Below are 127,500 nucleotides of genomic sequence, written 5' to 3'. Positions count from 1 at the left end.
CACCTAATTAAGCAAACAGGTGCTTGTAAGATAATGGTGAAATCTTTATCTTGGTTGGTGCTTGATTTTGTGTTCAGAGCAATGATGGCACTGTCACAGATTAACACGTGACACAGTATGTGCTGTACAAAATAAGAGAAGGAGGTGTAGATGTGGATTTTGTAGGAGGATTGTTGTGTTCATATGCTAAAAGTGTGTTCTTCTGTTCCCCACCCTGGTTTGTCTATTTTGACTGTAAATTCATCAGAGCATGGGCTTTCTCTTACCTGGGGACAATGTGCACTAATATAATCTGATCTTCCTCAGTAAAAATTTAGAATAAATAATAAGCATAAACAGGTACACCGATGTATTTGCGTAGCTTGCTCAGATAACAATAGAATGAGTGTTTTGTACAGCATGTGCTACTCCTTCACTGACTGCTCTAAAGCTGTGCATGGTAGACTCAGAGAGAGTCAAAAGACACATGTGCTGGCAGAGGAGAGAGATTCCTTCCATTCTTAGCAGTGTGAGGGAGAACCTGGGAGGTTACTAGAGTGTGTGTGGCCTTTCTGATCCACACTGAGGAGTGGTAGAGGAAAACATCTCTGGAGAAGTAGCAAAGTTTTGGTGTCAAAATGTCTGCTTCATTTATTACATTTGCTACTGATGTCAGAAAGGGAGTTTAGAACATTTATATCAAAAATCCTTCGGGACATGGCTCAAAAAAATCAAACAAGAGGAGTTCACGGGTCAAAGAAAAGGACTTTACAGTAAAGAAGAAAAAACAGAAAGGGGAAAATGGGGAACACTTGGAGAACATCTAGCTAATCTTAACACCTTGAATTTGAATTTGTGTATGATTTATTGCATTCTGTGCTATTTAATTCTCAGAACAAAGCTGGGGCATTTTTAAAAATATCATTACTCCTTACAAATACTCCATGGTCACAGAAACCAAGCAAACTATATTAACAAGTGATACCTAAAAGATTTTTTGGACAGCAAATTGATTGTATGCTTGAAATATGATATAAAGGGAAAGCGATGAAAGAATGTAATACTGAACAGCATTTTTCAAAGTATAATTTCTTACACAATTATGGGCTATAATTCTGCAAAGTTCATAAATATATGCTTAGATTCCAGGCCCAGTGTAGCTTTGACTAGAGTGGTATGTTAAGGTTTATCTGCAGGACTAGGTGCCGCAGTTTGTTCAATAAGTAAGGAATCTTATGCGATTGAAATTAAACCAAACTAAGCAAATAAACAAAATAAGCATTTCATAGTGAGTGTAAGATCAGAACCTAGGCCACCGCACAACCAGATAGACATTTCATGAGTAAGTTTGCTTCATTCTTGCATAGTTTTGTAGAATACATAAGGGGATTTTTTATAGACTGTGTAAGAGAAAAGTGAAGCTTGAAGCAACATTGACATCACGTGATACTGATCATACTTGTCCAAAAGCTGTTAGCTGCCTCCTGATTCCTGTTTCAAATGAAAAAACAAAATAAGATAAACCAAACAAGCAACCCAATACAGATGAAACCAACAAAACAAACACCCAGTTACTCTCTTTTAAAACATTAATGTCACAATAACTTGAGGTTCAGAGATTCATTTTTCAATGCTGATACCACATGAACGGGGAAACAAATGATGTGATGTAATCTGGTTAATATTTATTAAAGCAATGAGACTCATGACATTGCTTGAAAGAAACATGAAAGATTTGACAACTGTGAGAAGGTGGGACTTTGAAAATATGCAAATTATCTGTCATGAAATATTAAATTTGGTTATCATCTTTCAAAAACCTCTGCATCAGTCAAGAAAAATCCAGAGAATGTGAATTTTTGATTCTACAAAAAGGTAATATTCTAATGTTCTGCTTTAATTGAAACATTAAGCTGGGCAGATATCCCCCACTCATACATCAGTATGTCAAGATGTTTAATGTAAGATTTATTTTTGGCAGTTGTTTTTCACAAATTATAATGGTTAACAGCTCTTGCACTTTACTGCAGGAAAATAGGGGCAGGCATACATGAGTGTCAGTATTTTTCCAGTTACAAAAACACTGTTCAGTGAGAGGAAATTCCATAGGACATAGTGGCAAATTTGCATTTAAATGAATGCCTTCTATTTCTGCATTCTAAATAAAATGAACCATCTGCAGCTAGACAATATATCTAAAGTTAGCATGATCCAAAGAGCTCCAAGGTACAGTATAACAGTTCTCTTTGATAAAAACAAGCAGCAGACTAGGTTTGGTCAATAGTTAATATCTCTGATAGAAATGCAAAATCTGTTTGTCTATTTCTCCTTTTGGAATGGGAGAAGAATTTTAGTCTTGAGGAAGTGCTAGAAGAAAAGTCCATGATTTTTATGCATATTCACTATTTGCAGATGTTCCACTAACAACTAATAAGATTAAAATTTTGTAATTTCTCATTGCTTGGGCTAAGGGAGAGTTAATTTTCCTCATAATAGGTTATGTTGCCATGCTTTGGATTTTTGATCAAAACAGTGTCAATAATACACCGAAGTTTTCAATATTGCTGAGTAGAAATTACACAATATTGAGGCTTCTTTTGTTTCTCATACGGCCCTGCCCATGAGTAGGTTGAAAGTGTGGAAGAAGTTGGGATAGGACAGAGCCAGGACAGCTGACCCCAATGACCAAAGGGATGTCCATACCATATGGCATCATGCTGAGCAGTAAGAGCTAGGGAAAGAAGGAGAAAGGGGAAAGATCAGAGTGTTGACATTTGTCTTCCCATTATGCATGATGGAGCACTGCTTGCCTGGAGACAGCAAAATATTTCCCTGTTGATGGGAAGTAATGAATGAACTCCTTATTTTTGCTGTGCATGCAGCCTTTGCTTTACCTATTAAGCCATCTTTATCTCAGCCCATGAGTTTTCACACTTCTACCCTTCCGTTCATCTCCCCCATCCCACTGCAGGGGAGTGAGCGTGTGGCTGGGTGGTGCTTAGCTGCCTACCCGGGTTATACCACAACAGTACATTTTTAGTTATCACTTCCCCCTTCAACATCAATATTTCTTTCATAACTGTTCCCAATCCTGCATTATGTTCTTGCACCAAATATTCTTGGTATGCCACATATGCTTGGATAAGGACACTCATAAATACTAATTAATTAATCAGTTAGCTGTGCTATTGAAATTTTATCACGAAAACAAGAATCCTTCCAAATCCTCCTTCCAAGTTTATTGTAATAAACACTGTGGTTTCACAACTCCTTCTACAATTCTGTCTTCTAAGCCAAGTGGGTCTAGCAGGTTAACTCCTTCTCATAAAGGAATATTCAGCCTGTGGTCCTCAACTTCCCATTGTTTTTATTGCATGCCTCTAGATATACGTGCTATTTTGGGGTGACTAAATAATTCCTGAGAAATGTGCACCACCATATTCCAAAGACACACTGCTGTCTCTAAGATGATCTTACAGATCACTCCTGATTTTATGTCCCTTTGAGAGGGCAGAAGTACAAATTTCACTGGAAATACTGTGTTATCCTATATCTCCTATCTTACCAGTTCCAAACTGTTACATCACATGTTTTTACACCTCCTAAACAGAAATCCAAACCCATATTCCTGTCACTGCCACTCAACTCACCCAAAAGATTAATTAACCTTATTCACCCTCACCTTGCACTGCTGTGTCCTCAGTTCTTTATCCTGTGTTTCCCTGCTTCCATGTCTAGAATACTGCTGTGTTTTAGTTCCAGCCGCTCAGTATCACACAGCCACATGCTCCCCCCTCTGCCCTCATCAGGATGGGATGGGGAAGTAGAAAAAGGTAAAATTCACAGGTTAAGAATGCTTTAATTATTGAAATAAAGTAAAAGATGACGATGATGATGATGATGATGATGATGATGATGATGATGATGATAATAATAATAATAATTTAAAAAGGGAAAAAGGAAAACAAGTGATGCACAATACAGTCACTCACCACCCACTGACCAATGCCCAGCCCATCCCTGAGCAGCAGTTGGTGGATCACAGCCAACTCCCCTCTATTTAAATACTGAGAACAACATTGCATCATATGGAATGTCTTTGGCCAGTTCAGGTCAGCTGTCCTGGCCATGCTCCCTCCCAGCTTCTTTTGTACCTGCTTGCTGGCAGAGTATGAGAAATTGAAAAGGTCTTGATTTAGAGTAAGCACTACTTAGCAACAACTGAAACATCAGTGTGTTATCAACATTATTTCACACTAAATCCATGACACAGCACTGTGCCAGCTACTAAGAAGAAAATAGTTCTATCCCATCTAAAACTTGTACTACATCACTTGTTCCATATAATGTATGTCATGCCACACTTCCTATCTATCATCTTTTCTGGTTTTGGGTATATGCACATAGATATATTCTCTTAGTGTATGGACCGTTTATTGAGTTCATTTAGTCCATGAAATCGGGCTCCATCTGTCACAACGATCTTTCATGGCAACAAAGATGGTGTGTGAATTGTTGCATGTTGAAGTCAGCTCTGATTCCATCACTGCTGTGCTTGTCCAGTTTCATCAAAATTCAGTTTTCATTGATGTGGCAATCAAAACTAAGTGGGGCTCAAATCCCAGTGTGATGAGCATACAGCCACTGCACATGTGATAATATAACTGCTATCTAGCAATTAACAAAATGTAATTTAATTGATTGGCTATTCTTACCCCAAATCAAATCCCCCTGAGGCAGACACTGAGACTTCCCCATCCTCCCACTTTACCCACCAAGGGCACTCAGGCTCCTGAGTAAAAGCAATCCTATGGATGGATCAGCCTTTGCCTGAGGCAGGAATAACCCAGACTGTTTTCCCCGGAGTATTTTTTATGTCCACTACAGCAACTATATCCCATTCTACGGTCATAAAAATTTGGGCAGGGCCAGATTAATTGGCAGATTGCCTAGTGTTGACTAACCAGGTTGCCTTTGCCAAATGTGTAACCCAAAGTTTGAGAGTTCCCCCCATCCATTGCTTTCAGTGTAGCCTTTAACAGTCCATTGCATCATTCAATTTTTCCAGAGGCTGGTGCATGAGAGGGGATGTGATATACCACTCAATACCCCTTTCTTTGGACCAGGGATCTATAAGGTTCTGTTGGATGTGAGTCCATGGTCTGGAGTTCTTTCTGGAGTAACATGTTACAGGCATTTGCTTAACCCTAAATAAGATCTGAACTGAATTCAACAGTAGGCTGTATCCTAGAAGAAGGAACAGGTTTGTTTTGAGGTAATTCAAAGGATATTCAATACCTTTAAAAATCCCACACATTACACTAAACAGCCTGGAGGGGGGGAAGGAAGGAAGGAAGGAAGGAAGGAAGGAAGGAAGGAAGGAAGGAAGGAAGGAAGGAAGGAAGGAAGGAAGGAAGGAAGGAAGGAAGGAAGGAAGGAAGGAAGGAAGGAAGGAAGGAAGGAAGGAAGGAAGGAAGGAAGGAAGGAAGGAAGGAAGGAAGGAAGGAAGGAAGGAAGGAAGGAAGGAAGGAAGGAAGGAAGGAAGGAAGGAAGGAAGTTTGTCCCCTAGGTTGTCTCTGCAAGGAGAAAAGATGGAAAGTGTAGTTATTAATAGTTCCCAATAGATGGCTCCCGAAACACAGAGGTGACAGCAATGCTGAGCACACCAATCACATGTACCAGCTTAGTTTCACAACCAGTGATTCTACCTAATCATAAGCCAGTATTGGATAGAACAACAAAATGACAAACTCGGCCCAGAATGAGAAGGATAGACAGCACAACAGGGAACACACACATCAAGTGAAGTATTATTTGAACACACATGCAGAAATTCTGAGAGCAAATAAATCAGCAGTATGGCCAGTGACTATTGAACTAATAAAATGAATTCTTAAAATAATTTTGTTTTAATATGCTCTGGTCAGATCTCTTGTTTCCTCAGCTCTTTTTGCCCCACACTGGGCACCAAGAAGGACTGTCATGGTTTAACCCCTGCTGGCAACTAAGTACTACACAGCCACATGCTCACACTTCTCCCACCCACAACGAAATAAAGAAGGGAATTGGAAAAACATAAAATCTGTGGGTTGAGAAAAGAGCAGTTTAATAATAATAGTCATGGCAAAAATAATTTAAAAAGGAAAAGGAGAAAGCAAATTAAAATCCAAAAAACTCAAGTGAAGCACAATATTCACCACCCACTGACTCCCCAGCCTACACCTGTGCAGCATTTGGTGGCTTCTGGCAAAACTCTCCCCAGTGTATGTACTGGGCATGATGTTCTCTAGTACAGAATATCCCCCAGGCCAGTTTGTGTCAGCTGTCCTGGCCATGCTCCCTCCCAACTTCTTGTGCATCTGCTCACTGACAGACGATGGGAAATGGAAAAGTCCTTGATTTAGAGTAAGCTCTTCTTAGCAACAATGAAAACATCAGTGTGTTATCAACTTTATTCTCATACTAAATTCAAAACATGACACTGTGCCACCTACTAAGAAAATAACTCCACCCCAGCTGAAAACAGGACAAATATCCCCGTCTGCCTGAACATCACCACTCTGCCCGGATGTTCAACACCGAGTTCCCACTTAAGCTTTAAGGGATTTAGAGATATCAGCTCACATTGTGAAAGATTAACAATGAGCAGTGACACCTTGTCTCTAAGCAAGGCAGCCCCTACACTTCAACAGCTGATAAAAGACGAGGTCATGTGGGACATGTATGAGGGTTTTTGGTGGCCTTTTCCAGGAAAAATACACTGGAAACAAACCAGAATTTACTGTACAACCAACAACTACATGTTGATTGCAATATTCTGCCATTTCCTCTTCCTTTCTACTGTCACTGTTATCCTGCACATGGGAAACATCAGTTAAATACAAATTCACTGCATGTCTTTGAAATTTCACACCAAAAACTAAACTAAAACCAACCCAATCCAAAACTTTATGAGAATTTTCTGGAAAATAAATACTGTGAAAATTTAAATATCTTTGCTAACTAAGCCACTGACTAATTTTTTAAGATTTTAAAAAAAATCCTAATTTGATATTTGGTGCAAGAAAGTTTTGGGCTGTTTATAGTGAAGGTAGGAGGTGTTAAAATTGGTTTCTGTGCTGAAATTCACCAACTACAGAACAAAGGATCTTTCAATTCCTAGTAAGAGTTGCACTGTCAGAAAACTAGAGAAAATTCACCCAGGTATCCCTGCACGTATTGGCAAAGTTAGGAGTAAGGAAATTTATTTGGGTCCATGTAAAAGCCTGAAAACAGCCTAGAAGTTATGGACAAGAGCTTTATGTTTAATTTTGTGAGGGAAAAGCTAAAACTCCATTGACAGTTTATGCAAATTAGATTATGAAATTTAGTTAATGTTGGAGTTAATAGAAAACAGGTGAAGTCAACCAAGTGTAGAGAAATGAGGCAGACAAGCAGATTCCAAAGAGGAATCTGCTATCTCTTTGAGAGTTGTACACTTGAACAAAATAAATGCCCAAAAGTTAAACATGAACAGTTTTTACCCATCAAATGTAGCGGGAAAGAAGAAGAATTGCATGCAGTGGTGCACTCTGGTTTTTAACTTCTGATCTAAGGCACAGAGATCAGAGTGCAAGTGCAAAGAGTACTTTAAGAACACAATGCTCTCAATCTCAATGGCAGTTTGTTGTTCTGCATGAGTTATGTGTTGTTTGAAAGACATCGTGCATCTTCAGTGGGCAAACAAAAACCAGAGAGCAAGCCAAACAAATTGATAAAGAAAGAGGAAAGATACACACTTCACATTAGACTCAAGAGATGCAGAGTCTTGAGAAGTGATCAGGAAGAGATAACAGTGCTGAAGTGGAGAAACCCTAAAGAAGGTGACACTAAAATTTAAATCTTACTCTAAGAACAAGGAGATATGAGGACAGCACTCATGTTTGTATTGAAAGTTCAAGCGGGAATGTTGAATGAAATATTTTATAGAAAATTATTTAAATGGACATTAGCTACTTAAAGTCAGATTGTACTCACTTAACTAAAAACTGGATAACTGGATAGAATATTGGAAGTTCTATTCCAAAAGTGATTACATAAAAATTGCACCTTCCTACTCAACAGATTTGATTGCCGTGTTTATTCAGAGTCAGATCTATTTACCTTGAAGACAAAAATATGCCTTTACAACTTTTATTCCTGTCCTGTAGCCTTGCAGAAGCCACACAATTCAGCCAGGAGTCTAGATGTTATTCATTCTTGCGCAACAGCTAAACTACTTCGCATCATCCTATCAAATATACTTGTAAGAGCAATCAGAACAGATTCAGTGAAGATATCAGGGAAATAAGTTTTACAGGGAATAAGTTTTTCTGCATTGTGGAGTAGACCACAAAAGATTTTATTGGTTCCTCCTGGTCTTAAAAATCTGACAAATTTGACTAAACATTATTTTAAAATACTGACTTCCCTAAAAGTCATGTGTTTTTCCACTGACTTCAGTCAAACCTGGATCTATGAAGACATAAACTAATTCTCAATCATTTTCTATCATTTGTTGGTGTGAATGCAATTGGCCTCTAGGAAAAAAAAATTCTTTGGTTGGTGCTGTTGCTGTTAAAGAGGCCCCATCCAGATTCTCAAACATCTTTCGCTGATTATAACATTATACAAAGGTGTATATATATATACATTTATATACATTTGTTATAGTAAGATACAGAAAATACCTAGAATTGACATCTCAGCAAGGTTCTTTAATTCAGATTGTACTCTCATCTTTAACTAAAAACTGGGTAAGATGCAAGTACTCCAACTACCTATGCAATGTGAACTATAGAGATTCACCCCTTGATTATCTCCATTATTCTCTGCTCAGTCTTTTAATCTTCCCAAAGTGAAAAGTGAGTTTTTTCAATTCAACTTACACAAAGTTCTGGTAGCGTGATTTAAGCTGAAATTAAAGGTGAACAAATTTTGGCTCTTTCTGGCAAAAACTTCTGCTTAAGTCAGAACAGGTCAAAGAGAGCAAATTAGGCAAATATCTGAAAATACTTCTCCCAAGAGCAAAAAAAAGCCAATAAAAAAAGCAAATCTAAAAGGCAAACAACCTGTTCTCCCTCAACATTACAGTAGAATTGTGCTTAAATGCAATCTATAGCCAAAAATATGGTAATTTAAACAGTAAAGAAAGTTTAAGAAAATTTCAGTGAGTTTCCAGAAATAGGGATCTTTAAAGCAAAGGGAAGAAAAAAACTGTATTAAAAAGCTCTCATATAAAATATGGCTGAATTTACCTTTAAAGATATCTGAAAAGACCCTTGGTCACAGCCTCAATGATGTGAACTGGAATAGCAATGCTAGGAATCCAATCCATTACTATTTTTTTTAATATCCTCTGTAGCATGGTATGGTCTATCACTGCTAAAGGTTTTAGGCTATGTATAAAGAAGGCATATGCATGAAGGGACCATGAAGGGACCATGATGACCATAATACATTTATATTAAAATGTCTTATAGCTGATTAAAAAAAATAACGAACTCAGAGAATATTCTAGTTAAAGAAGACACAAGTTCTCCAGGATGGTGCCAATACACATCACAACTAAATAGCAAACTCTGCCAGCAACATGTAGGGACACTAAATATTGTTGAATGGAAACTCTACAGAAGCAGGGTAGGAATAACAAATACCATTGTGCTACCATAATCAAAATGGAATCTGATAATTTTAATAATACCTTAAGATGAGTTTGGGGCAAAAAAAAAAGGGTGATTTTTTAAACAGTTTTTTTTTAGTGTCAACACCAAGCATTTACTATTTTCATAGCACTCAGCTTAGACAATAAAAACAGGGCAGTGAGTCAGTCTTTAGCTTCAGCCATTCAATGATGCAATAGTTCTGTTCAAAATGCCTACAGAAAAAGGCTGAAATTGAACAAAACATTGTTCTTTATTTTGATTACATTAATCTCTGAAAAGATATACCTTTTCAGAAAAACAAAACCAGATGAAGAAAAGAAAGAGAAAAGGAAAAAAGGAAAAAACCTAAAAATATTCCTGTCCTAAAAATCTTTACCTTTTAAAAGCTTCTTTTGAGTTGACTACCTTAGCAACTGCTTTCATTTCATAGGGACTGAACTGGGAAACATCATGGTTTATATTCACTGCGGAGGGTATGAAAGCAGGATGTGTTTAACATACAAAACTATTGTGGTTTAACCCTAGCCAGCAACAAGGTACCACATAGCTGATCTCTCACAGCCCAGCTGCCTTGACCCCAGCTTCCCCCTGGGGGAGGAGGATCAAGAAAAAATAAGACAGGAAAAGTTTTATAACTGGAACACAATGAAATTTAAATATACTACAAGTGATGCATAATGCAATCATTCACCACTTCCTGACGGATGCCCAGCCCATCCCTGGGCAGCAATCAACAGCTCCTGGCCAGCTTTTCCTAGTTTATATGCTGAGCATGAATGGTGTGGAACATCCTTTTGGCCAATTCAGGTCAGCCGTCCTGGCCATATTCCTTCCCAGCTTCTTGTGCATCTCGTCGCTGGCAGAGCATGGGAAGCAGTAAAGTTCTAGATTTAGAGTAAACACCACACAGCAACAACTGAAAAATCAGTGTGTTATCAATGTTTTTCTCATACAAACCCAAAAAACGGCACTGTGCCAGCTGCTGAGAGGAAAATGAACTCTTTCCCATATGAAACCAGGACAAGAATTCATTTACAAAATGCCATACACTACTGTGGTGTTGCTGAGTAACTGAAGACATTTAATTAATAACATAATAAAGCTGAACACTGCACATCATAGGAATAACTTAAAGGAATTAGAAAAGAGCATAGCTGCAATCAGCAGCCTTTGGGATTGGGCAGAGATGAGTAAAGAACGGCAATTTAATCTAATACTTAAAATCCTTGCAAGTCAATAAATAATGATCAGCAGTACCAAAAACAGTAATAGGAAGTATACTGCAGAGAACAGTGCTGTAACATTGAAGAATGGAGTAATCCTCATGGTCTAGGGTTTTTCCATGTATGATTTGTGTTATTGCATATCAAATTGAAAAGTGGATTCTGGATTCTTGGCCTAGAGCTGCAGTTCCTTGTAGATGATTCACTGACACAATACAACTGCTTTCTCTCAACACATTCAACGTCCAGTACTGACTAAAAGGCCTCTAAGATGCCAAGAAAGCTGAGTCTTTCTGGAGTCAGCCTGTTGCCATCTTCACACAGTAGTTCATCCAGCAAGGATGAGGTACTTGAGAAGAACACATAAGCATTTTTTGAATTATGAGGGTGGCACTGAGCTGAATATCACACACTAACAATTGACAGTTGCTCTCTGTGAGATGTGTTGACCATGTGATGTTCCAGCTCCCTATCAGAAGCAGTTCTGATGCAAGCTTATATAGAAACCGTGGTAGAAACAAGATGTTTTCCTTGAAGAGAGATCACAGGGAAAAGACTGGTGTTCCTTGCTGCTGTCCCATATGCTGAAATCACCTCATTTTGTCTGTTACCATGCTCAAAATCCTGGTTCTTAGAATCATAGAATCATAGAACCATAAAGGTTGGAAAAGACCTTTGGGACCATCAAGTCCTACCCAGCCCCACCACCATGTTGACTATTAAAACATGTTCTCAACTGCTGTATCCACACATTTTTTGAACACTTCCAGTGTTGGCGACTTCAGCAGTTCTATGGGAAGTCTCTTCCAGTGCTTTACAACCCTTTTGGTGAAGTTTTGTTTTTCTTTTTTTTTTTTCTGAATATCTAATCTAAACCTCCCCTGATGCAAATTAAGGCCATTTCCAGTAGCAGCAATACTTGCTAATATTGCTATTTTTCTTTTTTTAGCTCTGCTGATTTGGTATCTCATTCTTTTGTTGGTCATAGTTAAGCAAACTGCTAAAACACTCCTTGCAGGGCTCAGAGACCTTTACAATTTATACTGCCAACAGTGACAGTAAACAGATAGCTACTTCCTGTCACCACTCTCCCTGTGCTCTCTCACAGATGGAGCACTGTTTTCACCACAAGGTATAGAAAATTCACCATATGTGAGAAAGTTTTCAGGCATGAATCATGAAGTCAGAACAAAACAAAACAAAACAAAACCCAAAAAACAACAACAAAAAATCCCCAAAAAACCAAAAAAAAAAAAAAAAATCAACCCCTCCAAAAATCCCAAAAAACCTTTTGCTCTTCTTTTTGTCTATTAGAAGCTTGTATGGGCAGGAACAAAATGGGTAATTTCCACTACAAGATGTGTCCAAGAGTGAGCTGCCTGCAGAGGAAATTCCACCTGAACATGAGGAAGAACTTTGCTGTGCGGGTGACTGAGCATTTGATTGCTCAGAGAGGCTGTGGAATCTCCCTCACTGGAGATATTCCAGAACAACCTGGATGCAATCCTGTGCCATCTGTTTAAGCAGGGGGTTTTGACCAGATTATCCACTGCTGTACCTTCCAAACTGACCCATTCTGTGATTCTGTGAACCCATGTCATTCTTCTAGAATGTTCTTTTGCTTTTCCATTCCCAAGCAGAACGGGTTGCAAAGGTATGGACTTCTCTCTTGGACTCTATAAAGGGGTATTTTTATTGGTAATATGATACATTAACCAATATTAACAAGAATTCATCGTTTGAACTATTGTTCATAAAGCTTGGTTATATTCTAACTGCACAAAAAATTATCAAGTACCAAGATTAAGCTTTAGGTGAAAGAATAGTCAAAATAGCTTTTGCTTAGAGTTTATGTGTCATTCCTTGAAATATGATCTGGAGACTGAGCCAAACTGAGTTTCCTTTCTATTGCCACAAGCAATAAGATTCTGCAGAATAAATTAGGATGCTCACTGGAATCTATGTAAATGTGTTAAAGAAATGTCTTCACTGTAGGTTTCCCACAGCAGAGTCTCAGATGTCTGATACCAGGAAGAAATAATTCAATATTTGAGTGGTACAACAATAGGATTGGCTCAAGCTGAGTACCCCAAACAAAGGAATCCATAGGAATTATACTGTTACAAACTAAGTTTCCCACCCCTCATGTGAGAGTTTGGTCCAATATTTGTGTTAGGGTCAGAGGTCTTCTTGTTCTCTGCTGGTTGTCTTCACTGTCTCTAGGCAGACTATTTCTCCTCCTGTCTCTAAGGCTGCAGCCTCTGCTGATAGAGTTAGTGACTTTTCTGGCTTCCTTATCTTCCACTGTGAACTAGCTGTGGAGCATCCCTTTACCTAAGTAGATAGAAAAGCTCAGCATATTTAGGAAAAAGTTTAAAACTTGTGGCCTGAGGCTTCAGCATGTCTACCTACTAGTGCTAGTAAGTTACACAAAGTGACTAATTCCCTTTCTTCCTTTACAAATGTACTACCTCAGTCCCATGCTTTTAACAACTCCCAGGGAATTCTATTTAGTTTCTGCAGTAAGTGATTTTCTACTAGGTCAAAAAGACTGATAACATGAAAGAAAGCATATCATCACTCTTTCCAAGTCTTCTCATTGCTCTCTTCCGGCTTTGAAAGACAAACAGAGATAAAAACCAGCAACAAGAAGTGTTTCAGTAAAAACAGGGAGGAAAGGAATATACACAGGGAACAAGTCCATTCAACAAGAAATCACCATCTTCACATAGACATTTATCACAGTAGATTTGCTACCTGAAAGACTCTTACAATAATACAACATAATGAGGCTGCTGGGAGGTAGAGTTTTGTAGAGTAACCAGGATATATATGAGCCTCAGACACCCCTGTCCGTGGCCTGGTATCATAGCAAAATTCCATTTTAAGCTATATTTTAAGACAACATGCTAGACCATGAGACAAAGTGACTAAAACTGTGCCCATCCATTTTTACAGACTCTGTCAGAGAATGTTATTGTCAGTCAGAGGAGAATCATGTGTAACAATTTACATGTCACAGCTTGTTCATGAGAATTAGGAAAGGATGGTTCAGTCTTTCTTATCTTGACAAGGTAGTAATTTTAGTTAGATCACACTTGATGGGTGAAGCCAAAGGAGTGATAATTAGTTAGAAAATTATTTCTGGAACCGCATAATTTAAAAATTATCAATGATATCTGAACTTTTAGCTGCTATGTGCAATGGAAACTGGGCATAAATTAAGTATTAAATAGGATAATAAATAAAGAACCTGCAAGGTACACTGGCAAGTGATGAACAGTGATAAAGCCAACATTACGTTCCAGACCCTTTCAACAAAAATCTTATTAAGTGAATTTCTTTTTCACCATTAACATATTTTGTAGATAGCTCTTCATGCAGAGAGTACCACTGATTTTTTGTAAACAATCTCATATTACTTTTAAATTTCATACAAACACAAAAAACTCTTTCCCAATCCTTTGGAAAGGTTTTAAAAACTTGTATACTGAAATTGTAAATTCTTGTAGGATCTTAAAGAACATATTTCTCTATATCAGTCAGGCCAGGGTGCCTTTCTCTCTGACAGTAGTCACTGAAATTATTCTCCTCTGAGCAGACACCTTCCACTACCAGCTTGTCAAACGGCATATGAGGTTTTTCAGAAGACCCCCTTGCCACTCTCTTGATACTCTGCTGTGCTGGGCATTGCAAGAGTAGTCCAGGGTTCCATTAAGACTTCATAAATGGACATGCCAGTCCCATATTCGCCACTGATTTCATAATCATCCTTAGCATAAACACTTCACATAATGAACCTCTTTACAAAAACTTTAAATGTAAGCACTATGATTGCAAAGCTGTCATGTTCCTGGAATACTGACTGCCCCCCATCTCTTTAAAAATAGTAAGGGAAGCCAGATGCAGTCACATTCCTCTCTGAATTTAGTGCTTGATTAAATCATAAGCAAATCATCAGACCATGATGAGCAAACCACCCTCTATACCAAATGATGCAATCATCAAAGCAATGTGAAAAATTAAAATCTCAAAGCAAAGGCTGGCTGATTCTAGTATTTTCTAAACATGCACGGATTGTTGATTAATGTATCTTATACAACCACCAAAAGTAGACCAAAGCATATGATTCATTAAAGTCTGCTGGCTGGAACTGCTGATTGATTGCACTCACATCCTGAGGATCACAAACATTCTGAGGATTTATGGCAGCTGATTCTAACTCACTTTTTAAATGATAATATTACAACTTTATTGGGTCAAGGAACGAATACTACTCAATAGGCAGGAATACCAAAACACATGCATTGACTTCAAAGTATAATGAACACATATCAGCATCAATAAAGGTACATAAAAAGATTTTTAAGCAACTGAAGTACATAAAGGTAGTAAAAAAAGGTAGGCAATTGTTGATGGAAAATATCAGTTATATGGCTTTATGACAGCTGCCTTTCAGTCACTAGACTTTCAAGAAGTTACATTAGAATAATATGTATATATTCAGACCTATATTCAGCATATTTCAATTGCTGCAAAACATGAATTCTGTGTAATTAAACTTTGCGCTCCAAAAGAAAACAATCCAATAAAGGTTTATTATGCCTCTACCTATTAGGAATCATGTATATAAAGATCTCTGGAAAAGGAAAGATTAGAAACAAAAATTTGGCAGTACTTATGGTATGAGTAGACTGCTACCTTATTGGTCAAGCTAGCCAAGTTTGCTGCAAACCTAAGCAATAAAAGAGCACCACAATGTGCACACAATATTACATTTTTTACAAATAAATTTTTTACAGGTGAATAAACTGAAGAACCCTGCAGTTCTGTGGTGGCAGTAGATCAAACAAGCAAGTGACCAGAGAGGAAGTATAATGCAAGATTTCTAGTACTCCATTCATTTAAAGGCTTCTTTTTCTTCTCAAACAAACTCTTCTTTTGGTCTTTCATCACATATTCATAATCATATTCATGTAACAAACATACATTTGTGTGTCACAGCATTCTGCACAGCTTGGGCACCAGATCTGTCATGCACTGCACCAGAGCAGTTGTTGGTTGAGAAGATTTTTTCATACAAGCCTGTGTTTTCATTTTGGTTCTTTGGAACACTCCTACTAAGGAGCAATTGCTAGAACTACCACAAAAATAATAAATACTCTATAATAATTTAAGCCTGCAGTCTAAATTAATTAGTATAAAATCAGTAGTGAGTAATAATAATTTATTATTACTGATTTATTAATTAGTAATAATAAGTATTACTAATGTACTATTTACTAACATTAATTAATACTAAATTAGTACATTATATTAAATTAAGGCCTACAGCAGATTCCCAGCAATGTAGACTATGCAATTTTCTTATATCCATAGGACACCCATGCTGTCCCTCCTTATCCCTTGTTTTTGATTCTTTTTGGAATTCACCGCTGCAAACTGAATTTTATCAATGCCAGTATTTTATAAATGCTTCAGTGTTTCATTAAAATGTTTTCTCTGAGCCCCTGTCTCTTTGCACTTCACTCTGCCCTGATTAGGAATTACCCAAGCATAAAAAGTAATAGTCAGCCCCCAGGTCTTAGAAGTCAGGGCTGGCTTCAGGTTTCTGCTGAGCTACATAGAGCAATCAAGCAAGGCAAAAAACTAAGCTTGGGAACTTCTTAGACTTTTTTCAGATGAGTTTGTGGCAAAAACTTTCCTACTTGCTATGCATCCCTCTTTTACCCTGTTAAAGAAAAGGAAAATGTTACCAAACAAAAAGAAAGGGGAGTGTGGGGATACAGTACTATTCTTTCCTGATTCTTCTGAAGTATAGCACAAGGGAGTTTGGGAATCAGTCTCGTGGCACTTTCTGTCTAGTTGATATGCTGCAGGGATTAAAGGGAGTAAACAGCTGTTCTGAAATTTTTGTTTTTAAGCATACCATCCTGAATGAAGGAAGCAGCAGCATGGAATAAAGAGCTACACCAATACACATGGGGAAACATACTTTGCCAAAGACATGGAGGCACAGTCTCCTCAATGCACAACCCTGCATAAAAAGTATGATAGTTCTCTCGGCTCCAGAAAGTAGCTATTAAGAAAACAAATATTGAAGCCACCAGGAGAATATCCCATTAGTGATGTGCTTAATTTTAAGTGAGAGCTCTCTGTTTCGCTTGCCAAGAAAACCTAAGGCACCAATTGATCCTTTTGTTTCTGATGAATGCCTTTAATCTCATGTGGCCAGGCAAATGCAAACTGCCAATGCTAGAGACACGGAGTTCTGGAAGTCATAAAATATTCCTAGCAGTGATGTCTGGAGTTTTGAAGAGGATCAAAGTACAGGTGTTTTCTAAACATCCCCTGGGTTAATGGATCTGAAGCAGAACATGATGGTTTTCATCTTCCTTCACTGCAAACTGAACATGGAATATCCATATAAATGCAGCAAGAATAAATGCAATTTTGCAGCAAAATATGCTTGGCCTTTATTTGTCTGTAACTCATACTTTGACACCTAAGGTGTCAGTAAAGACAGTATATTTTTGCTGTAATTAGGATGGTAAAGGAAGTAAATGCATGTTTCTTCACTTCTTTTCAACCCTACAACCAAGCAGAAAATTCATCACATTCTAAGGATAACACAGAAGTAGTAGGCTGGTCCTGAGGCCAGTATCTGGTGCTTCAAAAGGAGATGCAAGAAGCCTCAGATTTAACAGCTACAGAATGACTTTCTCAAAGGAAAGTTACTAGCTGCCCTGCAACTTTTCTCTCATCCTGGATTAAAGATGACTTTCATCCAGAAATACATGGGCTTTTAACTCTTTTGTAGTTCTGTTTCTTAAACCCTCCACATGTATTAATCGAAGCCACTGCTTATCAAGGAAACAAATTTAGAAATCCTGTAACTCTTTCTGTTTTGGTTTGGTAGTTTGGGGTGTTTTGGTTGGTTGGAGTTTTAGGGTGGTATTTTTTTGTTCTTTATAGTTAAAGTCTGTTTCTGCTGGTCACTGTTGGCTGCAAATCTTGTGCCTTGACAGAGCCATTTTTTGTCTCCTGAGACACGATGCCTCTGACAGCTCCCCAGAAGAGCTGCAGCTGTGCACAGTTACACACCTGTGAGCAGGTATGTAAATATGCAAGTACATTGTCTCTGAAGATCATGATCTGTTTTTGTAAACATGGATATTGTCTTTGTAATCTTTTCATGCTTTAAAAATAAGGAAACATGGAAAGAAAGTCTGCATTCACTATCAATGTTTGTGTTCTGCACTGGCATTAACATCAGCATGACCAGACTGCTTACCTGAACTAAGAACAGTACAGTCAGCCAAGGGAAGAGACTCAATAATCCAATCTGTCTGACTATCAGATCCTCTTGACAGAGATGTCTGACTGAGAGACATAATAGGTTGTTTTATTATATCCCAGTTTTGCAAATTAAAGTGAGATTTTTTTTTAATTGGTGTGAGCTTGTGAAAAAATACCTTCCATAACTGGGGAAATACCATGAAAACTTCTCATCTGAGGCCTGAAAAAGACACCAGGCATACCTGAGCTCTGAAAAACTGAGCTAACACACAATGGTCTTTGATTTTGCTGCTATTTGGTCCAAGTCAGCTTCTCTTCCATATTTGTCATGGGGAAGCCAAATTCTCCATTTGTTGTGGAAACCAATGGCATCAACAGAATGATTCTTAAGTAACATCAATGACAGGAGAAATAGAAATCTTATTTGATGTTCACTTCTAAGGTCTTTAGCCCTGTTTTAGTTGTCTTTGTCAGCCAGACAATTCAGAAGATACCCAGAGCACATGTGTGACATGCCTGTAAGATTCAATGGCTTTCAGATAGCTAACCGAGAAAAAGCCAGAGCAAACATTTTTTTGGGTTCTTGAACTCATTCCTCTCTGGGGCTAGCTTGCAGCAAAAGTATTTGATGCCTCAACAGTATTATTCAGTACATATTAATAATTTCATAAGTCTCAGGTTTCTGTGAATTCTCTGAACGAGTCCATCTTGTTTAAAACCACAGTAAGTCATTGAATCACCATGTAAAAGGTCGAAGACCTTGTTCTGAGAAAGAGAAAAATGAAATGCAGCAAAAAACTAGCAGAAAACTGAGAAAAGAGAATGAAAAGTTGTTCTTAAAGAATATTTATAAATATTCAGTAGGAGCATATAAAGACTGGACACAGCATGAACTGACCACTGACAAAAGCTGGATAATGTGCAGTAGTTATAGTAAAGGACTCTGTGTACTTGGCTAATTTCTGCTCTGAGTTTGACAAATGTAAAATGCATGCTATGAATGCAAGACATTGCAAACTACCCATCTAAGCATGCTCTCTGCCTGTGACTACTAATAACAAGCTCTGGGGCTAAGTGGTAAGTTCCACCAAAAAATCATTGACCATGCAGGTGCATTTTATTGGGAGAGGTGGAAATACAATTATGTAAAATAAGTTTCTTCAAAATAAAGATTTAATAGCAAGACAAACTTTTCTTAATTAGATGGTTTTGAGTTAAGTCGTCTCTTGCTATGGTCTGCCTCTGGATCAGAAGGCTTTTGGAGCCTTCAGACTTAGAGTTTCTGTGATCAGGCCCAGTCCTATGTTAACATGTATAAACGGTTTTGGGAGCAGATTTTGTTTCATGTCCTGCCAAGAGTATGGGCAAGCCAAGATAATTTTTGACTACTTATATCCAGCTGTGCAGGAAGCCACATGAGTTTCTATTCCAGTAAAACACCATCCTACTCAGAGAGCATCCAGAATCCTTCACATGATTCAAATTTTGTTTTGTTTACAGTTACAAAGAGATCCAATTTAGCATCCAGGAATGGGGAAATAAGTAGGGTAACAGAATGCAAAGGAAACACTCCAGAGACAAGCACACCAAAACATTACCACATTCATTGTCAACTGCAATAAAACATCATAGCAGTGCCCTTCAGTATGCCCTGAAGCTGCAGTATGCTGTACAATAAAATATTTAATAATTATCACTCTTAGTTTAAAAAAGGCTAGAATAACATCATGTGAAAGCCCAAACAGTGAGAGCAACTCAAATAAGAAAGAGTTCTGAAATCACAGGATGTGATCCAGAGAGTATTTTTATTCCAAAGACATTAATGTGTTGGTCAAAATGATTAAAGTATCATCTTCCTGCCAATGACTTCCTATGGACCTCTAATAACAGAAGTTCTGCCTGACGTGTTGGTTTACAATACCATATAAACCCAATTATAGAACCTTGAAATCAATACAGAGCTGTAAAGAATTGTGCTGTCCAATAAGAATAATATTTCCAAGTCCCATGAGCACTAGCTCTTAATATAGCAATAGAGACAGACAGGAATAATAAATACCCTTGAGCTTGATTCCACTGTTAACTGACCTGCACTTGCAGAATTGCGAATGGAAGTTTTGTCTCCTTCACAAACGGCTTGCGTCAAAGCATTGCCTTTCGGTATCTTTTTCGTCTGACTTTTAAGAGTGTTACCTACAACTTACCTGTAGAGAATACAGACTAGCTCTAAATACTAGCCTTGCAACTGAGGATGCATGCTAGGGCTTGATGCATGATATAGCTTTTATACCTTAAGATTACTCCTATCCTGAAGACTGAAACTGCATTGAATTAAAACTGTGGTCTTATTTAAGAAAATATACCATCCTTTGGAGGACCGGGAAAAATGTCAAAAACTGTGTCAATCTTTTTTTCAGTGAAATTCATAGCAGAACTAGCAGTAGTCTGTGTCTGTAAAACTATGTACCAGACTTTGTGAATGGGATACTCTCCTTATGTGGGGTGCAGATCATGAGATGCATCCCAGAGGGGAAGGATTTACTTTTCACTAAGTTCAGTAGATGCAGAGGAGCTCCAGACCCTTAATCAATTAGGTCTAGTGAACAACCTTCACTGTGCTCCTGTTAACCAAGTCATGGAGCTTGAAATAATCTTATAAACATACTCTGGGGCTTGGAATTGTGTGGACTAAGATAAATATGACCTGAATAAGATTGTGTAAAATATTTGGTCTGTGACATAGCTGTTGAAGTCATTATCATTTAGCAATTATATCATCATAAAGCTGTCAACTGTGCAGTGCTTACTGGTAACATTCCAGATTCTGGAAGCCCATGCCAAACACTTATCTCGCTCGCTTTGCCTCTGCAACAAAAATAATTTTATGTTGAGGGATTCTTTTCATGCAGGTGTTCAAGAGTGAACTGCCCAAAGGGATTTTTTAAGAGACAGTGCAAAAAATAGGGAATAGCACGGATCAGAATGGTTGAGCTAGAATTTTCATATCTATTCCCACAGAATCTTTCCTTCAAACCCTTCCTAGTTTCCTACACACTGGCTTCAGGAAGTAGTGAGATGAACTCTTCACAGCTCTGTTCTCTGTAGGAACTACAAACACTTTCAACAGTTTTTATTTTCCTCGGGCATTTTGACAAGATTAAAGAGGAAAAAAATGAGGAAGAGAAACAGAGAGGTAAAGAAAGAGAGAGGTGCTTAGTGAATGAATGGTGGCCCACAGGATAATTCTTCTTCCTGCTTAGAATTAATTTAGCTTTAATGGTTGTTAAGTGGGATTTGTATAATAGGTTGTGTCTTAGAAAGCATTTAATTTACACAAGCTCAGACATTTCAGAAGGACCATTACAGACTTAGCTGTCTCTTCTGTTTAGCTTCTTCAAGAGAAAATAAAAAGTAAATTGGCATTAGGATTTGAGGGGGACCTATCACTTGAAGTAGTCTGGGCTGAGATAGGCATGGATTCCAAAATTTGAGGACAGCTTGTATGTCTACAGGGTCAAGGAAAAGTGAAGTTTTTACTTTGCAGTGGTCTGTGTCATTTTTATAGAAGTAATAGTGACAGAAAGTACAGTCTTGCAGCTAAAATGGCACATAAAATCTCTCCTAGTTGACCTTAGAGTCAGAAAATGGAATGTATATTCCTGGTAGTTTCAGCAGGTAATATAACTATTCCTATGAGACTAGGACTAGGATTTGCTTCTTCCAACCTATTAAGAGTATTAGGAGAGCAGGACCTCAATCATAAACCTATACAGTTTAATGGAAAAATTGTATTGTTTTAATGTATCTTAATTCAGTGTGCTGCAGGCAGCAGAACAGCAACTTCCAAAAGGATAGTTGAAATGTCATGCAGATACCAAGAGTCAACTTATTTGGTACAGCAAAATATATCTTCCTCTTTCCTGGGTGTGTGAGAGTCAATTTAGAAATTATAATTTATTTATGCAAACATCTCAAAAATTAAAAGAATATTTAAGACTCTCCAGCTTTGAGATTCCATTTATGGAATCACACTGAATATCTTGAGGTTGGAAGGAATCTCTGGAGATTGTCTAGGCTGACCTCTGCTCTTGAATAATAGTCAGCTAGAGCAGCTTGCTCAGTATTCAATCAGGTTTGAAATATCTCCAAAGATATTCAATATCCAAAGATATTCAAGGGATGTACAACAGAGCCAGGCAACCTGTTCCTATGTTTGACTACCCTTACAGCAAAAATGAGGGGGATTATTTTTAAACAGAATTTTCTGGAATGGAATTTATGCCTCTTACACAACTGAGAATAGTTGATATTGTTTTCTTTATTCACACATTCATACCCATCAATAAGGTTCTTCCTGAACCTTCTTTTTTAAGGCTAAATAATCCCAGATGTCTCAGCCTCTCCTCTTATGGAAGATGCTCCAGCCCCTTCATGATCTTAGTGGCCCTTTGCTGGACTTGCTCCAGCATGTCCCTAAATTCTTGCGCTGTGCAGTCCAGAACTGAATACATATCTCAGATGTGATCTTGCTGGTGCATAATAGGGGTAATGACTTCCTTGATCTGGGAATACTTTTCTCAGTGCAGTCAGAAATGCTGTTGGACTTATTTGCTGCAAGGGCATGTTGCTGACTCATCTTTAACCTTTCCTTGAGGACTCCTGCATCCCTTTTTGTTTTGCAAAGAAGACCTTGTTCTGAGAAAGAAGACCTTGCAAAGAAGACCTTGTTCTGATTTCCAACTTTGGTACATGAGGTTATTCTTTCCCATGTACAGGATGTTCCCTTTCTCTCAACAGGTGTATCAATCAGTCCTCCCAGTTTTATATCATCTGCAAAATTGCTGAGGGTGGACTCTGTCCATCTGCCCAACTCATTATTGAAAATGTTAACTTGTGCTGTACAAGAGAAGGATAGCATCAATCATCATTTTCAGCCACTGCAGTGAAGAATGATAGGTAACAATAGCAAAAGTTCTCCATAGCAAAGAGTATTTTAGCAAATATATCATCCATTTCACTGGTGAACATGTCTTCTGCAATGACAGAGTTCTCTTGAGAACAGTCTGATAAATAAGAGCATGATACTCTCAGAAAAAAATAAAAGCCAACAAAAACCCAAAAAACCCTAAAGAAAAAACAAATCAAAACAAACCCCCAAACAAAACAAAACAAAACAACCAACCAAACAAACAAATGAAAAAAACCTCCCAAAAAACCCACCAAACTAATTGGTGGGCGCAGGAAAAAGAAACTGTGATAAAGAACTGACTTGAAGAAAAAAAAGGAGTCAGCAACAACTCTTCCAGGCACTCATGCCCTATGCCTACTTATGTATCTACACCAAAAAGGTATAAAATCGCTAATTGCTTACTTAAAATGAACCTCTCTGCAAGAGTTTCATTGCATGAAATCTCTCTGACAAGACAGGAACCTTGCTGCAGAAGTCTGCCTGACTCCAGACTCTGTGATATTGGTAATCTTTAAAGCGATGCTTCTGCTCTTGATTAGCCTTACTCCTGAGAGAATTTTCTTGAGTGTCATACTTGTAACACCTCATACAATATATAGTAAGTAGAAAGCAATTGTCTGAGTTTTAATTCATAGTCCTTAGAAAGTTAATAAAACATTCGTGCAGGGGCAAGAAAATAGTGAAAAGGCCTCACAAAGCCAGGATAGTTTTCTGAATTAATTAAAAACTTAGGAAATTTGTCCTGCTGGAAATATTCCTAACCTCTCAGCTGATTTGTACATTATAACAAATTATCAGCTGTATTTGAGGAGTTCCCTCTATCTCTACAACTGCAAAATGACATGTTAGAGCTTTGCTGGAACTGAGACACCAATGTTAAGTGCAAGGTCCACAAAACCCTTTCACCTTTAAATTGTATTGAAACCCAGAACATTTCAATTCCACATTCATTTGCTGGTCTAAATCAAGACAACTGACTAATGAGGAGGGATCAGTCACGGGCATAAGAAGAGGCTGTATGAGCAGCATGAGGACTAAAGTGCTAAACTAATGACCCAAAGATGTGGTGGAGGACAAAAAGGAGTTGAGAATACATGGTCTTTCAGGTCCATTTCAATCTCTTAACATTCTATGATTGTATGATTCTGTAATTCTATGATTCTGTGTTGTGTTTCACTGGAATTGATCTGATTTTTGATTTCAATCAAGAACCATATTTCCAGGCCATCATTTTCTGAAAGCTCTAGTTTTCACTTGCCCTAAGGGAGCTGGTGGATTACTTACATTATCCTTCAGAGACAGAGGTTCCCCTGAAGCACCTGCAGGGAAAACACACATGTGCTCCTCCCAGTTCAGATGCTGGTACATCCAAGAGGATGGATTTTTAAATCAACACAATGCATTCCAATGAAAATCTCCTGGACATGTTACTTGATGTGCATCTCATGGAATGATTTAGTTTTGTGTGCAAGCAACAGTAAAAACAGACTCAAGTAAATTATTTGACTCTTGTCTTATTGGCCAATGAAAATGATTGCACAACTGTCAAAGAATTGGAACTTGGACCTGCCCAATCTCTCATGCATATCAAACACCAGTGTTACTGGTCAACAAGCACACACTACAGAAATAATCTAGTATGCTAAGATGCTGTAAATATTATTTGTCGATAAAAACATCGTGTATTCCAGGACACTGGCACTCTATAACAATTTAAATTTCTGTGAAAAATGCAAAATTATTCTTACCCTGCTTCCTGGGCCAGGAGAAAAAAGTTAAATTTCTTTTGCAACATGTAAAACTAGTGAAAAAATTATCTGTCCCTTTGATAATTAAGGGCAAGATGGATCATAGACTCTTTATCATTGCTAGGTCAATAGTACATCTACTATGTCTTTAGCAAAAAGCATTTTTGTCCATTTTCTGCATGATCTATGTTACTGACTTTGATGACAAACCCCTTCTGCTCCTTATGGAGAGCTGACTATTGTAAAGGGCTGAATAAAGTCCAATTTTGTTCGCACCTTCCCCTCCATGCAAAAGTAGTGTTAAATTTCCAGCAGATGGCAAACAAGTTGATTAGTGTCCAAGATGATTAGGTGGCACATGACCTACAAGAAAAAACGAGAGACTTGCTATTCTTTGCTTGGAGAGAAGAAAGCTAAGGGCAGGTGGGTCTAGGGGAGGTGTAATTCCACCCTTTCACTACCAAAAAAGGCAGATGTAGAGAAATAAAGACAGTGCATGCCATAATGACAAAATGGAATGGTTAGGCATTGCAGGAATAAAAGGAAAAGAATTTGCCCTTGAGGGTCCTACCATGCCAGAACAGAGAGTGCCCAGAAAGATTGCAGAATCAACCTGCTTGGTGGTTTCCAATTCTCAGATGGTTAAGTGCCTAAGCAACCTAGGTTACAAACTGGAATTGCTTTAAGTTGGAGGATGGACCACAGACCTCCACCCCATGGATGTTCCTTCAGGCAAAAAGTATTCTGTGATTCTATGAAATTGTCTCTTGATTGTCAAAGAGCACAAAGTATAAAGACATTTAAACTGGATATGACATTTCAATACTACTTTTTGCTATAAATATCCCATTGTATTTCTTTCATGCTGGGCAAAGTGAAAATAACTAATGTAAAGTGTCCCTGGCTTAAGAACTCCAGTACGTGTAGCTAAGACACACAAAAAAGGCAGGAAGATAAATAGATAGAAGGGTAATGTTATTTACTCAAGGATCAGTGGAATAGTACAAGATTACTGTCAGAGGCAGAGTTAAGATGTGTACCACTGAGCAATAGTCTAGGGAAAAAACCTATTTTCTTTATGCTGTTAAAATGCAACACTTCTCTCATAGGCATAATTTAAAATATAAGTTTTCCAATGTAATCATTTGCCAATGAGCTGATACAGACATTCCTCCACAGTCATTAACAACTACAGTTCCAATTATTGAGTTTGCCAATTAGAGTTTCATTAGGATGTCTTGGAAATGTAGAAGAAAAGGAGGAAATGGTGGAAAAGCTGGCAGAAGCAAGGAGTGGCAGTGGGCAGCAGAAGGCCATAGAGGAGCAGAAGGAGGAGGCAATGGAGAAGGTGACAAAAGAAGTTGCAAAGGGCTGCAGCAGAAGCAGAGAAGGAGGAGGTGACAGAGGAAGTGATGTAAGAAAGGAGGCAGAAGAAGGTGGTGGAAGAGAAGATGGTGAATGAGATGACAGAGTAGGTGACAAAAGAAGCTGGAAGAAGGTAGTGAATAAGAGAAGGTGGAGAGGGTGGAAGGTGGCAGAGGCCAAAGGTGGAGCTAAACAGTGGCTAAAGGGTGGAAGTCATGGAATGGTGTGGTGGTGAAATGCAGTGGTAAAGGCAGTGAGACAGGAGGCAGCTTTGGCATAAGGAGGCAATGGCTGATTAATTCAGCAGTGGAAGGTGGCAGCAGTGGGAGGTGACAGAAGGCAGCAACAGGAGGCAGTGATGAAATGTGACAGCAGACTGCACTGACAGGAGCTGGTGGCAGCAGAAAGCAGTGGAGGAAGGCAGGAGAGACAGGCGGTGCATGAAGGCAGCAGCGGTGGAAGGAGGCATCAAAAAATGGTGGTGGAAGAAGACAGAAGAAGGTGGAGGTGGCAGAAGGAAGGCATTTGCGTTGGAAGGTGGCTGTGGCGGATGAAGGCAACAGAAGCAGGCAGAAAAATAGAAGGAGGAGGCAATGGTGGAGGGAACAAAAAAAGGCAAAGGAAGAAAGCCACGGAATAAAGAAGAAGGAAAAGAAGGAGGCAAAGAAAAAAATGTTGTAAGAAGAGAAGGAGAAGGCTACAGACAAGGCAATGAAGTAGGTGGCAGAAGACATTGGAAGAAGAGAAAAAAGGAGGCTATGGAAGAAGAGAGCAAAGGAAGGGGAGGAGGAGGATGTGAAAGTAAAGAAGAAACAACTGAGGAGGCAATAGAAGACAATGGTGAAGAAGGCAATGGAAGAAGAAGCAAGAAACAACAAAGGAGATGAAAGAAAAAGATGGCAGAAAAAGTGAAGGAGGAGACAATGGTAGTGGTGGAAAAAGGCATTGAAGGAAGAAAGGGCAGACAGAATGCAGCAGAATGCTGAAGTGTGCGATGGAAGAAGAAAAGGAGGATGTGAAAGAAGGCAATGGAAGAAGGTGCTGGAATTAGGAGTGAAGGAAGTGATGAACAATGTGATGAGGTAAGTGATGGAAGAAGACACCAGAAAACTTGGTGGAAGAATAGGAGGACATGATGGTGCGGGTGACAAAAGAAGATGGCAGAGGAAAAGAAAGCAGAGGAAATGGAGAAGGTGGTGGAATAAACCACAGCAAAAAAAGAGAAGGAAGCCTTGATGGAAGAAAGTGTTGGAAAAAGAGCAGGAGGCAATGGAAGAAGGCAGCATGAGGAGAAGGCCACAGAAGAAAGCAGAGGATGAAAGTGGTAGAAGAAGGTAGTGTAAGAAGAAAAGGAGGAGCCAGAATAGAATGAGGAAGTGGAAGAAAGGGGCAGCAGAAAGGAAGAAGGAGGCAATGGAAGAAAATTTTGGAAGATTAGGAGACAATGAAGGAGGAGACGAAGGAGGCGACTGTTCTTATTTTGGCTGGCATACAGTTAATTTTCTTCCTAGTAGTTGGTACAGCACTATGCTTTTAATATGACAATAATATTGATAACACACTGATGTTTTGGTCGTTCCTATGTAGTGCTTACTCCATGTCAAGGACTTTTCAGCTTTCCATGCTCTACCAGCAAGGAGTGAACATGAAGCCATGGGGGAGCATAGCTGGGACAACTGACACCAAGTGGCCAACAGGATATTCCACACCACAGAATGTCATCCTTAGAATATAAATTGGGAGGAGTTGGACAGACAGAACTAATCACTGCCCAGAGACAGGCTGAGCATTGCTCAGCAGGTGGTAAGCAATTGCACTTTTTCTGGTGTTTTCTTATTCTGTTATTGTTATATATATATATTTTTTTTTTATGGAATTAAACAGTTTTTATCTCAAGCCACAAAGATTATTTACTTTTTTTTTTCCCTTCATTCTTCTCCCCACCCAGGTGGAGGAGTGGAAGTGAGGGAGTGAGTGAGCGGCTGCATTGTACCTAGATGCTGGCTGGGGTTAAAACATAATGATCCTTTTTTGGTGCCAATGTGGGGCACGAAGGGTTGCAATAACTACAGACCTGACCAAAGTGCGATGAAACAAAATAATTTTTGCATATTTTCAAACAAAACAAAAGCATTCATTTTTATCAGCTTATGATACGATAGAATTCTTAGTCTTAAAACTAATCTGATCTGTGTGCTCAGCATTGCTGTCACCTCTGTGTTTTGGGAGCCACCTATTGGGAACTATTAATAATTACATGCTTTGCCTTTTCTCCTTGCAGAGCCAGCATAGGGGGGAAAATTCCTTCCTCCCTTCCTCCCTTCCTTCCCTCCCTCCCTCCTCCCTTCCTTCCTCCTCCCTCCCTTCCTCCCTCCAGGCCAATTACAACAGCATTTGAAGCTCCTATCTGAAGCCCACTCCAGAGCCTCCAGCAGACCCTCTTGCAGAAAGCGCTAAGGGAGACTCAAGGTTGATCCCTAGGCTTTTGGATCTGAGGCCTGTATGCTCCACCTGAAAAGGAGATACTGGCACTAGAAGAACAGGAAGGAGTTACAGCAGAAGAAGGTGGCAAAAGAAGGGAAAGGAAGATGGAAGCAGTAGAAGACAAGGAGAAGGGGATGAAGAAGAGAGTGGAATAAGGTAGCAGAAGAACATGTCAGAAGGTGGTGTTAAAAGAACATGAAGAAGAGAAGGAACAGGGATGTGGATGATGTGCAGTAGGAGATAACAGAGGAAGGGACAGAAGGGGGCAGCAAAAGAAGGCAGTAGAAGAAGAAAAACAGGCAGCGACTGAAGAAGGTGGCAAAAAATATGGTAGAAGAATAGAAGGTAGCAATGGAAAAGTTGACAGAGGATGTCTGCCAAAGTGTTGACAGAGGTGAAAAAAAGCAGCATAACTAGGGAAGGAAGAGACAGTAGACAATGGAAGAAGGCAGCAGAATTTTAGAGTCGTCAATGGAAGAGGTAGTGGTCAAAGATGTTAGAAGAAGAAAAGGATGATTAGGTGATTTAAGGAGACCACAGCAGGTTGTGGCAGTAAACAGTAGTGGAAAAAGACAAGGAGGTCTCTTTGGGGAGTGTTTTTAACCATACCAAACCCTCTCCCTCTCCTCTGAGTCTGCCCTTCCCTCTCCTATGTGAATGCGGTGGGGAGTGGGTTGGAGACAAAGAGAACCACTCACCCAATGTTTATGTGGCAACAGAGAGAGTTTATTCTTCAGCTCTTCTTTATAAAGGGCACTTGAAGAACCCGGTCTGGATAGCTCATTGATCTGATCTTTTACACCCCCCAAATCCTGGACCAGTGAAATGCTTGCAGCTTAGGAAGGAACATAATTGGTTGAAGTTCCTGTCAATTAACCCAGGGGCTAGTTTATGGAGCTGGCTGGGTAGCTGAATCCATTTGCCCAGTACAAGCCAGCTTGTACGGTGATGTAATGTGGCAACACTCCTATTTTCCCAGTTCCTTCTCCACCAAAACTGGAGACTGTACCTTGGTTGCCACAACCTTGCTTGGCCACACTCCTCACTAGATGCCTGGTTTCTCTGCCTCAGAAAAGGAAGCAAGAAGAGTGCAGGAAGAAATTATACCAAGGCAACTGGAGAATTTCCAGGACAAAGGGAAATTTTGCTCAAAGGCTGGAGAAGAAAATGTGCATCACCATCAGTTGGTCTCTGGATCAGATTTAAATAATGATGCAAGCAATACAGAAAGAAGCTTTAGGGGAAGGAAGACATAAGCATCTCTATCTAGATATCCTCTCTGAGAGAGAGAGAGAGAGAGAGAGAAGAGGTGTGGAAACAGTGTTCTGAGTAGTCTTCACGTTTCCCAGGAAAGACAGGTATTTTATTCCCCCAGCAAACCCTTTATAACTCAGAATCATTAGGGCAAGTGTTCCCACCATTTAAGCCCTATCTCCACTTCCATATCTGCCTGAACAAGAACAGCCCAGCAGCACTGACAGATAAATCCACCTTAGAAAATAAAACACATCTTTGTCAGATCAGACCTGACCTGTGCCCTCCCATGCTGCTCAGAAGGGGCTGAGATGCTCCCAGGAGACCTTCTATGCTGCAGCAAATGAAGGCATGAGTTTGGGTAACTCTCCAAACCTTTGCAGGATTTAAGCAACCTTGACTTTCCTTCAGAGATACATAATAATCTTTGGTCTCTTGCTGAGCTGTAGTAGCAGAGAACATTCCAACACCAGGCCATTCCTGGGGACAAGGGAGGTTGGATCAGATGTCCTTCAACCTCATAGCCCTCCAAGGATTTTTCTTCCTTGTGTCCCTCCTCTTTTTGAGGTCATGTCAATGTTTTGCATCCATAAAAACCTGTGGAAAGGACTCCATAGCATTCCTAAAATAGAGGAAGTGTCCTTTGCTTGCTCTGAACAAGCCACCCCCACCAAGTTTTGCATGCTACTCCCTAAGACACAATAAGCAATCCCATTGTTCCCCAGGCACCTCAGGCCACTCATAATTTTATAAATCCCTGTCATGTCCTACATCCTCTTCCTCTCCAGGACACGAAGAATCCACGTCTTTGGCAGAAATAGAAAAAAGTATTGTGGCCATAGGTTAAAGAGAAATACAGGCATAGAGAGCAATGCAAGAGGCTGTAACAGCAGTTTTGTTCAGGTGTGGAGAGATGGATGGTAAGAAGGTTTGGAGAATGTACCAGCTTCTCCCAGAAAGGAGACAGGTGGGAAGAGAGAATCAATGCAACCTCCACCACCAGGTTCTGTGAGGTATGAAAGGACTGCCCCCAGAAACTCCTCCTGATTTATGCTCCTAGGAAGCTTTATCTCTGTCAGCCCACAGTTTTACCAGGTTTCTTTTTCCCAGGATCTTGCATCAGCCTGGACAAATGTATTTTCCTTTATCTGAGTCTAGTGTTGATACAGCTGAGTGAAATATTTCAGCTAGGAACATGAAGCTCTAGAAATACAGGCTGCCATTGCTTGTCCATTAATAACACCTAACACAGCTGCTCTTCAGTCACCATCCCTCCCCCTTCCTGTGCCCCTGGAGCCATCAACTTTCTTCTGCAGCATCACTGCATGAAATGAGAAACTTGTTTGTAATAACAGATGTACAAACTTGAGTGTATTCTTTGAAAAAGCCTGCAAAAAACATTACACTGGGTCTACGGAATGTTCAGTAGCACATCTGATGACAGCCCTTGTCTATGCCAATGACATGTTTTGGACAAAGAAAATAGAAACTTCAAACTAAACACTATTGTCAACTGGAAATTTTTCTTGCTCCACTTAGTTATGATGGGATTGGATAGCTTCAGTAATTTTTGACCCTCTTAATCCTTAAGCCATTTTCCTTTCCCCCAGGAAGCTTCTAATCCTTCTTTCTTTCACAGGCTAGAACATGCTTGTAAGAAAGCTGTGCACTAATACCAGTTTAAAGGCCAGCAGAATTCATGCACCACCTTGGAGGAGGCCCTGGCCTTGGACTTGTACTTCAACATGAAGGAAAATTTCCCACTGGACAGTGACACTCTCAGTCCACCAGAACCCACACAAAAATTACTCAAGAAATGGAGATGAAGAGTATTCCTATTTAGTGTCTCAAGCTATTCCAGCATCTCCAAACATATGGCTTCTCTTTAATGTCTCTGGAGAGAATCCCGTGTCTCTCAGGAGCTAACATGATGAAGTTGGCAGCTACTTGGAGAATGAACATGATTATTCAGCAAAGCATTAAGCTTTAGTAAACTTTGTTTCATGACAGAAATCCCCACTCCTGCAGAGAGGGAATTCAGAAGATCTCACTATTTGTGTTCACAGCATTATTGCTCATCTACATTACCCTCACAAACATCAGCATTGTACTGAAATTCTTGTGTGGCAAAAATGAGTCTGTAGAACATTCCAAAGATGAAAAAAAGCATGGTTTGGTACTTAGGCAGACATTTTAATACAGGTTAGCAGAGAGAAATTAGAAAAGGGAGATGCTGAGCATTCCCACATTTGAAGTATTTCACTTGGGAAGAGGTAGGGGGCACAGGATCGTTTTTCTATCCTCCCTTTTGAAATTACAGTGGAGGAATTTGATTTAGGAAAACACTGTATTGCATATGATAAAAACATACATTATTCAAGACAAGGAATTTGCTAAAATAAACTGAACAAAGTTAACCACTGGGTTTGCTAGAATTTTGGGGGGTTTCTTTCCCAAAAAAATGCAATGTACCTCTCTGCCCGCTACCTAAAATATGCAACTTTGGGTAAAAACATGCACTTTTGAGAAAGATACCATCAGCACAGAGGAATCTGAAAGAGGTTTGAGAGTTGTTATTCCTGTTATACAGGTGCTGTGTATAAGAATGAGACGGACAAACAACTACACATCTTCCAGAGCCAAAAGGTATTTTTAGATTGAAGGCTACCTTACGGAATAATGAAAATAGCTCTCTATCTTAGCAGAGGTTTATGATTAACGTGTATGACATTTGCACATTCTACCAATGCCTGTTAATGCCCGCATTTGGATCTTCAAATTTTCCACTGTGTACTTTTTGTCTGGAGAAAACCTTGGACTAGAGATAAGACCATCACCAAAAACGTATTTCTAGCAGCTCCCACGTCCAGTCAGCCAGTCTGGGCTTGAGATCGAATCAAGACCATGAAGTGCCTGCTGCTTCTCGCCTTTATTGGGGTGGCTGGTGAGTATATCTTTTATTTCTATTTCTGCCATTTAAGAGGAAGCTGATTTTCTAAATCACAACTGCAAGGTAGCCTATTGTGGGAAAGCCAAGTCCAGTTTTGACTTGCACAAGTCAGAGCCCTGCAACTTCCATCTTCTGTCTGCTCATAATGTCTTGTGCCCCAAGCTGGGGAATGAACACCTTTATAGGGGTTCCCAACCCAACTATGGAGAGGTGGCCACAGCTTCAGAAAAAGGCTGCCTCCTCCTTCAGGACTAAGGAGTGCACAGGGAATAGTTCTGGCTCAGGAAGTCCTAAAGCAACTGCAAAATTTTGGACCCTGGGTGGGTGCTCGAAGAAAACAGCACTGCACACTTGTTTTTACTTTTTCCTTCAGTCAACCCTTGACTGTTTCAGTAGATGGGATTCAGGGAAAAACACACCCGGGATGCAATCCAGCAAGAACATTTCTGTGTCCCTGTGCTCCCTCATGGAGTAGCCAGCAGGGCTTTAGTTGCAGATACGTGAGGCACCAGTGTAAGTCGGATCCCTTCTTTGAGGGTGCAGCAAATGCATGTGCCTCAGACCTGCCCACCAGCGCTGCCCTGAGCGTCCATAGGAGGGGAGCCTACAAGTGAGGGGCTTCAGACAGGCAGTCACAGGGCAGATTACAGGCCACGTTACCTTAGGCCACCTGTTGACACACGGCACTTTTTGTCTCCCAGTTGCCTTCCCCACCTTTGCTGAAGATGATGATGACAAGATTGTGGGAGGCTACACCTGTGCAAAGAACTCTGTGCCCTATCAGGTGTCCCTGAATTCTGGATATCACTTCTGTGGAGGTTCCCTCATCAGCAGCCAGTGGGTCCTGTCGGCTGCTCACTGCTACAAATCGTGAGTGGAAAAATTACATCCTTCTATAACCTACTTCTGTCTTCCAGTTCACTTCTAGCAGGAATTCTGAGCTATGAGATAGAAATATGTAAGTGCCTCCATTCTCGCCAGAGACAGCCAAGGGATGGGTGGATCATTCAGGAAGCCAGGCCGAGGAATCCTGAGGAGTTTTCCACTTCTGCAAATGTTCCTGTGAAGGCAGAGCATTTTTTGAAATAACAATGAGATAATCAGGCAGAGAGGTCAGGGCCGTGATTTCTTATCACTTGCATGAATCTTGCTAAGGCATTCTCCCTGGAGAACAGGAAGAGGATCAAGGTCTGGCTGGAGCTGTTTGTCTTGTCCCAGAAGATTTGTATCTAGTGCTGCTCTGTATTCAACTGCTGTCATGTATTTACTAACCTGCAGGAATTCACCACCCATGCTTGGAGTGGGTTAAGATCTCAGTGTGGATGTCCAGAGCTCCCTGCAGACAAGCAAGATCCCCTGCCCCAGAAGGCTTCTGTGGCAGTGATGTAGGAGCGAGTGCAGTCAGTGACAGGGAGGTTTCTCTCAACCTGCCCGTAGCAGTAAAGGACACACGGTGCCTTCTCTTTTCCAGTCGCATCCAAGTGCAGCTTGGGAAACACAACCTGGAGCTCACCGAATCCACACAGCAGTTTATCAACTCTGCTAAAGTCATCCGCCACTCTGGCTTCAGCTCCTACACCCTGGACAATGACATCATGCTCATCAAGCTGGCCACCCCAGCCAAGCTCAGCAATGCTGTCCAAACCGTCCCTCTGCCTACCAGCTGCGTGGCCGTTGGCACCACCTGCCTGATCTCCGGCTGGGGCAACACTCTCAGCAGCGGCTGTGAGTACTCTGGGGAAATGTACAGAGCCTCAGGGGCCCAGGACAGTCTCTAAGACCTGGCCATTAACCCCCAACAGGACAGGCTAGAACACAGGGAAGTGCTGTGCGACAGCTTTTTTGAGTGATGCGTCAGTGTAGGGACTGCACAGTGGGTTCAGTTAATGTCAACAGAGTTGTCAGTTCTCTGAGAATAAGGGTGAAGTCTGGGACTGCGGATCTCAAATTCCTACCAGAGATCTCTGTTCTCTCACACCCATGGTCAGAGATGTGCATGATGTGTGGGGTCTATTCCACTGATGACATCTAAACCTGTGCCAGAAGAGAGGATGGTTTTCCTGAGGCTCAGGTGTCTTCCAGTGTATGTATCACAAGAGTGGCCCCTCCTTTGCCAATTGATGAACTTCCAGGTACCAGAAAAGTTAAGGTGGCTGCAGTGTAGAATGGTGGGCCCATGGGTAGAATTTGTTCCATCTCTACAGCAGGGACCCATGCTGTGCTTACTGTTGACAGGAAGCAGGATGGCTGCTAGAACAGGGTGTCCAGCATTTGCTTTTCTGCTAAGATCTTCTCCAAGCTCTGAAAAGGACTCAGCAACGCCATCAACCATCTCTCCCTAATTCTTTGCAGCTAACTACCCGGACCAGCTGCAGTGCCTGAAGGCTCCAGTCCTCTCCGCCGAGCAGTGCTCTGATGCCTACCCTGGGCAAATTACCAAGAACATGATGTGTGTAGGATTCGTGGAGGGAGGAAAAGACTCCTGCCAGGTAACGCATCTGCCTCTCCTTTCCCAGTCATTTCTCTCCCACCTTTTCCCAGATGAAGAGGCTTTTACATTACAGAGTCAGCTATACTCACTGCACTGGTAAATCTGACTTTTTGAATGACAGCACAGGCTTCAGGCACACATATCCTGAAGGTTTGCCAAGTACTGCATCCCACAAAAACAGGCAGCTGACTCATCCTTAGCTGTGGTGCCCTTGGAGCTCAAGTCAGGCATGGTAGCATCAGGTGGAGAGTGTGAATCAGGAACAGCCTTTGTAGAACTTCTGTGTGGAGTATGCCCAGCAGGGCTTCCTCCAGGGTCCGCGATCTCGGGGATCTCTCTGGCTCATTGCTTAGGCAGATGCCATTTGCTGAATATCCGTACCCTTTGTGTGCACAGGGAGATTCTGGCGGTCCCGTGGTCTGCAATGGACAGCTCCAGGGCATTGTCTCCTGGGGTTATGGATGTGCCCAGCGGGGCTATCCCGGAGTTTACACCAAGGTTTGCAACTACGTCTCCTGGATCCGGTCCACCATCGCCTCCAACTAAGATGCCTGTTTTGTGTGACCTCTATTTTTTCATCATCCTTTCTGTTCTTATGGGACTGGACAAGGAAAAAATGATGAGAAATTAATAAAGACTTTCAGGCACCCCTACTTTGTGCACTATTTCTCTGGGAACTTCCATAGCCAGTAGTATGGAGCACAGGCTCCATACACTATAGATAGCGTATGCCACACAGAAGGAAGTATTTATTATTTTCAGTGTCTGTAGAACTGGAAGCATCTTGGTAAACCTTACAGACTTGTTTTTAGAAGTCTTTCACAGTCAGTTATTTCTGAAACATTTCATTTTTGAAAATTACTCCACATTTCTCACTTTGAAAAGGCCATTTCATGCTTCTGCCTCCTCCTTCTGCAGCTATCCAGCTCATTCACTGTAGAGGAGGCTGCTTGCTTCTAGACACAAGAGCTGTCCTGAATCGCATACACTTCATTACCCTCAATGCTAAGGACAGTGCAGGGGCTCAGTGGAATCTGATGCTCACTTAAATTTTCATAATACATTAAGAACAGAAGCTGGAAATTCCTTACCGGTGTGAGAAGCACTGGCTTGATCAGGGGAGCTGCCGCTCATGCCATAACTGTGGGGAAATGGAGATGCTGTCTGGTGCTCAGATTGTTGTGGTTAAAGCCCAGTGATCTGCTGGGTGTTACAGGCACTCCCTCACTAGCCCCTTGCCCCGGTGGGATGGGAAAAAGGGTAGAACTGACAGGTTGAGATCCAAACAGAGCAATCATAGGAGTAAAAAACAAGGAAAAGAGAGAGAAATAAAACTCAACTAAATCCATGGGATAAAAAATACTGTCACTCAGCACCCAATGACCTGGTGCCCAGCCCATCCCTGAGCAGGGACAGGAAGCAGCTGACCACCTCCCCTCAGTTTCCGTGCTGAGCATCAAGCTGAATGGGAGCAAAAATCCTTTTGGCCACTTGGGGTCAGCTCTCTCAGAAATGCTCCCTTCCAGCTGCTTGTGCAGCTGCTCTCTGGCAGAGCAGGAGACACTGTCAAGTCCTGGATTTGGGGTAAGCAGTGCTTAACTACAACTGAAACTCTGTTATCACCATTATTCTCATAGTGAATTCAGAACACAGCACTGTGCCACAGTCTCCACTGGTTGATCCTGTCTCCTGCTTAGCACTTGCATACAGTTTTCCTCAGGACTTCCACTGAAATTCCTCCTTCAGTGAAACACTGAATTGGGTGACACCCCACGACAAGCCTTCCCCTTCCCAGCGTTATGAGACACAAGTTCCACCAGGGATCCTCACCCATTTCCACTCGTTTCTCCTTCCCTATTGTCAGGCAGAGCTCTAGGCACAGGAAGGACAAGGATGAGGGAATTGTTCTGCGAGCAGACCTCGTCAGAATGGGCTGTCACTCCTTCCCTGTGTCCCTTTCACCCCTTGACACTGTTATTTATCTTAACATTTATATAATATTTATCTTTTATATATATATATATATATATATATATATATATATATAACATATATATAATATTTATCTTAATGTTATTAACACTGATGTTATTTATCCCTGTGCTCATCAGCTTCCCCAGCTATGCCATGCACATTTTGTCCCATGCAGCAGAGGACACGTGGGTTTTCTTCAGAGCAGAAACACCTGAGGGTGCAGTGGAGACGCTGCAGTGGCCTGGGTCTCCTCAGCCTGTGAGCAGAGCAGCACAGAGGTGTCCCTGGCAGAGCAGGAGTGAATGCAATTGCACTGTACCGCTGCTTTCTAGACCCCAGTGCTCTCACTGCCTGAATCCCAGGGGCAGCTTCCACAACCAATGCAGGACAAGCTCAGTCCTGCCAGGAAAGCAAATCTCTTTGTAGAGGCCAATTCTCAGGGCAGAGGGCACAATGACACAGATGCTCTCTGTCATTGCCCAGGGTTCCCAGCCAGCCAATGCCTTTTCACAATTCTTGGCCAGCCCCACCCCGAGATGTCTCACCCTCACTCACTGCTACCTCTGCACATTCCTTTGGGCAGCTGCAAGAGGCAGGTTGCTGAGAGGGCAGGGGCTTTCCGCCCATGGTTCCCTGCTGTTTCTTTGTGGCCATGCTGGCCCCTCTGGGTAAGTGAACTCAGCGCAGCCCTGAGCACCTCCTCTGATCCTGCTGCTGCTCTCCCAGCTGTGTAGCCAGTTCCTGGCAGTGCTTCATTCTGCAGAGCTTTCTGCATTGAGGACAAGCAGTGAAAGTGGTGGGCAGGAATTCCTGAAATCTTCTGCAATGGCCGTCTATCTGTCATTCTTTGTGCAGCCATAGATGGTCCCTGGTTTTGGAGCCAAATGGCCCAGGAATGCACCTTGCCTATTGAGGAGTGATTGCAAATTCACCTGCTGATCTGAAAAGCTGTCCGCCTTGAACTGCTCTCTTGGCCACCCTATTTCTTCTCATTTTTTCCCTACAAACCTACAGTGCCCAGTTCAAATTTTTCCTTTTTTTTCCTTCTCCTCACTGCTCATACTCTTCCTTTCCAGTGTTAGCCCTGGAACAGTCTCCAGACATGGTGATGAAAGAAGGCCAGTCCGTGAATCTGGAATGTTCCAAGAAGAAACCCACCAGCACAGCTATGTACTGGTTCATGCTGTCTTCAGAGAAGAATTCCAGTCTGACCCTACTGGCTTCTGCAGTACAACGTGGTACCGCAGCGGTGCAGAAGGGTTTTGAGAAACATTTCAAGAGCAGCAATATAAAAGGAGACAGTATCACCCTCTCAATAGAACATGCCTTTCTCAATGACTCTGGCACATACTACTGTGCTGAGGGTGAGCACAGTGGTGAAACTGCTGAGGCAGCTGAGCACAAAGTTGTCACTGCGCAAACAGGACCTGCTTTCCACCTTGTGGGTGCTGCACGAGGCAGGGTGATCACTACTCCCACATCTGCTGCTCTGCTTCCTAGCCTTGCCTTGCTCCTCTTCTCAGATGCTGACAGTTTATTTGTCCATCTTTGTCTCCTTGCCACGCCAGGCCTCCCTTGGCATCTAACTCTTACTAGCACTACACTTCTTTCTATCCGCCCTTCTTCTCCTTTGTGTCTCCCTTCCCTTCCCCACCTTCTTCCTTCTGTCTACAATCGGCACTTTACTGATTTCCCCTTACTTAACTCCATTCAGCTCTGCTCATAATTCTCTCTGTCAAACAGACCAAGTGCTTGTGTGGGAAGTTCTTGGTGCACCTGCAGATAAAGGCAAGGCCTGGCAGGTGTGGAAGTAGCCAGTACCATGGAGGAGCTGCCCACATGCTCCTCTGTCACAGTGCCTTGTCTGTGGTTGTTCTGTGGCCAAGGAATATGAACCGCAGAGCACAAGCCTGTGCTTACTCACGTAAAGGGTTAAGTGGATCCCTAACTCCTCCATGTAGAGTGGTGTCTGGGGCAGGATCCACCTGTCTTCCAGCACCTGATCCACATACAGTTTATCTTCAGCACACATAGTATAAAAATTACAGGTTAGGTTAGAAAGCAAAGCAGATAACAGAAATTTCCAACAGGTTACAGTGTTCTCTACATCCGTAACTCAGATGAAGGGCAGAGGGTCTCCTTACCAAGTTCCCTGATTACAGCAAGTTAGGAGGAATTTCCCATACCCAGATTGCTGAGCAGCCCTTCAGAGGGACCTTGACAGGTTGGAGGGATGGGCAGAGAGGAACCTTCTGGAATTCAGCAGAGGCAAATGCAGGGTCCTGCACCTGGGGAGGAATTACCCCATGCAGCTGCATAGGGAAGCACTGACCATCTGGGAAGCAGCTCTTCAGAGAAGGACCTGGGGGACAAGAAGCTGTCCATGAGCCAGCAATGTGTCCATGATGTCCTGGTGTCCTGAGATGCATTAGGAATGCATTGCTGGGATGCACTGCCAGCAGGGCAATGGAGGTGAGGCTCCACTCAGCCCTGGTGAGGCCTTCTGGACAGCTCTTTCCCGTTCTGGCCTCCTTGGTGCAAAAGAGACTTGGAGCTTCTGGAGAATGTCCAGGACAGGGGATTGAAGATGACAAGCAGAGTGGAGCACTTCTTTAGAGAACAAAAGCTGAGGGAGCTGGGCCTGTTCTGCCTTGACAAGAAACAACTAAGTGGCCACCTTATCAATGCTTACAGGGACCTGAAGAGAGGGTTCCAAGAGGTGGATCCAGGTTCTTCACTGTGATGCCAAGCCGTAGGACAAAAGGCAAAGGGCAGAAAATGATGCACTGCAAGCTTCACCTGAATCTGTGATAAGAGCTTTGCACTGTGTAAGACAGTGCACTGGAGCAGATTGCCCAAAGAACTTGTGGGGCCTCTCTCTCTGGAGATTTCCAGAACCATCTGGATACAATTGTGTGCTATGTGCTCTGGTATGACTCGGCTTGAGTAGCAAAGTTGGAGCAGTGACCCCCTGAGGTCCCTTGTCAGCTGAGCCATCCTGTGATTCTGTCTGCATAACACACACCCGTGCACAGCACAGGGCTGCACAGGGTACTCCGGGTGGTTCCCACCCTGCAGATTCCCATGATGACATCCAAGCTTCTCAGGACCTAAACACAGGGCCCCACATAGAAGCCATGTCTGTTCAACCTCACTAATTCCTCAAATACTGCGTCTACAGCAAGGCTCCCCATGTGCTGCCCTGCCCTCTGCTCATTCCAGGGAATTGGAGCCCCTTTACATGGACACATCAGGTACAGCCTCCTCTCTGCTGGAGTGCTGCTGGTGGAGGTAGGATTTGGGGCTTCTTCAGAGTAGCCCAAGCTCTTTGCTTGTTCTACAACTTCTTTAGAGGAATCTGGGGGCTTCCCTGAATCTTCTTTAGGCAGCTTGGGGAAATGAATGCAATGGGACACACTCAGATCTGCAGCAGAGGATTTGGGAGGAGCTGGAGGCATTGCTGCTCTCCTCTGCTGACAGGACACAGGGGAACATCTTCACTGCAAAGCCTTTCAGAGTCCTGAGCAGTGGGATCACTTAATGCCCTGTATGGGCCAGCCTCACACTGCTGTGCACACAGCCCAGCACGGATATGCAGAGTCTCTGTCAGACCTCTGTAGCCAAACTCAGGGCACACAAACTATGAGTGTCTCTTCCTGCCTACAGGGATTTCCCACTGCCTTGGGCAGGTGAACAAGGCTGTGTGCAGAGCAGAGGACATGGTTTTCTGATGCTTTGTCCATTTGTGTGCTGGTGCTCTCTTGCAGAGTGCTGCAATAAAGAGGCAAAAATTGTATCCCTTCTTCTCTGGCATGGAGAAGGTCAGTGTGTAGCTGCACATCCTGGGGCCACACCCTTCTCCTCAGAAATCACTCTGAGGTGCAGCCTCTCAAGGGGCAGTCCCAGTGCAGAAGCAAAGGCAGCCTGTTCTCTCCATGAGATCCCCATCTGAAGTTAGAGAAGAACAGCTACAGAACTATTCTCTGCCAGGCTCCAGAGACACCAGTTCTGCTGGTCGGCACCTTCTCCCACACCAGGACAACACGTCACGCCTGACTGGGAGAAGCAGAGATTCCACAGTGCAGCTTGCAGGGTTGGGACTCTGTGAGTGTGAGGGAGGCTAAGGAGGAGACAAACAGTGGGACACAGACACAAATATGCATTCCTGAGGTCTCCTTGTCTTCCCATCAATTTCTGCCATTTTGTGCATTCCTGTGCACACTTGCAGGCTGCCACACAGCCCCATCCTGCTCCGTGAAAGCTCTGAACAATGCCATCTACTGAAGTCCCACCTACTCTTGCACACCCATGCTCACACAGAGCAGGAAGCCAGAGGAGCAGAGTACAAGCAGCTCATGACTGCCTGCAGGTGTCATTCCCCACCGTTCCTGGACAGCCAACAGCCTTTGTGACATTTCAGACTCCTGCCCACTCCCCTGCCTGCCCACAGAGAGACGGATCTCTTCCTCTCCACTCTCCTCTTTCCACACCTCTGAGTGTCTGTGCTGTCACCAAGGGCAAGTGGCTGGAAGAGGGGGGCCTTCCACTATGGATTTCCACCGGTTCCTGGTGGCAACACTGCTGCCTGTGGGTAAGTGGGCTTCCCATCCTCCTGAGCAGCTGCACTGGAGCTGTTGCAGCATCCTCAGCTCTGCTCCCCATTGCTGGCACTACCCCATATCAAGAGTTCCAGGGGGAGGTCAGGCAATGAACCAGGAAAACCTTTCCACCATCTACTGAATCAGAAAACTCTGTCAGATGGAAAATTTGTTTTTTCCTGCCCCATTTTAGTACTTCACTTGAGAGTATCAAAGTCATTGCTTATCAAAACAGATTTACTGTTGCATTTGAAGTTGTTTTGTTTGGGGTTGTTTCATACTATATACCTTTTTTTTAGAGCAGCAAGTCACTGTCCCATAGCTTTCTGATATCTGGTTGTCATCCCATTGCATACTTGAAAGATGTGTATTTTTATCCTCTTCAATGCATTTCACTTCCCATCTTTCATCCTTTATTTTTCCAGGCTGGGCCCTTCAGCAATCACCAGATACAGTTGTCCGGGTGGGAGACACCGTCACTCTGGAATGTTCTGCATCAGGGAAAGATTTTGTAAACATGTACTGGTACAAGTTACCCATGGAGAAGAATGCCAGCATGCAGTTGGTTGTATATTCATTGGAAGGCAGCAAAGCAGACATTGAGAAGGAATTCCAAAATCGCTTCCAGAGTAATGGGACTAAGAACAACCATTTGTCTGTGAAGATACAGCATGCCCTACTCAATGACACAGGCACATATTTCTGTGCTGAGCAAGATCCACAGTGAGTCAAAGGCTGGTGCAGCACAGCACAAACCTTGCCAGGCAAACAGGGATCTGCCACCAGCATGCACTGAGCCCAGTGTTTGACAGAACTCCATTTTCTTCACTTCCCCACCAGCTCTTCAGGGAAAAGAAAACAGTATGAGTGTCTGTCTGTCCACCCATCTCACCATCTGTCTGTCTTTATCTTGGTCTGGAGCTGCTTTTCTGTTTTTCCCCCATCTCTGAATCAGCTTCTCATGCTCGTTTCTTCTTGTCCTCACTGTCTCACCTCAATCTCTGCCATTCACAGACTGCTTCTGACTTTCCTTATTTCCTATCATTCTGTCTGTCCCCTTGACCATTCCTCGCTGTACTCTCATACATGCCCCCTTCCAATTTCCTCTTCCCTTCCTCATCCATCTCTCCTTCCTTGCAATCTGTTACATGAACTCATGGCCTGGGAAGCAGGATGTGGAATAGTTCAACCAGTGCTTTCCCTCTCCACCAGCTGGAAAGAAAAAGCCCACTGTTCCTTGATCCCGCTGTTCTTCAAGGACAGGGCCCTGCGGTGCACAAGGGACCACTGGTTACACCTCTACCCTGTGACCTAAGCACTCTGATGTTTGAGATTTGTCCCTGCCCACAGCAGGACATTGCCCAGGTGAGCCACAGAACTTCCCTGGTTATCAGGACAAGGACCAGGAGGAAGAAGTCCAAGTGGAGTTGTCAGCAGGGGTTGTTGGTGTTTCCAAGCATCTTGTCTGGCCCATCCTCTATATCTCCCACTCCTTGCTGAAAGACATGAGGGCTGCCCTGACTTGCTTATTCCTCGTTACCTCCAGTTTAAAGCAGAGCACAAAGGCCCAGGGGAATCCTCACCTAAAGTTTCATAATCTATCAAGAACAGAAGCTGGAAATTCCTTGCTGGAGTGTGAAGCACAGGCTTGGTCAGCAGAGCTGCAGCTCATGCCATAGCTGTGGGGACATGGAGATGCTGTCTGGTGCTCAAGTCCTTGTGGTTAAAGCCCAGTGATCTGCTGGGTGTTACAGGCACTCCCTCACTACCCTCTTGCCCTGGTGGGATGGGAAAAAGAGTAGAACTGACAGGTTGAGATCCAAACAGAGCAATCATAGGAGTAAAAGAGAAGAAAGAGAGAAATAAAGCTCAAGTGAATCCATGGGACACAGAATATTATCTTTCAGCACCCACTGACCTGGTGCCCAGCCCATCCTTGAGCAGGGACAGGCAGCAGCTGACCACCTCCCCTCAGTTTCCGTGCGGAGTATCAGGCTGAATAGGAGGATAAATCCTTTTGGCCACTTGGGGTCAGCTCTCTCAGAAATGCTCCCTTCCAGCTGCTTGTGCAGCTGCTCTCTGGCAGAGCAGGAGACACTGTCAAGTCCTGGATTTGGGGTAAGCAGTGCTTAACTACAACTGAAACTCTGTTATCACCATTATTCTCATAGTGAATTCAGAACACAGCACTGTGCCACAGTTTCCACAGGTTGATCCTGTCTCCTGCTTAGCACTTGCATACAGTTTTCCTCAGGACTTCCACTGAAATTTCTCCTTCAGTGAAACACTGAATTGGGTGACACCCCACGACGAGCCCTCCCCTTCCCAGCGTTATGAGACACAAGTTCCACCAGGGATCCTCACCCATTTCCACTTGTTTCTCCTTCCCTATTGTCAGGCAGAGCTCTAGGCACAGGAAGGACAAGGATGAGGGAATTGTTCTGCGAGCAGACCTCGTCAGAATGGGCTGTCACTCCTTCCCTGTGTCCCTTTCACCCCTTGACACTGTGCCAGATGTTGTTTATTCCTGTGCTCATCGGCTTGCCCAGCTATGCCATGCACATTTTGTCCCATGCAGCAGAGGACACGTGGGTTTTCTTCAGAGCAGAAACACCTGAGGGTGCAGTGGAGACGCTGCAGTGGCCTGGGTCTCCTCAGCCTGTGAGCAGAGCAGCACAGAGGTGTCCCTGGCAGAGCAGGAGTGAATGCAATTGCACTGTACCGCTGCTTTCTAGACCCCAGTGCTCTCACTGCCTGAATCCCAGGGGCTGTCTCCACGCCCCACTGCAGGACAAGCTCAGTCCTGCCAGGAAAGCAAATCTCTTTGTAGACACCAATTCTCAGGGCAGAGAGGGACAATGACACAGATGCTCTCTGTCCCTCAGCAATCCCCGAATTTGCCAAATGAAGCATGTTTCTGAAGCCCAACCTCCAGAAACCCTTGTGCCACAGGCAGCACCAGTCTCAGACACCCTGCACGCCCCAGCTAGGCCCCAGGTCCCCAGGAGAAGACATCTCTGGAGGTACTTAGCCTATTTCCTGTCACCAAGGACAGGTTACTCTGATCCCAATCCACAGCTTGTCATCCTCATGGCTGTCCGTGTGGGCCACAGTTGATCCTGTCTGTCTTTCAATGCCAGGGCACTGACTGTCCCTTAGCTCCCCACAGGTTCCTTACCTTCCTCTCCTACCGCTCTCACTGCAACGCCCATGAGAGCCCTAACAGGTCTGAGTGCTTGGGCTGCTGTGGTGTCTTTCGGGGTCCTGCCTCCCTCTCACAGATGGAATTTGCTGTGTTTCCATGACTGCATTGAGAAGAAGAGCTGTCACACAGCTGGGTGGGATGTGGCTTGGCCAGGCAGGGACTGAGCCAGCCATGTCTGGGGAAGACAGGGAGAGTGTATGGGAAAATTCAAGGGACCTCTATGTGGCCTTCATCCATCAATCAACCATCTCCCAAGGACTTCAGAAGCAGTCGGGGAGCAGCTAGGATTCCTCTGCCTTGCACACACTCACACTCCCCTGCAAGCTCAGCACAGCCTGGTCCTTCCAACCCCATCCTTCCCTCCACACCCCCCCACTCCCAGCTTGCCCCTTCCACCTGCTGCATCTCTGCAGGGTTTCTGCTTTCCTGCAGAAACACATTTTGTGCTAAGACATACTTTATGTCATTGCCCAGGGTTCCCAGCCAGCCAATGCCTTCTCTCATTTCTTGGCCAGCCCCACCCCGAGATGTCTCACCCTCACTCACTGCTCCCTCTGCACATTCCTTTGGGCAGCTACAAGAGGCAGGTTGCTGAGAGGGCAGGGGCTTTCCGCCCATGGTTCCCTGCTGTTTCTTTGTGGCCATGCTGGCCCCTCTGGGTAAGTGAACTCAGCGCAGCCCTGAGCACCTCCCCTGATCCCGTTGCTGTTCTCTCAGCTGTGTAGCCAGTTCCTTGAAGTGCTTCATTCTGCAGAGCTTTCTGCATTGAGCATAAGCAGTGAAAGTGGTGGGCAGAAATTCCTGAAATCTTCTGCATTGGCCATCTATTTGTCATTCTTTGTGCAGCCATAGATGGTCCCTGGTTTTGGAGCCAAAAGGCCCAGGAATGCACCTTGCCTATTGAGGAGTGATTGCAAATTCACCTGCTGATCTGAAAAGCTGTCCGAACTGCTCTCTTGGCCGCCCTATTTCTTCTCATTTTTTCCCTACAAACCTACAGTGCCCAGTTCAAATTTTTCCTTTTTTTTTCCTTCTCTTCACTGCTCCTACTCTTCCTTTCCAGTGTCAGCCCTGGAACAGTCTCCAGACATGGTGATGAAAGAAGGCCAGTCCGTGAATCTGGAATGTTCCAAGAAGAAACCCACCAGCACAGCTATGTACTGGTTCATGCTGCCTTCAGAGAAGAATTCCAGTCTGACCCTACTGGCTTCTGCAATAGAACGTGGTACCACAGCGGTGGAGAAGGGTTTTGAGAAACATTTCAAGAGCAGCAATATAAAAGGAGACAGTATCACCCTCTCAATAGAACATGCCTTTCTCAATGACTCTGGCACATACTACTGTGCTGAGGGTGAGCACAGTGGTGAGACTGCTGAGGCAGCTGAGCACAAAGTTGTCACTGCGCAAACAGGACCTGCTTTCCACCTTGTGGGTGCTGCACGAGGCAGGGTGATCACTTCTCACTCATGAGCTGCTCTGCTTCCTAGCCTTGCCTTGCTCCTCTTCTCAGATGCTGACAGTTTATTTGTCCATCTTTGTCTCCTTGCCACGCCAGGCCTCCCTCTGCTTTTAACTCTTATTTGCAATACACTTCCTTCTGTCCGTCCTTCTATTTCTCTCTGTCTCCCTTCTCTTCCCTACCTTCTTCTTTCAGTCTTCAATCCACACTTTACCGATTTCCCCTTACTTAACTCCATTCAGCCCTGCTCATACTTCTCTCTGTCAAACTTAACGAGCGCTTGTGTGGGAAGTTCTTGGTGCACCTGCAGATAAAGGCAAGGCCTGGCAGGTGTGGAAGCAGCCAGTATCACAGGGGAGCGGCCCACATGTTCCTCTGTTCCAATGCCTTGTCTGTGGTGGTTCTGTGGCCAAGGAATATGAACAGCAGAGCACAAGCCTGTGCTTACTCACGTAAAGGGTTAAGTGGATCCCTAACTCCTCCATGCAGAGTGGTGTCCTGGGCAGGATCCACCTGCCTTCCAGCACCTGATCCACATACCATTTATCTTTACCAAAACATTCTAAAAATATAAGTTATGTTAGCAAGCTGAGCAGCTAATCGAGATTTCTAAGAGGTTACAATGTTCTGTTCATCAGTGATTCTGGTGAAGGGGTAGAGAGTCTCCTCATGTACTCCACTGAAAACACCAAGTTAGGAGGAATTGCTGATAGCCCACAGGACTGAGCAGCACTTCAGATGGGCCTTGACAGGTTGGAGGGATGGGCAGAGAGGAACCTTCTGAAATTCAGCAAAGGCAATTGCAGGATTTTATGTGTGTGGAAAAATAACCCCATGTACCAGCACAGGCTGGGGGCTGACCTGCTGGTGAGCAGCTCTTCAGAGAAGGACCTGGGGGTCCTGCTGGACAAGAAACTGTCCGTGAGCCAGCAATGTGTCCTGGTGTCCATGAAGCCAGTGGTGTCCTGGAATGCATTAAGAAGAGCCTTGCCAGCATGGCAAGGGAGACTCTACTCAGCCCTGGTGAGGCAAATCTGCTGTGTTTTGTCCATTTCTGGGCTCCTTGTTACAAAAGAGACATGAAGCTCCTGGTACATATTCAGGTGAGAAGAAGAACGATGGTTAGTAGAGTGATGCACCTCTTTTGTGGACAAATGCTTAGGTGGCTGGGCCTGTTCTGCCTTGACAAGAAACAACTAAGTGGCCATCTCATAATTGTCTACAGGTATCTGAAGGGAGAGTTCCAAGAAGTGGATCCAGGTTCTTCATAGTGATGCCAAGCCCTAAGACAAGAGGCAAAGGGCATAAAATGATGCACTGGATGTTCCACCTGAATCTAAAGACAGAGCTCTGCAATGTGACTGACTGTGCACTGAAACTGTTATGAGCAAGTTCACTAGTTGATACAATTAGAGCTGTTAAATGCTAATTTGAACTTGTAACCAGTTAAGAATGTTAATCAAATAGTTGCTGGATGTTAAACTTTTAATCCCCTACCTTACTGATACCCTTGTTGCCTTCGTCAGGTAATGCCTCTGCTGCTCTCTAAAATGGCCCAGGGTAACGTCCCTGGGAAATATGCAAATGAAGAGACATTCAAGAAACTCCAACCAAGGGCCTTAGAAACCATGAACGAGCCGAAAATTTAATGAACTAAGCACTGGGCCCTATCATTGGAAAGTTCCCCTATTCTGCCAGCAAGGTTTTAGATGCCTCTGTAACCTTACTAGAACTGAGCCAAAATGAGGACCCTAGACAACGAGACAGAGTTGTCTCTCTAGGCATGCCCGTGAGGATGGAAGCCCCAGTTCTAGTTCTACTGAGAAGGAAAACTGTCTCTCTCCTCCTTTGCGTCACCGAAGGGAGCAGCGGTGGTGTGCGCGACCCCTCGGGCCCCCACCCAGAGCTGATCACTCAGTAAAGGCAACCAAAAGGAGCAGGTCTCCTTGCCCTTCATTTTCTTCAGAACAGATTGTCCAAAGAAGTTGTGGAGTCTATCGAGAGATATCCAGAACCATCTGGATAGAATCGTGTGCAATGTGCTCTGGGATGACTCTGCTTGAGCAGGAAGGTTGGAGCAGTGACCCCCTGAGGTCCCTTCTCAGCTGAGCCATCCTGTGATTCTGTCTGCATAACACACACCCGTGCACAGCACAGGCCTGCACAGGGCACTCCAGGTGGTTCCCACCCTGCAGATTCCCATGCTGACATCCAAGCTTCTCAGGACCTAAACACAGGGCCCCACATAGCAGCCATGCCTCTTCAACATCACTAATTCCTCAAATACTGGGTCTTCAGAAAGGATCCCAATGAGCTGCCCTACCCTCTACATTCCCCAGGGAATTGGAGCCCCTTTACATGGACGCATCAGGCTCAGCTTCCTCTCTGTTGGAGTGCTGCTGGTGGAGGCAGGATTTGGGGTTTCTACAAAGCAGCCCAATCTCTTTGCTTTTTTCTCCCACTTCTTTAAAAGAATCTGGAGGCTTCCCTGAATTTTCTCTAGGCAGCTTGGGGAAATGAATGCAATGGGACACACTCAGATCTGCAGCAGAGGATTTGGGAGGAGCTGGAGGCATTGCTGCTCTCCTCTGCTGACAGGATACAGGGGAACATCTTCACTGCAAAGTCTTTCAGAGCTGTGAGAAATGAAACCCCTGGAAACAGGAGCTCTCTATTGGAGGGGGGGAGCTCTCTGTCAGAGGGGTGATGGTTGATTGGTATTGATGGGGGTGATAGGGTCTTGAGTTGAGGTGCTGGTCTGTTGTAAAGTGTTGAACGTTGAGGTTCTGAGACTCACCTTTAGTTGTTGTTGAATGTTGCTCTCTTGCCCCATATTTCTCTGAGTCGGGAGCTACTGCTCCCAGAAGGACCTGCACTTCCCTTACTCCCAGAAGGACCTGCACCCAGACGGAATGTAAATGAGGGGCTGTTGGCACCATAGGGCCATCTTCAAAAAAACAACAAACCAAGCACATGAAATTATGACTTTGACCTCGCCAAACCACAAGGGATCACCCACCCTTAACCAGAGTTGGATTCTGTCCTACCACCATAACTTTAGTAACACTCAGTCTAGATGATATCCCCTAGACCTGGAGCCAACATTTACTTTCCTAAGGAGTCTCATGAGGATGGAAGCCCCAGCTCAGCCAAAAGACAAAGCTGCACTCCTCCTCCTTTGCATTGTCCCGGGGGGAGCAGTGGCAGTGTGCGCGACCCCTTGGGTTCTCCACCCAGAGCTGTCCAAAAGAACTGGTTTCCTGGCCCTTCATTTTTACAGCTTGGGGCCTTGTCTGGGATAGCACGGATGTGCAGAGTCTCTGTCAGACCTCTGTAGCCAAAGTCAGGGCACACAAACTATGAGTGTCTCTTCCTGCCTACAGGGATTTCCCACTGCCTTGGGCAGGTGAACAAGGCTGTAAGGACGCTGAAAGAAGAGCAGAGGACATGGTTTTCTGATGCTTTGTCCATTTGTGTGCTGGTGCTCCTTGCAGAGTGCTGCAATAAAGAGGCAAGGATTGTATCCCTTCTTCTCTGGCATGGAGAAGGTCAGTGTGTAGCTGCACATCCTGGGGGGCACACCCTTCTCCTCAGAAATCACTCTGAGGTGCAGCCTCTCAAGGGGCAGTCCCAGTGCAGAAGCAAAGGCAGCCTGTTCTCTCCTTCAGATCCCCATCTGAAGTTAGAGAAGAACAGCTACAGAACTATTCTCTGCCAGGCTCCAAGAGACACCAGTGTGGCAGGTTGGCAGCTTCTCCCATACCAGGACAACATGTCAGGCCTGACTGGGAGAAGCAGAGATTCCACAGTGCAGCTTGCAGGGTTGGGACTCTGTGTGAGAGAGACTAGGGAGGAGACAAACAGAGGGACACAGACACAAACATGCATTCCTGAGGTCTTCTTGTCTTCCCATCAATTTCTGCCATTTTGTGCATTCCTGTGCACACTTGCAGGCTGCCACATAGGCCCATCCTGCTCCTTGACAGCTCTGAACAATGCCACCTACTGAAGTCCCACCTACTCTTGCACACCCATGATCACACAGAGCAGGAAGCCAGAGGAGCAGAGTACAAGCAGCTCATGACTGCCTGCAGGTGTCATTCCCCACCGTTCCTGGACAGCCAACAGCCTTTGTGACGTTTCAGACTCCTGCCCACTCCCCTGCCTGCCCACAGAGAGACGGATCTCTTCCTCTCCACTCTCCTCTTTCCGCACCTCTGAGTGTCTGTGCTGTCACCAGGGGCAGGTGGCTGGAAGAAGAGGGCCTTTCTCCATGGATTTCCACCGGTTCCTGGTGGCCATGCTGCTCCCTGTGGGTAAGTGGGCTTCCCATCCTCTTGAGCAGCTGCCCTGGAGCTGCTGCTGCATCCTCTGCTCTGCTTCCAGTTGCTGGCACTGCCCCTTCCCAAGGCTTCAATAGGGTGGGCAATGAATCAGGTGAATTTTCCCACAACCTATTGAATCAGGAAACTCTGCAAAGCTACAAATTTGATTTTTCCTGCCCCTTTTAATACTTCACCTGAGAGTACCAAAGTCATTGCTTCTCAAAACAGATATACTTATAAGCTGACTGGTTTGGAGATTTTTGATCCAATGTGCCTTGTTCAGAGAAGCAGGGCACTCTCCCATAGCTTTCTGATATCCTGGTGGCATTTCATCCCACGTAATACTTCAAGGATGCTTATTTTTGTCCTCTTCAATGCTTTTAGCTTCCTACCTTTCATCTCCTGTCTTTCCAGGCTGGGCTCTTCAGCAATCACCAGATACAGTTGTCCGGGTGGGAGACACCGTCACTCTGGAATGTTCTGCAACAGCAAAAAATTTCATATACATGTACTGGTACAAGTTACCCATGGAGAAGAATGCCAGCATGCAGTTGGTGGTATATTCAGTGGAAAGCCGCAAAGCAGACATTGAGAAGGAATTCCAAAATCGCTTCCAGAGTAATGGGACTAGGAACAACCATTTATCTGTGAAGATACAGCATGCCCTACTCAATGACACAGGCACATATTTCTGTGCTGAACAAGATCCACAGTGAGTCAAAGGCTGGTGCAGCACAGCACAAACCTTGCCAGGCAAACAGGGGTCTGCCACCAGCACACACTGAGCCTTGTGTTTTACAGAACCCTGTTTTCTTCACTTCTCCTGCAGCTCTTCAGGGAAAAACTGTGTGACTGTATGTCCATCCATCCATCAATCCCTCCATCTGTCTGTCTTCATCATGGTCTCTAACTGCTCTTCTAGTCATTCCCATGTCTGAATCACCTTCTGACTTTGATTTCTTCTTGTCCTCACTGTCTCCACACATTTTTCTGCCATTCACAAACAGCTTCTCACTTTCCTCCTTCAACGTCTTTCTGTCTTCCCCCCTAACTTTTCCTATCTGTACTCTCATACCTAGTCCCTTCCCATTTCCTTGTTCCTTCTTCATCCATCTCTCCTTCCTTGCAATCTGTTACATCAATTCATGGACTGGGAAGCAGGATGTGGAATAGTTCACACAGCGCTTTCCCTCTCAACCAGCTGGAAAGACAAAGCCCACTGGTCTTTAGCCCAGTTGGTCTTCAGGGAAAGGGCAAAATGTGGTGCACAAGGGACCCCAGGTTACACCACTACCCTATGTGTCCAGAACTCACGGACAAATGAGAATTGTTCTAGCCCACATCAGCAGGACACTGCCCAGGTTAGTCATGGAATGCCCCTGGTGACCAGGACATGGACCAGGAGGAAGAAGTCCAAGTGGAGTTGTCAGCAGGGGTTGTTGGTGTTTCCAAGCATCTTGTCTGGCCCATCCACTACATCTCCCGCTCCTTGCTGAAAGACATGAGGGCTGCCCTGACTTGCTTATTCCTCGTTACCTCCAGTTTAAAAGCAGAGCACAAAGGCCCAGGGGAATCCTCGCCTGAAGTTTCATAATTCATCAAGAACAGAAGCTGGAGATTCTTTGCTGGAGTGTGAAGCACAGGCTTGGTCAGGGGAGCTGCAGCTCATGCCATAGCTGTGGGGACATGGAGATGCTGTCTGGTGCTCAAGTCCTTGTGGTTAAAGCCCAGTGATCTGCTGGGTGTTACAGGCACTCTCTCACTACCCCCTTGCCCTGGTGGGATGGGAAAAGGGTAGATCTGACAGGTTGAGATCCAAACAGAGCAATCATAGGAGTAAAAGAGAAGAAAGAGAGAAATAAAGCTCAAGTGAATCCCTGGGATACAGAATATTATCTTTCAGCACCCACTGACCTGGTGCACAGCCCATCCCTGAGCAGGGACAGGCAGCAGCTGACCACCTCCTCTCTCAGTTTCTGTGCTGAGCATCAGGCTGAATGGGAGGAAATATCCTTTTGGCCACTTGGGGTCAGCTCTCTCAGAAATGCTCCCTTCCAGCTGCTTGTGCAGCTGCTCTCTGGCAGAGCAGGAGACACTGTCAAGTCCTGGATTTGGGGTAAGCAGTGCTTAACTACAACTGAAACTCTGTTATCACCATTATTCTCATAGTGAATTCAGAACACAGCACTGTGCCACAGTCTCCACTGGTTGATCCTGTCTCCTGCTTTGCACTTGCATACAGTTTTCCTCAGGATTTCCATTGAAATTTCTCCTTCAGTGAAACACTGAATTGGGTGACACCCCACGACAAGCCTTCCCCTTCCCAGCGTTATGAGACACAAGTTCCACCAGGGATCCTCACCCATTTCCACTTGTTTCTCCTTCCCTATTCTCAGGCAGAGCTCTAGGCACAGGAAGGACAAGGATGAGGGAATTGTTCTGCCAGTAGACCTCACCAGAATGGGTTGTCACTCCTTCCCTGTGTCCCTTTCACCCCTTGACACTGTGCCAGATGTTGTTTATTCCTGTGCTCATCGGCTTCCCCAGCTATGCCATGCACATTTTGTCCCATGCAGCAGAGGACACATGGGTTTTCTTCAGAGCAGAAACACCTGAGGGTCCAGTGGAGATGCTGCAGTGGCCTGGGTCTCCTCAGCCTGTGAGCAGAGCAGCACAGAGGTGTCCCTGGCAGAGCAGGAGTGAAAGCAATTGCACTGTACCGCTGCTTTCTAGACCCCAGTGCTCTCACTGCCTGAATCCCAGGGGCAGCCTCCACGCCCCACTGCAGGACAAGCTCAGTCCTGCCAGGAAAGCAAATCTCTTTGTAGACGCCAATTCTCGGGGCAGAGAGGGGCAATGACACAGATGCTCTCTGTCCCTCAGCAATCCCCGAATTTGCCAAATGAAGCGTGTTTCTGAAGCCCAATCTCCAGAAACCCTTGTGCCACAGGCAGCACCAGTCTCAGACACCCTGCACGCCCCAGCTAGGCCCCAGGTCCCCGGGAGAAGACATCTCTGGAGGTACTTAGCCTATTTCCTGTCACCAAGGACAGGTCACCCTAATCCCAATCCCCAGCTTGTCATCCTCATGGCTGTCCTGTGGGCCACAGTTGATCCTGTCTGTCTTTCCATGCCAGGGCACTGACTGTCCCTTAGCTCCCCACAGGCTCCTTACCTTCCTCTCCTACCGCTCTCACTGCAACGCCCATGAGAGCCCTCACAGGTCTGAGTGCTTGGGCTGCTGTGGTGTCTTTCGGGGTCCTGCCTCCCTCTCACAGATGGAATTTGCTTTGTTCACACGGCTGCTTAGAGAAGAAGAGCTGTCACACAGCTGGATGGGATGTGGCTTGGCCAGGCAGGGACTGAGGCAGCCATGTCTGGGGAAGACAGGGAGAGTGTATGGGAAAATTCAAGGGACCTCTATGTGGCTTTTATCCGTCATTCCACCATCTCCCAAGGACTTCAGAAGCAGGGGGGGAGCAGCTAGGATTCCTCTGCCTTGCACACACTCACACTCCCCTGCAAGCTCAGCACAGCCCTGTCCTTCCAACCCCACTCTTCCCTCCACACCTCCCCACTCCCAGCTTGCCCCTTCCACCTGCTGCATCTCTGCAGAGTTTCTGCTTTCCTGCAGAAACACAGTTTGTGCTAACACATACTTTATGTCATTGCCCAGGGTTCCCAGCCAGCCAATGCCTTCTCTCATTTCTTGGCCAGCCCCACCCCGAGATGTCTCACCCTCACTCACTGCTCCCTCTGCACATTCCTTTGGGCAGCTACAAGAGGCAGGTTGCTGAGAGGGCAGGGGCTTTCCCTCCATGGTTCCCTGCTGTTTCTTTGTGGCCATGCTGGCCCCTCTGGGTAAGTGAACTCAGTGCAGCCCTGAGCACCTCCCCTGATCCCGCTGCTGCTCTCCCAGCTGTGTAGCCAGTTCCTGGCAGAGCTTCATTCTGCAGAGCTTTCAGCATTGAGGACAAGCAGTGAAAGTGGTGGGCAGGAATCCCTGAAATCTTCTGCAATGGCCGTCTATTTGTCATTCTTTGTGCAGCCATAGATGGTTCCTGGTTTTGGAGCCAAATGGCCCAGGAATGCACCTTGCCTATTGAGGAGAGATTGGAAATTCACCTGCTGATCTGAAGAGCTGTCCCATGCCTTGAACTGTTCCCCTGGCTGCCCTGTGTCTTCTCACCCTTTCCCTACCAACGCACAGTGCCTAGTTCAAATTTTTCCCAATTTCTTCTTTCTCCTCACTGCCTCTACTTTTCCTTTCCAGTGTTAGCCCTGGAACAGTCTCCAGACATGGTGATAAAAGAAGGCCAGTCTGTGAATCTGGAATGTTCCAAGAAGAAATCCTCCAGCTCAGCTATGTACTGGTACATGCTGCCTTCAGAGAAGAATTCCAGTCTGACCCAGTTGGTTTATGCATACGAAGGTGTTAATGCAGTGGTGGAGAAGGGTTTTGAGAGCCATTTCAAGAGCAGCAATATAAAAGGAGACAGTATCACCCTCTCAATAGAACATGCCTTTCTCAATGACTCTGGCACGTACTACTGTGCTGAAAGTGAACACAGTGGTGTGACTGCTGAGGCAGCTGAGCACAAAACTGTCCCTGCAGAAACAGGACCTGCTTTCCACCTTGTGGGTGCTGCACGAGGCAGGGTGATCACTTCTCACTCATGAGCTGCTCTGCTTCCTACCCTTGCCTTGCTCCTCTTCTCAGATGCTGACAGTTTATTTGTCCATCTTTGTCTCCTTGACACTCCAGGCCTCCCTTGGCATTTAACTCTTATTTGCACTACACTTCTTTCTGTCCGCCCTTCTTCTCCTCTCTGTCTCCCTTCCCTTCCCCACCTTCTTCTTTCAGTCTTCAGTTGGCACTTTACTGATTTCCTCTTACTTAACTCCATTCAGCCCTGCTCATATTTCTCTCTGTCAAACAGACCAAGTGCTTGTGTGGGAAGTTCTTGGTGCACCTGCAGATAAAGGCAAGGCCTGGCAGGTGTGGAGGTAGCCAGTACCATGGAGGAGCTGCCCACATGCTCCTCTGTTGCAACTCCTTGTCTGTGGTTGTTCTGTGGCCAAGGAATATGAACAGCAGAGCACAAGCCTGTGCTTACTCAGGGAAAGTGTTAAGTGGATCCCTAACTCCTCCATGTAGAGTGGTGTTTGGGGCAGGATCCACCTGCCTTCCAGCACCTGATCCACATAGAGTTTATCTTCAGCACACATAGTATAAAAATTACAGGTTAGGTTAGCAAGCAAAGCAGATAACAGAAATTTCCCACAGGTTACAGTGTTCTATACATCTATACTCAGATGAAGGGCAGAGAGTCTCCTTACCAAGTTCCCTGATTACAGCAAGTTAGGAGAAGTTTCCGATACCCGAGATGGCTGTGCATCCCTTCAGAAGGACCTTGACAGGTTGGAGGGATGGGCAGAGGGGAACCTTCTGGAATTCAGCAAAGGCAAATGCAGGATTCTGCACCTGGGGTGGAATTACCCCTTGCAGCAGCACAGGCTGTGGGCTCTCCTGCTTCAATGCAGGTTTTCAGAGAAGGACCTGGGTGACCTGGTGGACAAGAAGCTCTCCATGAGGCAAAAGTTTGTCCTGGTGTTGAAGAAGTCAGTGGTGTCCTGGGATGCATTATGAAAAGCATTCCCAGCAGGGCAATGGAGCTGAGGCTCCACTCAGCCCTGGTGAGGCACTTCTGGTGTGTTGTGTCCCGTTCTGGGCTTTTCAGTAGAAGAGAGGTATGGAGCTCCTGGATCTGATCCTGCAGATGAAAAAGGCAAATAATAGAGTAGAGCACCTCTTTAGTGAACAAAAGCTGAGGGATCTGGGCCTGTTGTGCCTTAAGAAGAAACAACAAAATGGCCACCCCATCAATGCATACAGGTACCTGAAGGGAGGGTTCCAAGAGGTGCATCCTGGTTCTTCACTGTGATGCCAAGCCTTAAGACTAGAGGCAAAGGGCAGAAAATGATGCACTGGAAGTTCCACCTGTATCTGTGATAAGAGCTCTAACTGTTGAAGACCGTGCACTGGAGCAGATTGCCCAAAGAAGTTGTGGAGCCTCTCTCTCTGGAGATATCCCAGAACCATCTGGTCACAGTCATCTGCTATGTGCTCTGGTATGACTCTGCTTGAGCAGGGAGGTTGGAGCAGTGACCCCCTGAGGTCCCTTCTTAGCTGAGCCATTCTGTGATTCTGTCTGCATAACACACACCCGTGCACAGCACAGGCCTGCACAGGGCACTCCAGGTGGTTCCCACCCTGCAGATTCCCATGCAAATGTCCAAGGCTTCTCAGGACCTAAACACAGGGCCTTTGATAATTGATAACAATTTGCGAGAGAATGATCTTCCAAAATACAATATCACCCCCAATACCCTACTTACAGAAACTTGAATTTTTAGTGTAATCACTCAGATAGTGAAGGCAGGCTTTCCAAGCTCAATCAATATCCACAACAATTACCAAAAAGATATGGATTCATTTGTCTAGATAGGGCTTAGCAAAGCATTCCATCATGCCTTAATGTAGTCCATACATTATTAGACAACTTACTGTACTAACCCCTAGTGCTAAAACAGTCATTAAGAAAAAACATAGAAGAAAAAGATTTGCCCATCAATCTGACGAAAATTGTAACAGTAATTTTAGGCCCTAGAAAGCTACTAAAAAGGTTTCTCTAAGCGAGTTTGTTTCTATGCCAACTTACTTCTACCATAGCATTAAAACAGTTAGATCAAGTTAGATGTTAGCTAATTAAACAAACCAATACCACATCTATTACCAGCAGTGATAGACTCACAGACATCAACAGTGCTAAACATGCTACCCTTCAAAATAGAAGGTACTTACTTACTTTACTTACACATAAACATAGTTGTGAGGAATTCGAAAAATTATGTTGTACAAATTTGTCTGATCATTCTGAATCCATCCACAAAAGCATACAAAAGCTAAAAAATTTAACAGATCAAATCAAAGAAGACAGTGAATCATAGTTAGACAATTGATTAAAAAGACAGAGCTTTACACCTTAGTTAAGAAAACTTTATAAAACAGGTTTATATGTGTTGACTATTTTAAAAGTGGTATTAGCTGTAGTACCTTGTATACTTCAGTGTGTGCAATAAATGATAGACAAAACTGTCAAAGAGGTTTTAATCATACAAGAGAAAAATGCAAGAAACAAAATCATGGAAAGTTCTCAAGATCTTACAGAGATAATAAATGAAAGCATAAACATACATGAAAGCTTCAAATTAAGACCTTAGATCAAATGAGACTTATTAGAACAATAAATAATAACTACTACCAGATTTGATTTTTATCCATTAAACATACCAGATTTTTTACAACATTAAAAATTACTGTAGTGTAAAATAACAACACTTAAACAAACAAAAAGGTAATTCAAACAAACAAAAAATTAGGTATTATAATAGAGCTATGTAACACAAGGTAGTTAAAAAGTGACAAAGTCATTAGAGTTTCTTTTTAATTATACTGAGAGGGGGAAATGTGGCAAATAGTAAAGGTAAAAAGATTTTCAGAAAGCTGCAAAAGCAGGCCTCAGAAACAGGAAGAGAAGAAAACTCAGAACTAGCAGCAGTTGCAAAATTTGAAAGTAGAAAAAGTTACAGAAGTATATAGAGCAAGGATATTAAACAATAGCTTGAGACTTAGGCTTGGCTAAGATAAGCCTTAAGACTGCAGGAAAACATGCTTAGGAAGATGGTAGAAGGTTTTAAGCTGAATAATGGAGTATTGTGTATTGTTAATAGAAAGAAGGAAAGAAAGCATGGTGTGAAGCAGGTGTTTGTGTACTTTTCATAATTGGCTAAAACAACTGTCTGTAAGCTTTAGCAATATGCTATTAGCTAAAAAGGTTGTAAAATGCTCTGTAACAAAGAAATCTTTGGCTGGTGCTGGCTGTACGTGAGCTTTACCATCCTCCTATTGTCTCAGCCGCATAATGAGGAAAATGCTGCAAATAAAGCTCAAGTGAGGTACCCAAGCAGTCCTGTCCCATTCGTGACAAGAGAACACCACCAACACAGTTCCCACCCTGCAGATTCCCATGATGACATCCAAGCTTCTCAGGACCTAAACACAGGGCCGCACATAGCAGCCATGCCTCTTCAACATCACTAATTCCTCCAATACTGGGACCACAGCAAGGCTCCCAATGCGCTGCCCTGCCCTCTGCTCACCCTAGGGAATTGGAGCCCCTTTGCATGGACACATCAGGCTCAGCTTCCTCTCTGTTGGAGTGCTGCTTGTGCTGGGAGGATTTGGGGCTTCTTCAGAGTAGCCCAATCTCTTTGCTTTTTTCTCCCACGTCTTTACAGGAATCGAGGGTCTTCCCTGAATCTTCTCTAGGCAGCTTGGGGAAATGAATGCAATGGGACACACTCAGATCTGCAGCAGAGGATTTGGGAGGAGCTGGAGGCCACTGCTGCTCTCCTCTGCTGACAGGACACAGGGGAACATCTTCACTGCAAAGCCCTTCAGAGCCCTGAGCAGTGGGATCACTTGATCTCCTGTATGGGCCAGCCTCACACTGCTGTGCACACAGCCCAGCACAGATGTGCAGAGTCTCTGTCAGACCTCTGTAGCCAAACTCAGGGCACACAAACTGCGAGTGTCTCTTCCTGCCTACAGGGATTTCCCACTGCCTTGGGCAGGTGACCAAGGCTGTGTGCAGAGCAGAGGACATGGTTTTCTGATGCTTTGTCCATTTGTGTGCTGGTGCTCTCTTGCAGAGTGCTGCAATAAAGAGGCAAGGATTGTATCCCTTCTTCTCTGGCATGGAGAAGGTCAGTGTGTAGCTGCACATCCTGTGAGGCACACCCTTCTCCTCAGAAATTTCTCAGAAGGGAAGTGTCTTCAAAAGGATAATCCGGGTTGAAAAGTAAAGGCAGCCTGTTCTCTCCTTCAGATCCCCCTCAGGGAATAGAGAAGAACAGCTACAGAACTATTCTCTGCCGGGCTCCAAGTGACTCCAGTGCGGAAGGTCAGAAGCTTTTCACTCATACCAGGACAACATGTCAGGCGTGACTGGGAGAAGCAGAGATTCCACAGTGCAGCTTGCAGGGTTGGGACTCTGAGAGTGTAAAGGTAGACTAAGGAGGAGACAAACAGTGGGACACAGACACAAACATGCATTCCTGAGGTCTTCTTGTCTTCCCATCAACTTCTGCCATTTTGTGCATTCCTGTGCACACTTGCAGGCTGCCACACAGCCCCATCCTGCTCCTTGACAGCTCTGAACAATGCCACCTACTGAAGTCCCACCTACTCTTGCACACCCACGCTCACACAGAGCAGGAAGCCAGAGGAGCAGAGTACAAGCAGCTCATGACTGCCTGCAGGTGTCATTCCCCACCGTTCCTGGACAGCCAACAGCTTTTGTGACATTTCAGACTCCTGACCACTCCCCTGCCCACCCACAGAGATACGGATCTCTTCCTCTCCACTCTCCTCTTTCCACACCTCTGAGTGTCTGTGCTGTCACCAAGGGCAAGTGGCTGGAAGAAGGGGGCCTTCCACTATGGATTTCCACCGGTTCCTGGTGGCCACACTGCTGCCTGTGGGTAAGTGGGCTTCCCATCCTCCTGAGCAGCTGCACTGGAGCGGAGGCTGCATCCTCAGCTCTGCTCCCCATTGCTGGCACTGCCCCTTCTCAAATCTTCCAGGGCAAGGTCAGGCAATGAACCAGGAAAACATTTCCACCATCTGCTGAATCAGAAAACTCTGACAGATGGAAAATTTGTTTTTACCCTGCCCCATTTTATTACTTCACTTGGGAGTACCGAAGTCATCATTCCTCAAAACAGATTTATTGTTGCATTTAAAGCGGATTTGTTTGGGGTTGTTTCATACTATATACCTTTTTTCAGTGAAGCAAGTCACTGTCCCATAGCTTTCTGTTATCTGGTTGTCATCCCATTGCATACTTGAAAGATGTGTATTTTTATCCTCTTCAATTCTTTTCACTTCCCACCTTTCATCCTTTATCTTTCCAGGCTGGGCCCTTCAGCAATCACCAGATACAGTTGTCCGGGTGGGAGACACCGTCACTCTGGAATGTTCTGCATCAGGGAAAGATTTCGTAAACATGTACTGGTACAAGGTACCCATGGAGAAGAATGCCAGCATGCAGTTGGTTGTATACTCAGTGGAAGGCGGCAAAGCAGACATTGAGAAGGAATTCCAAAATCGCTTCCAGAGTAATGGGACTAAGAACAACCATTTATCTGTGAAGATACAGCATGCCCTACTCAATGACACAGGCACATATTTCTGTGCTGAAAAAAATCCACAGTGAGTCAAAGGCTGGTGCAGCACAGCACAAACCTTGCCAGGCAAACAGGAATCTGCCACCAGCATGCACTGAGCCCAGTGTTTGACAGAACTCCATTTTCTTCACTTCCCCACCAGCTCTTAAGGAAAAAAACAGTATGAGTGTCTGTCTGTCCACCCATCTCACCATCTCTCTGTCTTTATCTTGGTCTTGAGCTGCTTTTCTGTTTTTCCCCCATTTCTGAATCACCTTCTGATGCTCGTTTCTTCTTGTCCTCACTGTCTCACCTCAATCTCTGCCATTCACAGACTGCTTCTGACTTTCCTTCTTTCCTATCTTTCTGTCTGTCCCCTTGACCATTCCTCTCTGTACTCTCATACATGCCCCCTTCCAATTTCCTCTTCCCTTCCTCATCCATCTCTCCCTCCATACAATCTGTTACATGAATTCATGGCCTGGGAAGCAGGATGTGGAATAGTTCACCCAGCGCTTTCCCTCTCCACCAGCTGGAAAGACAAAGCCCACTGGGCCTTGATCCCACTGTTCTCCAAGGAAAGGGCCCTGAAGTGCACAAGGGACCACAGGTTACACCTCTACCCTGTGACCTAAGCACTCTGATGTTTGAGATTTGTCCCTGCCCACAGCAGGACACTGCCCAGGTTAGCCACAGAACTTCCCTGGTGACCAGGACAAGGACCAGGAGGAAGAAGTCCGAGTGGTGTTTTCAGCAGGGGTTGTTGGTGTTTCTGACTGGCCCATCCACTTGTCTGGCCCATCCACTACATCTCCCGCTCCTTGCTGAAAGACATGAGGGCTGCCCTGACTTGCTTATTCTGTTTTATATCCAGTTTAAAACAGAGCACAAAGGCCCAAGGGAATACTCGCCTAAATTTTCATAATCCATCAAGAACAGAAGCTGGAGATTCTTTGCTGGAGTGTGAAGCACAGGCCTGGTCAGCAGAGCTGCAGCTCATGCCATAGCTGTGGGGACATGGAGATGCTGTCTGGTGTTCAAGTCCTTGTGGTTAAAGCCCAGTGATCTGCTGGGTGTTACAGGCACTCCCTCACTACCCTCTTGCCCTGGTGGGATGGGAAAAGGGTAGATCTGACAGGTTGAGATCCAAACAGAGCAATCATAGGAGTAAAAGAGAAGAAAGAGAGAAATAAAGCTCAAGTGAATCCATGGGATACAGAATATTATCTTTCAGCACCCACTGACCTGGTGCCCAGCCCATCCCTGAGCAGGGACAGGCAGCAGCTGACCACCTCCCCTCAGTTTCCGTGCGGAGCATCAGGCTGAATTGGAGGATAAATCCTTTTGGCCACTTGGGGTCAGCTCTCTCAGAAATGATCCCTTCCAGCTGCTTGTGCAGCTGCTCTCTGGCAGAGCAGGAGACACTGTCAAGTCCTGGATTTGGGGTAAGCAGTGCATTACTACAACTGAAACTCTGTTATCACCATTATTCTCATAGTGAATTCAGAACACAGCACTGTGCCACAGTCTCCACTGGTTGATCCTGTCTCCTGCTTTGCACTTGCATACAGTTCTCCTCAGGACTTCCACTGAAATTTCTCCTTCAGTGAAACACTGAATTGGGTGACACCCCACGACGAGCCCTCCCCTTCCCAGCGTTATGAGACACAAGTTCCACCAGGGATCCTCACCCATTTCCACTTGTTTCTCCTTCCCTATTGTCAGGCAGAGCTCTAGGCACAGGAAGGACAAGGATGAGGGAATTGTTCTGCCAGTAGACCTCACCAGAATGGGCTGTCACTCCTTCCCTGTGTCCCTTTCACCCCTTGACACTGTGCCAGATGTTGTTTATTCCTGTGCTCATCGGCTTCCCCAGCTATGCCATGCAGATTTTGTCCCATGCAGCAGAGGACACGTGGGTTTTCTTCAGAGCAGAAACACCTGAGGGTCCAGTGGAGACACTGCAGTGGCCCGGGTCTCCTCAGCCTGTGAGCAGAGCAGCACAGAGGTGTCCCTGGCAGAGCAGGAGTGAATGCAATTGCACTGTACCGCTGCTTTCTAGACCCCAGTGCTCTCACTGCCTGAATCCCAGGGGCAGCCTCCACGCCCCACTGAAGGACAAGCTCAGTCCTGCCAGGAAAGCAAATCTCCTTGTAGACGCCAATTCTCAGGGCAGAGAGGGGCAATGACACAGATGCTCTCTGTCCCTCAGCAATCCCCGAATTTGCCAAATGAAGCGTGTTTCCGAAGCCCAACCCCCAGAAACCCTTGTGCCACAGGCAGCACCAGTCTCAGACACCCTGCACGCCCCAGCTAGGCCCCAGGTCCCCGGGAGAAGACATCTCTGGAGGTACTTAGCCTATTTCCTGTCACCAAGAACAGGTTACCCTGATCCCAATCCCCAGCTTGTCATCCTCATGGCTGTCCTTGTGGGCCACAGTTGATCCTGTCTGTCTTTCCATGCCAGGGCACTGACTGTCCCTTAGCTCCCCACAGGTTCCTTACCTTCCTCTCCTACCGCTCTCACTGCAACGCCCATGAGAGCCCTCACAGGTCTGAGTGCTTGGGCTGCTGTGGTGTCTTTCGCGGTCCTGCCTCCCTCTCACAGATGGAATTTGCTTTGTTCACACGGCTGCTTAGAGAAGAAGAGCTGTCACACAGCTGGGTGGGATGTGGCTTGGCCAGGCAGGGACTGAGCCAGCCATGTCTGGGGAAGACAGGGATAGTGGATGGGAAAATTCAAGGGACCCCTATGTGGCCTTTATCTGTCATTTAACCATCTCCCAAGGACTTCAGAAGCAGGGGGGGAGCAGCTAGGAGTCCTCTGCCTTGCACACACTCACACTCCCCTGCAAGCTCAGCACAGCCTGGTCCTTCCAACCCCCACCCTTCCCTCCATGCCTCCCCACTCCCAGCTTGCCCCTTCCACCTGCTGCATCTCTGCAGGGTTTCTGCTTTCCTGCAGAAACACAGTTTGTGCTAACACATAGTTTGTGTCATTGCCCAGGGTTCCCAGCCAGCCAATGCCTTCTCTCATTTCTTGGCCAGCCCCACCCCGAGATGTCTCACCCTCACTCACTGCTCCCTCTGCACATTCCTTTGGGCAGCTACAAGAGGCAGGTTGCTGAGAGGGCAGGGGCTTTCCGCCCATGGTTCCCTGCTGTTTCTTTGTGGCCATGCTGGCCCCTCTGGGTAAGTGAACTCAGCGCAGCCCTGAGCACCTCCCCTGATCCCGCTGCTGCTCTCCCAGCTGTGTAGCCAGTTCCTTGAAGTGCTTCATTCTTCAGAGCTTTCTGCATTGAGCATAAGCAGTGAAAGTGGTGGGCAGGAATTCCTGAAATCTTCTGCATTGGCCATCTATTTGTCATTCTTTGTGCAGCCATAGATGGTTCCTGGTTTTGGAGCCAAAAGGCCCAGGAATGCACCATGCCTATTGAGGAGAGATTGGAAATTCACCTGCTGATCTTAAAGAGCTGTCCCATGCTTTGAACTGTTCCCTTGGCCCCCTTTATGTCTTCTCACCCTTTCCCTACAAATGAACATTGCTCAGTTAAAATTTTTCCCATTTTTTCCTTCTCCCAACTGCTTCTACTTTTTCTTTCCAGTGTTAGCCCTGGAACAGTCTCCAGACATGGTGATAAAAGAAGGCCAGTCTGTGAATCTGGAATGTTCCAAGATGAAATCCTCCAGCACAGCTATGTACTGGTTCATGCTGCCTTCAGAGAAGAATTCCAGTCTGACCCGGGTAGTTTATGCATTCGAAGGTGGTACTGCAGTGGTGGAGAAGGGTTTTGAGAGCCATTTCAAGAGCAGCAATATAAAAGGAGACAGTATCACCCTCTCAATAGAGCATGCCTTTCTCAATGACTCTGGCACATACTACTGTGCTGAAAGTGAACACAGTGGTGTGACTGCTGAGGCAGCTGAGCACAAAGTTGTCACTGCAGAAACAGGACCTGCTTTCCACCTTGTGGGTGCTCCACGAGGCAGGATGATCACTACTCCCTCATGAGCTGCTCTGCTTCCTACCCTTGCCTTGCTCCTCTTCTCAGATGCTGACAGTTTATTTGTCCATCAATTTCTCCTTGATACTCCAGGCCTCCCTTGGCTTTAACACTTATTTGCACTACACTTCCTTCTGTCAGCCCTTCTCTCCTCTGTGTCTCCCTTCCCTTCCCCACCTTCTTCTTTCTGTCTTCAATCCACACTTTACCAATTTCTTCTTACTTAACTCCTGTCAACTCTGCACACAATTGTCAGTGTGAAACAGAACAAATGCTTGTGTGGGAAGTTCTTGGTGCACCTGCAGATAAAGGCAAGGCCTGGCAGGTGTGGAAGTAGCCAGTACCACGGGGGAGCTGCCCACATGCTCCTCTGTCACAGTGCCTTGTCTGTGTTTGTTCTGTGGCCAAGGAATATGAACAGCAGAGCACAAGCCTGTGCTTACTCAGGTAAAGTGTTAAGTGGATCCCTAACTCCTCCCTAACACCTGTAGTGGATCCCTAACACCTGTAGAGTGGTGTCTGGGGCAGGATCCACCTGCCTTCCAGCACCTGATCCACATAGAGTTTATCTTTTCCCAAAAACATTTTTAAATTACAAGTTATGTTAGCAAGCTGAGCAGCTAATCGAGATTTCTAAGAGGTTACAATGTTCTGTTCATCAGTGATTCTGGTGAAGGGGTAGAGAGTCTCCTCATGTACTCCACTGATAACACCAAGTTAGGAGGAATTGCTGATAGCCCACAGGGCTGAGCAGCACTTCAGATGGGCCTTGACAGGTTGGAGGGATGGGTAGAGAGGAACCTCCTGAAATTCAGCAAAGGCAAATGCAGGATTTTATGTTTTTGTAAAAATAACCCCGTGTACCAGCACAGGCTGGGGGCTGACCTGCTGGTGAGCAGCTCTTCAGAGAAGGACCTGGGGGTCCTGCTGGACAAGAAACTGACCATGAGGTAGCAATGGGTTCTGGCTTCGAAGAAGCCAGTGGTGTCCTGGGATGCATTAGGAAGAGCATTGCCAGCAGGGTGAGAGGGATGAGGCTCTACTCAGCCATGATGAAGTAAATCTGCTGTGTTTTGTCCATTTCTGGGCTCCTTGTTACAAAAGAGACATGAAGCTCCTGGTACATATTCAGGTGAGAAGAAGAACGATGGTTAGTAGAGTGATGCACCTCTTTTGTGGACAAATTCTGAGGGAAGTGGGCCTGTTCTGCCTTGACAAGAAACAACTAAGTGGCCACCTCATCAATCTCTACAGGTATCAAGGGAGAGTACCAAGCCGTGGATCCAGGTTCTTCATAGTGATGCCAAGCCCTAAGACAAGAGGCAAAGGGCAGAAAATGATGCACTGGAAGTTCCACCTGAATCTCAGAGGTCAGAGCTTTGCAATGTGACCGACTGTGCACTGGAACAGATTGCCCAAAGAACTTGTGGAGTCTATCGAGAGATATCCAGAACCATCTGGATACAGTTGTGTGCTATGTGCTCAGGGATGACTCTGCTTGAGTAGGAAGGTTGGAGCAGTGACCCCCTGAGGTCCCTTCTCAGCTGAGCCATCCTGTGATTCTGTCTGCATAACACACACCCGTGCACAGCACAGGCCTGCACAGGGCACTCCAGGTGGTTCCCACCCTGCAGATTCCCATGCTGACATCCAAGCTTCTCAGGACCTAAACACAGGGCCCCACATAGCAGCCATGCCTCTTCAACATCACTAATTCCTCCAATACTGGGTCCACAGCAAGGCTCCCCATGTGCTGCCCTGCCCTCTGCTCATTCCAGGGAACTGGAGCCCCTTTACATGGACACATCAGGTACAGCCTCCTCTCTGCTGGAGTGCTGCTTGTGCTGGGAGGATTTGGGGCATCTTCAGAGTAGCCCAATCGCTTTGCTTTTTTCTCCCACTTCTTTACAGGAATCTGGGGGCTTCCCTGAATCTTCTTTAGGCAGCTTGGGGAAATGAATGCAATGGGACACACTGAGACCACCAGCAGAGGATTTGGGAGGAGCTGGAGGCATTGCTGCTCTCCTCTGCTGACAGGACACAGGGGAACATCTTCACTGCAAAGCCTTTCAGAGTCCAGAGCAGTGGGATCACTTGATCTCCTGTATGGGCCAGCCGCACACTGCTGTGCACACAGCCCAGCACAGATGTGCAGAGTCTCTGTCAGACCTCTGTAGCCAAACTCAGGGCACACAAACTGCGAGTGTCTCTTCCTGCCTACAGGGATTTCCCACTGCCTTGGGCAGGTGAACAAGGCTGTGTGCAGAGCAGAGGACATGGTTTTCTGATGCTTTGTCCATTTGTGTCCTGGTGCTCTCTTGCAGAGTGCTGCAATAAAGAGGCAAAGATTGTATCCCTTCTTCTCTGGCATGGAGAAGGTCAGTGTGTAGCTGCACATCCTGGGGGGGACACCCTTCTCCTCAGAAATCACTCTGAGGTGCAGCCTCTCAAGGGGCAGTCCCAGTGCAGAAGCAAAGGCAGCCTGTTCTCTCCTTCAGATCCCCCTCTGGACATAGAGAAGAACAGCGACAGAATTATTCTCTGCCAGGCTCCAGAGACACCAGTTCTGCTGGTCGGCACCTTCTCCCACACCCGCACAACACGTCACGCCTGACTGGGAGAAGCAAAGATTCCACAGTGCAGCTTGCAGGGTTGGGACTGTGTGAGTGTGAGGGAGGCTAAGGAGGAGACAAACAGTGGGACACAGACACAAACATGCATTCCTGAGGTCTTCTTGTCTTCCCATCAATTTCTGCCATTTTGTGCATTCCTGTGCACACTTGCAGGCTGCCACACAGCCCCATCCTGCTCCGTGAAAGCTCTGAACAATGCCACCTACTGAAGTCCCACTTACTCTTGCACACCCACGCTCACATAGAGCAGGAAGCCAGAGGAGCAGAGTACAAGCAGCTCATGACTGCCTGCAGGTGTCATTCCCCACCGTTCCTGGACAGCCAACAGCCTTTGTGACATTTCAGACTCCTGACCACTCCCCTGCCCGCCCACAGAGACACAGATCTCTTCCTTTCCACCTCTCCTCTTTCCACACCTCTGAGTGTCTGTGCTGTCACCAGGGGCAGGTGGCTGGAAGACGGGGGCCTTCCACTATGGATTTCCACCGGTTTCTTGTGGCCACACTGCTGCCTGTGGGTAAGTGGTCTTACCAACCTCCTGAGCAGCTGCACTGGAGCAGTGGCTGCATCCTCAGCTCTGCTCCCCATTGCTGGCACTACACCTTCTCAAGTGTTCCAGGGCGAGGTCAGGCAATGAACCAGGAAAACATTTCCACCATCTACTGAATCAGAAAACTCTGTCAGATGGAAAATTTGTTTTTTCCTGCCCCATTTTAGTACTTCACTTGAGAGTATCAAAGTCATTGCTTCTCAAAACAGATTTACTGTTGCATTTGAAGTTGTTTTGTTTAGGGTTGTTTCATACTATATACCTTTTTTCAGAGAAGCAAGTCACTGTCCCATAGCTTTCTGTTATCTGGTTGTCATCCCATGGCATACTTGAAAGATGTGTATTTTTATCCTCTTCAATGCATTTCACTTCCCACCTTTCATCCTTTATCTTTCCAGGCTGGGCCCTTCAACAATCACCAGATACAGTTGTCCGGGTGGGAGACACCGTCACTCTGGAATGTTCTGCATCAGGGAAAACTTTCGTAAACATGTACTGGTACAAGGTACCCATGGAGAAGAATGCCAGCATGCAGTTAGTTGTATATTCAGTGGAAGGCGGCAAAGCAGACATTGAGAAGGAATTCCAAAATCGCTTCCAGAGTAATGGGACTAAGAACAACCATTTGTCTGTGAAGATACAGCATGCCCTACTCAATGACACAGGCACATATTTCTGTGCTGAACAAGAATCCACAGTGAGTCAAAGGCTGGTGCAGCACAGCACAAACCTTGCCAGGTAAACAGGGATCTGCCACCAGCATGCACTGAGCCCAGTGTTTGACAGAACTCCATTTTCTTCACTTCCCCACCAGCTCTTCAGGATAAAAAAACAGTATGAGTGTCTGTCTGTCCACCCATCTCACCATCTGTCTGACTTTACCTTGGTCTTGAGCTGCTTTTCTGTTTTTCCCCCATTTCTGAATCACCTTCTGATGCTCGTTTCTTCTTGTCCTCACTGTCTCACCTCAATCTCTGCCATTCACAGACTGCTTCTGACTTTCCTTCTTTCCTATCTTTCTGTCTGTCCCCTTGACCATTCCTCGCTGTACTCTCATACATGCCCCCTTCCAATTTCCTCTTCCCTTCCTAATCAATCTCTCCTTCCTTGCAATCTGTTATATGAACTCATGGCTTGGGAAGCAGGATGTGGAATAGTTCAACCAGTGCTTTCCCTCTCCACCAGCTGGAAAGAAAAAGCCCACTGTTCCTTGATCCCGCTGTTCTTCAAGGACAGGACGCTGCGGTGCACAAGGGACCACAGGTTACACCTCTACCCTGTGACCTAAGCACTCTGATGTTTGAGATTTGTCCCTGCCCACAGCAGGACACTGCCCAGGTTAGACACAGAACTTCCCTGGTTATCAGGACAAGGACTAGGAGGAAGAAGTCCGAGTGGTGTTTTCAGCAGGGGTTGTTGGTGTTTCCAAGCATCTTGTCTGGCCCATCCTCTACATCTCCTGCTCCTTGCTGAAAGACATGAGGGCTGACCTGACTTGCTTATTCCTCGTTACCTCCAGTTTAAAGCAGAGCACAAAGGCCCAGGGGAATACTCACCTAAAGTTTCATAATCTATCAAGAACAGAAGCTGGAGATTCCTTGCTGGAGTGTGAAGCACAGGCGTGATCAGGGGAGCTGCAGCTCATGCCATAGCTGTGGGGATATGGAGATGCTGTCTGGTGCTCAAGTCCTTGTGGTTAAAGCCGAGTGATCTGCTGGGTGTTACAGGCACTCCCTCACTAGCCCCTTGCCCTGGTGGGATGGGAAAAAGAGTAGAACGGACAGGTTGAGATCCAAACAGAGCAATCATAGGAGTAAAAGAGAAGAAAGAGAGAAATAAAGCTCAAGTGAATCCATGGGACATAGAATATTATCTTTCAGCACCCACTGACCTGGTGCCCAGCCCATCCCTGAGCAGGGACAGGCAGCAGCTGACCACCTCCCCTCAGTTTCCATGCGGAGTATCAGGCTGAATGGGAGCAAAAATCCTTTTGGCCACTTGGGGTCAGCTCTCTCAGAAATGCTCCCTTCCAGCTGCTTGTGCAGCTGCTCTCTGGCAGAGCAGGAGACACTGTCAAGTCCTGGATTTGGGGTAAGCAGTGCATTACTACAACTGAAACTCTGTTATCACCATTATTCTCATAGTGAATTCAGAACACAGCACTGTGCCACAGTCTCCACTGGTTGATCCTGTCTCCTGCTTTGCACTTGCATACAGTTCTCCTCAGGACTTCCACTGAAATTTCTCCTTCAGTGAAACACTGAATTGGGTGACACCCCATGACAAGCCTTCCACTTTCCAGCGTTATGAGACACAAGTTCCACCAGGGATCCTCACCCATTTCCACTTGTTTCTCCTTCCCTATTCTCAGGCAGAGCTCTAGGCACAGGAAGGAGAAGGATGAGGGAATTGTTCTCCCAGCAGACCTCGTCAGAATGGGCTGTCACTCCTTCCCTTTGTGCCTTTTACCCCTTGACACTGTGCCAGATGTTGTTCATCCCTGTGCTCATCGGCTTCCCCAGCTATGCCATGCAGATTTTGTCCCATGCAGCAGAGGACACGTGGGTTTTCTTCAGAGCAGAAACACCTGAGGGTGCAGTGGAGACGCTGCAGTGGCCTGGGTCTCCTCAGCCTGTGAGCAGAGCAGCACAGAGGTGTCCCTGGCAGAGCAGGAGTGAATGCAATTGCACTGTACCGCTGCTTTCTAGACCCCAGTGCTCTCACTGCCTGAATCCCAGGGACAGCCTCCACGCCCCACTGAAGGACAAGCTCAGTCCTGCCAGGAAAGCAAATCTCCTTGTAGACCCCAATTCTCAGGGCAGAGAGGGGCAATGACACAGATGCTCTCTGTCCCTCATCAATCCCTGAATTTGCCAAATGAAGCGTGTTTCTGAAGCCCAACCTCCAGAAACCCTTGTGCCACAGGCAGCACCAGTCTCAGACACCCTGCACGCCCCTGCTAGGTCTCAGGTCCCCGGGAGAAGCCCTCCCTGAGGGTACTTAGCCTATTTCCTGTCACCAAGGACAGGTCACCCTGATCTCAATCCCCAGCTTGTCATCCTCAGGGTTGTCCCTCTGGGCCACAGTTGATCCTGTCTGTCTTTCCATGCCAGGGCATTGACTGTCCCTTAGCTCCCCACAGGTTCCTTACCTTCCTCTCCTACCGCTCTCACTGCAACGCCCATGAGAGCCCTCACAGGTCTGAGTGCTTGGGCTGCTGTGGTGTCTTTCGCGGTCCTGCCTCCCTCTGACAGATGGAATTTGCTGTGTTTCCATGACTGCATTGAGAAGAAGAGCTGTCACACAGCTGTGTGGGATGTGGGGTGGCCAGGCAGGGACTGAGGCAGCCATGTCTGGCCAGCTGGGAAGACAGGGAGAGTGTATGGGAAAATTCAAGGGACCTCTATGTGGCTTTTATCCCTCATTCCACTATCTCCCAAGGACATCAGAAGCAGGGGGGGAGCAGCTAGGAGTCCTCTGCCTTGCACACACTCACACTCCCCTGCAAGCTCAGCACAGCCTGGTCCTTCCAACCCCCACCCTTCCCTCCACGCCTCCCCACTCCCAGCTTGCCCCTTCCACCTGCTGCATCTCTGCAGGGTTTCTGCTTTCCTGCAGAAACACAGTTTGTGCTAACACATAGTTTGTGTCATTGCCCAGGGTTCCCAGCCAGCCAATGCCTTCTCTCATTTCTTGGCCAGCCCCACCCCGAGATGTCTCACCCTCACTCACTGCTCCCTCTGCACATTCCTTTGGGCAGCTACAAGAGGCAGGTTGCTGAGAGGGCAGGGGCTTTCCGCCCATGGTTCCCTGCTGTTTCTTTGTGGCCATGCTGGCCCCTCTGGGTAAGTGAACTCAGCGCAGCCCTGAGCACCTCCCCTGATCCCGCTGCTGCTCTCCCAGCTGTGTAGCCAGTTCCTGGCAGAGCTTTATTCTGCAGAGCTTTCTGCATTGAGGATAAGCAGTGAAAGTGGTGGGCAGGAATCCCTGAAATCTTCTGCAATGGCCGTCTATCTGTCATTCTTTGTGCAGCCATAGATGGTTCGTGGTTTTGGAGTCAAACAGCCCAGAAATGCATCTTGTCTGTTGTGGAGAGATTGGAAATTCACCTGCTGATCTGAAAAGCTGTCCCATGCCTTGAACTGTTTCCCTGGCTGCCCTATTTCATCTCACCCTTTCCCTACCAACGCACAGTGCCTAGATCAAATTTTTCCCATTTTTTCCTCTTCCTCACTGACTCTACTTTTCCTTTCCAGTATTAGCCCTGGAACAGTCTCCAGATATGGTGATAAAAGAAGGCCAGTCTGTGAATCTGGAATGTTCCAAGAAGAAATCCTCCAACAGAGCTATGTACTGGTACATGCTGCCTTCAGAGAAGAATTCCAGTCTGACCCAGGTGGTTTATGCATACGAAGGTGTTAATGCAGTGGTGGAGAAGGGTTTTGAGAGCCATTTCAAGAGCAGCAATATAAAAGGAGACAGTATCACCCTCTCAATAGAGCATGCCTTTCTCAATGACTCTGGCACATACTACTGTGCTGAGAGTGAACACAGTGGTGAGACTGCTGAGGCAGCTGAGCACAAAACTGTCCTTGCAGAAGCAGGACCTGCTTTCCACCTTGTGGGTGCTGCACGAGGCAGGGTGATCACTTCTCACTCATGAGCTGCTCTGCTTCCTACCCTTGCCTTGCTCCTCTTCTCAGATGCTGACAGTTTATTTGTCCATCAATTTCTCCTTGATACTCCAGGCCTCCTTCAGCATTTAACTCTTACTTGCACGACACTTCCTTCTGTCCGCCCTTCTTCACTTTTGTGTCTCCCTTCCCTTCCCCACCTTCTTCTTTCTGTCTTCAATTGGCACTTTACTGATTTCCTCTTACTTAACTCCATTCAGCTCTGCTCATACTTCTCAATGTCAAACAGAACAATGCTTGTGTGGGAAGTTCTTGGTGCACCTGCAGATAGAGGCAAGGCCTGGCAGGTGTGGAGCTAGCCAGTACCATGGAGGAGCTGCCGACATGCTCCTCTGTCACAGCACCTTGTCTGTGGTTGTTCTGTGGCCAAGGAATATGAACAGCAGAGCACAAGCCTGTGCTTACTCAGGGAAAGTGTTAAGTGGATCCCTAACTCCTCCATGCAGAGTGGTGTCTGGGGCAGGATCCACCTGCCTTCCACACCTGATCCACATAGAGTTTATCTTCAGCACACATAGTATAAAAATTTCAGGTGAGGTTAGCAAGCAAAGCAGATAACAGAAATTTCCAACAGGTTACAGTGTTCTATACATCCGTGACTCAGATGAAGGGCAGAGAGTCTCCTTACCAAGTTCCCTGATTACAGCAAGTTAGGAGGAGTTTCCCATACCCAGAGGGCAGTGCATCCCTTCAGAGGGACGTTGACAGGTTGGAGGGATGGGCAGAGAGGAACCTTCTGGAATTCAGCAAAGGCAGATGCAGGGTCCTGCACCTGGGGAGGAATTACCCCATGCAGCGGCATAGGGAAGCACTGACCATCTGGGAAGCAGCTCTTCAGAGAAGGACCTGGGATACAGGAAGCTTTCCATGAGCCAGCAATGTGTCCATGCGTCCATGATGTCCTGGTGTCCTGAGATGCATTAGGAATGCATTGCTGGGATGCACTGCCAGCAGGGCAATGGAGGTGAGGCTCCACTCAGCCCTGGTGAGGCGCTTCTGGACAGCTCTTTCCCGTTCTGGCCTCCTTGCTGCAAAAGAGACATGAAGCTCCTGGAGGATGTCCAGGAGAGGGGATTGAAGATGATAAGCAGAGTGGAGCACTTCTTTAGAGAACAAAAGCTGAGGGAGCTGGGCCTGTTCTGCCTTGACAAGAAACAACTAAGTGGCCACCTTTTCAATGTCTACAGGGATCTGAAGGGATGGTTCCAAGAGGTGGATCCTGGTTCTTCACTGTGATGCCAAGCACTAGGACAAGTGGGAAAGGGGAGAAAATGATGCACTGCAAGCTTCACCTGAATCTGTGATAAGAGCTTTGCACTGTGTAAGACAGTGCACTGGAGCAGATTGCCCAAAGAAGTTGTGGGGCCTCTCTCTCTGGAGATTTCCAGAACCATCTGGATACAATTGTGTGCTATGTGCTCAGGGATGACTCTGCTTGAGTAGCAAAGTTGGAGCAGTGACCCCCTGAGGTCCCTTCTCAGCTGAGCCATCCTGTGATTCTGTCTGCATAACACACACCCATGCACAGCACAGGCCTGCACAGGGCACTCCAGGTGGTTCCCACCCTGCAGATTCCCATGATGACATCCAAGCTTCTCAGGACCTAAACACAGGGCCCCACATAGCAGCCATGCCTCTTCAACATCACTAATTCCTCCAATACTGGGTCTACAGCAAGGCTCCCCATGTGCTGCCCTGCCCTCTGCTCATTCCAGGGAATTGGAGCCCCTTTGCATGGACACATCAGGCACAACCACCTCTCTGCTTGAGTGCTGCTAGTGGAGGCAGGATTTAGGGTTTCTTCAGAGTAGCCCAATCGCTTTGCTTTTTTCTCCCACTCCTTTACAGGTATCGAGGGTCTTCCCTGAATTTTCTCTAGGCAGCTTGGGGAAATGAATGCAATGGGACACACTCAGATCTGCAACAGAGGATTTGGGAGTAGCTGGTGGCCACTGCTGCTCTCCTCTGCTGACAGGACACAGGGGAACATCTTCACTGCAAAGCCCTTCAGAGCCCTGAGCAGTGGGATCACTTAATGCCCTGTATGGGCCAGCCTCACACTGCTGTGCACACAGCCCAGCACGGATGTGCAGAGTCTCTGTCAGACCTCTGTAGCTAAACTCAGGGCACACAAACTGCGAGTGTCTCTTCCTGCCTACAGGGATTTCCCACTGCCTTGGGCAGGTGAACAAGGTTGTGTGCAGAGCAGAGGACATGGTTTTCTGATGCTTTGTCCATTTGTGTGCTGGTGCTCTCTTGCAGAGTGCTGCAATAAAGAGGCAAGGATTGTATCCCTTCTTCTCTGGCATGGAGAAGGTCAGTGTGTAGCTGCACATCCTGGGGGGCACACCCTTCTCCTCAGAAATTTCTCAGAAGGGAAATGTCTCCCAAAGGATAATCCGGGTTCAGAAGTAAAGGCAGCCTGTTCTCTCCTTGAGATCCCCATCTGGAGTTAGAGAAGAACAGCTACAGAACTATTCTCTGCCAGGCTCCAGAGACACCAGTTCTGCTGGTCGGCACCTTCTCCCACACCAGGACAACACGTCACGCCTGACTGGGAGAAGCAGAGATTCCACATTGCACCTTGCAGGGTTGGGACTGTGTGAGTGTGAGGGAGGCTAAGGAGGAGACAAACAGAGGGACACAGACACAAACATGCATTCCTGAGGTCTCCTTGTCTTCCCATCAATTTCTGCCATTTTGTGCATTCCTGTGCACACTTGCAGGCTGCCACACAGCCCCAGTCTGCTCCTTGACAGCTCTGAACAATGCCACCTACTGAAGTCCCACCTACTCTTGCACACCCATGCTCACACAGAGCAGGAAGCCAGAGGAGCAGAGTACAAGCAGCTCATGACTGCCTGCAGGTGTCATTCCCCACCGTTCCTGGACAGCCAACAGCTTTTGTGACATTTCATACTCCTGCCCACTCCCCTGCCCACCCACAGAGAGACCCACCCTCTCCACCTCTCCTCTTTCCACACCTCTGAGTGTCTGTGCTGTCACCAGGGGCAGGTGGCTGGAAGAAGGGGGCCTTCCTCCATGGATTTCCACAGTTTCCTTGTGGCCATGCTGCTGCCTGTGGGTAAGTGGGCTTTCCTCCTTGAGCAGCTGCAATGGTGCTGCTGATGCATCCTCAGATGCGCTACCCATTGCTGGCACTGCCCCTTCCCCAAGGCTTCCAGGGCAGGTGTGGGCAATGAAACAGGAAAACTTTTCCACCATCTATTGAATTAGAAAACTCTTCAAAGCTACAAATTTGTTTTTTCCTGCCCCATTTTAATACTTCACTTGAGAGTACCAAAGTCATTGCTTCTCAAAACAGATTTACTCTTGCATTTGAAGTTGTTTTGTTTGGAGATTTTTGATCCTATGTGTCTTTTTACGAGAAGCAGGGCACTGTCCCATAGCTTTCTGATATCCAGGTGGCATTTCATCCCACACAATACTTCAAGGCTTTTTTTTTTCCTCTTCAATTCTTTTCACTTCCCAACTTTCATCTTCTGTCTTTCTAGGCTGGGCCCTTCAGCAATCACCAGATACAGTTGTGCGGGTGGGAGACACCATCACTCTGGAATGTTCTGGATTGGGGAATGCAGTTAAGACCATGTACTGGTACAAGTTACCCATGGAGAAGAATGCCAGCATGCAGTTGGTTGTATATTCAGTGGAAAGCCGCAAAGCAGACATTGAGAAGGAATTCCAAAATCGCTTCCAGAGTAATGGGACTAAGAACAACCATTTATCTGTGAAGATACAGCATGCCCTACTCAATGACACAGGCACATATTTCTGTGCTGAACAAGATCCACAGTGAGTCAAAGGCTGGTGCAACTTAGCACAAACCTTGCCAGGTAAACAGGGATCTGCCACCAGCATACACTGGGCCCTGTGTTTGACAGAACCCCATTTTGTTACTTGCCCTCCACTTCTTCAGAAAAAAACATGGTGTATGTCTTTCAATCTGTCTGTCTTTTGCATGGTCCCTAGCTGCTTTTCTGTTCTTTCCCAGCTCATAAACCCATTTTATCTCTAGCTTCTTGTTCTCACTGTCTCCTATCATTTCTCTGGCATTCACAGACTGCTTCTCACTTTCCTCCTTCCATGTCTTTCTTTCTGTCCCCCTGTCCTTTCCTTTCTGCCCTGTTACACCCAATCTTTTCCTATTCCCTCTTCCATTCCCCATCCATCTCTCCTTTATTCTGTCTGCTATGTCAACTCATGGTTTGAGAACCAGGATGTGGAATAGCTCATACAGCCCTTTCCTCCTCCATAAGGTGGATATACAAGGCCCACTGGTTGTTGGCCCTACTGGTCTGAAAGGGAATGGGCACTCAGCTGTGCAGCTGGGACCCCATGTTACACCACTACCCTGTGGCCTGAGCACTCCAATGTTTATGATGTAATCCAGTCTTCACAGTATCCTGGGACTGTAGGCAAAGAGCCCCAGGCAGCGGCAGGTACTCATGGCTACCATCACTCCTTGAGCCTTTCTTTCAGCCCTCCTGCTACTTTCATTTCCTGTCTTCCTTTTAGTGTCCATTCTTTCATAGATTTTTGCCTTTTTATCTTCCTTTCTTCCTTCCTTCCTTCTCTAATGCTTTCTTCTTTGCCTTCCTCCCTTTCTGGCTTGTGTTTCTACTTCCCTCCCAGCTATAAGTCCTTTCTTCCTGCAGCTTTTCTGTCTTCCTTCCTCACTTCCATCCTCCCTCTCCTGACCTTTTCTTCTTGGGATTTGGGACGCCATGGCCATTTTCTGGGACTCTGCAAGCACAAAACATGACATCCCAATCAGCCTCCTGGCAAGGACCAACTCTTCAACATGGCAGATCGAAATACTCGACTGCAATGGCCTGCCTTTTGCTGACCTCCTGGCCCTCACCACCCTCACCCTCTTCCATTCCTCAGGCAGTGATATCAGCAGGCTCAAAAAAAGGATGACATGCTGCAACTGCTAAAGTTACAAGAGGAAGGGGGACAGGCAATGTTTGAGGATGAATTTCAGAATCACTTCAAGAGTTGTTGAAATACGGACTATTACTTTTCCTGTTTAAAAAGAAGAGAAATTATGTTCTGCTTCAGAAACAAGAGCATGTAACTGAAAGAATCCTGATGATGAGTCTGCAAAGTGTTCCAAGACTCTGTCAACTGAGAGGCACTATAAATATTTTCTCTTGACTGATGTACACTGCCACTGTGCTCCATATAACAGCCTTTGTAGGTTTCCAGAGAAACAGTGCACAAAGTAGAGGTGCCTGAAAGTCTTTATTAATTTCTCATAAATTTTTCTTTGTCCAGACCCAATAGAACAGAAATGATGATGAAAAAATACAGGTCACACGAAACAAGCATCTTAGTTGGAGGCGATGGTGGACCGGATCCAGGAGACGTAGTTGCAAACCTTGGTGTAAACTCCGGGATAGCCCCGCTGGGCACATCCATAACCCCAGGAGACAATGCCCTGGAGCTGTCCATTGCAGACCACGGGACCGCCGGAATCTCCCTGTGCACACAAAGGGTACGGATATTCAGCAAATGGCATCTGCCTAAGCAATGAGCCAGAGAGATCCCCGAGATCGCTGACCCTGGAGGAAGCCCTGCCGGGCATACTCCACACAGAAGTTCTACAAAGGCTGTTCCTGATTCACACTCTCCACCTGATGCTACCATGCCTGACTTGAGCTCCAAGGGCACCACAGCTAAGGATGAGTCAGCTGCCTGTTTTTGTGGGATGCAGTACTTGGCAAACCTTCAGGATATGTGTGCCTGAAGCCTGTGCTGTCACTCAAAAAGTCAGATTTACCAGTGCAGTGAGTATAGCTGACTCTGTAATGTAAAAGCCTCTTCATCTGGGAAAAGGTGGGAGAGAAATGACTGGGAAAGGAGAGGCAGATGAGTTACCTGGCAGGAGTCTTTTCCTCCCTCCACGAATCCTACACACATCATGTTCTTGGTAATTTGCCCAGGGTAGGCATCAGAGCACTGCTCGGCGGAGAGGACTGGAGCCTTCAGGCACTGCAGCTGGTCCGGGTAGTTAGCTGCAAAGAATTAGGGAGAGATGGTTGATGGCGTTGCTGAATCCTTTTCAGAGCTTGGAGAAGATCTTAGCAGAAAAGCAAATGCTGGACACCCTGTTCTAGCAGCCATCCTGCTTCCTGTCAACAGTAAGCACAGCATGGGTCCCTGCTGTAGAGATGGAACAAATTCTACCCATGGGCCCACCATTCTACACTGCAGCCACCTTAACTTTTCTGGTACCTGGAAGTTCATCAATTGGCAAGGGAGGGGCCACTCTTGTGATACATACACTGGAAGACACCTGAGCCTCAGGAAAACCATCCTCTCTTCTGGCACAGGTTTAGATGTCATCAGTGGAATAGACCCCACACATCATGCACATCTCTGACCATGGGTGTGAGAGAACAGAGATCTCTGGTAGGAATTTGAGATCCGCAGTCCCAGACTTCACCCTTATTCTCAGAGAACTGACAACTCTGTTGACATTAACTGAACCCACTGTGCAGTCCCTACACTGACGCATCACTCAAAAAAGCTGTCGCACAGCACTTCCCTGTGTTCTAGCCTGTCCTGTTGGGGGTTAATGGCCAGGTCTTAGAGACTGTCCTGGGCCCCTGAGGCTCTGTACATTTCCCCAGAGTACTCACAGCCGCTGCTGAGAGTGTTGCCCCAGCCGGAGATCAGGCAGGTGGTGCCGACGGCCACGCAGCTGGTAGGCAGAGGGACGGTTTGGACAGCATTGCTGAGCTTGGCTGGGGTGGCCAGCTTGATGAGCATGATGTCATTGTCCAGGGTGTAGGAGCTGAAGCCAGAGTGGCGGATGACTTTAGCAGAGTTGATAAACTGCTGTGTGGATTCGGTGAGCTCCAGGTTGTGTTTCCCGAGCTGCACTTGGATGCGACTGGAAAAGAGAAGGCACCGTGTGTCCTTTACTGCTACGGGCAGGTTGAGAGAAACCTCCCTGTCACTGACTGCACTCGCTCCTACATCACTGCCACAGAAGCCTTCTGGGGCAGGGGATCTTGCTTGTCTGCAGGGAGCTCTGGAGATCCACACTGAGATCTTAACCCACTCCAAGCATGGGTGGTGAATTCCTGCGGGTTTGTAAATACATGACAGCAGTTGAATACAGAGCAGCACTAGATACAAATCTTCCAGGACAAGGCAAACGGCTCCAGCCAGACCTTGATCCTCTTCCTGTTCTCCAGGGAGAATGCCTTAGCAAGATTCATGCAAGTGATAAGAAATCACGGCCCTGACCTCTCTGCCTGATTATCCTATTGTTATTTCAGAAAATGCTCTGCCTTCACAGGAACATTTGCAGAAGTGGAAAACTCCTCAGGATTCCTCGGCCTGGCTTCCTGAATGATCCACCCATCCCTTGGCTGTCTCTGGCGAGAATGGAGGCACTTACATATTTCTATCTCATAGCCCAGAATTCCTGCTAGAAGTGAACTGGAAGACAGAAGTAGGTTATAGAAGGATGTAATTTTTCCACTCACGATTTGTAGCAGTGAGCAGCCGACAGGACCCACTGGCTGCTGATGAGGGAACCTCCACAGAAGTGATATCCAGAATTCAGGGACACCTGATAGGGCACAGAGTTCTTTGCACAGGTGTAGCCTCCCACAATCTTGTCATCATCATCTTCAGCAAAGGTGGGGAAGGCAACTGGGAGACAAAAAGTGCCGTGTGTCAACAGGTGGCCTAAGGTAACGTGGCCTGTAATCTGCCCTGTGACTGCCTGTCTGAAGCCCCTCACTTGTAGGCTCCCCTCCTATGGACGCTCAGGGCAGCGCTGGTGGGCAGGTCTGAGGCACATGCATTTGCTGCACCCTCAAAGAAGGGATCCGACTTACACTGGTGCCTCACGTATCTGCAACTAAAGTCCTGCTGGCTACTCCATGAGGGAGCACAGGGACACAGAAATGTTCTTGCTGGATTGCATCCCGGGTGTGTTTTTCCCTGAATCCCATCTACTGAAACAGTCAAGGGTTGACTGAAGGAAAAAGTAAAAACAAGTGTGCAGTGCTGTTTTCTTCGAGCACCCACCCAGGGTCCAAAATTTTGCAGTTGCTTTAGGACTTCCTGAGCCAGAACTATTCCCTGTGCACTCCTTAGTCCTGAAGGAGGAGGCAGCCTTTTCCTGAAGCTGTGGCCACCTCTCCATAGTTGGGTTGGGAACCCCTATAAAGGTGTTTATTCCCCAGCTTGGGGCACAAGACATTATGAGCAGACAGAAGATGGAAGTTGCAGGGCTCTGACTTGTGCAAGTCAAAACTGGACTTGGCTTTCCCACAATAGGCTACCTTGCAGTTGTGATTTAGAAAATCAGCTTCCTCTTAAATGGCAGAAATAGAAATAAAAGATATACTCACCAGCCACCCCAATAAAGGCGAGAAGCAGCAGGCACTTCATGGTCTTGATTCGATCTCAAGCCCAGACTGGCTGACTGGACGTGGGAGCCGCTAGAAATATGTTTTTGGTGATGGTCTTATCTCTAGTCCAAGGTTTTCTCCAGACAAAAAGTACACAGTGGAAAATTTGAAGATCCAAATGCGGGCATTAACAGGCATTGGTAGAATGTGCAAATGTCATACACGTTAATCATAAACCTCTGCTAAGATAGAGAGCTATTTTCATTATTCCGTAAGGTAGCCTTCAATCTAAAAATACCTTTTGGCTCTAGAAGATGTGTAGTTGTTTGTCTGTCTCATTCTTATACACAGCACCTGTATAACAGGAATAACAACTCTCAAACCTCTTTCAGATTCCTCTGTGCTGATGGTATCTTTCTCAAAAGTGCATGTTTTTACCCAAAGTTGCATATTTTAGGTAGCGGGCAGAGAGGTACATTGCATTTTTTTGGGAAAGAAACCCCCAAAAATTCTAGCAAACCCAGTGGTTAACTTTGTTCAGTTTATTTTAGCAAATTCCTTGTCTTGAATAATGTCTGTTTTTATCATATGCAATGCAGTGTTTTCCTAAATCAAATTCCTCCATTGTAATTTCAAAAGGGAGGATAGAAAAACGATCCTGTGCCCCCTACCTCTTCCCAAGTGAAATACTTCAAATGTGGGAATGCTCAGCATCTCCCTTTTCTAATTTCTCTCTGCTAACCTGTATTAAAATGTCTGCCTAAGTACCAAACCATGCTTTTTTTCATCTTTGGAATGTTCTACAGACTCATTTTTGCCACACAAGAATTTCAGTACAATGCTGATGTTTGTGAGGGTAATGTAGATGAGCAATAATGCTGTGAACACAAATAGTGAGATCTTCTGAAATCCCTCTCTGCAGGAGTGGGGATTTCTGTCATGAAACAAAGTTTACTAAAGCTTAATGCTTTGCTGAATAATCATGTTCATTCTCCAAGTAGCTGCCAACTTCATCATGTTAGCTTCTGAGAGACACGGGATTCTCTCCAGAGACATTAAAGAGAAGCCATATGTTTGGAGATGCTGGAATAGCTTGAGACACTAAATAGGAATACTCTTCCTCTCCATTTCTTGAGTAATTTTTGTGTGGGTTCTGGTGGACTGAGAGTGTCACTGTTCAGTGGGAAATTTTCCTTCATGTTGAAGTACAAGTCCAAGGCCAGGGCCTCCTCCAAGGAGGTGCATGAATTCTGCTGGCCTTTAAACTGGTATTAGTGCACAGCTTTCTTACAAGCATGTTCTAGCCTGTGAAAGAAAGAAGGATTAGAAGCTTCCTGTGGGAAAGGAAAATGTCTTAAGGATTAAGAGGGTCAAAAATTACTGAAGCTATCCAATCCCATCATAACTAAGTGGAGCAAGAAAAATTTCCAGTTTACTGTAGGGTTTCATTTAATCTGTGGATTTCTGGGGTTTTTTTGCCCAAAACATACCATTGGCATGGAAGCAGACCCATGTTTTAGAACAATATTTTCCCTATATATAGCTTCCCTATCCTGTAAGGTAACACTTAGGCTATGACTACTTCCCTTTTCTTCCTTTTATGGGGTTTTTCATTCAGTTTAATACCCACACAAATTTTAGGTGAACCAGCAAGTGAGCATTTGAATCAGGAAGTTTGACCATACCTGCCGTTGTCTTGGTACTTTTTTTTTTTGTTATTTATTTAATCATCTCTGATCTTCAAAATGTATTTTTAACAGCAGGAAGCACATTGTATAGGGCTGGCTGATAATCCCCCAGAAGAAAATTGCCGTGGCTACCAGAGCCTGGACTACCTCTTAGAATTCCAGCATGACGCCAGAAGTGGGGAACTGCCTTGGTATGGGGATTTACAGAGGCAGAACCTTTAGAATCGCTTGCTCTATGGTGCCAGACACAAGCCATGACCAGGACCAAGCAGAGGTGAAAGGAGGAGGCTCTCCATCTCTGAGGTTGCACGAGTAAGAGCCCACTCCAAGTAAAGAGACCAGAAACAAAGTGCCTTGGGCACACCTGTGCAAGGGCTTTTATACAGATACAACTCAGGGGGTGGATACAAACAGCTAACCAACAGGGAATCCTCAGGGGAGGAGTGAGCGGATTACATCAAGTATCTGGGGCCAAATGGGGTAGGAGGGTGGAGAGGATGGGTCACATGGACCAATGGGGCTTCGAAGAGTAGGGGAATTCCAAAAGGGTGCTGCAGTCAGGGACTGGCCCAAGGTTCAAGTGGCAGAGAAGGTTCGGGAACAAAAGGGGCTGGGTTGTCTTGACAGGCAGGGAAAGAGCTGGAACAATAGGCGGGGCATGGTATGAGGGACAGCTTTGAGGGAGGGTAAAACCCAGGGGTAAACCAACTCAGGGAGAGCATGCGGGTACAACAGAACAAATCACTTAACAAGGAATCAATAAAATAAATTCAAACTGCAACAGAACATTATCTCTCTGGTTCCCTAAGCTACTTGCTTAAATCAGCAAGAGGAGACTCCTGACCTGTTTCTAGGCTACTGCTAAAGCTCACAGCCAAAGGTCTGGATCATAGCTCCTGTGGCTCTTGTGTTTCTAAGTCTTTGATGGCAGCTATCTAGTGAACATACGTCACCCAAGCCCCTCTCATTCTCCAAACAGCCTCTCTGACACCACTTCTAGAGGCTCCCATAACGCCCAGAACTCCATGGTGTTCTGCTCGTGGAGCAAACTGATATCAAATGAAGGCAAATGGTGTTTCTGATGCATGATTCAGAGGTCATCCAGCAAGCAGTTTCAGAGCAGCCCTTCAGGTCTTCTCATGAGAACTGTGGAGGATGAACAGACCCCTTTGAATTACAGCTGAAATTAGAACACCCTCTGATGACCCTCCTTTCTTTCTTTCTTTAGGAGAAGAAATCCCTGTCTGAAACATAAATAACTCCTACTGCTCAGTGGTGCTGAACATACCACACACCGATTGAAAGGTTTTTTATAGTATCCTTCAAAGAATATACTCAAGGGTGTACATCCATTGCTGCAAACAAGTTTCTCATTTCATGCAGTGATGCTGCAGAAGAAAGCTGGTAGCTTCTGGAGGCACAGGAAGGGGGAGGGATGGTGACTAAAGGGTAGCTGTGTTAGATATTATCAATGGACAAGCAATGGCAGCTTGTTTTTCTGGAACTCCATGTTCCTAGTTCAAGTATTTTGGTCCGCTATATCATCACAAGACTCAGATAAAGGAAATATATTTTTCCAGGCTGATGCAAGATCCTGGGAAAGAGAAACCTGTTGAGACTATGGGCTGACAGAGGTAAAGCTTCCCATGAGCATAAAACATGAAGTTTCTGAGCTTAGTTGTTTTAACATCTCAGTCATGGGTTTGATCCCTGTATGAGCCATTCACTTACGAGTTGGACTTGATCCTGTGGGTCCTTTCCACCTCAGAATATTCTGTGATTCTGTGATCTCACAGAGCTTTGTGGTGGAGGAGCAATTGCTCCTCTCTTCCCAAGTGTCTTCTGCTAGTGAAGTGTTCCAGGACAGGTACACCTAGGACTTGGAACATCAACTCCTCAGTTGCTGGGGATTAGGAGAGTGTTTGGTGAAGGGCTGTGCATCTTCTAGACTTTGCATCTGAAATCCATATTCAGTGACAGGCTGCTGGCTTATGATGTTCCTGTGCAGAAGTATTCAAAGTGGGGTGCAAGATGATGCACTGAGATGTGAGGTGGAAGCATTAGAACTTTAGTGTTACACATATCTAATTATCAGCTACTAAATGTACATATACTGGGTGTATGTGTTTAAAAATACTTCCCTGATAGGTGTGTACAATGAAGAGTTTTTGGAGAACACTGTTCTCATACTGTCAAAAAATATCTCACACAGGGTTTCTTACATTTTGGTATAACATCCAGTGTCCAACAGTGTCCAATTCTGCAGAGCCTTCATGTCCTCTCTGATTTCTTCACTACCTTGCAGCCATTCTGGTTTTTGTTAAGTTTTGGGGTGGGGGGGGAGGGTGAAGAAGGAAAGTTATGACTTCTTTCAGACTGCCTGAGCTCAGGAACTGGGAAGGAATTCTGGATGACTGTGGCCAGAGGCACTGAGGGAATAAAAAAGTAAGAAAATAGAATGGTACTAGGTACTAAGAAGAAGGGTAGGAAAATCCTAAGAACAGGGGTCCCACATCGAGCCAGATATGGATATAAAGCCTCAGCCTTTAAGGTTGGAAACTGTGTCCCAGTAATTTTCAGCAAATGGCTGGACCAGGAAGGAAGGGCCTTGAAGGACATAGCAGAGGGGGACATCAGATTTGAAAGTATTTATTTAATCCCTCTCATCCAGCACATGATCTGCAAGAGAGCAGAAGAGCTGAAGAACCTTCCCTGGAGGATTTTTGTACCCCAAGCCTACTGGGCAATTTTAACATCTCCAAACCTAGAAGCTGACTCTTTGCTATAAAAATGTGGGATGGAGAGTTTGGGAAACAAAAAGGAAGGCAAGGAAGGACTGGGAAAATTGTAAAGATAGTGATGTGGAAAGTCAGGTAGTCTGAAAAACTTGGGAAGAAGTTTAGAGGTGGCAGCCAGCAAGGCTGGCACAGTGAAATAGAATGGATGAGGAAAAGGAACTTTCACCAAATAAGCAGACAAGCTGCTTCCATTAGAAATAGAATTTGACTGGACTGTTTGGGGGTGAGATCTGTAAAGGAGCAACATGGGTCTGACTAGGCAAGGGATAACAAGCTTGAGGAGGAAGGATTCCTCTAAGAATTGTCTGCAAAGACTTGGCCCTGGAGGACCTTCCTGTACTGGCGTAGACTACTGAAAGGGACTGGCCTGAGATGCCTTAAATCCTCTAAAACTACAGAGCCATCTGATGCTCACAGTCGCCACTGTCTTGGATGCAATTCTAGTCCAGACCTTAGGCACTAAGCCTACATGTAGGTCAGATAATGGGTTGCCAGTGCCTTTCTTGCTTTGCAACAGGCATTTTTCTCTAACATTTTGGACAGGGAAGACCACCTTTGCCTAATGCTCTGTTTCATGACATTAGTTTCCAAATCCAGCACAAACCCCTGCTAAGCCAGTACTTACTGTTCCCAGTGCATGTTAAACATTCTTTGGTAGGAATCTTTTCCTTATTCCTTGGTTCTCTTCCATGTGGGCAGTGTACCTCAGCTCTTTCCTCATTGTCTTAATTCTTCTGTGGTCTCTTTTACCCTTAGGGAGGAGATCTCACAGTTTTCTCCCAAGGCTCACTGTTAAGCTGGGCTGACTGAGGGGAAGGTGCCACAACTCCCACCCTCCTGGCCCAGCCGGCAGTAAGAATGTCTCCCCAGTATTTATACAGATAAATACCAAGCATACATATATGTATACCCAGCTGAACACATGGATCAACACAGATGTGCCCACAGAGCAGCACCAATGGCCTCATCTTTTTCCCCTTCTGGCTGGGGTTCACAGTGGGAAATAAGGGTTCTAGACAAGGGTTCAATAGTGGGAAATATATGTAGAAACATGGACAGTGTGCAAGCTTTTCACATGTTTCATTGCTGAGATATGGAGTTCAGTGGCTGTCACTGGATCCCAGTCACATGTGCCGGCCCTTGGACCGCTGTGTACCCAGGTGCTGCAGTCCAGTTGCCATCATGTCCACACACACACCTCTCACACAGCTCCCTCTCCAAAAAATGCCCATGACTCCCCTGCTTCCTCTTGTTGCCACCTCTCACTGTTCTTGCCATTAGGGACACACATCTGGAGCTCAGGTCACCTCACTTACTTGCCAGGTAGTCTGGCTTCACATTTGCTAGTGATCACACACTCGCACACCCTCCGTCTCCCCAGCTGCCAGCATGGGGTACACACGGCCCCTCTAGCCTGTGGCCCTGCTCCATCTCTGCTGCTTAAGTTCACCTAGTCTGCTCTCTCCAGCTGCTGGTGCCTGTGGTCTGACTCCAGTTCCTAGCCTGTAGATGTCCAGACACAAAACACATGCACAGAGAATAGACATTTCCTCCCTCAGGTAAATACTTTGAAATGGAACTTAGTGAGACAGGGCTTAGTAAGACTGAGCTAAGCCAGTACAAAGCATAGCCAGACAAGCACACTCACTAGCATCCCGTTTACCTGTGAATTTTATATGCCCATTTTATAACTGTATTCCTCCACTTTTCTGCATCTATTCTTCCCTAAGTACAGTAGTTCAGGGTCTTACTTGGGAAGATTGACCATACCTGCCTTTATCTGGGTACTTTTTTGTTTTCCCTTGTTTCATCTTTAATCTTAGAAGAAAACAGACTGAAAGAATTAGACATTTTTGAACTGAAAAATGAAAGGGCTGTCAATTTAGCTACTCTTCAAAAGGCAGTAACATATTAAGCAATTCCTGAGAGACACACTAGAGGTCCTGAGTTACATCTTCCAGTTGCTTCCTTCCTTTGGAGACTCTGCAATCATCTTTTGTTTCCTGAGACAGAAAAACTCATCTGAATAGACTCCATTGACATGATTTTTCGTTGTCTCAGCTTTCTTATACAGAACAATCTTAGAATTAATTCCCACAGCCTCCACTATCTGTTTAATTTCCCGTCAAGCCTCTGAAACAGTTTCTCCCTCCAGGATTTAAGGTCTGTTTACTACCGGGAATAAGGGTTTTTAATGGGTTTTGCATGACAGACAATAATCAAACTAAAAATCCTGTACTGTCTTCATGCAAAAGGCATGCATTTTGGGACATTGATCAAAGCAGCAGTGTCCTATGGAACTGTCTCAGCAGGGTCCATGGAAGTGTCTAAAAGTGTCCCATCCTAGCAGTAAGGTGAAAGGGCAAAATGTCAATAAAATAAAAATGAAGAACAAGTAAAATCAAAATAAACCTTCCATAAAAAGAAGAAAAGCTTGTGAGGAGTAAAAGCTAAAAATATGTGTCAAAGAATAATCAGTATTGAAACATAAAAGGATATGGAAGTATATTAAATTTGTTCAAATTTATTTGCTAATTGATGTACTGACTTTGAAAACAGCATAAAAATTCAAAGAAAAACGTAAAAGTTATAGAAGGTAATTAAAAAACCAAAAAGGTCCATATAATCTGCAATTCCTTGACAAGTCACTGAAACTGTAATACCTCCAGCACAGGGTTCAACCTTATGGCAGCATGGGTAAGGAATAATTTCTCCTGAGAAAACCCAATAACTGGCCAAACCCCTATTTCTGAGATGCAAAGTGTTCACAACACTGGAGATCATACAAAACTTTTATAGATCCTATAAAATGCATTTTCATTCCTGATTGGGAAGAAGCTATAGGTTCTCAGGCAATTTCTGTTAATTCCTTTAAAAAGAAGGATTTAAAAAGTAAGACAGGGAACATTCACTACCGAATTTTTGAGATTTCCACTGCTCTTAATCCTGGAGGATTCAGGAACGAAGCCTCAGGCTCTAAGAAAGTATAATATTGCCAGGATCATAGAAAGAACATGCCTTTTATATAAATGTCTAGAGGCCAAGGGAAGATATAAATCTCTCTAGAGCATCAGGCAAATATGGGAGAGGGTATAACAATAACATGTGCATAAAAAGAGAAAACCTCAGAAGTATCCCACGGTTTTTTGAAGCTGCAATATCAGGATTACTGAAGGTCATTGGAATTAATTATGTGTATTTCATTAAAAGTGCTAGGGAGAAAAGAAGCAGTTGCAATAATAAATTTGAATCTTATATATTCAGAAAAGAATGGATAATGGTATAGGTTGTATATATAGAAGTGTATAGAACAGAATAGAATATATTCTATATATAGAATAGGCTAACTAGGATGTATCTGGCAGGCTAGAAACAGAGTGTTCATGAAGTTTATGTTTAACTATGGCTTTTGTTTTGAGAAAAAAACACCTGGTGGAGATGGCTTGGTTTTGTAAAAGTGAAGTAGAGCTCCCAGGCAGATTAACCAGCAGGGAATATGCATCCCTAGCTGGAAAACTGAAGAAACTAAGATATGATTAAACACAACTTTTGTGCCTATGCTATCTTGATCTATCATCTTTGCTTCTGACTAACAAGATCCGAGTTGTGAAATGCCGTGCTCCAGATATTAAGAACAACTCTTCAGAATGAAACAGAACAGGTGTACTTTTGTTGGAAATCCTTCTGCAAAGACGGCCCAAGTTATAGCCACTGATGTAAATGGGTCAAAAAAAAAATTTACTAATCCAGTGATCCTAGGTTGCTGTCTGGCCTCCAACACCCAGACCCTCCAGCAACAAACTGGTCTGTGAGAAATTCCACATTTGTGTCAGCAGCTCAGAACACTGACTTGTGGAAAAGCTGAAGCAGACCTTGGAGCCACGTGAGTATTTAGCTTTGCTTTTACTGGCTCACCAAAGAAAGTATGAAAGCTGGACAGTCCCTTCTCTCTTCCCTGCTCAAACTTGACAGACAAATCAGGGCAAGGGGTGGGGCATCGGTCTCTTAACTCCTATCTCACAGTGAGCAGGGGCACACTGTCCTGGGAGAGCTGGAGGGCCATGCTGGCTGTTGTGCTTGCTCTTTTACCTGGTGAGAGACAACAGATCCATCTGCAGCAGGGCTCTCATCCAGGCTATGCAGGGCTACTGTTAGGTAGAGGACCCCTTTGGCCATCATCTGTACTCCTACTCCTCACTCTCTCTCGTTATCTCTCATTAATGCAGGTGTTGGTTTCACATTCTACATTGCTCAGTGGCCTGACCAGACCCTTCAGAGACCTGGAGGCTCTTTGACCATCTCCTGCTACCAGAATTATAGTAACCTTTCCTATATGTTCTGGTACCAGCAGCCTCCAAGAACTGGTTTGAAGTTAATAGTCAGTAGTACTTCTTGGAGGTATCACTCTTATGAGGATGGTTACTCTGAGGCCAAGTTTGAAGTAAACAGAGAGAGTAGTAATTACTCTCTGATGACAATCAAGAATGTGACACCCCAGGATGAAGCCACGTATTTCTGTGCTGCGAGCGGTCACACGGTGTAGCAACGGGGTTGAACACTTAAGATAAAATCCCCACCTTCTCTGAGTGAGAGATGGAGTCTTTGAAAAATGTGAGACAGTCAGGAGAGGGGAAGAGGAAGAGCAGAAAGAAGACTACATAGAGGTTGGGGCAATAGACCCAGGATGTTTTGAGTGGGAGAGAGATAGAGCTGTGCAGCAGCCTCTGTCTTTGAAGGCAAAGACCTTCAGAAATACAAACCCATAGATCAGCCTAGAGAACCGAGGCATGGCTGGTATGGTTAGATAAGGCAGCAGATATTTCTGATGATTAGTACTCCAGAAGCACAGTCATATCCCAGGGCACTAGTTCCCCACAGATACTCCCACAGCATCAGTAAAAGAATACAGAGCAGCCAGAGAATTCAAAGTTCTTCCCCATAGTCATGATCTACACAGAACTGAGATGGCCAATGAGAAACTGACTGGTGTGTGAGAAGAGCTCAGCCTCTGATTATGGACTTAGGAGGATGGGGCCTGTAACAGTGGGAGGAAAACATACCCAGGGGACCAGGCATACCTGCCATTGTGGAAGGAACAGTCCCTTGGCATCTTTACAAGCAACAGTGTGCAGTGTAGCATTTTATTCATCTGCTTCACACACTACTTAATTGCAGGATCCCTTTCTTCCCTGCCACAGGAATGCATACAGTTCTGAGCTGGACCCAGGCATCCCTTCAGGGCAAAACCTCATAGGCAGAGAAGAGAAACCACAAAGAGCTACTGTTACTTGTGAGAAACAGCTAGAGGCAGAAATTTCCTCCCATTGTGCCTCTGTCTCCATTGTTTGCAGAGCTGAACTTTTGATGAAACTAATTGCTCTTCTGTAATAGACCTGGAAAGCTGAGGGCAGGGTATTATTAGAGTTCCCTCACCTGCCATTGCCTGTCCATGCTCCTGCTTTTATTGCATAACCTAGGGCTTACTTACCTTTTCTCCAAAGCCAGGCAAACAGCCCATAAAAGACCAAAAGGTGTTTTTAAGAAAGTGTGGCTATACCCTGTGTATTTTGGGTTCTGATTTTAGGCTGTGGCCCTGACAGTCTGCATACCTACCACTGAGCATGAACCGACTGATTGTCTCATGTGCTCATGTGTAGGGCATGGCATATGAAGCACTTGGCTATCACAGGTAGCAAATGTACTGTGCTGCTCCATGATGTGACAAAGCTGGATATGGATATGCTGAAGTGACACACACTGTGTGATCACAGCAAGAAAAGGAGTGGGAGGTGATAAGAATAGCTGGTGAGAGCAAGAAGCCAGAATCAGCTGAGACATGTCCTGGAAAAGATCCTCACTCTCCACGTCACCAGCACTGCTGGAAGACTCCTGCAGTGCCAAGATGGATCACTCAGTTTCATGGCAGCATCCAAGTCTCCTGATCAAGCACACTACATAAACCTACCTGTGCTCTGAAAGAAAGTAAACTGTTCTGAGCGAGGGAAATCCAGATGTATGAGACCCATGGAGCCAATATTCTCCTGACTTCAACGACTGCTCAGCAGCAAACATAACACACCACTCACTGTTCTCAAAGAGTGCTCCTCTGCCCCTCAGAACACCCTCAGGGCCACGATCTCCTCCTTGTTCATGTCCGGCCTCAGACAAACAGCAGGGAAGCACTGGGAAAGTGTTGCCTCTCATATAGCAGAGACATACTGAATTCCTTTTTTCTTCAGCCTCTGATCTTTTTGCAGAGATCATCTCTGTAAAACATGTTCATGCTGATGCTGTCTGGAATGATTGAATTACTACTGCCGATCCAAATAATTCCTTGTGAAAGTTTCAGGAAAACTAGGTCATGATGGAATTATGAAGAAATATAAACACTATGGTGGAGAATTTGGGGTGATACTTTTTTAGTATTTTGTTGGGTTTTTTAATTCTGTTTTAGTAAGTTACCCATTCCTGAAAATCATGTTGCAGTCCTAGCTCAGACCTTTTTCATAAGCACTGCAAACCACCTTTTCAGCTTTGGTAATACAACAGAGGAAGGATCTTTTTTACTTCTCACCTCCAGAGCACTTTTAGTTTTGAGTGGCAAAAGCAATTTTTAGGCCTTGTGATAAGAAACTTATCAGTTACCTTCAACATACAGCAGTTTAATGAGATGGCTATTGAGTGCTGACAGCTGTGCAATTTCCAAGTGGCCATAGCAAAACACAGAGCTCTCTAGGTTCATTGCCATTGTGAATTCTGTGGTTACAGTTCCCTCTTCTGGCTCTAAAGGACATTTTCCTCACATCAGTACTTCTTTGGCCAGCCTGAATTGCATCTGCACAAAAAGCCACTATTCTAAGAAGTTTCTCATGAAACACTGACTCTCCTTATCTCATTGCTTGCCCTCAAATTTGTTCAGATCATTAACCAGATTCCTCCTTCAACTGTCTTATCTTTTTAGTGCACAGATAGGCCATTAAAAAGAAAAATGGAGAAAAAGAGAAAAAAGAGAGATAGAACCCCAGAAGCATGCCAATTGTTTGCAAGATGCAATATCAGGATTGCTGAAGGTCATTGGAATTAATTATGTGTATTTCTATAAAAGTACCAGGGAGAAAAGAAGCAGTTGCAATAATAATTTTGAATCTTATATATTCAGAGTGTTCATGAAGTTTATGTTTAACTATAGCTTTTGTTTTGAGAAAAAAATGGCCGGCGGCGATGGCTTGGTTTTGTAAAAGAGAAGTAGAGCTCCCAGGCAGATTAACCAGCAGGGAATATGCATCCCTAGCTGGAAAACTGAAGAAACTAAGATATGATTAAACACAACTTTTGTGCCTATGCTATCTTGATCTATCATCTTTGCTTCTGATTAACAAGATCCGAGTTGTGAAATGCCGTGCTCCAGATATTAAGAACAACTCTTCAGAATGAAACAGAACAGGTGTACTTTTGTTGGAAATCCTTCTGCAAAGACGGCCCAAGTTATAGCCACTGATGTAAATGGGTCCAAAAAATAATTTACTAATCCAGTGATCCTAGGTTGCTGTCTGGCCTCCAACACCCAGACCTTCTGAATCATGGAATGGCAGCTCAGCATTCAGCCAGCAACAAACTGGTCTGTGAGAAATTCCACATTTGTGTCAGCAGCTCAGAACACTGACTTGTGGAAAAGCTGAAGCAGACCTTGGAGCCACGTGAGTATTTAGCTTTGCTTTTACTGGCTCACCAAAGAAAGTATGAAAGCTGGACAGTCCCTTCTCTCTTCCCTGCTCAAACTTGACAGACAAATCAGGGCAAGGGGTGGGGCATCGGTCTCTTAACTCCTGTCTCACAGTGAGCAGGGGCACACTGTCCTGGGAGAGCTGGAGGGCCATGCTGGCTGTTGTGCTTGCTCTTTTACCTGGTGAGAGACAACAGATCCATCTGCAGCAGGGCTCTCATCCAGGCTATGCAGGGCTACTGTTAGGTAGAGGACCCCTTTGGCCATCATCTGTACTCCTACTCCTCACTCTCTCTCGTTATCTCTCATTAATGCAGGTGTTGGGATTGGAGCCTACATTGCTCAGTGGCCTGACAAGACCGTTCAGAGACCTGGAGGCTCTTTGACCATCTCCTGCTACCAGAATTACAGTAACTTTGCCTATATGTACTGGTACCAGCAGCCTCCAAGAACTGGTTTGAAGTTAATAGTCAGTAGTAGTACATGGAGTCATAATTCTTATGAGGATGGTTACTCTGAGGCCAAGTTTGAAGTATACAGAGAGAATACTGATTACTCTCTGATGACAATTAAGAATGTGACACCCCAGGATGAAGCCACGTATTTCTGTGCTGCGAGTGATCGCACGGTATAGCGACGAGGTTGAACACTAAGATAAAATCCCCACCTTCTCTGAGATGGAGTCTTTGAAAAATGTGAGACAGTCAGGAGAGGGGAGGAGGAAAAGCAGAAAGAAGACTACATAGAAGTTGTGGCAATAGACCCAGGATGTTTTGAATTGGAGAGAAACAGAGCAGTTCAGCAGCCTCTGTCTTTGAAGCCAAATTATTAATCAGATCCCTCCTTTCACCATCATATCTTTTCAGTGCACGGATATTCCCCGAAGAAGAGCTGTTGCTTAACTTTATGGGATTGTGGTCAAAAGCATTGGATATTTATGAAAAGCATCCTAGTGTCTCTAAAACAAATCTGTAAAGCTCAGGGAGTCTCTGTAGCATGGCCTCCTTCCTTGCACCTGCTTATTCTGTAAACTCCAAAGAATGCCAAATAAGTATGACTAATGCAATCTCTAGTTTCCTGTGAAATTCTCCCACCAAAAGAATATAATTGTTAGAAAATACTGTTTCTTAACGCATTTGTGTTTTTCCTTGTCTGAAGTCTTAGCCAGCATAGCCTCCAAAGCTCAAAAAGCCTCCTATGAAAGACTTGGAAATTAAAATCAAGGATCTCCTTCCCCTTTGTTCTGTCACTCACATTTATTTGAAGTCATGGCCTGCAAGTCCTTTTCTTTTGACAGATTACAAAGGAATATTAAGGTACAACAAGACTGGTCTCTGCTGGCATGTCTTGGAAATTGGCTTTTGAACATGACCTGAGGAGCTGCTAGCACCACATACTCCATCAAAACTAATAGAGAGGTGACTTCCTTCTTTTTAAATGAAAGACACCTCATGGAAGAGAGTCTGTAAGTAACAGTAAGGACACTAATGGAGCTCTAGACTGGAGATGCAGATGGAATAATCTTAAATGAATTTTAGTCCAATGGATTAAGACCTTGAATAAATAGTATTAAGATCACAGACATACTAAGACCCATGCAGGAAAATAATATTCCACTATTAGTTTTATTATTTAGGCAGTGACAGCCAAAAAAAATCACAAATGTATGTTTGGGAAGAATTCAATATATACAGACAAAAGTTCTGTATAAACAGACATAATTAGTGACTTAAGTACTCCGTTCACTGTTGTAGAAGAGAGAACAACCCAGAACCATGCTGACACGACCAGCCCGATACCTCGTGTTCTGTAGTCCTGTCTCTTGGTGCTTCATGTTACACCTTAGCCTACGTTTCTCATTCCCTTCTGCAGGACACTAACATCTCTTCCCAGATAAACAGGCTGTATCAGAAATTATGGCTTCTTCTCTGATATCTGAAAATAATAGAAAAAAAAAATTGAGATTTTCCCAGTAGAATGACCTTGTTTTGAAGGATTTTGTCCTGTGATTTACAGTCTATTTTTCACATCCAGACAGACTCAAAGGAAGCCATGAAAGAGTACTATGAAAAACAGGTTTACTACAGGTGTTTGGTCAGGTTGGTAACTACGTGTGGAAACTTTGTGGGACGAGACTGTGTCCCTTACATATAAGGGAGGGAGATAAATGTAGCCAGTTGCCTCTCCCCAACAATTCGTATCCCTTCAGACAGTCTGCAAAATGAAGGCTTGCTCTTACTTCTAGATGAAGCCTTTTCATAGGCAGAGTCACAAGCCCTGGGTGGATGCTCTCAAGCAACACCAAGCTACAAAGACCAACACCAGCCCGTAGGAAGCAAATTACTCTCATTGCAAATCAAAAATTGAAAACTGAGAGCTTGAGGTTTGCTTGTCATCCTGGGGCAGAAGAGACAAAGAGTAGAAAGGAAAGCAGCATGAACACTGCCATGACACTACCAAGTGAAAAATTACTGCATAGAAAGCCAACCAATAAAAGAATAAAAAGGGTTACCATTTTAGGGATAAGAAAAAAAAACTTGAGATTATAAATTGAGCGATAATGGGTACACTGAGAGGTAATAGGACTATCAGATAGAAACAGCAATGGCAAAGGAAGGATGTGGTCTGTGGTTGTGTCATGGTTTAGCCCCAGCCAGGATCAAGCCCCATGCAGCTGCTTGCTCACTCCCCCCCAGCAGGACTGGGGAGAGAATCAGAGAAGCACAAGCGAAAAACTTGTGGCTTGAGATAAAGACAGTTTAAGAGTTAAAGCAAAAACTGTGCACACGAGCTAATGATAACAAGGAATTCATTCCCCACTTCCCATAGGTGGGCAGGTGTTCAGCCATTCCCAGGAAGGCAGGGCCCCAGCACACCTAACGGTGCCTTTGAAAGACAAACACCATCTCTCCAAATACCTCCCTCTTCTTCTTCCCCCTACTCGGCTCTTTCACATAGTGAATGTGACACCGTGGGATCAGGAATATCCCTTGGATCAGATGGGATCAGCTCTCCCTGCTGTCTCTCCTCCCAAATTCCCATGCACCACCAACCTCCTTGCCAGTATGGTGGTATGAGAAGCAGAATAGCCTTTGAATGCCGTGTAAGGAGTGCTCAGCAATCACAAAAACATTTCCATCTTGTCAACAGTATTTGCAGAACAAGCCCAAAGCTCTATCTCAGCGTAGCTACCATGACGCAAATTAACTGTACCACAGTCCAAAGCAGCACAGGTAAAAATGACAGTCATTCCTCCTTGACAAAAACAGGGGGTGGAGTTATGGGCGGGATTGTTTTTGTAGGACATTATATCATTGTGGGGACAGGGGGATCCACGATGATACATTCCCCGGGAAGCCTTTACAAAAACCCATGGGTGCATGAGCCTTGTGGCAGAGCATGTGAAGGCTGCTGCATAGAATCCTGCAGCAGAGCAGGCGTGTTCTGCCTTGGTTTCTCTTAACAGACCTTGTATGCTGGGACTTACTTTCATCATCTGAGAACTGAGCCTGCCCTCTCTGGCAAGCAAGCTAGGACATTCTGAGATATCGCAATTCATTTTCACCAATCCAAACTATGACTGCAGATGTACCTAAAGCCTATCAACCATGCAAAGCTGGAATTACTATTTTTTTTCTGATGCACCAATGTTTGCAATAGATGCCAAAATGGTTCTTTCTTAATGTGGTCCAAGTGTTAGAGAAGGAATTGTGACTTGTAGAAGGTATCTCTCAGAGGCACCACATAAAATGTGTTGGGCTTTTCTCTCTTAAATAATCCTCCAATATCTGCTGACTGCCTCATGCCTGTGAGAACAAAGGTTGCCTGTAATCCCTATCCCTGCTGTCACACTGCAGATCTTCCGAATGGCTGTGAAGGGTTTGTCTAGGACCAGTCAAGAGATTCTTCTGGGCTCTCCTTGTGTGGATTATTTTAATCAGAAAACTGAACAGGATCCTGAAAGACTATTCAAGACAGCTGGCCTGCCATGGAAGGGGAAACAAAGGGATTTGTTTTAGTTCCCTGACAAAGGTGAACCACCTGCTCTTGACTATTGAAACCACAAAGCACATATGGTTTGATTATTGACTTCACAAGTTACAGAAAAGAAGGTGTCACAATGCTTGGAATACAAGACTGACAGCGAGGAAGTTCTAGGTGTAGAAAGGTTCTATTCCTAGACAGTGACAGCCTTTGGGTGTGTCAACTTGTTTTCAAGATGTGCAAAATGAGAAACGCAGATAAAATCAGTAACATAACGTGGAGATTGGAGAAAGGTTGCAAAAACAACTGGGTGTGAAATGTAAGCAAAGTATCAAAGAAATCTAGGAAATGCTTTTATGAATTCTACTGACTATACAACTGATTCCAAGCTGGTTTTCTGCCATATCCCTTTAGACATAGATTGAGTGATGTTTGGAATTCCAAATGCAGAAATGATTTCTTAGGTTTCGCTTATAGTAAGGCAGCTGCAGTGCATCCCTTCTCTTAGCTTATCATACATCACTTTGTCGCTGTGTACACCTCTGGGTTCTCTTTCGGCAGTGGCACAAAACTTACAGTAATAGGTAAGAAATTTTTGTTTCCTCTTTTAATGCACTTCTAATGCCATGTCTTCTCTTTAGAGAATTTCATTATTATACATCCTTTCATTGTTAAACTGGTGCTCTCTTGGTGTGCTAGTAACCCTGTCTACTTCAGAGAACAGAGTAAGTTGTGTCCTCTAGGCAGGGACACAGCTTTCATTTTGGAGAACTGAATGAATGTGTTTTCAGTAAAGAAAAAGCTGTCCCTAGAAAGAATGAGGATAAGGAATGGGACAAGTAATGTGTGCATGACATAAAAAAAAAGTTGTCCTAATGAAGTCACACATATGAAAAATTCCCCAAATGTATAGCTACTGTCTATAGCGCTGGTTCTGCTGAGGCTAGAGATGATTAAGGACAAGTCAGTGTAAAGCTGTCTATCTGTCTGGAAAGAACTGACTCACAGTTACACTTTGAAAGGGTCTAGGAAACAAAATCAAGACGATACAAGCTTAAATTATCTTGGATCTTCCCAGAATAAATTAAAGAATGTGTTGTCTCAGATAACCAGGAAAAACAAGTGTGCTAGCATTTTTGGTTGATAAAAAAGAAGGCAAAAATAAATGCTCAACATTATAATAAGCAATGCTAAAATCTCTCTGCAGCTTTTGAAGTCTTTGTTGTTAACAAAAGTAGCTCTCCAGAGCATAGCCAGTTTCTTTCCATGGAACAGCCTTGCCAGGATGGTGATACAAAGATCATAAAGGACTTAAGATCTTACTATTTCAGAATAGATGTTAAACAGCCACTGAAAACCAAAGAAGAAGAATATAGTATTCATTTCAAGGGGAAGGAGCTCTCAGAGAATGTTTCTTTCTGAGCTCATTTATGGATTTGGATTGTCCAAATCTGGTGAAAAGAAGGCTGCTGCTCAGACGCTGATAAATGATGGTGACCTCTTCTAATCCTTGTGTTGCTCCTGGAGTTCAAAGAATTGATGCCTCAGATATTTGTATCACAGTGTGCCACTACAGATTAAATTGATAAGAAACAGTGAAATTCAGTCTCCATGGGAAAAAATGATCAGCACATTTTTGGAAATCCAAAGTTTATCTGAGGTGCCTGAGCTGGTAAAAATGAATATGCTGACCCCTCATTGACCATAGGCATTCATGCAGCAAATGTGAATAATCATCACCAAGGGAGGACGGAGAATAAAGGCAGAAACTTCCTTTCAAGGAAAGCCTTCCAGAGAAAGGGAAAGGGAAATGGAGAGGGAAAGGGGGCATGCTTGGGAACTTCTATGAAGCGCAGAGTGGACCAAGACATTGTGCTATATATTAAAAATTATTTTGCGTGATTAAAAAAAAAAGCATTTATTTTATAAGTGAAAAATATTCAAAATGTTAAACAAAATTTAATGGAAATGTGGCTGTTTAGCTGAGAAAAAGAAATTACTCAGTCTGCACATGGGAAATATTTTCTAATGTTTTATTATGACACCTAGATAAATAGATAAATGTCCTCTAAAGAAATGGTAGAACCTCCAACAATTCACTTATGCCTAAAGGAAAAGGCGTCTGGACAGGGTATATCTGATGTTAAACACAGCTGTTTAGACACACAGATTTGGTGGTGTTCCCTTAACAGACCTGTTTTTTTAGGGGACCTGAGTACTTTGTGTTTCTTCTTTTGCTGATACCACATGAGGGGAGGGTTAGTGCACAGGCTTGGCTCAGAGGTCTGGGAGTAGAGGAGAGGTTTTTCTGCAGCTGCAAAATGGTGTGAATAATGAGCAATTGTTCTTTGGCAGTGGGACAAAACTTACGGTCATAGGTAAGTAAGAAGATAGATTTCTTTGGTCTATGTGATACTGGTTAGGGGACAAGAATATTCTTAATTAAAAGCTTACTAATGATAATTTTTGATGCAGCCATGAGAACAGGATTAATACTTTATTGGTTGCTTATTGAAATGAGATGTGCCATTATGGAAGGGCAGGATTTACAGGCACAAATGCTGAGGTCCTTGTGTCTGCAGCCTTTGTCTTTCATCTCTGGGAAATTCATGAAGGCAGACAGGAATAAATAATTTTGTTTCCTCTCATTCTCCAAGGAAATATTATAGAGGTCGGGAATAAAAATGACCACTATAGAAGAATAGACACAATGGGCTGTTCATCAGATACGTCTTCAAGTTCTGGCATTTACCAGTCTTCTTATTCCATTTCTAACCTGCTCATTTTCTTTCCTGTAGTTTTATCATTCTTGCAGTCTCCCTTTTTACCTGCCTTCCTTTTTTTTTTTTTTTTTTTTTTATGGGGCATTATTATTTTTATGGTTTTATTCTTTTCTTTTGTGTCCTCCTATCTGTTTCCATCCCATCACTCATTTGCCATTAAGGTTATGAGCCAAAGAATTTGTTAGAGATACTTCTAGGATAGGAAAAAAAATCATGACACCAAGTGCTGGAAGGGAGAAGTAGAAGCCATTAACCTCTCTTCATACCCTCTGAACGGAAAGCAGAGCAGTGCTAAACCCTCTAGGGAGTTGCTTCTATTGAATATCCAGGTCATCCAAAGTCTGTACAAGCTCATACAGAAGCAGCCCAGGGATCTTTGCAGAGCAAGCACTGGTGGTCACAATTAAGGCGTCATTTGAATGCAAACACGAGGGCTTAGGGGACAGGATCTCTGCAAGATATTAATTTCTGCTCATTCTGCTACCTCTCTTTGTCTGCAAAAGAGAGAGTGTTCAGGAAGAACATCCACAATTCATAGTGCCTTCATACGAGAAAACCAACCCAGAGCAATAATTTTCTCTTTGGCTCCATAGTTTTCCCTCCATTCCTTTTTCCCGCAGCACTCTACAGACCTCATGGGTTTCTCATGCTAGATGAGTCAAAAAGACATTTTGATATAACATATGGAAACCCCCCATGTCTTTTAGGGTCACAGCTTAGCTTCTGAGTAGCTTCTCATGGCATCCTTGTACATTCTTTTGACTAAAGTCTGTTCTCATTAACCTTACAAGTAGGTGTCAAACAATTTAGGACAGGGAACAACATTTGATTTGCAAGTGTATAGAATCTTGCATCATTCTGGGAAGGCGTGTAGCCTAGGATCAGAGCTTCTCATACCTACATTGACCTAAAAATTAAATGACATGAAGTCATGTTTAATGGTCTTAAAAATGGATTGGTTAAGACCCAAGGCAAAACCCGTCCCTGGCAAATTCATGTTACCTGCCTCAATGGTTTTTCACTTCAGACAGTGAGAAGGATCAACTCCTTCCTTGTTTCCTTCCCTCAGGTCATCTCTTTGGATTGGGTGCCAAGTAGGGTATCCCACGACAGTATAATTCTGAACGCTGCAATGACCACCATGTCTGAACTCCCTCCCCAGGAATGTAACTCAGTTTGCAGAAAGTGTTTATGCCATATAAGAGATTCCGTTATCTATTAATGCAATATTACAAATACAGGCCTTACTTAGAGCAAAACTGGGGACTTTTCTGCCCATCTGTTTGCTCAGTTTCTTTGCAGCTTTGCATTCTTCTGACAGTGGCAATGCAAGACATTCATGTGCAATAGAAGAAATCCATGTGCATTTCTGTGGCCAGACCCTTTAGGTTTCTGTGTGATGAGTGAAAAGAAATCCTTCCACTTTCCTGGTGTGTGATATCCAACAGACATTAATTGTCCGATAGACGGCAGTTAAAAGGCCAGGTATTCCAGGAGTAACATGGCACAAACTCAGGACCGTTTCCAGGGGGTTCTGATTGAACAGAGGGATGGAGGCTCTGGACCATGTTGCTTTGTGTTTCAGGGAAGAATGATGAAATCATACCTCCAGCGGTGGCCATCTTTTCCCCGTCAAAGCAGGAGATCCAGGAGAAGAGCAAGGCCACGCTGGTGTGCCTGGCCTCTGGTTTCTACCCTGACCACCTGACTCTGGTCTGGAGGGTGAATGGTGTGAAAAGGACCGAAGGGGTGGGGACAGACGAGTCCTCCACACAGAATGGGAGCACCTACTCCCGGACCAGCCGACTGAGGATGCCAGCCTGGGAATGGTTCAACCCTCTGAATCGCTTTGAGTGTGTTGCCATTTTTTTTCAGAATGGAACAACAGCATCAATAAACAAATTTATCCGTGGTGATGCTGGTGAGTAAAAAAACATCTCCTACCATGCTGTATAAGAAATCACAGGTCAAAAGAGCAAGTGTTATGATATGAACCACATCTATATATAATTTCCATACAAGGTGTTCTTCTGGCACAAAGACATACCTCAATATCTAGGTATTAGCAGATGTCTCTTCCCATTCCCGGGCCTCTGTCACTGTGTTACCATTCTACATGTAGAGTTTCTTCAGACTTTCCACTCAGAAATCTCTGTAGTAGAGTAAATGGCACAGTATCATGAAACACCTAGTTGTAGCAGGAAGAATGAGGCAGTGTTTGATAAAGTGAAACTTCTAAAATCTGTATTCTGTTTGCTCTGAAGAGAAACATGACTTTCAGTTCATTTTTGTCTTTCAGGTTGTGCACTCACAGAAGGTACGTGTGGCTTCTCACGTAAAGGGAATTTGGCCTCTTCTCTCAGGCGATTATCAGTGTGTATTGTAATGCCAGTTTTACTGACATTAAGTACAACGTGTGGGAGATATCTGCTGTATGAATAGCTTCTTCTTTCTCCTGTAAGTGATTTGAATGTGGATTTCAAAAAAAAAAACAAGAATACAAGAAAAAGAAAAAGGGGCAAATTTTGTTGGAGGGCTGTTAGTGCATATTGTATGTAGCTCAGCTTTGGGGTTTAGCTCTGCCATATTATTCTCTTTTGAAAATTGAAGAAGTCTTGGTACCTTCCTGTAGACTGTAATTTACTCCTGATCGTCTCCTCCGGTCCTAGAAACTGACTTCCATTGGCAATATCCTCGCTCAGCCAGGAAAGGAATGATCCATACTTATCCAAGTGATTCTGATACCAAGATTCAGGATATGATATTCTGAATATTTCTCGGTTTCAAACTCAGAACAATTCCCATGAGGAGTCACATTCTGCTCCACACTGCTGTCATGTATGGAGGATATCCATATTACCAATTACATTTCTTTCCTCTTTGTATACATATTTGCACACTCCTGTTTTTCAAGAACTTCTTTAATGCTTCAGGAATCTTAAGGCTGAACCAAGACAGTTCTTGTATCTCAATTCCATGGCAACCCCTTAAGAGTGAAAAATCTTCAAGCATAAAACTCCGAGAAGCCATGTTATTCTGGGCTTTGTAACACTTTCCTGATACATCAGCAGCACTCATAAGGCCACTGACAGTAAGGAGACAAAATAAAACACTTCTATCTTTTGATTCAGCCTATTTTGCATTCCTCATAGTGAACTCCGATGAACAGCCCAGTTCATCAGTTGGTGGGGAACTCAGTACTTTCCCAGCATAAAGTCAATCTCTGTCTTTCCTAGACTTGCTTTCTCTTTTGGTACTTTGAGTCACTGTGGTCTGTCCCTTCCCTGGTTCTCTGGTGTCAACAGAGCCACTCATTTGGCTCTAGCTCCTTCATGTTGCTTAGCTAAAGGTTTCAAGGGTTCTCATTTGATGCAAGCTCCATTAGAAGCAGCATCTGGAAATGATGAGGATGAAAATTGAATACACAAATGGTGTTTGACTTGCAGAGTCGTACTTGCGGTATGGAAATTCCCTGAAGCTCACTTACCTCATCCTCTGTGGCAAAGCCTTGGTCTATGCAGTTTTGGTGAGTGGGCTGGTGTGGACGGCCAAGGTAAGTCAGAGTGGCCCTGGAAGGCTGGGCTTACTCACTAAGGATCAGTGGATGCAGGCTGAACCTCTTCTCAGAGGTGTGGCTGTTGTGCAGGTGCTCTGCCAGGCTTTGTGCAGCTCAGCTTGAAGAAGCACAAGTGATGGGTTTTCTCTTACTGTTTTTGCAGAACTCAAATAAAATCAGTGCTATCTAGCAGAGAAATTCCTTCTCACAATCCTCTTTAAACACATGAACAAGATGAGAATTAAGGACAAGATGCCCAGAAATTAAATGAGGGAAATATCAGATATATCACACATTTGTGTAACCATTGTAAAGGGGCTTACACCTGCAGCGAAAATAATAAGCAGGTTTTTGAGGTGATGCAGGGGATAAATCTGATCAAACACAAATATTTATAATGAAATGTGGGATCAATCCAAACAAATGCGAAAATTTCAACTAACTGACAGGAAATGCTTTTTGTTAGCAAGTTTTTCCTACAGAGGAAACATCCATGCAGTGAGAGCAGCAGAAGTGTCGGCACATGGCACTATAAAAACAGAACAAGGGGATGTATTTGAAAAGAGACCTGGTAGAGTTGAGGGCGAGGTTGCAGACAATCTCAGTTACACTTTTTTTGGTCCTTTTGCAAGGATATACTGGAGGGGGTGGATTTGTGCATTTCTGGATCATAGTCATAGAATCACAGATTGGTTTAGGTTAGAAAGACCATTTAGAGATTATCTAGTTCCATCCCACCCTGAAATGGGCAGGGATATCCTTCATTAGACTAGGTTGCTGAAAGCCCCACGCAACCAGACCTCAAATACTTCCAGGGGTGGGAAGTATTTGAGCACAGCTCAAGGAGCACAGCTTCTCTGGGAAACCTGTTCCACTGTCTCACCACCCTCACCAGAACAAGTGTCTCCCTTTAATCTGAAGCTACCCTGTATCAGTTTAAATCCAGGGCTCTTCATCCTGTCACTGCAGGCCTTGGCAAAACATCTCTGTTTTCCTTAAAAGTCCCCCACTGCTGTATGTGGGAAGGCCTCAGGCAGGCCTCTCCAGAGGCTTCTCTTCTCCAGTCTCCAGAGGGCTTGTTCTCTCAGCCTGTCTTCATACCTGAGGCCCCGTGACTGGTTTCTGTGGGCCTCCTCGGGACCTGCTGTGTGGTGGCCATGAGTTTCCTGTGCTGGGGCCTCCAGAGCTGGACACAGAACTGCAGCTGGGAGTGGTGGGGGTCCACATGGAACCGCTCTCTAAGTCTGTCCAGGTCCCTGTGGTTGGCATCCCCTCCCTCAAACACACCGATGGCCACACAGCTTCGTGTCATCTCTGAACTTGCTGAGGGTGCACTTGCTCCCAGTGTCAATGACACACTGGTGAAAGGTGAAAAAATGCTTTTGGCCCCAGGACAGACCTTTGAGAGAAACTGTTCATGACTGACTGCCGCTTGAACATCCAGCCATGGATGGTAACTCTTTAGGCAAGGTCAACCAGCCAATTCCTGTGTTTGTTTCTCTTGTTTGGTGGTTGTTGTTGTTATCATTGCTATTTTATTGTTCTTCTTAATTTACTTCATTTTGTTTTCAATTAGACTGGTGTCAAGCTATCAAGAGAATAAATTACAAGCCCTTGTCATCACATCAGCAGGAACATGACAAGTTTGCTACCTTTCCACAGGAAAATATCTATGCTTCTACAAACTTCTGAATATATTTTTTTTGTAATTATCTGTTGCTATCCTGTTCTTCACATTTTTGTAATCCCTGCTGAGCTTTCCCTGTACTTCCATATCATAATGTATCATATTTCATTGTAACATATCTTTAAAAGTAGCATCTTCTTAATCTTCAGAGGCTGAGAACTCATCTCCTTGATTTAGGAATAAAGTTTTGACTTCTTTTCCCTTGAAAAGCATGAGCTGTTGTTTTTGAATTTGGTCTTCTGTAGTAATAATGGCCTACCACACAACTTTCAATGACAAATAGTGCCATAGAGAATGCACATTAAAGATCGTTCACGGACAACCCCTGTGTTAGTAACTTATCGGTTATGGGAACAGCAGAGACTCATCCTGTACTTACACTGTGTACCAACAAGTGGAGCAGGGCTGCAGGCTTTGGAGGGCAGCCCTCGCCAGGGGCTGATTTTGAGCCAGAGCAGCTGCAGAATTCAAAGGCGGTAGAGAAGGAAACAGCTCTCCAGCCAGATGAGAAGTGACATCCTCTTGGAAGAGGCACGGAAACTGCTTTTTCTCTCACTCGGTTCTTTTGTGGGATTATCTTGGTGAAAACACAGGATGCACTGTAGTAGTGATGGAAAATTTGGTGAATAGATGAAAAGTCACCTGACACGTAATGTGTTTGTTTCAAAAGGATCTGATAGCAGGCTTGAGAGGAATCTGACATATCTCTGTTCATGTCATTAAAGAAAAAAGCTGCATGTTAGTGCTAGAGGACAGATGGGTGTAATGCAGTAAAATGCAGTTGTTTTTCCTGCTCTCTGTTTGTCAATCTTTTAATCGCCTCAAAACACTTCAGAAGAGGAGAAAATACCCTACTGAACCAAGAGATTTCTTTGGTGTTCTGAGTACAGAAATTGCTTAAGAAGTCTCGTTGGCTGCTCCAAACAAAACAGAGAACTGTTTCCTGAAAACAAATGTTTTCTTTTTCCAAAAGTGCTTCAAGGGGTCTTACATTCACAAGATGTGAACTACCTGGTCTAGGGAAAGGTGTCCCTTTCCTCTTTGGAGAAGAAAGAAAAGGAACAGTTCTCAGCAAGTGGGAATTGTGAGAAGGTTGTACAAAGGGGCACATTTCAGGGGGTAGAACAAAGATAAACAGAACCATTTTTGATTCTGATGATGCGTTTTTTCCCAAGATGCCCCATTACTCACGCTCTGTGAAGTTGGGATAGACTGGAGAACAGCAGAATGGAGTATTAAAAAATAATTCCAGCTCAGCCTGAAACACATTAAGATGAATATAATTTATTGGGACATTTGGTGAAAATGGCTGCATTTATCAGGGCTGTCAGAAAAACCCCCCGATCAATCTTGTCGTCACACACACAGACTTTCAGAGTGGTCATGGCAGAACTTGGTCCAAGTGAACAGAGGACAAACTTGGGCATAGCAATTTTGGAGCAGACAAGCTATGGTGTGAAGGAGAGACATACTTAAGTGGTTCTATGTAAGAAATGAATTTGGCAATTGATAAAGACTTCCCTTTAGACTCTGGAATAAGAAGAATGTTCCCACACTGAGTTCATATCTCTCAGTCACTGGAAATTGAGACCAAGGTCAGCCATCCAATCCTGTTCTTTTCCAACTTGCTAAAAGCCCTGTAATTCTCATTCCCGCACACTCCTGCTATTATACAGGTGATTGTGCAAAGAGAGCACTTTAAATGAGAGATACATATGTGGGCTCATATAGTATCTCCTTTTTTTTTTTTTTTTTTTCCTTTTGAATTGAAGTTTGTTTAAAGGAACGTTTTTGTCCATCAACCTTTTTTTCAAGAGTGTTTTGTACAGAGGATGTTTGTGATGGGGCGGATGCTTAGGTCCAAGGAGAGAAGCAGAATTCTGCTCTGAACCCATTTGTTGTCATTCCTTCTAGCCCTACAGGAGACCACTTTGGATGAAGTGATGTCTTCAGGGTGATATTTATGTAAGTCCACTTCTCTGCAATTACACTGTGTCTCTTATAATTTTCAAGTGAACCAGCTAGTGAGAATGAAGGGGAGGATTTTAGGCAAAAAGAAGGAGAGAGAGTGCCAGGTGCACTTAAGGAAAGGAGCCAAAATGAAAATTAGGAAGCGTAAGAAAATAAAGAGTAGGTAAAGGAAGCCAAGAATGAAAATAAATAAATACATAACTCAGAGGCAGGGTAAAAGGGTACAATTGAGAGATAGGGAAGAGAATCTATCCTGGAGTGGATGAGAAGCAAAGGGAACGAGAGTTTGTTTCTGTAAAACTGTGTTTGTGGTGACCTTTTCTGTGCTCCATAAACTACAAACACAAGGGATTAGTTAATGTGGAGAGTCTTTCTGGAGATCTTTCCTCCTCGTTGCATCTCAGTATTACCTCACACCACAAGTTAAACCATTGGGGGTTCAGTTGGAGCTCACATGGGACTAAAAGAAGAATGGAGTCATACATTTTATGTGTAAATGTTTCTTGCATAGATGTAGGAAAAACACAGTCTAAGGTAGAGGAGCGATAGTGTAAGTGTGGATGCAGATGAACTGGTGTACCTGAAAATAATAGAAGAAATGTTTTGAGATTTTCCTTGTAGAATGCCTTTGTTCTGAAGCATTCTGTTCTGTGCTTTGTAGTCTGCTTTTCATATTAAGAAAAATTCAAGTGAAACTGCGAAAGAACAATATGAAGAACATGATTAGGTTAGGTTGCTAACTATGTTTTGACATCTTTTGATACAAGATGGTATCCCTTAGATAAAAGGGAGGAAGGCAAATGTAGCCTGTTGCCTCTCCCCATCAGTTCCTATCTCTTCAGCTAGTCTGCAAAATGAAGGCTTGCTCTTACACCTAGAATGAAGCCTTTTCAGAGTCACAAGCCCTGGGTGGATGCTCTCAAGCAACACCAAGCTACAGAGACCAACACCAGCCAGTAATTTGTAGTAAGCAAATTACTCTCATTGCAAATCAAAAATTGAAAACTGTGAACTTGAGGTTTGCTTGTCATCCTGGGGCAGAAGAGACAAAGAGTAGAAAGGAAAGCAGCGTGAACACTGCCATGACATTACCAAGTGAAAAACTACTGCATAGAAAGCCAACCAATAAAAGTTACCATTTTAGGGATAAGAAAAAAATCTTGAGATTATAAATTGAGTGATAATGGGTACACTGAGAGGTAATTGGACTATCAGATAGAAACAGCAATGGCAAAGGAAGGATGTGGTCTGTGGTTGTGTCATGGTTTAGCCCCCGCCAGGATCAAGCCCCATGCAGCTGCTTGCTCACTCCCCCCCAGCAGGACTGGGGAGAGAATCAGAGAAGCACAAGCGAAAAACTCGTGGCTTGAGATAAAGACAGTTTAAGAGGTAAAGCAAAAACTGTGCACACGAGCTAATGATAACAAGGAATTCATTCCCCACTTCCCATGGGCGGGCAGGTGTTCAGCCATTCCCAGGAAGGCAGGGCCCCAGCACACCTAACGGTGACTTAGGAAGACAAACACCATCTCTCCAAATATCTCCCTCTTCTTCTTCCCCCTACTCGGCTCTTTCACATAGTGAATGTGACACCGTGGGATCAGGAATATCCCTTGGATCAGTTGTCCCTCCTCCCAAATTCCCATGCACCATCAACCTCCTTGCCAGCATGGTGGTATAAGAAGCAGAATAGCCTTTGAATGCTGTGTAAGGAGTGCTCAGCAATCACAAAAACATTTCCATCTTGTCAACAGTATTTGCAGAACAAGCCCAAACACACCCCACAGCTGCCTCTTTCAAGGAAATTAACTTGAACCATAGTCCATCAGTACCACAGTCCAAAGCAGCACAGGTAATCATGACAGTCATTCCTCCTTGACAAAAACAGGGGGTGGAGTTATGGGTGGGATTGTTTTTGTACCAGGTTATATCATTGTGGCACAGTGGGGGGGGGACCACGTTGATACATTCCCCAGGAAGCCTTTACAAAAACCCATGGGTGCATGAGCCTTGTGGCAGAGCATGTGAAGACTGTTGCATAGAATCCTGCAGCAGAGCAGGCATGTTCTGCCTTGGTTTCTCTTAACAGACCTTGTATGCTGGGACTTACTTTCATCATCTGAGAACTGAGCCTGCCCTCTCTGGCAAGCAAGCTAGGAGATTCTGAGATATCGCAATTCATGATTGCAGATGTACCTAAAGTCTATCAACCATGCAAAGCTGGAATTACTATTTTTTTCTTCCGGATGCACCAATGTTTGCAATAGATGCCAAAATGGTTCTTTCTTAATGTGGTACAAGTGTTAGAGAAAGAATTGTGACTTGTAGAAGGTATCTCTCAGAGGCACTACATAAAATGTGTTGGGCTTTTCTCTCTTAAATAATCCTCCAATATCTGCTGACTGCCTCATGCCTGTGAGAACAAAGGCTGCCTGTAATCCCTATCCCTGCTGTCACACTGCAGTCTTCCTAATGGCTATGAGGGGTTTGTCTAGGACCAGTCAAGAGATTCTTCTGGGCTCTCCTTGTGTGGATTATTTTAACCTATCAGAAAACTGAACAGGATCCTGAAAGACTATTCAAGAAAGTTGGCCTGCCATGGAAGGGGAAGCAAAGGGATTTGTTTTAGTTCCCTGACAAAGGGAAAGCACCTCAAATAAAGAATGGATGATGTTTGTGATTCCAAAAACAGTAACGGTTTCTAAAGTTTGTGCTTATAGTAAGGCAGCTGCAGTGCATCCCGTCTCTTAGCTTATCATACATCCCTTTGTCACTGTGACTAGTGATGATATGCGTTTTGGCAGTGGCACAAAACTTACAGTAATAGGTAAGAAATTTTTGTTTCCTCTTTTAATTCGTTTCAAATGCCATGTCTTCTCTTTAGAGAACATCATCATTAACCTCCCTAACATTATTAAACTGGTGTGTGTTAGTAACCCTGTCTACTTCAGAGAACAAAGTTGGATCCTCTAGGCAGGGACACACCTTTCGTTTTGGAGAAGGGAATGAGTGTGTTTTCAGTAAAGAAAAAGCTGTCCCTAGAAAGAATGAGGATAAGGAATGGGACAAGTAATGTGTGCATGACATAAAAAAAGTTGTCCTAATGAATCAACACATGCAAAAGTTTCCCCCAAAGGTATAGCTACTGTTTGTAACGCTGGTTCTGCTGGGGCTAGAGATGATTAAGGACAAGTCAGTGAAAAGCTGTCTATCTGATTGGAAATAACTGACTCACAGTTACACTTTGAAGGGGTCTAGGAAACAAAATCAAGATGATACAAGCTTAAATTATCTTGGATCTTCCCAGGATGAATGTGTTGTCTCAGATAACCAGGAAAAACAAGTGTGCTAGCATTTTTGGTTGATAAAAAAGAAGGCACTAAGAAATACCCAACTATCTAATAAGCAACAATGCAAAAATCTCTCTGCAGCTTTTAAAGTCCTTGTTGTTATCAAAAGTAGCTCTCCACAGCACAGCCAGTTTCTTTCCACTGTGGAGACTCACCTGGATGGTGATGCAAAGATGACAGAGGACAATGGTCTTACTGTTTCAGAATAGGTGCTAAACAGCCACTGAAAACCACAGAAAAAATAATATATGGTTCATTTCAAAGAGAAAGAGATCTCAGGGAATGTCGACATATGGGAAATATTTTCTAATATTCTAATATGACACCTAGATGCATAGATAAGTATCATCCAAAGAATTGGTGGAAGCTCCAACAATTGATTGAGTCTGAAGCAAAAAGGCTCTGTATAGGGAATTTCTGATATTGATCTCAGCTGTTTAGACACCGATTTGGTGGTGTTCCCTTAGGACCTGTTTTCTAGGAGACCTGAGATAAATGTACTCTATGTTTCTTCCTTTTCTGGTACCACATGAGGGGAGGGTTAGTGCACAGGCTTGGCTCAGAGGTCTGGGAGTAGAGGAGAGGTTTTTCTGCAGCTGCAAAATGGTGTGAATAATAATAGACTGTTCTTTGGCAGTGGGACAAAACTTACGGTCATAGGTAAGTAAGAAGACAGATTTCTTTGATCTATGTGATACTGGTTAGGGGACAAGAATATTCTTAATTAAAAGCTTACTAATGATAATTTTTGATGCAGCCATGAGAACAGGATTAATACTTTATTGGTTGCTTATTGAAATGAGATGTGCCATTATGGAAGGGCAGGATTTACAGGCACAAATGCTGAGGTCCTTGTGTCTGCAGCCTTTGTCTTTCATTTCTGGGAACTTCATGAAGGGAGAAGGGAATAAATAATTTTACTTTCACCCATCTTTCAAGGAAATATTATAGAGGTTGGGAATGAAAAATGCTTCTCTGGTCTGCAGGTTTTTTGCAGTTTGTCTGTGTAATGATCCCAAAGCGGCATTTTGGAAGCAGAGTTGGCATTCTCTTGTGGGCTGAACCATGGAGGGAAAGAGTAATCTTGCTGGCACTTTACTTGCCTCTCCACAGATGGTATGCAGGCTGTCTAAAGTTGCTTTGGGATGCTGGCTTCTGCAAACAATCCTTCTCACAACCTCTACTGCTCAGCAAGGACTGTATTATTTTTCTCTCAGCCTACTTTTTTCTCTATTCTTTTTCTTTTTCCCCATTTTCTTTCTCTGTTTTCTCCTATCCCAGCAAAGGATTTAACATCACCAATATCAGGGCATGACGGAATCACAGGGCAAAGTATCTTTTTCCATCTGCTACTTCCCCATCTGATAGGAAACTGTAGAAAGCCTCACTGGTGCCTGCTCCTTTAAACTGTACCATTTTAAGGAGCTATGTGGCTGGCAAGAAGAGCATAATGACACTGGGGGTTACAGCCTGACTTTGTACAGCTGTGCAAACCAGCAGCTGAACTTTGGAGTCGGCACCGTGCTCAGAGTCATAGGTAAGGAGCTGTTGTTTAACCAAGTGCTCAGTGTGGAGGACACTTGAAAATTGCCCTTGCGTTCATGATAAGTAGCATAGACACAGACGGTTTTAAAATGACAGTAGGAGTGAAAGATAACAAGAAACTATGAAACTGACTTGCAATGATGGGAATGGAGGAACTGTGATACTTCTTCTCTCGGGTGGGTGAAGTCTGTGTGACAGGGAATGAATTTTATGCATGGAAGTGATCGGGCTTTGTGTCAGTACCTACCATGAGCAGAAAGGAAGACCTGAACATAATGGGCTGCTGATCAGACTTTTTTCCTAGTTCTTGCTTTTACCAATCCCTTTATTCCATTTCAGGCATGCTAACTTTCTGATTTTCTTTGTCTTTCCTGTAGTTACAGTAGTTTTATCATTCTTTCATTCTGCCTCTCTTTTTCACCTACCTTCCACTTTTTTGTTGTTTCATTTTTTCTTTAGTCTGTAAAATGGCTCCTTTTTCTTTGGCTTTCCTATCTGTTTCCATCCCATCACTCATTTGCCATTAAGGTTATGAGCCAAAGAATTTGTCAGAGATACTTCTAGGATAGGAAAAATATCATAACGCCAAGTGCTGGAAGGGAGAAGTAGAAGCCATTAACCTCTCTTCATACCCTCTGAACGGAAAGCAGAGCAGTGCTAAACCCTCTAGGGAGTTGCTTCTATTGAATATCCAGGTCATCCAAAGTCTGTACAAGCTCATACAGAAGCAGCCCAGGGATCTTTGCAGAGCAAGCACTGGTGGTCACAATTAAGGCGTCATTTGAATGCAAACACGAGGGCTTAGGGGACAGGATCTCTGCAAGATATTAATTTCTGCTCATTCTGCTACCTCTCTTTGTCTGCAAAGGAGAGAGTGATCAGGAAGAACATCCACAATTCATAGTGCCTTCATATGAGAAAACCAACCCAGAGCAATAATTTTCTCTTTGGCTCCATAGTTTTCCCTCCATTCCTTTTTCCCGCAGCACTCTACAGACCTCATGGGTTTCTCATGCTAGATGAGTCAAAAAGACATTTTGATATAGCACATGGAAACTCCCCATGTCTTTTAGGGACACAGCTTGGCTTCTGAGTAACTTCTCATGGCTGCCTTGTACATCCTTTTGACTAAAGTCTGTTCTCATTAACCTTACAAGTAGGTATTTGTAGTTATAATATTTTATGAAAATCCTTTTGCTAGGATTTTCTTCTTTTGAGAAGCTGAGGGGCTTTACGAATAAAATGTAAATAATGATTGTTTGTTCTTGTGGAATGTAACAGGTGCTTCCCTGATTGGTCGATGTTAAGTGTTTCTACTCAATAAGCAATCAAGGTTGCAACTATTCAGACTCTCTGAACAATCACGAAACTTTGTTATTCATTCCATTCAATTCTCGTCTAGCCATCTGATGCATCTTTCTCTCTGTTCTTTTAGTATAGTTTTAATACAGTATTTTTAATATAATATATATGATAATATAATAAATCAGCCTTCTGAAACATGGAGTCAAGATTTATATCTCTTCCCTTGTCCTGGCTGCCCTGAATACCACACAGGTATTAAACACTTTAGGACAGGGAACAACATTTGATTTGCAAGTGTATAGAATCTTGCATCATTCTGGGAAGGCGTGTAGCCTAGGATCAGAGCTTCTCATACCTACATTGACCTAAAAATTAAATGACATGAAGTCATGTTTAATGGTCTTAAAAATGGATTGGTTAAGACCCAAGGCAAAACCCGTCCCTGGCAAATTCATGTTACCTGCCTCAATGGTTTTTCACTTCAGACAGTGAGAAGGATCAACTCCTTCCTTGTTTCCTTCCTTCCAGGTCATCTCTTGGATGGGGGGCCAAGTAGGTTATCCCACGACAGTATAATTCTGAACGCTGCAATGACCACCATGTCTGAACTCCCTCCCCAGGAATGTAACTCAGTTTGCAGAAAGTGTTTGTGCCATATAAGAGATTCCGTTATCTATTAATGCAATATTACAAATACAGGCCTTACTTAGAGCAAAACTGGGGACTTTTCTGCCCATCTGTTTGCTCAGTTTCTTTGCAGCTTTGCATTCTTCTGACAGTGGCAATGCAAGACATTCATGTGCAATAGAAGAAATCCATGTGCATTTCTGTGGCCAGACCCTTTAGGTTTCTGTGTGATGAGTGAAAAGAAATCCTTCCACTTTCCTGGTGTGTGATATCCAACAGACATTAATTGTCCGATAGACGGCAGTTAAAAGGCCAGGTATTCCAAGAGTAACATGGCACAAACTCAGGACCGTTTCCAGGGGGTTCTGATTGAACAGAGGGATGGAGGCTCTGGACCATGTTGCTTTGTGTTTCAGGGAAGAATGATGAAATCATACCTCCAGCGGTGGCCATCTTTTCCCCGTCAAAGCAGGAGATCCAGGAGAAGAGCAAGGCCACGCTGGTGTGCCTGGCCTCTGGTTTCTACCCTGACCACCTGACTCTGGTCTGGAGGGTGAATGGTGTGAAAAGGACCGAAGGGGTGGGGACAGACGAGTCCTCCACACAGAATGGGAGCACCTACTCCCGGACCAGCCGACTGAGGATGCCAGCCTGGGAATGGTTCAACCCTCTGAATCGCTTTGAGTGTGTTGCCATTTTTTTTCAGAATGGAACAACAGCATCAATAAACAAATTTATCCGTGGTGATGCTGGTGAGTAAAAAAACATCTCCTACCATGCTGTATAAGAAATCACAGGTCAAAAGAGCAAGTGTTATGATATGAACCACATCTATATATAATTTCCATACAAGGTGTTCTTCTGGCACAAAGACATACCTCAATATCTAGGTATTAGCAGATGTCTCTTCCCATTCCCAGGCCTCTGTCCCTGTGTTACCATTCTACATGTAGAGTTTCTTCAGACTTTCCACTCAGAAATCTCTGTAGTAGAGTAAATGGCACAGTATCATGAAACACCTAGTTGTAGCAGGAAGAATGAGGCAGTGTTTGATAAAGTGAAACTTCTAAAATCTGTATTCTGTTTGCTCTGAGGAGAAACATGACTTTCAGTTCATTTTTGTCTTTCAGGTTGTGCACTCACAGAAGGTACGTGTGGCTTCTCACGTAAAGGGAGTTTGGCCTCTTCTCTCAGGCGATTATCAGTGTGTATTGTAATGCCAGTTTTACTGACATTAAGTACAACGTGTGGGAGATATCTGCTGTATGAATAGCTTCTTCTTTCTCCTGTAAGTGATTTGAATGTGGATTTAAAAAAAAAAAACAAGAATACAAGAAAAAGAAAAAGAAAAAGGGGCAAATTTTGTGGGAGGGCTGTTAGTGCATATTGTATGTAGCTCAGCTTTGGGGTTTAGCTCTGCCATATTATTCTCTTTTGAAAATTGAAGAAGTCTTGGTACCTTCCTGTAGACTGTAATTTACTCCTGATCGTCTCCTCCAGTCCTAGAAACTGACTTCCATTGGCAATATCCTTGCTCAGCCAGGAAAGGAATGATCCATACTTATCCAAGTGATTCTGACACTAAGATTCAGGATATGATATTCTGAATATTTCTCGGTATCAAACTCAGAACAATTCCCATGAGGAGTCACATTCTGCTCCATACTGCTGTCATGTATGGAGGATATCCATATTACAAATTACATTTCTTTCCTCTTTGTATACATATTTGCACACTCCTGTTTTTCAAGAACTTCTTTAATGCTTCAGGAATCTTAAGGCGGAACCAAGACAGTTCTTGTATCTCAATTCCATGGCAACCCCTTAAGAGTGAAAAATCTTCAAGAATAAAACTCCTAGAAGCCATGTTATTCTGGGCTTTGTAACACTTTCCTGATACATCAGCAGCACTCATAAGGCCACTGACAGTAAGGAGACAAAATAAAACACTTCTATCTTTTGATTCAGCCTATTTTGCATTCTTCATAGGGAACTCCGATGAACAGCCCAGTTCATCAGTTGGTGGGGAACTCAGTACTTTCCCAGCATAAAGCCCATCTCTGTCTTTCCTAGACTTGCTTTCTCTTTTGGTACTTTGAGTCACTGTGGTCTGTCCCTTCCCTGGTTCTCTGGTGTCAACAGAGCCACTCATTTGGCTCTAGCTCCTTCATGTTGCTTAGCTAAAGGTTTCAAGGGTTCTCATTTGATGCAAGCTCCATTAGAAGCAGCATCTGGAAATGATGAGGATGAAAATTGAATACACAAATGGTGTTTGACTTGCAGAGTCGTACTTGCGGTATGGAAATTCCCTGAAGCTCACTTACCTCATCCTCTGTGGCAAAGCCTTGGTCTATGCAGTTTTGGTGAGTGGGCTGGTGTGGACGGCCAAGGTAAGTCAGAGTGGCCCTGGAAGGCTGGGCTTACTCACTAAGGATCAGTGGATGCAGGCTGAACCTCTTCTCAGAGGTGTGGCTGTTGTGCAGGTGCTCTGCCAGGCTTTGTGCAGCTCAGCTTGAAGAAGCACAAGTGATGGGTTTTCTCTTACTGTTTTTGCAGAACTCAAATAAAATCAGTGCTATCTAGCAGAGAAATTCCTTCTCACAATCCTCTTTAAACACATGAACAAGATGAGAATTAAGGACAAGATGCCCAGAAAGTAAATGAGGGAAATATCAGATATATCACACATTTGTGTAACCATTGTAAAGGGGCTTACACCTGCAGCAAAAATAATAAGCAGGTTTTTGAGGTGATGCAGGGGATAAATCTGATCAAACACTTACAAACATTTATAATGAAATGTGGGATCAATCCAAACAAATGCGATTAATTCAACTAACTGCCAGGATACTGCTTTTTGTTAGTAAGTTTTTCCTACAGAGGAAACATCCATGCAGTGAGAGCAGCAGAAGTGTCAGCACATGGCACTATAAAAACAGAACAAGGGGATTTATTTGAAAAGTGACCTGGTAGAGTTGAGGGCGAGGTTGCAGACAATCTCAGTTACACTTTTTTTGGTCCTTTTGCAAGGATATATTGGAGGGGGTGGATTTGTGCATTTCTGGATCATAGTCATAGAATCACAGATTGGTTTAGTTTAGAAAGACCATTTAGAGATTATCTAGTTCCATCCCACGCTGAAATGCGCAGGGATATCCTTCATTAGACTAGGTTGCTGAAAGCCCCATGCAACCAGACCTCAAATACTTCCAGGGGTGGGAAGTATTTGAGCACAGCTCAAGGAGCACAGCGTCTCTGGGAAACCTGTTCCACTGTCTCACCACCCTCACCAGAACAAGTGTCTGCCTTTAATCTGAAGCTACCCTGTATCAGTTTAAATCCAGGGCTCTTCATCCTGTCACTGCAGGCCTTGGCAAAACATCTCTGTTTTCCTTAAAAGTCCCCCACTGCTGTATGTGGGAAGGCCTCAGGCAGGCCTCTCCAGAGGCTTCTCTTCTCCAGTCTCCAGAGGGCTTGTTCTCTCAGCCTGTCTTCATACCTGAGACCCTGTGACTGGTTTCTGTGGGCCTCCTCGGGACCTGCTGTGTGGTGGCCATGAGTTTCCTGTGCTGGGGCCTCCAGAGCTGGACACAGAACTGCAGCTGGGAGTGGTGGGGGTCCACATGGAACCGCTCTCTAAGTCTGTCCAGGTCCCTGTGGTTGGCATCCCCTCCCTCAAACACACCGATGGCCACACAGCTTCGTGTCATCTCTGAACTTGCTGAGGGTGCACTTGCTCCCAGTGTCAATGACACACTGGTGAAAGGTGAAAAAATGCTTTTGGCCCCAGGACAGACCCTTGAGAGAAACTGTTCATGACTGACTGCCGCTTGAACATCCAGCCATGGATGGTAACTCTTTGGGCAAGGTCATCCAGCCAATTCCTGTGTTTGTTTCTCTTGTTTGGTGGTTGTTGTTGTTATCATTGCTATTTTATTGCTCTTCTTAATTTACTTCATTTTGTTTTCAATTAGACTGGTGTCAAGCTATCAAGAGAATAAATGACGAGACCTTGTCATCACATCAGCAGGAACATGACAAGTTTGCTACCTTTCCACCGCTGAATATCTATGCTTCTACGAACTTCTGAATATATTTTTTTTTGTAATTATCTGTTGCCATCCTGTTCTTCACGTTTTTGTAATCCCTGCTGAGCTTTCCCTGTACTTCCATATCATAATGTATCATATTTCATTGTAACATATCTTTAAAAGTAGCATCTTCTTAATCTTCAGAGGCTGAGAACTCATCTCCTTGATTTAGGAATAAAGTTTTGACTTCTTTTCCCTTGAAAAGCATGAGCTGTTGTTTTTGAATTTGGTCTTCTGTAGTAATAATGGCCTACCACACAACTTTCAATGACAAATAGTGCCATAGAGAATGCACATTAAAGATCGTTCACGGACAATCCCTGTTGTAGTAACTTATCTGTTATGGGAACAGCAGAGACTCATCCAGTACTTACACTGTGTACCAACAAGTGGAGCAGGGCTGCAGGCTTTGGAGGGCAGCCCTCGCCAGGGGCTGATTTTGAGCCAGAGCAGCTGCAGAATTCAAAGGCGGTAGAGAAGGAAACAGCTCTCCAGCCAGATGAGAAGTGACATCCTCTTGGAAGAGGCACGGAAACTGCTTTTTCTCTCACTCGGTTCTTTTGTGGGATTATCTTGGTGAAAACACAGGATGCACTGTAGTAGTGATGGAAAATTTGGTGAATAGATGAAAAGTCACCTGACACATAATGTGTTTGTTTCAAAAGGATCTGATAGCAGGCTTGAGAGGAATCTGACATATCTCTGTTCATGTCATTAAAGAAAAAAGCTGCATGTTAGTGCTAGAGGACAGATGGGTGTAATGCAGTAAAATGCAGTTGTTTTTCCTGCTCTCTGTTTGTCAATCTTTTAATTTCCAATCTTTTAATTTCTCCTCTTCAGTAGGAGAAAATACCCTACTGAACCAAGAGATTTCTTTGGTGTTCTGAGTACAGAAATTGCTTAAGAAGTCTCGTTGGCTGCTCCAAACAAAACAGAGAACTGTTTCCTGAAAACAAATGTTTTCTTTTTCCAAAAGTGCTTCAAGGGGTCTTACATTCACAAGATGTGAACTACCTGGTCTAGGGAAAGGTGTCCCTTTCCTCTTTGGAGAAGAAAGAAAAGGAACAGTTCTCAGCAAGTGGGAATTGTGAGAAGGTTGTACAAAGGGGCACATTTCAGGGGGTAGAACAAAGATAAACAGAACCATTTTTGATTCTGATGATGCGTTTTTTCCCAAGATGCCCCATTACTCACGCTCTGTGAAGTTGGGATAGACTGGAGCACAGCAGAATGGAGTATTAAAAAATAATTCCAGCTCAGCCTGAAACACATTAAGATGAATATAATTTATTGGGACATTTGGTGAAAATGGCTGCATTTATCAGGGCTGTCAGAAAAACCCCCCGATCAATCTTGTCGTCACACACACAGACTTTCAGAGTGGTCATGGCAGAACTTGGTCCAAGTGAACAGAGGACAAACTTGGGCATAGCAATTTTGGAGCAGACAAGCTATGGTGTGAAGGAGAGACATACTTAAGTGGTTCTATGTAAGAAATGAATTTGGCAATTGATAAAGACTTCCCTTTAGACTCTGGAATAAGAAGAATGTTCCCACACTGAGTTCATATCTCTCAGTCACTGGAAATTGAGACCAAGGTCAGCCATCCAATCCTGTTCTTTTCCAACTTGCTAAAAGCCCTGTAATTCTCATTCCCGCACACTCCTGCTATTATACAGGTGATTGTGCAAAGAGAGCACTTTAAATGAGAGATACATATGTGGGCTCATATAGTATCTCCTTTTTTTTTTTTTTTTTCCTTTTGAATTGAAGTTTGTTTAAAGGAAAGTTTTTGTCCATCAACCTTTTTTTCAAGAGTGTTTTGTACAGAGGATGTTTGTGATGGGGCGGATGCTTAGGTCCAAGGAGAGAAGCAGAATTCTGCTCTGAACCCATTTGTTGTCATTCCTTCTAGCCCTACAGGAGACCACTTTGGATGAAGTGGTGTCTTCAGGGTGATATTTATGTAAGTCCACTTCTCTGCAATTACACTGTGTCTCTTATAATTTTCAAGCGAACCAGCTAGTGAGAATGAAGGGGAGGATTTTAGGCAAAAAGAAGGAGAGAGAGTGCCAGGTGCACTTAAGGAAAGGAGCCAAAATGAAAATTAGGAAGCGTAAGAAAATAAAGAGTAGGTAAAGCAAGTCAAGAATAAAAAAAAATAAATACATAACTCAGAGGCAGGGTAAAAGGGTACAATTGAGAGATAGGGAAGAGAATCTATCCTGTAGTGGATGAGAAGCAAAGGGAATGAGAGTTTGTTTCTGTAAAGCTGTGTTTGTGGTGACCTTTTCTGTGCTCCATAAACTACAAACACAAGGGATTAGTTAATGTGGAGAGTCTTTCTGGAGATCTTTCCTCCTCTTTGCATCTCAGTATTACCTCACACCACAAGTTAAACCATTGGGGGTTCAGTTGGAGCTCACATGGGACTAAAAGAAGAATGGAGTCATACATTTTATGTGTAAATGTTTCTTGCATAGATGTAGGAAAAACACAGTCTAAGGTAGAGGAGCGATAGTGTAAGTGTGGATGCAGATGAACTGGTGTACCTGAAAATAATAGAAGAAATGTTTTGAGATTTTCCTTGTAGAATGCCTTTGTTCTGAAGCATTCTGTTCTGTGCTTTGTAGTCTGCTTTTCATATTAAGAAAGATTCAAGTGAAACTGCGAAAGAACAATATGAAGAACATGATTAGGTTAGGTTGCTAACTATGTTTTGACATCTTTTGATACAAGATGGTATCCCTTAGATAAAAGGGAGGAAGGCAAATGTAGCCTGTTGCCTCTCCCCATCAGTTCCTATCCCTTCAGCCAGTCTGCAAAATGAAGGCTTGCTCTTACACCTAGAATGAAGCCTTTTCAGAGTCACAAGCCCTCAGTGGATGCTCTCAAGCAACACCAAGCTACAGAGACCAACACCAGCCAGTAATTTGTAGTAAGCAAATTACTCTCATTGCAAATCAAAAATTGAAAACTGAGAGCTTGAGGTTTGCTTGTCATCCTGGGGCAGAAGAGACAAAGAGTAGAAAGGAGAGCAGCGTGAACACTGCCATGACATTACCAAGTGAAAAACTACTGCATAGAAAGCCAACCAATAAAAGTTACCATTTTAGGGATAAGAAAAAATCTTGCGATTATAAATTGAGTGATAATGGGTACACTGAGAGGTAATTGGACTATCAGATAGAAACAGCAATGGCAAAGGAAGGATGTGGTCTGTGGTTGTGTCATGGTTTAGCCCCCGCCAGGATCAAGCCCCATGCAGCTGCTTGCTCACTCCCCACCAGCAGGACTGGGGAGAGAATCAGAGAAGCACAAGCGAAAAACTCGTGGCTTGAGATAAAGACAGTTTAAGAGGTAAAGCAAAAACTGTGCACACGAGCTAATGATAACAAGGAATTCATTCCCCACTTCCCATGGGCGGGCAGGTGTTCAGCTATTCCCAGGAAGGCAGGGCCCCAGCACACCTAACGGTGACTTAGGAAGACAAACACCATCTCTCCAAATATCTCCCACTTCTTCTTCCCCCTACCCACCTCTTTGACATAGTGAACATGACAACGTGGGATCAGGAATATCCCTTGGATCAGCTGTCCCTCCTCCCAAATTCCTATGCACCACCAGCCTCCTTGCCAGCATGGTGGTATAAGAAGCAGAATAGCCTTTGAATGCTGTGTAAGGAGTGCTCAGCAATCACAAAAACATTTCTATCTTGTCAACAGTATTTGCAGAACAAGCCCAAACACACCCCACAGCGGCCTCTTTCAAGGAAATTAACTTGCACCACAGTCCATCAGTACCACAGTCCAAAGCAGCACAGGTAATCATGACAGTCATTTCAGCTTGACAAAAACAGGGGGTGGAGTCATGGGTGGGATTGTTTTTGTACCAGGTTATAGCATTGTGGCACAACAGCGGGGTTGGGACCACGTTGATACATTCCCCAGGAAGCCTTTACAAAAACCCATGGGTGCATGAGCCTTGTGGCAGAGCATGTGAAGGCTGCTGCATAGAATCCTGCAGCAGAGCAGGCGTGTTCTGCCTTGGTTTCTCTTAACAGACCTTGTATGCTGGGACTTACTTTCATCATCTGAGAACTGAGCCTGCCCTCTCTGGCAAGCAAGCTAGGAGATTCTGAGATATCGCAATTCATGATTGCAGATGTACCTAAAGTCTATCAACCATGCAAAGCTGGAATTACTATTTTTTTCTTCCGGAAGCACCAATGTTTGCAATAGATGCCAAAATGGTTCTTTCTTAATGTGGTACAAGTGTTAGAGAAGGAATTGTGACTTGTAGAAGGTATCTCTCAGAGGCACTACATAAAATGTGTTGGGCTTTTCTCTCTTAAATAATCCTCCAATATCTGCTGACTGCCTCATGCCTGTGAGAACAAAGGCTGCCTGTAATCCCTATCCCTGCTGTCACACTGCAGATCTTCCGAATGGCTATGAAGGGTTTGTCTAGGACCAGTCAAGAGATTCTTCTGGGCTCTCCTTGTGTGGATTATTTTAACTTATCAGAAAACTGAACAGGATCCTGAAAGACTATTCAAGACAGCTGGCTTGCCATGGAAGGGGAAACAAAGGGATTTGTTTTAGTTCCCTGACAAAGGGAAAGCACCTCAAATAAAGAATGGATGATGTTTGTGATTCCAAAAACAGTAACAGTTTCTAAAGTTTGTGCTTATAGTAAGGCAGCTGCAGTGCATCCCGTCTCTTAGCTTATCATACATCCCTTTGTCACTGTGAACAGTGCTGATATGCGTTTTGGCAGTGGCACAAAACTTACAGTAATAGGTAAGAAATTTTTGTTTCCTCTTTTAATTCACTTCAAATGCCATGTCTTCTCTTTAGAGAACATCATCATTAACCTCCCTAACATTATTAAACTGGTGTGTGTTAGTAACCCTGTCTACTTCAGAGAACAAAGTTGGATCCTCTAGGCAGGGACACACCTTTCATTTTGGAGAATGGAATGAGTGTGTTTTCAGTAAAGAAAAAGCTGTCCCTAGAAAGAATGAGGATAAGGAATGGGACAAGTAATGTGTGCATGACATAAAAAAAAAGTTGTCCTAATGAATCAACACGTGCAAAAGTTTCCCCCAAAGGTATAGCTACTGTTTGTAACGCTGGTTCTGCTGGGGCTAGAGATGATTAAGGACAAGTCAGTGAAAAGCTGTCTATCTGATTGGAAATAACTGACTCACAGTTACACTTTGAAGGGGTCTAGGAAACAAAATCAAGATGATACAAGCTTAAATTATCTTGGATCTTCCCAGGATGAATGTGTTGTCTCAGATAACCAGGAAAAACAAGTGTGCTAGCATTTTTGGTTGATAAAAAAGAAGGCACTAAGAAATACCCAACTATCTAATAAGCAACAATGCAAAAATCTCTCTGCAGCTTTTAAAGTCCTTGTTGTTATCAAAAGTAGCTCTCCACAGCACAGCCAGTTTCTTTCCACTGTGGAGACTCACCTGGATGGTGATGCAAAGATGACAGAGGACAATGGTCTTACTGTTTCAGAATAGGTGCTAAACAGCCACTGAAAACCACAGAAAAAATAATATATGGTTCATTTCAAAGAGAAAGAGATCTCAGGGAATGTCGACATATGGGAAATATTTTCTAATATTCTAATATGACACCTAGATGCATAGATAAGTATCATCCAAAGAATTGGTGGAAGCTCCAACAATTGATTGAGTCTGAAGCAAAAAGGCTCTGTATAGGGAATTTCTGATATTGATCTCAGCTGTTTAGACACCGATTTGGTGGTGTTCCCTTAGGACCTGTTTTCTAGGAGACCTGAGATAAATGTACTCTATGTTTCTTCCTTTTCTGGTACCACATGAGGGGAGGGTTAGTGCACAGGCTTGGCTCAGAGGTCTGGGAGTAGAGGAGAGGTTTTTCTGCAGCTGCAAAATGGTGTGAATAATAATAGACTGTTCTTTGGCAGTGGGACAAAACTTACGGTCATAGGTAAGTAAGAAGACAGATTTCTTTGATCTATGTGATACTGGTTAGGGGACAAGAATATTCTTAATTAAAAGCTTACTAATGATAATTTTTGATGCAGCCATGAGAACAGGATTAATACTTTATTGGTTGCTTATTGAAATGAGATGTGCCATTATGGAAGGGCAGGATTTACAGGCACAAATGCTGAGGTCCTTGTGTCTGCAGCCTTTGTCTTTCATTTCTGGGAACTTCATGAAGGGAGAAGGGAATAAATAATTTTACTTTCACCCATCTTTCAAGGAAATATTATAGAGGTTGGGAATGAAAAATGCTTCTCTGGTCTGCAGGTTTTTTGCAGTTTGTCTGTGTAATGATCCCAAAGCGGCATTTTGGAAGCAGAGTTGGCATTCTCTTGTGGGCTGAACCATGGAGGGAAAGAGTAATCTTGCTGGCACTTTACTTGCCTCTCCACAGATGGTATGCAGGCTGTCTAAAGTTGCTTTGGGATGCTGGCTTCTGCAAACAATCCTTCTCACAACCTCTACTGCTCAGCAAGGACTGTATTATTTTTCTCTCAGCCTACTTTTTTCTCTATTCTTTTTCTTTTTCCCCATTTTCTTTCTCTGTTTTCTCCTATCCCAGCAAAGGATTTAACATCACCAATATCAGGGCATGACGGAATCACAGGGCAAAGTATCTTTTTCCATCTGCTACTTCCCCATCTGATAGGAAACTGTAGAAAGCCTCACTGGTGCCTGCTCCTTTAAACTGTACCATTTTAAGGAGCTATGTGGCTGGCAAGAAGAGCATAATGACACTGGGGGTTACAGCCTGACTTTGTACAGCTGTGCAAACCAGCAGCTGAACTTTGGAGTCGGCACCGTGCTCAGAGTCATAGGTAAGGAGCTGTTGTTTAACCAAGTGCTCAGTGTGGAGGACACTTGAAAATTGCCCTTGCGTTCATGATAAGTAGCATAGACACAGACGGTTTTAAAATGACAGTAGGAGTGAAAGATAACAAGAAACTATGAAACTGACTTGCAGTGATGGGAATGGAGGAACTGTGATACTTCTTCTCTCGGGTGGGTGAAGTCTGTGTGACAGGGAATGAATTTTATGCATGGAAGTGATCGGGCTTTGTGTCAGTACCTACCATGAGCAGAAAGGAAGACCTGAACATAATGGGCTGCTGATCAGACTTTTTTCCTAGTTCTTGCTTTTACCAATCCCTTTATTCCATTTCAGGCATGCTAACTTTCTGATTTTCTTTGTCTTTCCTGTAGTTACAGTAGTTTTATCATTCTTTCATTCTGCCTCTCTTTTTCACCTACCTTCCACTTTTTTGTTGTTTCATTTTTTCTTTAGTCTGTAAAATGGCTCCTTTTTCTTTGGCTTTCCTATCTGTTTCCATCCCATCACTCATTTGCCATTAAGGTTATGAGCCAAAGAATTTGTCAGAGATACTTCTAGGATAGGAAAAATATCATAACGCCAAGTGCTGGAAGGGAGAAGTAGAAGCCATTAACCTCTCTTCATACCCTCTGAACGGAAAGCAGAGCAGTGCTAAACCCTCTAGGGAGTTGCTTCTATTGAATATCCAGGTCATCCAAAGTCTGTACAAGCTCATACAGAAGCAGCCCAGGGATCTTTGCAGAGCAAGCACTGGTGGTCACAATTAAGGCGTCATTTGAATGCAAACACGAGGGCTTAGGGGACAGGATCTCTGCAAGATATTAATTTCTGCTCATTCTGCTACCTCTCTTTGTCTGCAAAGGAGAGAGTGATCAGGAAGAACATCCACAATTCATAGTGCCTTCATATGAGAAAACCAACCCAGAGCAATAATTTTCTCTTTGGCTCCATAGTTTTCCCTCCATTCCTTTTTCCCGCAGCACTCTACAGACCTCATGGGTTTCTCATGCTAGATGAGTCAAAAAGACATTTTGATATAGCACATGGAAACTCCCCATGTCTTTTAGGGACACAGCTTGGCTTCTGAGTAACTTCTCATGGCTGCCTTGTACATCCTTTTGACTAAAGTCTGTTCTCATTAACCTTACAAGTAGGTATTTGTAGTTATAATATTTTATGAAAATCCTTTTGCTAGGATTTTCTTCTTTTGAGAAGCTGAGGGGCTTTACGAATAAAATGTAAATAATGATTGTTTGTTCTTGTGGAATGTAACAGGTGCTTCCCTGATTGGTCAATGTTAAGTGTTTCTACTCAATAAGCAATCAAGGTTGCAACTATTCAGACTCTCTGAACAATCACGAAACTTTGTTATTCATTCCATTCAATTCTCGTCTAGCCATCTGATGCATCTTTCTCTCTGTTCTTTTAGTATAGTTTTAATACAGTATTTTTAATATAATATATATGATAATAATAAATCAGCCTTCTGAAACATGGAGTCAAGATTTATATCTCTTCCCTTGTCCTGGCTGCCCTGAATACCACACAGGTATTAAACACTTTAGGACAGGGAACAACATTTGATTTGCAAGTGTATAGAATCTTGCATCATTCTGGGAAGGCGTGTAGCCTAAGATCAGAGCTTCTCATACCTACATTGACCTAAAAATTAAATTACATGAAGTCATGTTTAATGGTCTTAAAAATGGATTGGTTAAGACCCAAGGCAAAACCCGTCCCTGGCAAATTCATGTTACCCTGCCTCAATGGTTTTTCACTTCAGACAGTGAGAAGGATCAACTCCTTCCTTGTTTCCTTCCTTCCAGGTCATCTCTTGGATGGGGTGCCAAGTAGGGTATCCCACGACAGTATAATTCTGAACGCTGCAATGACCACCATGTCTGAACTCCCTCCCCAGGAATGTAACTCAGTTTGCAGAAA

The 127,500-nt window shown here is 44.3% G+C and overlaps 3 protein-coding genes, 2 long non-coding RNA genes and 3 gene segments (V, D, J or C); 5 read left to right on the top strand and 3 right to left on the bottom strand.

Annotated features, from left to right (window-relative positions):
* Positions 1-24,585, bottom strand: part of PRMT8 (protein arginine methyltransferase 8) — a 106,956-nt gene extending 82,371 nt beyond the window's left edge. For both annotated transcript variants that reach the window (XM_038132655.1, XM_038132661.1), the window contains exon 1: positions 24,438-24,585. The gene's annotated coding sequence lies outside the window, so the exon portion shown is untranslated. The remainder of the gene's footprint in view (positions 1-24,437) is intronic.
* Positions 24,586-32,793: 8,208 nt separating this feature from the next.
* Positions 32,794-36,098, top strand: LOC119695002 (trypsin I-P1-like). Its single transcript, XM_038122802.1, has 5 exons — positions 32,794-32,948; positions 33,656-33,824; positions 34,426-34,679; positions 35,307-35,443; positions 35,842-36,098. The coding sequence occupies exons 1-5, from the start codon at positions 32,909-32,911 to the stop codon at positions 35,989-35,991; spliced, it is 750 nt and encodes a 249-aa protein (XP_037978730.1). The 5' UTR covers positions 32,794-32,908; the 3' UTR covers positions 35,992-36,098.
* Positions 36,099-41,313: 5,215 nt separating this feature from the next.
* Positions 41,314-42,728, top strand: LOC119695158. Its single transcript, XR_005255077.1, has 2 exons — positions 41,314-42,010; positions 42,443-42,728. It is a non-coding gene; the product is annotated as an uncharacterized LOC119695158 (long non-coding RNA).
* A 7,842-nt stretch (positions 42,729-50,570) lies between these two features.
* On the top strand, positions 50,571-55,445 carry LOC119703489. The segment is given in 3 exon segments: positions 50,571-50,997; positions 51,421-51,718; positions 55,280-55,445. Coding segments are annotated over 3 exon segments (507 nt in total).
* A 13,039-nt stretch (positions 55,446-68,484) lies between these two features.
* Positions 68,485-72,345, bottom strand: LOC119695199. Of its 5 annotated transcripts, XR_005255113.1 has the most exons (4): positions 72,066-72,090; positions 70,375-71,761; positions 70,040-70,234; positions 68,485-68,947 (listed from the first exon to the last, which is right to left on the bottom strand). It is a non-coding gene; the product is annotated as an uncharacterized LOC119695199 (long non-coding RNA). The 5 variants fall into 5 exon arrangements; XR_005255108.1 differs by lacking the exon at positions 72,066-72,090 and adding an exon at positions 72,206-72,345 and having other exon boundaries at positions 70,040-71,761; XR_005255092.1 differs by having other exon boundaries at positions 70,040-71,761.
* LOC119712872 lies at positions 72,181-105,730 on the top strand. The segment is given in 8 exon segments: positions 72,181-72,328; positions 72,740-73,031; positions 97,102-97,112; positions 100,100-100,144; positions 102,135-102,470; positions 102,849-102,866; positions 103,996-104,102; positions 105,682-105,730. Coding segments are annotated over 8 exon segments (879 nt in total).
* On the bottom strand, positions 78,424-81,731 carry LOC119694944 (trypsin I-P1-like). Its single transcript, XM_038122680.1, has 5 exons — positions 81,574-81,731; positions 80,698-80,866; positions 79,843-80,096; positions 79,079-79,215; positions 78,424-78,680 (listed from the first exon to the last, which is right to left on the bottom strand). Exons 1-5 carry the CDS (start codon positions 81,611-81,613, stop codon positions 78,531-78,533), a joined length of 750 nt encoding a protein of 249 aa, XP_037978608.1. The 5' UTR covers positions 81,614-81,731; the 3' UTR covers positions 78,424-78,530.
* A 4,653-nt stretch (positions 105,731-110,383) lies between the features above and the next one.
* Positions 110,384-118,558, top strand: LOC119695061. The segment is given in 4 exon segments: positions 110,384-110,590; positions 115,007-115,342; positions 115,721-115,738; positions 116,874-118,558. Coding segments are annotated over 4 exon segments (624 nt in total).
* Positions 118,559-127,500: the final 8,942 nt, after the last annotated feature.

This window comes from Motacilla alba, chromosome 1 (assembly GCF_015832195.1).
Source record: "Motacilla alba alba isolate MOTALB_02 chromosome 1, Motacilla_alba_V1.0_pri, whole genome shotgun sequence".
Taxonomy (NCBI): domain Eukaryota; kingdom Metazoa; phylum Chordata; class Aves; order Passeriformes; family Motacillidae; genus Motacilla; species Motacilla alba.
Note: the sequence above shows the minus strand (reverse complement) of the source record. Positions and strands in the feature narration are given on the sequence as shown.

Coding starts and splice junctions, on each gene's coding strand:
- LOC119695002 (XM_038122802.1), top strand. CDS start 32,909: ATGAAGTGCCTGCTGCTTCTCGCCTTTATTGGGGTGGCTG. Junction 32,949..33,655: donor CGCCTTTATTGGGGTGGCTG/GTGAGTATATCT, acceptor TTTGTCTCCCAG/TTGCCTTCCCCACCTTTGCT. Junction 35,444..35,841: donor GAGGAAAAGACTCCTGCCAG/GTAACGCATCTG, acceptor TTGTGTGCACAG/GGAGATTCTGGCGGTCCCGT.
- LOC119694944 (XM_038122680.1), bottom strand. CDS start 81,613: ATGAAGTGCCTGCTGCTTCTCGCCTTTATTGGGGTGGCTG. Junction 80,867..81,573: donor CGCCTTTATTGGGGTGGCTG/GTGAGTATATCT, acceptor TTTGTCTCCCAG/TTGCCTTCCCCACCTTTGCT. Junction 78,681..79,078: donor GAGGAAAAGACTCCTGCCAG/GTAACTCATCTG, acceptor TTGTGTGCACAG/GGAGATTCCGGCGGTCCCGT.